The 144,179-nt window shown below is 40.6% G+C and overlaps 6 protein-coding genes across 8 annotated transcripts in view; 3 read left to right on the top strand and 3 right to left on the bottom strand.

The window, feature by feature from the left end:
* LOC124110937 (WSCD family member AGAP003962-like) overlaps window positions 1–62 on the bottom strand; it is a 14,609-nt gene extending 14,547 nt beyond the window's left edge. The window contains exon 1 of the mRNA XM_046470426.2: window positions 1–62. This exon is cut by the window's left edge and continues 12 nt beyond it. The gene's annotated coding sequence lies outside the window, so the exon portion shown is untranslated.
* The window catches only part of LOC124110936 (mitochondrial nicotinamide adenine dinucleotide transporter SLC25A51-like), a 7,692-nt gene extending 2,575 nt beyond the window's left edge, over window positions 1–5,117 (top strand). The window contains exons 2-3 of the mRNA XM_046470424.2: window positions 2,105–2,307; window positions 3,523–5,117. Of these exons, the coding sequence (XP_046326380.1) occupies window positions 2,130–2,307; window positions 3,523–4,247 (903 nt within the window). The 5' untranslated portion in view covers window positions 2,105–2,129 and the 3' untranslated portion in view covers window positions 4,248–5,117. The remainder of the gene's footprint in view (window positions 1–2,104; window positions 2,308–3,522) is intronic.
* Window positions 5,118–30,071: 24,954 nt separating this feature from the next.
* LOC124110935 (DENN domain-containing protein 3-like) lies at window positions 30,072–79,816 on the bottom strand. Of its 2 annotated transcripts, none has more exons than XM_046470421.2 (26): window positions 79,785–79,816; window positions 79,069–79,352; window positions 77,318–77,681; window positions 76,074–76,198; window positions 73,011–73,153; window positions 72,231–72,339; window positions 70,875–71,078; window positions 65,320–65,460; window positions 63,231–63,406; window positions 62,346–62,456; window positions 60,473–60,569; window positions 58,660–58,805; window positions 56,164–56,314; window positions 49,622–49,758; window positions 47,654–47,829; window positions 45,750–45,848; window positions 42,680–42,863; window positions 41,694–41,824; window positions 40,620–40,785; window positions 39,866–40,062; window positions 38,864–38,994; window positions 37,683–37,828; window positions 36,254–36,390; window positions 33,501–33,625; window positions 31,758–31,880; window positions 30,072–31,316 (listed from the first exon to the last, which is right to left on the bottom strand). In XM_046470421.2, exons 2-26 carry the CDS (start codon window positions 79,195–79,197, stop codon window positions 31,101–31,103), a joined length of 3,864 nt encoding a protein of 1,287 aa, XP_046326377.2. In that variant the 5' UTR covers window positions 79,198–79,352; window positions 79,785–79,816; the 3' UTR covers window positions 30,072–31,100. The 2 variants fall into 2 exon arrangements, with proteins under 2 accessions (XP_046326377.2, XP_046326378.2); XM_046470422.2 differs by having other exon boundaries at window positions 79,749–79,786.
* Window positions 79,817–80,017: 201 nt separating this feature from the next.
* LOC124110934 (chloride channel CLIC-like protein 1) lies at window positions 80,018–96,687 on the top strand. Its single transcript, XM_046470420.2, has 4 exons — window positions 80,018–80,117; window positions 82,855–83,483; window positions 89,806–89,964; window positions 95,964–96,687. Exons 1-4 carry the CDS (start codon window positions 80,018–80,020, stop codon window positions 96,360–96,362), a joined length of 1,287 nt encoding a protein of 428 aa, XP_046326376.2. The 3' UTR covers window positions 96,363–96,687.
* A 10,305-nt stretch (window positions 96,688–106,992) lies between these two features.
* On the bottom strand, window positions 106,993–112,168 carry LOC124110933 (gastrin/cholecystokinin type B receptor-like). 2 transcript variants are annotated; one of them, XM_046470419.2, is made up of 3 exons: window positions 112,113–112,168; window positions 109,230–110,652; window positions 106,993–107,979 (listed from the first exon to the last, which is right to left on the bottom strand). In XM_046470419.2, the coding sequence occupies exon 2, from the start codon at window positions 110,648–110,650 to the stop codon at window positions 109,247–109,249; it is 1,404 nt and encodes a 467-aa protein (XP_046326375.1). In that variant the 5' UTR covers window positions 110,651–110,652; window positions 112,113–112,168; the 3' UTR covers window positions 106,993–107,979; window positions 109,230–109,246. The 2 variants fall into 2 exon arrangements, with proteins under 2 accessions (XP_046326375.1, XP_046326374.1); XM_046470418.2 differs by having other exon boundaries at window positions 109,251–110,652.
* Window positions 112,169–121,491: 9,323 nt separating this feature from the next.
* LOC124110932 (A disintegrin and metalloproteinase with thrombospondin motifs 9-like) lies at window positions 121,492–128,506 on the top strand. The gene is made up of 5 exons (XM_048394717.1): window positions 121,492–121,845; window positions 124,729–125,009; window positions 126,072–126,227; window positions 126,749–126,896; window positions 127,012–128,506. Exons 1-5 carry the CDS (start codon window positions 121,521–121,523, stop codon window positions 127,050–127,052), a joined length of 951 nt encoding a protein of 316 aa, XP_048250674.1. The 5' UTR covers window positions 121,492–121,520; the 3' UTR covers window positions 127,053–128,506.
* The last annotated feature ends 15,673 nt before the right edge of the window (window positions 128,507–144,179 follow it).

Raw genomic sequence — 144,179 nt, 5'->3', positions numbered from 1 at the left:
CTGTAAGTTTAAGTCACTGACTTCCCAACACAGATATGTCAACCCTTGGTTGTGGTAAACAGCCATGATATGACCTCTAACCATTGCTAACTACTGGTACTATTCATATGGCTGTGACATTGTCTGTGTATGGTATTAATGATTATTGTGTTCTATCATTTTATTGCAATATATTGAGACGTTAGGAATTAGTATTTGATTAGTACAGGTCATAAAAAGAATTGATCCCTCTCAAAGGCCCCATTGGTTTCGAATTCAATACACTGTGCACACCATGAAACATACTGGTACGTGCAGGTGGAGGCTTATGAATATGACTAGAGAACATTGTAAAGAGGAAATAGCTTCACTGACTTAGGCCACATATTTATTTTTTTTCATTTCATGGGCCTGCGGCCCTCCTGGAAAGCAGCTGAAAAAGAAATAAATTATACATTAAAATATTTATTTTCATTATGTCTCCCGCTGCTAATATGGACCCTCTTATACAATGTATACAATATAAAATGTTATATATGAATTCCATGTACCGGTATACATCACTATCCGCGATTCAATCGGCCACCTGCACCTCCATAGCGGAATGATTTTCATATAAATAAATAATTAAATAATTGACAAATATTTTTGTTTCAATTTTGACCGACATTCTGTGGCAAAGCTGGAAAAAATCTGTGAAACATATGATTAAAAAAGTTTGGCCTAATCAATATCATGCCTATTTTGAGAATTGTTGATTGTAATTGTATTTGTCTATTTAATCATGTTAATTAAGTTTCAACTCTGTATTTGGCATGCCACAATAATGTTATGCTTGCTATGCTATTGTCATGGTTATTGTCATTATTATGAATGGAATTAAAAAAAATATATTCTTCAAGTTCTCAGAACAATATAAATGTTTGGTAAGTTTCAGAAGTAACGTCTGTTTAAAACATTCTGAGTGAAGTGGAGTGCAGTATGTTATTCTTTATGAGCAGCCTGTGGCAATTATTGGGCATTCTACCATGAATTTGGAAAATACAGATTGGTTAATCAGAGGTTTCAAGTCACAACGACCTCATCTGACTGAAACAGCTGATTTGCCGGCCACATCATTGTGGAAGTTATTGTTTTTATTTAAAGACTTTAAAGTATAAATGACAATACATTTTGAGCAATCAACACAATAGACGTCGATGAAGTGAGTGTATCTATAGTTTTTGCGGTAACAGAGCTTAATATTTGACGTTTTTCTGTAGTCGACTGCCGTTTTGAGTATCAATGTATGACATCAATAGTGACAAGCAGTGTTGACCTCAACCTTGCAAGGCTTGCTCAATGATGTTTGTTGGTGACAAGGCTCCAGATAATATTTTGAGACATTGTGTATTTTACTCATATTATCATTCACTTTTTCTTTAGGTTTTCAATGTAATTTTACTCCCTCATGTCTAGTCTAATGGGTAATTTTAAACCGATGAGAGAATCCTTTTTGAACGTGATTCTGCTTAAAATGCTGTTTCAGGTGACTTCTATTTTGCATCTGAAAATGTCATGCCACAAGTATGTAACATATCATATAAGATTACAACAGCAATACATGGCTAAGTTACAAAAGCGAGACATTGCACTGTTTTTGTGTTATTCACAGAAGTTGAGTTCATGTATATGTGATGCCTGCATTTCGATCATAAAATAAAGATCTGTGAAGACCAAGTAATTACCATGATTATGCACAGTGATGTTAAACTGTTGAGTTTTTAAAATATATGTATTAATATTTGTATGCAAGCAATTAAATTTGAATGGGCTGTGGTGGCATATTGTGCATATTTTACACAAATGTGCGGCTTGTCTGGAGCTCCCCGAGTGCTCATTTCATGTCAGCTAGTAACTGTACTGCACACTTTCAATCCCTGTAAGGGGGCACGGGTGGCCCAGTCGTCTAAGGCGCTGTGATTCGCTGTGCAGAGTTGCATCAATATTTGATGAAGATTGAAATTGAATTAAGGAGTGTCTCAAAAGCTGATATCAAAATGGAGGAGAAGTTCAGAAATCCGGTTACTGCAGCTAATATTAGTCATATGAGTTAATGTTTTCATATATATTTTTTTGTTTGTAGTTGCTATGGCAACAGGTTAGTTGCCATGGTTGTGAAGCAGTCATGCAACATGCCAGGGGAGGATGTGGTTAGTGTGAAAATGCAGATGAACCTGGAGGAATACCGAGAGTTCATATGCGGATGGGGAGCAGCTCTCATCAACATCACCGCTACTTTTCCCATCAACAAAGCCATGTTCAGGCAGCAGTTACATGGTATTTCAGGTAGGATGCTCCAAGCAACATGTACACACGAACTGCAGGTTCCTTTCAACCCTACCATTTTTCAGGTTGAATTATATGAACCTTGCTTCATCATGTTTATAGGAACCAAGTAGAATAGGTCTTCAGCAACCCATGCTTGCCCCGAAAGGCGACTATGCTTGTCGTAAGAGGCGACTAACGGCATCGGGTGCTCAGGCTCGCTGACTTAGTTGATGCATGTCATTGTATCTCAGTTGCGTGGATCGATGCTCATGAAATCAGTCACTTGATTGTCTGGTCCAGACTCGATTATTTACAGACAGGTCATATAGCTGGAATATTGTTGAGAGTTCCATTAAACAATAAACAGACAAACAAAGGTAGGATGGTCCGTGCAGCATGTAAGCACTAATCGCAGGTTCCCTTCAACCGTAAACCTTCTCAGGATGAATTATTTGAACAATGCTTCATAATATTTATAGCCTACTAGCCTGAGTCAGTTTGTCTTATGTTAATGGTATCCTGAGGCTAGTCAAAATTCAGGCTTTTTAGTTGGTGTCTTTATATGTTATCCCTATTCAAGCTACTAAATGTTCAGGTTATAGTTGAAAAGTACATGTGGAAGTGTAAGAACTGATCATGATCCACGTGCACAAAGTGATCTTAGCGCTGAGATGATCAGAACTCCCATACTTTTAACATAGACTTACAATAGTTTTAGTGCTGAGGTCACTTAGCAAGTGGGCACTGACTACATACCTGCTGACTCTCATGCTCATCAATATAATGCTTATGGTTTGAAACATCTGGTAATTGTCATGCGGAAAACTGTATGTCATAGTATTTCTCACACAAAATTGTATTACTTTGATCTCTTTTTTAAACATTCACATTCTTGCCTCTTTCTGGCCTGTAAACCTAGTATGCTTGTCGTAAGAGGCAACTAACGGGATCAGATGGTCAGGCTCACTGACTTGGTTGATGCATGTCACCGATGCCAATTGCGTAGATCAATGCTTTTGATGTCAATTACTGCATTGTCTGGTCCAGACTTTGTTATTTACAGACCGCTGATAACAAGCCGGAATATTGCTGAGTGCAGCATTAAGCAACAAACAAGTTCGGAATATCTGAAACAACTGAGGAAAATGAAGCCATTATTTTAGATGTTATATTCATCCATCTATTTGACACTCTTTTCACGGATATGGTATTCATGTCAGGCTCTTGTTTCAGGTTTCAAAGCTGTGACACAGTTACAGAAGGAAGGCCTTGGCAACTTGTACCGTGGTGTAGTCCCCCCACTGATGCAGAAAACAACCTCCCTGTCGCTGATGTTTGGGATGTACCACAAGTTTCAGCACATGTTAATGGATCAGTGTCCGACATGGTCCAAAACATCAGTTCAAGCAACGGCAGCGATGTTGGCTGGGATGACTGAAGCGACACTGTCGCCTTTCGAGCGTGTTCAGACTTTAATGCAGGATCGGACCTATCATAAGAGATTTACCAACACACCTCATGCCATGTATGAATTGCGTACTTATGGTCTCAGGGAGTACTATAGAGGCCTTACTCCGATCCTGATGCGAAATGGACCGAGCAATGTCATGTTCTTCTTAGGGAGAGACTTTCTCCACGATCTTGTGCCGCTAGGGGAAAGTCCAACAGAGAGGTTTTTGAAACATTTCATCAGTGGTGCTGTTCTGGGTGCTTTTATAAGTACCTTCTTTTACCCCCTGAATGTTGTCAAGACAAGGATGCAATCGAAGCTAGGAGGAGAGTATTTAGGGGTTTGGCGTACCTTCCTGGTCGTACTTGAAGAACGCGGGTACAGTGTCAGAAAACTATTCCGAGGATACCACCTCAACTACACCCGATCGTTTCTCTCATGGGGAATTATCAACGCTTCCTATGAGTATCTCATGAAGCATTTGTTCAGGAAATCCGAGCTTTCTTGACCTTAAACGCTGGCATAATTTGGACTGTATGAAAGTGCTGTGTTGACTTGAAGTAGCATGCAAGTGATTTTCTGTGTGGTTTGATATAGAAAGCATGCAGTGAGTTAACTTGTTTAAAAGGCATTACTTAGATGTTGACTGGTGACAAGGTAGACACAAATTTATGGATAACAACTTCTTTAGTACTGTAAAAAGCGACGTTTCGGTATGGATCCTTTTACCATTGTCAAGCAGGACAACAGTATAAGGATCTATACCGAAACATCACTTTTTACAGTATTAAAGAAGTTGTTATCCATAAAATTGTGTTTACATTGTGTTCTTACAGATTAGACTATCCTAGATATGCTTAAGATATCATGCGATTTACTATCATTGAGAATACTGGAATACTGTCAGCATTTTAGAGGTAACAACATTTTCAAGCTATCATGTAGCTTAGTCCTTGACAATCATGACAATTACCTTATCTGCTTGACCATAAAAGAGTTTGGGATCAAAGTATTGACATCAACTCCCAATGATCATGATGATTGAAAATCTATATATTGATATTTCATTGGTAACATATGTCTACCATTTTGCACCAATATGACATCAATAACTATATGAGATTATCAGTCATCATATTCCTTGACAGCATACTTCAGTTAAAAAATGAAATTGCTGGTAGTTTTAATAAAGTGTGCCAGTAAACGTGGTGAACATGGTTCATGGTTTATTGAGGTTGTTGAACCTGCATCTTTCACTGATGATGTTCACTGTGCCATGGGGGGCACGGGGGGCACGGGTGGCCCAGTCGTCCAGGGCGCCGCGGTTCGCTATGCAGAGTTGCGTCCCTTGGGCACGCCAGAAACCTATGGTTGTGGGTTCGAATCCTGGTTCGCCCCGATTATGTTTCTAGGTTTGTCAGCACCATACCCGTGCTCGTGGGTTTCACCGAAGTGGTAAATGTCTGAGACCTGCATCACTTCGGGCTTTCCTCCCACATTAAGCTGACTCGACGTGATGTAACTGGAATACTGTTAAAAGCGGCGTTAAACCCAACTCACTCACTCACTCACTCATTGTGCCATGTGTGCATCCAGTTGTCACCCAGTATTTGTGGTCCTATGGTGTATTGCAGGTGTAGGGAAATATTTCTGCTTGTTCATTCATGATATTGATGTAAGGCACTATTGCCATGATTGCGCGACTCTATCCATAATATTATTAAATCAAGAACTATTTGTGGAAGGTCAAATCCACATTGATGACAGCATGATTGATTAAAACATGATTAATAATGCTTCGTTCAGGAAAAGTCTATTTAATGCATCAATCATTTGCAATTCAACCTGAAGTAATCGCTGCTAATGAAAGATCAACAAACTATGTTGATGGATCTATTCACGTCTCCATATGAAATTAATAAGTTTGTGAACATGATACTAACAATGATTAACATGATTTATATGTTGAAATAAGGTTCTATATTGGATTCAAAACCACATAAAATTGTTTGTCATAAGAAATTATGCTGTATGTTTTCACATGTCCTTATTTTTCATCAGCCATTGACATTGTCAGACCCACAGCCTTTGGCCACTCAAGTACAGTGCTGTAGGAGTAGACATACATGGATTTATCAAGAGGCTGCTCAGAGGCTGATTTGTCTGCTGAAAAAAATCATAAAACATGTTAAAACTTCCAATATTGGAATTAAACACTTTCCAATTCATGTTATCCATGTTATTAGGGTAAGCATGTAAGTAAGAACAATTTTTAAGTACTGAATAATGCTATGACTTTGCAGAGGTGATGTATATTTCACTGAGAAACAGACCAACAAGGCGGAATAGGCATTAATGCTTAGTTGTAATTTGGAATGTTAGGATACCTCTGAATTTAAGAAAATAAGAACTAAAGAAATCCCAATTTGAGCCATATTGTCAAGGGCAATTATTTTGGAACCCTGGAGAAATCCTTGATGTATTCTTTTTATATGATGACAGTATTTGTTAGTTGATATAGGGATTAATAATGATCTGATGATATTGTTAAGAATCCTAAAGTGGTATTTGAAGTAGAACGATGGTATTTCATGTGGTGTTGTTCTCATGGTCAATTATCTGTTCTCATTAAAAGGACAGTAACACTGAAGATCCTTGGAATCATTCAATTAGGCCATTTTCTAGCTCTGTAGAATCTATAAATGGCAACAGCTGTCTTTTCAATGGTGTGAAGAACCCAGAGCATGTATATTTTTTGTGCACTTTTTTATAGACGTTCAATGGCAGGTATTTTTAGAATCATAATATCATTCTGAAGTATTTTTATGAGATTTCTTTACATCCTTATTCTTGTTATTTGTTGCTGAGTCATGTTTTAATGGAAAGATGCTGTATTCTGTATTGCTTTTGGGTTGAAAACAAAACTATATCAGGTTATCCTGTTTAGCAGTCACAATATGTCTGCATGCAATGCAGGTAGATTGATTTTAATGTCGGCGACTACAAACTGAAACTTTAACTGGCAAGTATGTATATATCGGGTATTTACAATTTTAATAACCACACCTCTACCATGTCTGTCGCCGCGAATAGCTGTAATATTGCTGATGCTGTGTAAAGCAATATTTATTTATTCATTCATTCTACCATGTCTGCCTACAGATTTCTATCTTTCAAGGAATATGTACTTGTTTTTTGGGGAAAGGAACTGTATGAAAGAACTCATGTTGGTCATCTGATTTATCTATACTTTTGAAAAATTGACTGAAAATCAAGTGAGCTTATTGTATGGCACATTGTCCTTCTGGTACTCCTTCTGGTTGTCCATCTGATTTTCTGTCTGTTGTTTTCTTTCACATTTTTTACATCCCCACTAAAACTGCAACAAAATTTTGTAGGAATGATCGGACATATGGTTTGTCTAATAAGTGCTCACTGAATTCCATTGTGACTTAACATATTCATGTCTGTTATACTGAAAATGTCACTTTCCCACTACTCTGGTATTTCTGCATGTATCATTATGAAGTTGGTTATGTGGCAAGAATGTGGTGTGTTATAATATATAATTCGTTTTTAGCATTGTAAAAAATTTCTTTGATCAAGCTATGTTCGTGTACCTCAACCTTTTTCCAGTATTACTGCTATGTTGACGTCTTTGACACTCTGACCAGGTGTCTCTAAGAATTGCACACACAATTCCAACCCGACTTTAAACATGGCTGTCATTATTGATTCCTAATTCCGAGCTACAGATCCTTGTGGCTCAATATTTTTACCTCTCACTTGAGTATATCTGTGCATGACGCCTCCGAAAAAGATAAATATGATGTGAAGATAAAAATCAACAAAATCCATCACCAGTTTCCTGAAGTTGTGAATAATTGTAATGTATCATGTGTATCAGCAGTGTTCAAGGTGAGCCACAACCTGACACCAGCTGCTGGACATGATTCCATTGTTAGGAAGTGGTATTGTGTTGTGAATTCACATCACCTGAACACCCCGTGTGTGAAAGGGCCTGAACACCCCATATGCTTGAGGGTCTGAACACCCCATATGCTTGAGGGCCTGAACACCCCATGTGCCAAAGGACCAGACCAACCCATGTGCAAGGGGGCCGGAACGCTCCGTGTGCTAGAGGGCCTGAACACCCCATATGCTTGAGGGCCTGAACACCCCATGTGCCAGAGGGCCTGAACACCCCATGTGCTTGGGGGACTGAACACCCCATGTGCCAGAGGGCCTGAACACCCCATATGCTTGAGGGCCTGAACACCCCATGTGCCAGAGGGCCTGAACACCCCATGTGCCAGAAGAACAGAACAACCCATATGTTTGAGGGACTGAACACCCTCGGTGCTAGAGGGCCTAAAAACCCCATGTACAAGGGGGCCAGATCACTCCATGTGCTAGAGGGCCTGAACACCCCACGTGCTCGAGGGTCTGAACACCCCATATGCTTGAGGGCCTGAGCACCCCATGTGCATGAGGGACTGAACACCCCATGTGCCAGAGGGCCTGAACACCACATGTGCTAGAAGACCAGAACAACCCATATGCAAGGGGGCCTAAACACTCCATGTGCTTAAGAGCCTAAACACTCCATGTGCTTAAGAGCCTGAACACCCCATGTGCTTGAGGGACTGAACACCCCATGTGCCAGAGGGACTGAACACCCCATGTGCTTAAGGGACTGAACACCCCATGTGCTTAAGGGACTGAACACCCCATGTGCCAGAGGGACTGAACACCCCATGTGCTTGAGGGACTGAGCACCCCATGTGCTTGAGGGACTGAACACCCCATTTGCTTAAGGGACTGAACACCCCATGTGCTTGAGGGACTGAACACCCCATGTGCCAGAGGGACTGAACACCCCATGTGCTTGAGGGACTGAACACCCCATGTGCCAGGGGGACTGAACACCCCATGTGCCAGAGGTACTGAACACCCCATGTGCTTGAGGGACTGAACACCCCATGTGCTTAAGGGACTGAACAACCCATGTGCTTGAGGGACTGAACACCCCATGTGCTTGAGGGACTGAACACCCCATGTGCCAGAGGGACTGAACACCCCATGTGCCAGAGGGACTGAACACCCCATGTGCTTGAGGGACTGAACACCCCATGTGCTTAAGGGACTGAACACCCCATGTGCCAGAGGGCCTGAACACCCCATGTGCTTAAGGGACTGAACACCCCATGTGCCAGAGGGACTGAACACCCCATGTGCCAGAAGACCAGAACACCCCATGTGCAAGGGGGCTTAAACACTCCATGTGCTAGAGGGCCTAAACGCCCTATGTGCTAGAGGGACTGAACACCCCATGTGCTTAAGAGCCTGAACACCCTATGTGCTTGAGGGACTGAACACCCCATGTGCTTAAGGGCCTGAACACCCCATGTGCTTGAGGGACTGAACACCCCATGTGCCAGAAGACCAGAACAACCCATGTGCAAGGGGGCCTGAACACCCTATGTGCTTGAGGGACTGAACACCCCATGTGCTTAAGGGCCTGAACACCCCATGTGCTTGAGGGCCTGAACACACCATGTGTTAGAGGGCTTGAACACTCCATGTGCTTGAGTAACTGAACACCCCATGTGCTTAAGGGCCTATATACCCCATGTGTTAAAAGGCCAGAACACCCAATGTGCTTAAGGACCTGAACACCCAATGTGCTAGAGGGCCTGAACACCCCATGTGCTAGAGGACCAGAGGTCCTGCAGGGTAGTGTTATGAATTCACATGGCCTGAACACTATGTGCTTGAGGGCCTGCACGCTAGATGGACACAATAGCACAAGGCTCTACATTCTTTGTTTAGCACTGTGTACTGAAAATGCTTGATGGGCAGGGCTGATATATTGAGTGGAGGCTCCTTGGCTTGTGATGTTTCAGATGTGCTTGTGTCAATAATGTTCAGTGTTTCAATTGACTTAGAGTATGCATCATAAGAATGACTCAAAAGCTTACATATAACCATGGTTTTGTCTTGTATTGATGCTATGTACAGACAAAAGTTTCCAATTCAACAAATTCATGAAAACTAATGCAGCTTTTTAGCTTTTTAAAATATGTTTTTTCTCTGAACTCATGATATTTACATTGTGCTAAATCATTCAAGGAAATACTGCTTGTATTCATTTATGAAAGATAAGACCGATATACTTTCTGATTTTTCAGAAAAGTCAAACTTAAAAAGGCTTACGTTTTGCCAAAGAAAAGAAAATTTCAACAATTGCTGTTTGATCATGTTGATTGAAACAATGCTATATTTTGAAGAATTAGATCTATTTGTTGAGATGTTTATTTCTATTTTTCTTTTCGTAGTTTTTAAATCTCAAATCAGCCTTCACAATGGTACAGAGTTAATCATGTTAATGACAGAGTGGTATGAGTGCCAACTTCCTCCCAAGAAATCTTGATTAATCCAGTTTAAATGCCAGCAAGATCTTTCCAGTCACATGGTGCTGACAAATATATTGTGAACTGTCACATGTTGTTCATGATTCATAGTGACTATTTTGGGAGTGTGATATATTTGTAGTAGTCAGGAACCAAATGGTTGGTTGTGATGTAATAGATGTTGTTTTCACTTTTTTTGTATTGTTATAAGCAGATTTTTGTGATGGTTTTGTGTCTGTAACAAATGATTAATCAGAAACTTAGATAACATACATCTGTATAGCTTCTCATTCACCCAGTTTATGTTACTATGTAGCTATGTTTTCATTACATAGGCCAGATATATATACCAGCTCAAGTATACTACGAGGCATCCCAGCATTCTTATAATTCCTATATTTTAAAGCTCCCCATTTTTCCCTACAATGTACATTTTATCCCTATAAATTCCATATTTTAAAGCTCCCCCCATATTTCCCTACAATGTACATTTTATTCCTATAATTCCTATAGTTTTATGCCTCTACTGACTTCCCAGAACTTGGTGCTTTTGCTTTATTTTATAGGAGCAAAAACCAAATCGTTCCTGTCATTTCTCTGCACTGTAGATTTGTGTCCAGCCATATCACCCACATCAAGTCCATCTCCCGAAGTCATTCCTTCACTTCGAAGCAAGAATAGGACTGATTAGGACTTGAATGGGCTGATATTGCTCATAAGGATGCTTCTAGTGCAGACAAGTGTCAGGAAAGATAGAGCATGTACATTGGCAAATGTTGAATAAGTACAAATTTCCTTTATACAGTTGCATCTTTGTTGTAAGTCAAGGAAAATTTCTATAAACCCCATTATGTTTAAAAAGTTACCCTATATTTCTCCTATATTCGTCTTTTTTTGGCCCCTATATTTAATATTTACACATATATTTTTGGCAAAGGTGGCTGGGGTGCCTGTACTACTAAAAAACAAGTTAAAAGCATTCGCTCGTCACCCCAAAGACCCGGGTTTGATTCCCGACATGGGTACAATGTGTGAAGCCCATTTCTGATGTCCGCCTCTATGATATTGCTGGAATATTGCTAAAAGCGGTGTAAAATCAAACTCACTCACTCACTCACTCACTCACTCACTCACTCAAAACAAGTTAAAGAAAACCCACATTTCGAAGGGTAGTTTTGCAATACCTACCAGCCAAGACATAGACTATAGTCATATGAAAAACATTGCTTGTTGTTTAACATTTTTAAGGACAATATTTCATGTGGAAAAAAAAAAATCACTTTAAACAATTACACTTGTTTGAACCGTATCAACACCTGCCAACCTCTTAGTGATCAGTGAAGTGTGTGATTCTGTTTTACTTACAGTCTCATATTTGAGAAAGGTGTGGGCAAATACTCATAGACAATTTATGAGGCTAATAATGTTGCTTGTGTCCTGTATGACTCTATGATAGTGCTGCTAATCAATATAATATCTGCTGTCCTAAGCATCTGCTGTCCTATTATCTGTTCCTGCTAACCCACTATTGGAGATTGGGTGTGTGATTGTGTTTTGTGCAGCTTTAGGCAGTATTCAAACAATACAACGCCTGGAATCGACTTAATATATTGCACTCATGTGTGAAATCAAACCTGGGCTTTCATAGTGAGGAGAGAATGCTTTAACAACTAGGCTCCCAAATCACCCCTATTCTTATGTGAGAAACAGTGCATGTATTACCTACATACATATAAGTGTAAATTGACACGGAACTGTCAAAACATCCACTTATGCGTTTGGCTTGTACTAAATGTAACTGTTCTTTTCTAGCCCTCAGCATGGAAACAAGGGGAGCTAACTAGATTTCTGCTGTAAAATAATACTTCTGTGCATAATCATGGATCATTATGGTAGCAACCCTCACTCAAGTCAGATGATGCAGTGATGCAGATCCACAGTGGATTTTATATATGTTGTAGATATTTGTTAAGGAGTCCTCATTAGTTTCATGTCAGTATGTTTTCTGCGGTAAAGACATCAATTATAAAACCATGAATAATCATAATCAATTTAAAATTTCCGTTGTTCTTGTTTGAGACAATCTGAAGGGTCTTTGTTTTGTGATATCATTTACAGGTACCAGGGTCATCTAAACTGTAAGCATTGTGTTTTGGGGATCATTATTTAATGAAAATTATATTGATATAAATTTTGGATCTAGTTAACATGGTTAAGTTTAATATATTTTGCATCTGTATCAACCTGGTTAATGTGTACTTTGTGCCATATATTCATGTGTACTGTGAACACTGGTTTCCATGGTTACTGTGTACTTTGTACCCAGATTATTTTTTGATACTGTGAACACTGGTTGCCATGGTTATTGGGTACTTTGTACCCAGATTATACTTTGATACTGTGAACTCTGGTTGCCATGGTTACTGTGTACTTTGTACCCAGATTAAACTTTGATACTGTGAACACTGGTTGCCATGGTTACTGTGTACTTTGTACCCATATACTCGTATGTAGTGTGAACACAGGTTACCATGGTTACAATGTAACTACTAAACTAGTCCTTTATGTTACTATTATCAAGTCTGTCTTTATGACATTAATCACATACTATAAAAAAATACTATGAGCTATGAAAAATTCTGGTTTATCAGTTGCGAGCCTTTGGACATTACATTGGAAGGAAAGGAAATAATATCAAACATGTTAAAACATGACACTTAAATATTCAAGAATTATTTTCTGTGACATATTTAATATGCAATAAGATTGACACATGTTAATTTGGAATGTGATATTTACAACAGTTCTACACTAATTGGACGGGTGGTCGGGTAGCCTAGTGGTTAAAGCGTTCGCTCGTCATGCCGAAGACCCGGGTTCGATTCCCGACATGGGTACAATGTGTGAAGCCCATTTCTGGTGTCCCCCGATGTGATATTGCTGGAATATTGCTAAAAGCGGTGTAAAACCATACTCACTCGCTCACTACACCGATTGGAAACAATATCACTCTAAAACATTTCAGTATTTAAGAAGCAGACCAGAAGAAGCACTTTTTGTTCTTCCACATGTTCCAGTTTTCAGTGTAATAGCCTTTTACCAGACTTGCTGTCAAATGTCACATTTTCCCTATTGTGAACCAAGCTAGGGTCGGTCATATGACATCAATCACCGTTGCGTGTAGATCTATACACGTGTCAGCTGTTCCCAACTGCTGCATGCACTACTGACCTACCATCTCCTACAGATGTGCCCTGTCTGCATCGCCTGAATGTGACAGGTGCTGTACATGCACTGACCATGTGCAAGGAACCCTGGCTTGTTGGGTGTAGTGAGGCAGCAGTTCATTTCAGTAGCTACAGAATCACAGTGAGGGATTAATTCATGAAGCTGAGATTAAGCTCAGTTCTTTTAATTGGATCTGGAGTAGAATAGGAAACCAGCAACCCATGCTTACCGTAAAAAGCAACTATGCTTGTTGTAAAAGGCAAGTTATGGGATTGGAAGGTCAGGCTCGCTGACTTTGTTGATGCATGTCATCATATCCCAATTGTGTGGATTGCCTGTTCCAGACTCGATTACGGGTATATACAGACCGCTGTCATACAGCTGGAATATTGCTGAGTGCGACGTTAAACAACTAAAATAAAAGTTCTTATAATTGAGTGAGTTTCGGCCTATTACGCAGAATGAAAAGTGTGTCCATTAAACCACTATGTTAAAGGCATCTGCTGCTGAAATAATATTTCAAAGATTTTATTATTTTAGTCGCATGAGAATTAAGTCAAAGTTAGGACCCAACATAGTTTCAATACTCTTCCAAGATGTTTAGGCAAATAAAACCAGTCAGTAAATGTTATTCAAATACAAGCAAAAGTAGTGATACCCCAACCCTTTATTGGTAATCTAAAAGCTAGACAGTAGAACTTTTGCTGCGGATGTCCCGAGTTTCCAGGTAGGTCCTGAAAGTGACTGATTCTTGGAGATGGTGTCACGAATAGCATTCAATACTTTCAATGAACTTAAGTATTTTCAGCTTCAGTCAAACTGATATGGCCCCATTGCCAAAATACATATTTCAATAAGTTGTCTTCCAGAGTTTGTAACAATATAACATCTTAGTATCCCTATCAATAATTGTGTAGTGTAGTTGTCATCAGGTTTGGGTGGAGTTAAACAAGATGGGGTTGCAGAGGAATTCCTTTGTCATATGAGATTTGTAACCAATATTTGTCAGTTCAGTTGATACTCTTCTCAATACCAGCGGAAGTGATCTGTAACTACCGTATTCAACGTAAAAAGCGTCCAGGGCGCTCTCAAAATTAGAAATAGGGGGCTCGTATTAGAATATTATTTTGGTGAAAAAAACAGAGTTGAAAGATAAATTTTGTGGTTTATGCTGACAGCCTGAAATGTTTATGTACGACAGATATATTTTTCCAGAATTTAATTGCCCATAATTAAGGGCGCATATAACACACGAGTGCGTATTATACGCGAATAAATGTCCTGTGTACATTGATCAATCGGAAGGGGTGATAATTGGGATTGTTCACTAGCCACAACCTTAGCAAATGTTGCCATGGCCGCTTATTAGAGCGGGCGCTTATTACGTCGAATTCGGTATTTGGAGAGTTGTCACCCTTGTAGAACTATACATAAAGTCAATGAGTGTATATGCTTTAAATTGATTCAAATAATCACCTGTGAAAAAGATGATCCTAATTTAGAAAATAAAGGGCCAGGAGACCCTATTGTTCAGAAATATGGAGGAGGTTATTTTATTGGGGGTTTAAAGGGTCTATGCATCAGGTCTGGGGTCCATTTTCTGCCCAGTTCTACTTCTGTATTTAATACCTGGGTGAAAATGAGACATTGACCCTGTGTAATGTTGTAAAAGATGACTGCCAAATTGATATAAGAATTGGGACAAGCAGACTCGCTTTTGCTCGAGAAATACAAGAATTCTGACACTCGTTTCATCAAACCAGTACGCCACACATGCTCGTATAATTAATACATGCGAACAGTTAAGAGTGTACTGTACATCCTTCGCAGTCAGGCTCAGAAGAATTTACTTGTGGAAGTAAAGTGATGAATCTAACACCATGTAATCAGAACTTTTATGATTTTATGTTGCTATTATGGGATTATGTTTGTTGATGATTTACTTCATATTATTTATATATACTTTTACCAGTGTGGTTTTCCATAGCTGTCTAGTTACAGAATGTGACAGTATTTCTTTGACTTTTATTATGTACACAATTTTGCGATTGATGTGTGAAACTTGTCACCAAATGTAACAAAGAACCCTGAATGCATTTTGTTTATTTGTGGTTAAATAGAATATCTTGTGATGGACAGACCTAGTTTTGCACAGAGAAACCGTACTAATTTCAACCCTGTTAAATCCAAAGTCTTTAAACAATGTCACTTTATGATCACAAGAAAAACATAGAAAATCAACCCTGAATTCATTTGGTTTATTTGTGGTTCAATGGAATATCTTGTAATGGACAGACCTTCTTGTGTTTGAGTTCTGGTTAGGCCCTTTTTTGTTTTTTGATTTTTGTGTGCGCATTACAGGTTCGTATCAGAGTACTAATTACACTTTCAAAATGAAAGAAGGAACTCTATGGTGATGGCATTATGAGTGATGGGCATTGTTGAGTCTATTTTCAGTAGGTTTTAGTAGCTCAGGGATCAGCACTCTCATGCTTTGTCACTTTAGTACAAAACTATAATTATTCAACTGGGCAGTTATGCTAAGCCTTGTTTCAATTACATGTAGTTGGAGGCAGGAACACAATGACGATGGTACCAAAGCAATGTGTTAACATTGTTTCTGCATTGTCTTCAGGTGCAACACTTGCTTCATATAGGGTGAGCAGGTATGTGATACAGTATGTTCTGCATGTAATGACAAGAAATTATGCTGCCTGGTGCCACCCTACCAGGGTCTTAACGGAATGATTTTCCAATATTTTGTTTGATGAATGCATCTTCAAGAAAAACTAACATTGGCATACTAACTGTGATGATACTGGCAGCCAATCAGAATGTCTTCGTAAACAGTAGGGCTGGGATGGGACCCGTGGTTAGTCATGTGATACATGGTTAAATGAAAATAACAATAAAATTCCATGGTAACACCAGCACAAGTCGCCAATGTTCGCATTTCTTTCTGACTATGCACATATTCCTTCTGACTTTTATATGTTTGATCGTTTTATACTATATCTAAACACTTATTGCCAGGGCTCTGGTAAAGCATTTCCCAATTGAACATTTTGTACCTACTATTTGAGACCAATAGTGGGTACCCAGGTAGGGTCGGGTAACGGGGTCGGGTACCCGGGTAGGGATCGGGTAACAGGGGGTCGGGTACCCGGGTAGGGTCGGTTAACAGGGGGTCGGGTACTCGGGTAGTAAATTTGGACTCGTCCCAGCCCTAGTAAACAGTATTCTGTCTTCTGGTATGTATTTGTGTTCAGAGTTCAGCTCGAACAGTCGTGCATCAGGAGACCTATTGCGACATACTTGAAGTCAATCTATCGTCAATATGAAACGATGTTGCGAGAATCAAAGACTAAAAGACTATCAGATATAAGGGGTCACATATCAAACAAAACATGAAGTAATGACATGTTACACCGAAAGTGAATGAGAGTAGCGCTGCCATGTTCTTTATAACTGTGACAGTACTGCATTGTTACATCATTCTTGTTCCCCGCCACGAAGTGGAAGGGGGATATGGGCATGGGTGCTGTCCGTCAATTCGTTCGTCCATCATGTTTCGTTTCCACAGCAGAACTAAAAAACCATGAGAGATATCTTAACCAAACTTTTCACATAGATAGGTCTAGTGGTGAACTGGTGCCTTTTGATAGTTTGGGATTTTTGAAAAAAATATTTTTCAAATTTCTACTGCAATGACTTTGACCGAAAATGGCAGTAGTGCTCCTTTCTAGAGCAGATTTTGAAAATCGTAAATATTTCCTCACCAAACTTGGCACACAGATAGGTCTAGTGGTAAACTGGTGCCTTTTGATAGTTTGGGATTTTTAAGAATTTATTTTTCGAGTTTCGTATGCACTGACTTTGACATCGACTGAAAATGGTTGTTGTGCTCATTTTGATCTTGAAAATCATACAATACTTCTTGCCTTGCACACAACATCATATTGGTGCAGGATATGAGTATTTTATGCTTGTTTGACATTGTAGTGCTGTGTGAATGCAGCTGCATGATAGAAATTGTGGGAACTATATAAGTGCTCACATGTTTATCCATTTGCTACAAAATAAGCACACTAACAAATAGAAATTGTGATGTTACTTATATCTGAATGTTGTATCCATACATGGTTATAATATATTTAAAACCTTAATACTATTAAACATACTGTTTTGCGAAAGTGTAACAATTGAGTTATTTCTCTATATGTCTCTATAGTAAAGTATGAGGGGGCACGGGTGGCCCAGTCTTCTAAGGCGCCGCGATTCGCTGTGCAGAGTTGCGTCCCTTAGGCACGCCAGAAACCTATGATTGTGGGTTTGAATCCTGGTTCGCCCAGATTTTGTTTCTAGGTTTGTCAGCACCACACCTGTGCTCGTGGGTTTCACCAAAGTGGTAAACGTCCGAGACCTGCATCACTTCGGGCTTTCCTCCCACATTAAGCTGACACGCCATGATATAACTGGAATAATGTTAAAAGCGGCTTAAACCCAACTCACTCACTCACTAGTAAAGTATGAATTTGATACAGTAGTTCATGATTGCAGCTAGAATGCTTGGAAAAGCTAGATCAAGTTGTCCAGATTTGAAAAATATCTATCTCAGAAAAAGTTAAGTACTCTGACTTCAGATCAGCAGACATCCTTAACAATAGACAGATACGTCACGACCTGTAATAGAAAGTACATATTATTATTTTTTATTAACCGGATGTCAATTTCGTTACATGATTTTCATTGCACTATACATAGACCTGTTAGTCCAGCCAAAGAATAACTCCATAATTCCAGCTAGTTCCGCAGGGTTGGAAACTGGACTTTTATAGTCAGTTAATTCCCTTGCCTTGGGAAGATGATAGTCTTTGAACAGTGTCACTTTGTGGTCATGAGAAACTTTATTGATAATAATGCCTAAAATCCACTCTGCTGGTCTGACTGGCCTGTTAATGAAGACAGGCGACATGGATTTCAAGTTTGTTTATTCTTTCAATGTGACGCTCGGTACAGATGCCAGTACCTTCAAGCATGTGATCAACAAATCCATAAGTGAACTGTCTGCATTGTTACAGGGGTCTGATTAATGAAGTTGGACTGTTTAAGGTTTATGGTATTGAATGAATTGTTAAAATACTATTCTCAAACGTATGTATTGGTGTGATTTGATCAGAAATTTCCTGAACATGCTTTGGTTGGATCACTAGTGGTACGTTTCATGGGTAATGGCCTTTAGGACTCAACATGGCATTGATCGAGCTTTCATGTATGATATTGTATATTGAAATACGAATTGTATTATGTCAATTACAGCCCTAGTCAAGACCTTGTTATTGCAACTTGCTCCCTTCCAGGTGAGCATTGCTGAGAATACGGGTGACAAAACCCTTTCCATATTCATGAGAAATCTCTGCCAAAGTTGACTGTACAATTCCAACTACCGTATTCGATGTAATAAGCGCCCAGGGCGCTCTCAAAATTAGAAATAGGGGGCACTTATCAGAATATTATTTTGTGGAAAAACCCCAAAGTTGAATGATAAATTTCGTGGTTTATGCTGACAGCCTGAAATGTTTATATACGAGAGATATATTTTTCCAGAATTTAATTGCCCATAATTAAGGGTGCATATAACACACGAGTGCATATTATACGCGAATAAATAAGTATTGAGTACATTGATCAATTGGAAAAAGGTGCTAATTGGGATTGTTCACAAGCCAAAATATTAGCAAATATCGCCGTGGGCACTTATTAGAGCGGGGCGCTTATTACGTCGAATACAGTATGTTATGAGCATGTGTTTGTGAATCACTATCAAATAGTTATGATGCCAGGTGTTTGCAAACAGATGAGATGATGCCCCACCGGTGGCACCCATTGCAAACACATGCAAAGGCAAGTCAGTTCACCTGACAAAAACAAGGGAATATATGGTACAAGTCAAAATAGGGAATTGCATCTGACATCATTTCCGTCACTGATGCGTCACATTTGGAAATGTTCTCTACGTCTACCATAAAACCTTTTGAAAGCTTTACTGACGCCTTGTATGTCAAACACTGCATTTAAGCACAATTCCTGATTGGATGGGAACCAATTGTGTTTGTGAAAGTCAAAGTGTCTGAATTAACAACACTCGCAACTGAACAAGGGTACACTGACGTTTTGATTTTGTTTGTTACATTTATTTTTTAATTGATTAAGAAAAGTGAAGTGACTGTCTTTCCGATTTCATTTGAGCCAACAGTATATATTTGGATATGGGGTTCAGGCTGTGGCATTATATAATGTGTTGTTTGAAAGAATGTATCCAAATAGTGTAATCAGTACAAGTGTTTGTTTCTAATTCATTTGTATGAAGCATTCAAAACTAGACAAAATAAACTTATTTTTGAAAGAATTGTTTGATTTTGTTATCTGTGAAATTTGTTTTTTATCTGACAGATAAGGTGCAAATATGGGTGGATTGTTCAAATGATGTTTTTCCGGGGTAGAATAGGTCTTCAGCAACCCATGCCTGCCGTAAAAGGCGACTTACGGGATCGGGTGGTCAGGCTCGCTGACTTGGTTAATGCATGTCATCTGTCCCAATTGCATGGATCGATGCTCATGATATTAATCACTGGATTGTCTGGTCCAGACTCGATTATTGACAGACCGCCGCCATATAGCTGGAATATTGCTGAGTGCAGCGTTAAACAAGAAACCAACCAACCAATCAAATGATGTTTCAAAATGTTGGGCACCTGAAAATCCAAGATGGCTGGAAATGGCCACAATTGTTCACAATGATCTATTTTTTACATTGAAATTCAAAGAGTTATCAGATTTTGGCAATTATGTTGTTGTTGTTCATTGCCATGCTGAGACTGATTTTTCCTCTTTGAAACCTTTCAGACTGTTCTTCAGACTGTTTCACAAGGCTGTCATTAAAACAAAGGAAACCATTGACAATCGATGTGACTTTGAATAATGACTAATATTTTCTTTATTAGACAGTGATTTAAAAACAAGTTCCTCTAGGTTTGGCACCATTGCCACTGCATTAGTGTACAGCTATTTGCATAAAGGAACAGTTAGAGGGTCTACTACACCAAATCAGAACCAGTTGGGAGAGCGCGGTTTTCGTAGGGGCCTTCAGTGCAGATCGAGAGATATCTGCAGGCTGTGATTGGAGGATATTGTGTAAGATTTGTATGTCTTTTAAATGTACATCCATCCAGTTATTAAAACTGACCATGGTTTTCTATATTTAGTACTGTCTTTTTCAACATGATGACTTATGCTGAATGTGACCACAGCTATTTTCAAGTAGGTGACATTTGGTGCGAAACTGGGGGTGGTGTGTTTAGCTTCCTGTACTCGGAAAAGGAGCTGGCTAAGCAGGTCATTATTTTTGTTTTTATTGCTGCTCTAAGGCCAAACTGTGCACACGTACATGTAATAGCTGTTGAATGTTTAGGTATTTAAAAAAAAAATATAACGTCACTATAGAAGTCTTTGGGAAAACATTTGGTTGTGTGTAACCTAGAGGAACCATGTGTGCTGAATGAAATTGCAAGATGTCTACCAAACTGGTGTTATTTCTTCCAAGCCATGTTTCCATGTGGGTGATTATGTGGCTATGATACTCTAGTGCTAACACAGTTAGGATCTTTGTTTTTTACTCAATGCATTTATCATGTAATTTGCAAAATGAAAAGGACAGTTCAGAAGTCAGTAAGGGCATTGTGCAGGCTGCATGCTCCAGTCCTAACAAAATAAACCTTGAGAGTCCATCAATATACTTATAATGGGGCAACAGATCCTTGTGTTCAGCTCATTGCAAAACTCAAAATTCCTTTGCAATATTTTTGTTAGGTGCCACTGTTGAAGTAGTATTGCAAAACAGGTGCAACTACTGATTGATGCCTTCACCATCCTTATTGTATATTTCTTTGCATTATTTGACCCATGAGTGAGTGAATGAGTGAGTTGGGTTTAACGCCACTTTAAACAGTATTCCAGTTATATCGCGGTGTGTCAGCTTAATGTGTGAGGAAAGCTCAAAGTGAAGCAGGTCTTAGATGTTTACCACTTCGTTGAAACCCACGAGCACGGGTATGGTGCTGACAAACCTAGAAACATAATCGAGGCGAACCAGGATTCGAACCCACAATCATAGGTTTCTGGTGTGCCCCAGGGGCGCAACTCTGCACAGTGAATTGCGGCGCCTTAGACTGGGCCACCTGTGCCCCCTTGACCCATGAAGATCCGGGTTAGACTTTGTCTTCAGCAACCCATACTTGTGATAGGAGGTGGCTATGGGCTCTCTGTCTTGGTTGATGCATATCGTATCCTAATTGCGAAAATTCATGTTCATGGTGTCAATCACTGGATTGTCTGATCCAGACTTGATTTTTTTACAGACTGAAATATTGCTTAATGAGGCGTTAACAACAAACAATCAAACTTTGCATTATTTGACATGATCACCCGTCTTATTTCAGCAGATTCCTTTGGAAGTGGTAAAGGAGATATGGAGGGTACCATCGATCACCCTTGTATGGAATATATTTGGGTAGTGTTTCAGGATGGATATCAAAATCTATTTTCAAGCAATTTGTTTTTTTGATACAAAATACAGGATTTTTTTTAATATGATTAAGATCCATCGACACCATCAATAATGAAGAGTGTCATCAGTGTCAACTATTGATATCTTGACTTCGCTGTACATGATGTTGTGGGCAATGTGTGATGATGTCAATACATCCCTCCACCGCTGCTGACAGATAACCCAGCTGTCTGTGGCAGAACGTATATATATTCATCCTTCATACACTTTAAAACTGCTACATTTACCAAACTGAAACTCTTTAAAGAAATCTTTTTGCATTATTGAGGATATTTCCCAGATGTTCTCATAATTTTCACATCCATTTTATGTACCTTTTCTCCCAATGCAGATTGTCATTTATCATTTAACTTAAGCATTTATCCATGACATAAGCTTATGACATAAAAACATGTATGTCATGCCCCAATGACATAAGTATGCAAATTAGATATGCAAATTAGATAACCGGAAGAGGGAGCGGTTTGATTTGAAACTATATATTATAAGTGAAGTTACACCAGAGATATAATCAGATTACACAGAATCGTTGTTGTTACCGTTATTAAAGTTTCAATTATTCTGCAAATGTCTGTTCAAGTATTTTGTTTAAAATAATCCGAGGAACTTTTTTTCTCAGCGAATTGTTTATTTTGGTTTACATGGCTATGGAACACATGTATCACTACGCACGATCTATACGTAAGATTTCTACAAGTTGCTGATGTTAATGTTTAATGCAATTATTCCTTAATTTGGAAGCAAAAATGTGAAAATGATAAATAGAATTCATCACTCGTGTTTTTTAATATGGGAAATATCAACCTCGTCCCGTTAATCGGTATTTGCCTCGCCAAAGGCTCGGCAAATACCGATTAACTAAGACTCGGTTGATATTTCCCATATTAAAAAACACTCGTGACGAATCCTCTATATCTCTCCCACATTTGAATGCAATCGTTCGCCCATTGCAAGTTCATCTGCGCTTGCCAGCTACATACCACGGAGGCGGCCATCATGAAATAAACCATGCTTCGTTCTTTGCCATTTATCGCGTAGCTATCATACATATAACAATAAAACACAAAGTGTTACAAGTTCGTAGTTTAATTTCCCTTCAAAATTACATATCACAGACAATCCTTTTAAATAATTCAGATCAAATATCAACGAATATGTCTTTCAATACATTGTATAGAAATTTAATAAATCATGGTATTTGAATATTTAAGTTACACAAAAATATATTCAGATTTGGCATGAACATATATCATTCTGGGTGATGAAAGAACTTAAAATCCTTTCAAGTGTTGGTAACCTTCCATATATCTAATTACTGGAATGAATAAAATATACTACTCAAAACAAGTTAAAGAACACCCACATTTTCAATAAGACTACAGTAAATCTGTCTTGGCTGGTGGGTATTGCAACACACAGCCTTTCAATTGCGGGTGTTCTTTAACTTGTTTTGAGTAGTATATATCATATTGCACATAACAAACATCATAGACACTTTTATGAGAACCAGTTAGAACATCACACTCATGATGCCAGTTTTAAGAAACCGTCTGATGCAAACAGTAAATGTATATACCGTATTCGACGTAATAAGCGCCCCGCTCCAATAAGCGCCCACGGCGATATTTGCTGATATATTGGCTAGTTAACAAGCCCAATTTGCATCCCTTCCGACTGATCAATGTACAAAGGACTTACTTATTCGCGTATTATACGCACTCGTGTGTTATATACACCCTTAATTATGGGCAATTAAATTCTGGAAAAATATATCTGTCGCACATAAACACTTCAGGCTGTCAGCATAAACCACGAAATTTATCTTTCATCTATGTTTTTTTCCACCAAAATAATATTCTAATAAGAGCCCCCTATTTCTAATTTTGAGAGCGCCCCGGGCGCTTATTACATCGAATACGGTAATATGAAAGCATGGAACTACTTTCTTCGTTTCTATCTTACTGCTGCAGTTGTTGCTGGTCATGACAAGGGGATTTCATGTCTTCAACCACTTTCTCAAGACGTTTTCGCAGTGCCATCTTGAAACCTAACTTGGCAATATCATCTTTAGTTAGGTCTGCAAGTTGATTTGCGACGAACGCTTCCGCCAGCAATTTCGAGATAGAGCTATTGCTGAAACCTTGCTCTTCCAACCAGGTTTCAAAGTCGACACTCTCTTTGCACGCCATTGCTCGCGTCTTACTTTCTCGCCTGCAGGGAGAAGACTGAGTGTCATGGGTGAGGGGCGGTGCCCTCGCGGTAGCAGAAGCACGTGCGGATCGTGACCTGAGCAGCGGATCGGCTGCGTTATGCTTACCGGGTTAAACCTAAATAAAGCTTTACTCATTATTTACCACTATAAAATCTGAACACATGGAACTAATTTCTTCAATATAAACATACATATGTACATAATATGAAGACAAAAGAAACTTGCATATCGGGTGAAGGCGAATATTTCAACAACCCGTGTATCTCAATGAAATACAGTGATCCCTTGCAACGCTACCTTTGGGGTCCAAATAATTAATGAGCATTATAGACGATCAGCGGTTTATCCGAGGTGGAGTCGTAGGGGGTAGATGACCAACAGTATACATGCTCTGCCTACTAACACCATCTACATTGCACGTTTCAGAGTTTAAAAAATGATTAGAAAAATAGTTGTTTATGATTCATAGTGTAAAAAGTGAAAATGGTTTTACGCTGTTTTTAGCAATATTACAGCAATATCAAGGGGGGGGGGGGGGACACACCAGAAATGGGCTTCACACATTGCACCCATGTTGGGAATCGAAACCGGGTCTTCGGCGTGACGAGTGAACGCTTTAACCACTAGGCTACCAGACCGCCCCCATAGTGTAAAAAAAGATGTATCGAGTGTTATGTACTTAAAAAAACCACATGGTATCCCTTCAGCAAATTCAGGTGAACGAACACGTATAACAAACTTGGTCAATAAAAATATGAAATTTGATATAAACATCACTAGATGATGATGAAGCTCTATGTTGCAGCTCAGAGATGGTAATTGTTTAACCAGTGAGCAAGCCAGACAAGTCAAGGATCATAAACATAGAATCTGGGATTGAAACCCCTGATCATAGGATCCTTGGAATGCAAAGGGAAGCAAGTCTACACATTGAATTGCAGCACCTCAGACCACTTAGTCTACCATGCCTGACTTCTTTCATATGGAAGTGCACTTGCATAAAATATGAAAACATATAAAACTATGTTCTTACACATAAAGAAGCACACATACCAGGCTGAAGTAGATCCTTTAGAATGCAAATTGTGTGAGCCTTTTTCTTTAATAGGTCAGACCAATTTTTTTTCTGGTGTTTTTTTCTGGTGTTACAGATCCACCAAACTGGATTCGACATTCGACAAAAAAATAAAAATGAAAAAGGCTTTAAAAAAAGAAAAGAATTGGTTCTCAAGCAATGGCTTTTGAAAACATAGTGAGGCGGGAAGTGGTTCTTTTGTGCTTGTTCAAATCAGAATGTAACCAAATAAACAGTTGTGTCCCATCAACCTGGGATTGGCCTCCCTACATAAACAAGCATACAAACTCCTATTGCTGCCATGACCATAACACGAGATACGCAGTAAAGCAGTGCACATGTAAAGGGAAGTAACTGTGTGCTATATTGGATCGCACTGTTTTAAAGTATTATAAGCATACTAATTTATTATTTTTTTTAAAATGGAAATGAAAACGAAACGTGTGGAAGACTTTATGATGATGCGGGCTGTGCTTGAGAACCAAGACTATTAATCTTTTTAGCCAAATGATTTTCTTTTTCCAATAATGCACCCATATCACAAAATATCAATCAATTTCTCAATGGAAGGGAAGCAACTCTTCTGCACTTGTCACTTGCCATCAGCAGACGTCCAAATTATTTAATTGGATGACTGGTGTGTCTGCCAAATCTTTTCTTGCTTATAACCGTTGAATGCACAGAACAGAAAATGGCACCTACAGCTAGTCAAGGTTGGTTGTAGTTTGTGAATTTGTTGTTGGCATTTTTCGCACAGGTGTACTCAATGCTGACAAAGTGCTTAACCCAACAGTCACAAAACAGAACAGTTTTCTGATTAAGAAAGTTGTTTGTTGTTAAACCCAGCTCTCAGCAATACTCCAGCTATATGACGGCAAACTGTAAATAATCGAGTCTGGACCAGACAATCCAGTTATTGACATCATAAGCACCGATCCACGTAATTGGGATACCATGACATGTATCAACCAAGTCAGCGAGCCTGGCCACCCGATCCCGTTAGTCGTCTCTTACAACAAGCATGGCACCTTTTACGGCAAGCATGGGTTGCTGAAGACCTATTTTACCGTGGATCTTCACAGGTCTAAGCAAAATTCCTGAAATAATGCTTACTGACACCATTGGTGATTTTAATGTTATGGCCATACAATTGCTAGCTGCTGGGTCTGATTTACGATTTCAAGAAATTATGCTTCTTGGGAGATGATTTCTGAGGAGTTATCCCATAAGTCAGAAAGAAGGTAACATTTTCAAGTTGTTTTTTTTGTTTCTCCATCCAACCACTTTCACCCCAAAACTCCATAAAATACACTCTATTTTATTGATCTGAGAATTATTTTCTTCTTTTTTTCCTCCACTATAAACCAATTTGGTCCGAAGATTCCTCAATGCAAGAAAGGAAAACCTGGCCTTACTGACACTAACAACATGTGGTGCTCAGGATATAAAGTGACATGCTAATGCCCACAAAACATTTCCTTTGATTTTGACCATAAAAACAGGAAACATCTGGCCTGCTTCACCTGTGATATTCCTGATACATCTTAACCATCCCATGACAGTAACACAGAAAATGGGTCAATGATACAACTAGCACTTCTTGACAAAAATGGCAATCTTTATGCCGGATAAAAAGAATGGCAAGATTGTTTTTCAGGAAAACCTCAGTCAGCAACATGACTAATGTGTCATGGTGTACAAATACCGCATTCGACGTAATAAGCACCCCACTCTAATAAGCGCCCACGTCGTCATTTGCTCATATATTGGCTAGTGAACAATCCCAATTAGCACCCCTTCCAATTGATCAATGTACACAAGACCTATTCATTTGTGTATAATACGCACTCGAGTGTTATATGCACCCTTAATTATGGGCAATTAAATTCTGGAAAATATATCTGTCGTGTATAATACACATAAACTTTTCTTTTGTATCATTTCAGGCTGTCAGCATAAACCACGAAATTTACAATCTTACTTTACTTTTTTCACCAAAATTATATTGTAATAAGAGCCCCCTATTTCTAATTTTGAGAGCGCCCCTGGGCACTTATTGCGTCGAATACGGCATACATATTTCACGACCCATGAAGATCTGGGTTAGAATTGGTCTTCAGCAACCCATGCATGTTGTAATACTGTATAGCCGGAATACTGCTGAATATGGCGTTAACAACAAAGAAACAAACTAAAACATATTTCACTCCCAAACAAACCAACAGTTAATAACAAGAACAACGCTTACCTCAGTTGCTGGATGAGTGAGTAGGAGTTTACACTGTTTTTTGCAATATATAACCATAACATGAATCAAACCCAGGCCATTGCGTGACGAGGGAAGACTTTAGCCACTCGTCTATCCATGGTCTATACTCATTCAGCCAGGTCAACCAATGCAATAGTTGTATGACATGTATGGAGCGTTGAGGGCCTTCTCTCCTCCTGCATCTCCATGGAGGAATAATATTGTATTGCACTCAGTTACACTTTTTAAAGGTAGTCATCAAGTCATACATAAGGGCTGGAAGATCTAAAGTAACATGTGACTAAAATGGCACAATGAAATTTCATATTTGCACACGGTATGTACCAGTACAACATTTTGATTCAGGAAGCCATTTTGACAACAAGGAGATTGCCATGATTAACATCTTTGACATAAGACAACATATTGATACATTAGCGAACAGAAAGACGGATATGAGGAGAACTGACATTCTGACTGTTTAAACACTCTGTGAATGGATTTATGAGTAGAAAAATATTGTGACACTTAAGAGGGCATGATAATGTAAGCCTCATTTTAGTCTGAAGCAGTGGATGGAAGAGGGGTTTGATGGACACCTTTAATATCCGTGAATGCATGTACATCGTTCTGACCGCGTCCGTGGTCTAGAGGTAGAGCGTCTGCCCGGAGAGCGGAAGGTCCGGGGTTCGATCCCCGGTTCGCGTCATACCAAAAGACGTTAATAGATGGTACTTGTTGTTACCCTGTCTGGCGCTCGGCATTAAGGGGCTAAAACAAGGACTGGTCGGCTCAGAGTCAGTATACTGTGTCTGAGTGGGTTTTTTATGTTAAACTGCGGCATGGTATCTCAGTAGGCTAGCACAATAAATCGGCATCAGTCCGGACTAGTACAAGCAGCTACACACACACGTGCATGCACTTCGCTATATAAGTGCAATAATCTTGGATGGGACGTTAAACCCAATTTCACCTCACCTCACCTACATCGTTCTGACAGACAGAGGTGAGTGAGTATGGTTTTACGCCACTTTTAGTAATATTCAAGCAATATCACGGCGGGGGACACCAGAAATGAGCTTCACACACTGTACCCTTGTGGGGTCTGACATACAGAGGTGAGTTGATATGTTGTTTTCATGTCGTGTTCAAGATTATTGCCCTTATTTAGCGAAATGCAAGCTTCTCAGGACAGACACTTTATCCACTAGACCACAGTGTCACTCCTCTGGCCTACATATAAATACAGCAGGAGTTACACGATGAAAGATGCTGCAAACATCCCCCTCCATCCTCATCACTGACATAACGACATGACAAGGGGTACGGCAAATGCATACAATATGTGAATATTCCGCTATCACACTTTCAATACTTTAAAGTGGCATTTTGATCAGTGATCCTTAACTCATTTTTACAATCATGAAATGCACTGTGTCACCCTTGAACTGCGATGGATGATGATTTATCAGTGTTTGATGGCACAATCAAATTAACAATTGTAAATATAGGTAATGAATGTAAATATGGACATGATCAATAAAATAACATAACCATTAACTTGAGAAAAATAACAGTGCCCTTTCATTGAAACCATTGATTCAACCCATTAGCAAATAAACAAAACTTTTGATTATGAAAATAGGTCAAACATACCCTGTCGTTGTTATCATGGTCATTTATTGTGTATATGCCTTTTTACGTCACCTGAATTCTCACATATACAAATCCCATCAAGGATCCTACTCTGTGGTAGCAATAAGCTGAAACAGACTGTATCCACTTCTAAATGTACAACATTTAATATAGTATATGCAATAATACATGCCCTAGGTGTTTGAAAATTGACAAATAGGGGTACTTATAAAAAACATTAACAATTTAAATTTGTTGTCGAGATCGAGCGATAGTGAACAAAATAAGTTCAACCATCGATGACACTAAAACTGTTTCAGTAACAGTCAGTGGGCAATTATATCATCTTCCCAAGGCAAGTGAGTTAACGGACTATAAACGTCCAGTTTCCACCCTTGCCGAACTAGGCTGGTATTATGGAGTTAGAATTTGGCTAGACTAACGAGTCTATGCATAGTCCAATCAAAATCGCGCAACGAAATCGAAATCCGGTTAGTAAACTGTCGCGCAGATTTCGGTCGATTGCAAGATTTGTTGTCAACAGATATTTTCCAAACATTTCCATGTTTTTGATAAAGGTGCTCACGTGATTTGATGCACTTCGCGATGTAAGACCCTTCTTATCACAACATAGATCTTGATTATCGATCAGATCTTCTTGACTGGGCGCCAATGTTTTGTTTGAAACAAATGCAAGTGATTGAATCTGATTGGTCCATAGGAGAGGCTTAGAAGGGACATAACTCGTAATAACCACTGCTACAATCGAGCCAAGGAATTCCAGCCAAGTTTGGCAAGGTTGGAAACTGGACTTTTAAAGTCAGTTAACTCTCTTGCCTAGGGAAGATGCAATGAAATATGCCTACTACGCCTTTTTTTAAAGAAATCTGTAATATACGCAAGAGATGCAGACTGCCATGTTAATTTTCAGTCTCTGAAGGCGTTTATTATTCACATATTGTTCTTGAAGTTGGTCAAGGGGTACTTATTAGAGCAGTATAACTTTATAATCATGAAACAATGAAATATGAAGACGTTGTAGTGAGAAGTTTGCATTTTCCTCTTCAGTATCAAATTAATTGTTAAATTAAATAACATTTATGAAGTATGTTTTGGAACAATGTAAATAATGCTACTTTTGAATGAAACACACTTCGTTGTAATCAGATTTTACAGTAAGTTTGTGTATATAGAAAAAATTGACATTGAAATCATCCTCATTTTGGGCAAAGTCTTATAGACATTTTAAGAAATGAGTCCCTGTTAGATAATTTTTTATTTGGAGTGTATTTCAATACATATCAAATGAGCATCTTTTCTGAGTGCCACTCTGCCTGCACTTAGATTGTTGTGAATATTTCACACACCATGTCGTTTCTGAGCACGAATCATGGCATCTACACCAGAAAGGGTGCACCATCGAGGGAACATATTTGTTATGGGTGGGTTCTCTTTCGATCAGAATCAAGGTTTACCACTTTGGAAATTAAGCAGATTTGTTTTAAAAAGTTTACACAATGCTGATATTTGATTGGCTAAGGAACCTACACATACTTCAGATTACACATTCCAGATTCCAGATTCATTATTTCCATCGATAAAAGAGGTTGAAAAGGAAAACAAAAAAATTGAGCATTGTTTCTTCCTTTGACGTCGCCATTATCATTAATAGTTTCAAATCAGAAACAGAATCAACAAAGCAAATGGACAATGCTTGATGTACAATTTATAAATATATGGATATCCTGAAGAATATCCAATAAAAATGTCAACCATCTTAAACTGATTGCTGCACTGACAACAACAAACAAGAATTTGAACTTTCGTGTTTGCAATATTAATATAACAAAAACTTGCATCTTCAATCTGAAATATACAGGCTTTGACATCTTTTTGAAATGTGTGACACATTACACATTACAGATTACAGATTATCAGCATAGCTGTCTGACAGCTCAAGGACTGATGGCGTCCATATTGCCACCTTGCCGTCCTTGCTGCCTCCACCGCTCATGACATAACGGATGTCAGCGAGGCACAGCGAGCGCACGGCATCGTCATGGGCGCGCAGTGACTTCCACAGCTGGTGGGTGTTGGTGAGGTAGATGTAGACGGTCCCTGCCTTCGTGCCCACCCAGATCTAGAACAGGAAATTGATTCTATGAAGTATGGGTGAAAGTTGATCATTACTCACTGTACTGATGCCTCTACACTAGCATCTTCCCAAGGCAAAGGAGTTAACTGACTGTAAAAGTCCAGCTTCCACCCTTGCTGAACTAGGCCAGAATTATGGAGTTATATTTTGACTGGACCAATGAGTCTATGCATAATCCAATCAAAATCACGTAACAATCAGATCGTCTTCACAGGGTGCCGCCATTTTGTTTGAAGTAAATGCAAGTGATATGGAAGAGAAATGGAATCTGATTGGTCAATGGGAGGGTCATAACTCGAAATAGCCAGTGGTGACGCTTAATCGAGCCCAGACATTCCAGCCTAGTTCGGAAAGGGTGGAAACTGGACCTGTATTATCGGTTAACTCCCTTGCCTCGGGAAGATGCTACACTAGACGTATTCTTACCTTGTTGTCACACAGCAGCAGTGTACTGATGCCTCTACACTCTAGTCGTATTGTGGCGCTCTGTGAACCTGTGTGTCGATCCCACACCACCAGTATGCCTTCCCTCCGAACTCCAGCCCACACCTGCAGCAGTCAATGTTCAGTGTAGTCATGATGTGGATTTGCTACAGCCCTCTCACTGAGACTAACACTCAGTTACGGTTTACAAGAAAATGCTATGTTTTGAATGTTGAAATACCACATTGCAAGATGCCACTAAGTTCAATTTGACACTGAGAAAGTTTTGGTTTTATGTGTCTTTGTTTGTTTGTTTGTTTCATGTTGTTTAATGCCACACTCAGCAATAGTCCAGCTATATGACGGCGGTCTGTAAATAATCGAGCTGGACCAGACAATCCAGTGATTGACATCATGAGCATTGATCCACACAATTGGGATACGATGATGTGCATCAACCAAGTCAGCGAGTCTGACCACCAATTCCCGTTTGAAGACCTATTCTATCCCAGATCTTCAAGGGTCTTTATATGTGTAAATTAGGTTGTTTGTTTGTCGTTGAACATCACAATCAGAAAAAAATCCACACCCTATAAATATAAACCAAAGATTGATATTTTGAGAAGCAATCAACCGTATCATTGAGCCTGACCACTACTGTATATGACCGCGTATAAGCCGAATTTTGAGGACCAGAAAAAAGATTCTGTAGAAAGGGGTCGGCTTATCAACGGGATACACTTTCATGATAGCATTTTTCAGATCGTGATCTGTCAGAAACAGCGCTGAATGACGGTCCGATAGATTACAACTTCCCGAAAGTTTGGAAGTTGCCACGACTAGAGCCATTATTGTTATAAATTATCAATAAAGTTGTTATTATACACCAATGTTGTCATTATTAAAAAAATGTTATGCATGTTACTACTTCCGATAATAAGTTTTCAATTGAATGTTCAAAGTTTATCGTTTTTCATAAACTCCACAATCTTTAAATGTAACAATATATGTAATCCACAGCTATAATACATGGGCAGATACAGCTTTTTTGAAAAGACAAACTAGTGATTACCAACATGATGACCCAAAATATGCCAGGACATTAGTCTGAACACCTATCACAGTTCAATAAGTGCATTACTAGAGCCAGCACAGTACTGTTTGAATTTGTGTATGATTATCATTTGTGTCAAGACCACTGACAAGACAAGGGCCAGTGACAAGACAAGGGCCAGTGACAAGAAAAGGTCCAGTGACAAGACAAGGTCTAGGAGAAAGGTCTGTTCCAGAATATGCTAAAAATAAAATATTTAACACCCCCCTCAAAATGGTTAGGCACTTCCCTTCAGAGTAGAGTTGAAGTACTCAAATATATGAAAAAATATTCTGTTTCACTAAAAATTCCCAGACCCCCCTGCATGATAAATGTTCCTGAAGAGATTGGTTGGTTGGTTGGTTTGTTGTTTAACGCCGCACTCAGCAATATTCCAGCTATATGATGGCGGTCTGTAAATAATCGAGTCTGAATCCAGTGATTAATATCATGAGCATCGATTCACGCAATTGGGATCGATGACATGTATCAACCAAGTCAGTGAGCCTGATCACCCGATCCCGTTAGTCACCTTTTACGACAAGCATAGTCACCTTTTACGGCAAGTATGGGTTGCTGAAGACCTATTCTACCCCGGCGTCTTCACGGGTCATTCCTGAAGGGTGTAAGATGCTTGATATATGCATGATTACCTCCTGATCTGTGATAGCAAAACAATCAAGGTCCACATTTCGCCCATGTCCATCGCTGCTCTGGACACGGAAACTGTCGATTTCTTCTCCATTCTGATTCAGAACGACAATTCTCTTCCATGTTCCTGTTGAAAAAGTTGGAAAACACTTGCATTTCACTAATTATCTACAGGAAATGGAGCTTACATGTCTCACTGGAAGAATTTTCGGCCTGATGAATCTCTATTCACATAAGTCTCCTACCCAGAGGTGAGGTGAAATGGGGTTTAACGTTGCGTTCAAGATTATTGCACTTATATAGTGACGTGCATTCGCGCGTGTGTGTGGCTGCTTGTACTAGTGCTAGCCTACTGAGATACCATGCTGCAGTTTCACATGAATACCCCACTCAGACACAGTATACTGTTGTCCGAGCCAACCAGTCTTTGTTTTAGACCCATAATGCCGAGCGCCAGGCAGGGTAACAACAAGCACCATCTGTTAACGTATTTTGGTATGATGCGGCCGGGTATCGAACTGTCGGCAGACACTCTACCACTAGACCACGGAGGCGGTCTCTCCTACCCAGAATTGCTAGAGATCAACCTATAACCATGATTACCTCTGCCACAAGCCAGCAACATGACAATTCGGTACATCTTACACAGTTCATTCATCTTGCGTACAGAAACGCATGCATTAAATGAAAAAAATCAAATGTATTAAAACAGCAGGCATAAATACCCAATGAAGCTTTTTCAGCATGCGTACAACGGAGCTAATTTCCAAAACACAATTATGAGCTAATTTACTTTATGAGTCAAGCCTATATATTTAGAACAGTTATATACATCTAAAACATTATTTCATATTTTTTTAAATTTTAAAATGTTCACTAATTTTGGGAAAAACCCAATCGATTGATGAATGGATGAGTGACAAAATATTGGTTACCCAATGAAAAATGTGATCACCCAAGGACGTATATAAATACGTCTTTGGAAAACCCAATTAAGATAAAAGCCCTAGAGTAAAAACTCGATTGCTCAAAAAGTTATCTGCTCATCAATGTCATAGTTATAGTAGCATATATTAAAAAGTACGCAAATCCATCTGTAAATCACATTGACATGCTTCCACCAGACGGGACTGCTCAGATTTTAGAATTATATCATTTGTTTACAATAAAGAGCAATCTCATTAAAATCAGATCTTAGTTCCCGCTTCCGCTAAACAAAGATCTGAGGACATCCCATTACCTTGCGCGAACTTTGACCGACCAATGGAATGACCAATCAGAAGGCAGCTTTCTCGTGCTTTACGGCACTAATTTCAAATTGGCGACTACGCTTCAAAACATATTTTGACAAATTCTCGATTTCAGATTTGAAACCTGAACAAAAGAACATTCTGGAATGGTGAATAGATGGGTCTAGATTGTATGGATTCAGTCATTAAGCCCGTAACTATCGTTCTGAGTTAAAGTTTTCAAGGTTGCATGATTAGAAATCACATTCTGACTGTCACTTTCATAATCTGGTAAGCGATGCTCTGATTGGTCAGGTGAAAGGTCGTTCTGATGTGACCCCTAATGGGATGTCCTCAGATCTTTGTTTAGCGGTAGCGAGAACTGAGGTCTGATTTTAATGAGATTGCAATAAAGAGAAAAGTCTGATAACTTGACATGCTTGCATGCAGGCAGTGGTTTAATGGCAAGTCATCCCTGTGCTGGAGTATGGTAGCTGCTATAAACTAGGGCTGGGACAAGTCCAAATTTACTACCCAGGTACCCACCCCCCTCTTACCTGACCCTACCTGGGTACCAACTGGAGTTCTCAAGAGATACAAAATGTCTGATTGGGAAATCTTTTTTACCTCAGCACTTGCAAAACATATTTAGATACATGTATTAAACGATCTGGTCATGCATACACCGAAGTTTACTTAAGGTATATCTTTATTCAACCATATGAAAAGTCAGAAGGAATGGGAGCATAGTCAGAAAGAAATGCGACCATTAGTGACTATAGTAACCATAGAAGTTTTGTCATTAAACTCTATATCACATGACTAGCCACGGGTCCGGGTAGTCCTGTGGTGCCCGGGTCCTTCTCAGTACCCACCCGACCCGGGTTCCCGAGTTACCCGTCCCAGCCTTAGTAATATGCGCCGTCATATGCGCCGGACATGTCTGATTGGGAATCTCAAATGTCCGTTTTAAAATATTGCTTACCGGACATTTTAAAAAGTATTGTCCGGACATTCTTAAATTTTGACCAGACATGATCAACAGTTAGGACTGAGCAGTTTCTGTCTGCAGTTGCAACACAATGAAGATTAACTACACTGACAAGCTTTGTTTGTTTTGATTGCTGTAAATTCATCGTACCTACATGATAGTCCAATCGGTCAATCACTGTAATAGGGAATAAACTGAGTTGACACTGATTAATCGAGAATTAATTACTGAGAACATCTTGTTAATTTGAGTGAAAGGTGTTTACATTATATGTTATTAATTGTCCGGTGAATTAAACAATTTAAATTGAAACAATTCATAATTCATTATATTATGAATACGTAAACTTGTAATGTGTGTGAAAAGTCGTACCAAAATACGCTATTTGAAGGGGGCGTGGCCTAAATGCAAATGTCCGATTGGGATTTTAAATTTTCCGGACCCCTGGTACAAACCAAGACATGTTCATGAATAGACACTCAGTGCTGTCAGTGTTTCGGGGGGTGCAGTCCCTGATGGTAAGGCTCTCTCTTACCACACCACAGCTGGTCCCCGATGATCTTCAGAGACCTGAGGCTGGTGATGTCGTTCAGTTGAAACTTCTTCAGCAGTGTCAGAGTCTGGATCTCCCAAATTACGATCAAACCACACACACTGGCTGAGTGGGCATGTCTGAAATACAACCACAGACTCATGCAGTGCCGTACCGTGACATGCAGTCGGTGGGAGGGTGGGTGGTGAACGGATAGTGAATGGTGGGTAGAAGAGTGGATTCATTGGTGGTCAATGATAAATGGATAGGTGGGTGAATGGGTAGATGGGTAGTTGGGTGAATGGGTTGGCGGGTGAATGACGGGGTGGGTGAATGACTGGTGATTGAGTTTGTCAGAATGTAGAGTGAGTGGGTAGTTGAGCCCTGGATTGTGTAGTTGAGCCCTGGATTGTGTAGCTGAGCCCTGGATTGTGTAGTTGAGCCCTGGATTGTGTAGTTGAGCCCTGGATTGTGTAGTTGAGCCCTGGATTGTGTAGCTGAGCCTTGGATTGTGTAGCTGGGCCCTGGAGTGTGTACTTGAGCCCTGGATTTTGTAGTTGAGCCCTGGATTGTGTAGCTGAGCCCTGGATTCTGTATCTGAGCCCTGGATTGTGAAGTTGAGCCCTGGATTGTGTAGCTGAGCCCTGGATTGTGTAGTTGAGCCATGGATTGTGTAGCTGAGCCCTGGATTGTGTAGCTGAGCACTGGATTGTGAAGTTGAGCCCTGGATTGTGTAGCTGAGCCCTGGATTTTGTAGTTGAGCCCTGGATTGTGTAGTTGAGCCCTGGATTGTGTAGCTGAGCCCTGGATTGTGTAGCTGGGCCCTGGATTGTGTACTTGAGCCCTGGATTTTGTAGTTGAGCCCTGGATTGTGTAGCTGAGCCCTGGATTGTGAAGTTGAGCCCTGGATTGTGTAGTTGAGCCCTGGATTGTGTAGCTGAGCCCTGGATTGTGTAGCTGGGCCCTGGATTGTGTACCTGAGCCCTGGATTTTGTAGTTGAGCCCTGGATTGTGTAGCTGAGCCCTGGATTGTGAAGTTGAGCCCTGGATTGTGTAGCTGAGCCCCGGATTGTGTAGTTGAGCCCTGGATTGTGTAGTTGAGCCCTGGATTGTGTAGTTGAGCCCTGGATTGTGAAGTTGAGCACTGGATTGTGTAGCTGAGCCCTGGATTGTGTAGTTGAGCCCTGGATTGTGTAGCTGGGCCCTGTTTTGTGTAGTTGAGCCCTGGATTGTGTAGTTGAGCCCTGGATTGTGTAGCTGTGCCCTGGATTGTGTAGCTTAACCCTGGATTGTCTAGTTCAGTGCCTGTGTGAATAAACAAGAGATAGGGCAGGTGGGCCCTCGATTGTGAAGGTGAGGTTAAGTCTTACCATTTATAACCAGAGAAGCACTGAAAATAAAGCACCATGAGTGAAATGCTAACTTGTTCTACCTTTTATCCTTGGAGATGACAATATCTGTGACCAGATCCTGATGTACGGACAGCGTCTTGTTGCACATGATGGTCTCGGTGTCAATGATGAAGATGCCCTGCGAGCCCACCCAAACCTGCGTCTCCCCGACTGGCACCAGGCAGGCCTGTAATGTAGAAGGCAAGGTTAGGTTTACACCATGCTAGCACCATTTCACCTATATCATTAAGTATGGGCCAGGCCAGGCCAACCAGTGGTGATAGTGACGATCCACCTTCTCGTTACCATGACACATAAGCAGCCAGGTCAGGTGGGTCCACATCCTCACGAGACATCTCTTACAACAAGCATGGGTACCGAGGACCTTCTGTCTCAAAATACCAGAGGGCTAAACAGTGCTGTCAATTTCATGTTTTGGTTCGAGAGGAAAGTCATCGCAAAGTGAAAACTTGAAACCAAGATGACCTTTTTGTATTTTCTATTGAGACATTCTTGGTGTTTGTATGGCAAAGTGTGTATTATTTGGTAACATTATTCTTTGAAAAAAAATTGCAGAATGTTGCATTAAAAGGATCAATGTTGTCCACAAAATATCAAACACTGAAATCCAATTTGCAACAAATGCTTGTTGATTGAGGAAATAAGTTGTCAGGTTGTATCGATATCTTCTTGACAATCTTTCAAAGAGGGCTATTAATAGATGCTGCTATAATGTTAATCTTAAGAGTAGATTAAAGGAAAGTAGCCATAAACTCAGCCATTTCACACACTTCTAGAGACCAGTGAAGATCGGCAGTAGAATAGGTCAGTAACCCATGCTTGCCATTAATGGCGACTAACGGGAGTGGGTGGTCAGGATCGCTGACTGACTTGGTTGATGCATGTCATTGTATCCCAATTGCGTGTATCGATGTTCATGATGTCAAGCACTGGAATGTCTGGTCAAGACTCGATTATTTACAGACCGCCGTCATATAGCTGGAAACTTGCTGAGTGTGGCGTTAAACAACAAACCAAACCAACAAACACACACATCTAGAGAGTAGGTTAAGTGCAACAACAATCCTGGGTACCATAAATTTGTTCAAATAACTGCAATTTCTGAGAAATATGTTCAGACAGGTGGTGTGCTGGTAATGTGTGAAGAAGGAGAATTTGGCTGTTATGTACTGCTCTGTGTGTCCAAAGGGAGACAACTCACTGCGGTGTTCTTGGTCTGTACTATCTTGCCCTCTAGTTCCCATGTTGTGGCGTCGAACACCTTCACCTTGCCATCCCCCATCCCGCACCACAGGCGTGGCGGCAGCTGCTCTCTCCTGTGTAGACTGTCAGCTGCAGGGAGGGGCAGGTAAGTGATATCAGTCATGAAGCAAGGGCCCCTAATTCACCAAACGTTATTAGCAATTCAAACTGACAAGATTCAAACAATTCAAACTTTTTTGCTTCTCAACAATGCGCCCACTGAAGCAAAACAAGGGGTGATAGCCCTCCATGACACACAGTGAATTATGTTATGCACTCTAACCTACAGGGCCCCGTTCCCCAAAGCGATCTTAGTGCTAAGGTGATTGTAAGTCTCATTCTTTAACATAGGCTTACGATCATCGTAGCGCTAAGATCGCTTTGAGGAATGGGGCCCAGGTCCTTTATGTTGAGGCTGATTATGACAAACATGGGGCACAAGTTCTCATGGTGGATTGTCAAATATCAACCACTCTTAATGCTCTTAATTTTCATTTCATTTTCAGTATCCGTAATTCTGCTACTCAGGGACTAGCCATTTATTATTCTCAAGGGCGGAGGGACATGACATGACATGATTGTTAGAGACAGAATGGTGAGTGCGTGAGTGAGTATGGTTTTACATCGCTTTTAGCAATATTCTCGCAATATCGTTGGGGACACCTGAATAATGGGCTTCACACATTGTACCCATGTCGGGAATCGAACTGGGTCTTCCATGTGATGAGAGAACGCTTTAACCACTAGGCAACCGACCGCCCCTTGTGGTCACTGCTTCAAGACTTTTCAGGACATCCATGAACCAAGAATGTTTTTGTTGTCAAATCTGAAAATTAGATATTTTTCCAGCACTTTCTGGAACAACCATTTTTCACAAAATTCCCCAGAAAATCCAACTAATATTAATCCATTATACTTAATTAAAAAGCACAACAACAGGTGAACACCAATTGCTACTCACTTCCTGGTGTGTAGAGAAGTGCCTCCACTGTTTTCCGATCTCTGTCCCCGATATTCGGGTCCACCCTGTGTTGTAGAGCCTCCACAGTGTCCTTGGGAAGGTTGTGTCGCCCCTCGGACATGTACCTCGTGAAGTGACATAGATTCTCAGCAGATGATGTTACAGTTTCCTCATGAGACGATCCAGCTTCATTGCCACTGTCGAAACAAGCAGTTGAACTTGCCATGACTGTGAGTGTAAATGGCCGAAAGAACTTTCACATTTCACTACATTTATTACTACAGAATGTTCATACTTCAATGAACCGAAAAAAATACACAGTCAATCCTTAAATGACCAGTGGCAACAAATCTCTGACAGCAAGGAGCACACTGTGGTGCAGGTCTATGAACATACTTATGACAAATCACACCACTGTGAGACCATATTCATGAATTGATGAATGTTCATGTACAGTTCATGAATCAGGAAAATAATTCATGAAGCAAGTTCATGAATAAGTGTTTGTGCATGTTCATAAAAGTTCATGAATAATTCATGAACTATTCATGAATTATCATTCATCGCCCCGCTGGGGTAGATTTGAACCAGAGATCATAGGATTCTTGCACACCTAAGGACAGAGATGACGGACCCAGACAACTTGATCACCAATGCCAGTCACACCTACTGTTTCTGATGGGGATGTCAAATCAAATACTTCATATCATTAAAGTTATCAAACCTGTTCTAATATAATACTACAGTGCATTACCTTCTAATGACAGCATCGATGAGCATCACATTGATTGTTCCTTGTTGTATTGCAGTTAAGTCCCTTGTTGCCTCGGCAACAACTTTCCCTGCCCTCATCTCCTCAATCAACATAAACCAGCAGTTCCTCTCATCCTTTAGGCAGGCCGTGAACTTGAAGGAACCATCTGGAAACACACACACAAAACAGGTTCAGAGAGGCTTTGTTAAACGACATTGCCAGATTTGATCAGACAAAACTATTTCAGTTCATCAAGCGTGTGCTCCCATACAAAAAACTTTGAAAAGCACTGGCAAAGATTAATCTACAAACAGATCTATTGAGACACAGACAAATTCTTTATAGTGGATAGTGTTGGGAAAGAAGGAGACACAGAGCAATTCTTTAACAGGATGGATGGTGTTGGTCAACAGAAGATACAAACAATTCTTAACTCAGGGTGAAGAGTGTTGCACAAGAAGGAGACACAGCAATTCTTAAACAGGATGGATGGTGTTGGTCAACAGGAGATACAAACAATTCTTTATCAAGGGTGAAGAGTGTTGCACAAGAAGGAGACACAGCAATTCTTAAACAGGATGGATGGTGTTGGTCAACAGGAGATACAAACAATTCTTTATCAAGGGTGAAGAGTGTTGCACAAGAAGGAGACACAGCAATTCTTAAACAGGATGGATGGTGTTGGTCAACAGGAGATACAAACAATTCTTTATCCAGGGTGAAGAGTGTTGCACAAGAAGGAGACACAGCAATTCTTTAACAGGATGGATGGTGTTGGTCAACATGAGATACAAACAATTCTTTATCCAGGGTGAAGAGTGTTGCACAAGAAGGAGACACAGCAATTCTTTAACAGGATGGATGGTGTTGGTCAACATGAGATACAAACAATTCTTTATCCAGGGTGAAGAGTGTTGCACAAGAAGGAGACACAGCAATTCTTTAACAGGATGGATGGTGTTGGTCAACAGGAGATACAAACAATTCTTAACTCAGGGTGAAGAGTGTTGGGCAAGAGGGAGACACAGCAATTCTTTAACAGGATGGATGGTGTTGGGCTACTGAGACAGTCACCTCTATTCTGTATTATAAGCGTATCCACTTTGTTGAGGAAGGTGTGAAGCTGGGACTTCTCCAGTTTGTTGATATCTCTCAGCTTTATTATTTCCTTGTAGCGGTTAGATACATCTTTCAGGAAGAATAACCTGCAGAGATACAATTTTGGGGTAAGGTTTGGAGAGTTCTGGAGAAAGATTTGCAAGAGTGAGAGAATTATGTGTAACTGCTTAACATCTCGGCTGAGTGAGTGTTGAATTTTATCTCATTATCTTATTTCAATAGTGTCTTTCACATTGTCAATATAGTTACCAAATGATATCTTTACTTAGAGCAATATTCATCAGAACCAGTTTGAGTGAGTTGTTTTCCCTCCATTTACTGGTCACCGGATGGGTTTAGTTGTCATGGAAACATATGAAATCATCTACTGTATAATGGTGTCATAGCATTCCCGTGTCACTTTCTGTCTGTCTCACAAATGTGAGAGTTCATGTGGAAACAGACTGACACAGAAAATTACTGATGACTTATTGGTTTGGTTTGTTGTTTAATTCGCACTCAGCAATATTCCAGCTATATGACGGCAGTCTGTAAATAATCGAGTCTGGACCAGACAATCCAGTGATTAATATCATGAGCATCGATCCACACAATTGGGATCGATGACATGCATCAACCAAGTCAGCGACCCTGACCACACGATCCTGTTAGTCACCTCTTACAACAAGCAAATCACCTTTTATGGCAAGCATGGGTTGCTGAAGACCTATTCTACCCAAGATCTTCAGGACTTATTGAGTATTTCATGCACGGAAAACTTAACATTTGAAACCTCCACGTAACGCTGCTAGTTTCAAATTACATTTCTAAGCATCAATACTCAAATATTAGCTGCAAGGAAAAGTTAAGATTTGAAACCTCTGCCTAATGCTATAGGTTCAAAATGAAATTTCCCACATTAAATACTTCTCATGTTCCAGTGACTCGGATGATGAGGTTACCTCTTTTCAGTGAGGGCTATCCTGCCGGTGCCAAAGTCAGTCTTGATTAGCCCAGATACCTTGAGCACATACTCGTCCTGGTGCAGCTTGCTGTTTTGGATCTTCAGGCTGTCACACTGAATCTGGCTTTCCCTGTGACAATCCACAAAACTCTCCAGAGTCTTCTGGTCCACCACTGGTACTGCTGGAAACAACCAGATTGGATAGCCTTGATCATTAAAAGTAGCCACTCCTTCATCTGTAACTCATATCAATTTGGTAACAGGGCTATAGATAAGCTTTTGGTTATTTGGGTATTTTACCCAGGGGTTTGATGTTGATTGGGTAGCTACAAGTTTTAGAGGGTATTCAATTTTTTTTACCTGCCTGTTTCTTGACATTTGGGTATTTAACTTAAAACCTGTTCCGTAACAATCCCTGTAAATCATTCATACTATGTGAATAGTAGCATACCCGTCTGCGTCTGCTTGCGGCTCCCTTTCCTTTTTTTTGTTTAAAAACCCTAGCATTGTAAGAAAGGCACTATTGTTTTTATCACCAATCAGCGACTGATTAAGATACAACATGTTCATTGACTAGGCACGATGTGCTTTTCAATTGCCATCTATCAGAATGTTTGTCGCAGAAGCCTTTCCAAATGTAACTGTTGGTAAGTGAATTTGGCGATCGGCTGATACTGTAAATCCGGAAATTAATGAGTACTTCCACCAAAACAATACATGCACGCTGGCTCGTGACGGCCTTTGATGCAGTTGCAAAGAACAAAGACACCATGTTGTGTGGGTGGCGTCTGTCTGGACTTGCAGGTGTGATCAGTGATGACATAAGTGAGTCTCTTGTCTTGATCCCAGCAGTGACAATTCACAGGATGTAGTTAGTGTTTGAATGACATTGTTTATATACTTGTTACAAGTGCTGCTCAATAAACAGTGGTGTGGACTACATCAGCGTATGTCTAAGTTGGTATTTCTGCTATCCAAAATGTCTTATTGTTGATATAAATGCAATGTTTAATAACGCCAGCAAAGACCACTTGTATTTTTCGCATTTAATTCACACTCGCGTTAATTTCAAGATTTACAGTAATCATTTTATCTTATAGTTATAACATAGCCATTAATTTTAATTCCATAGTGTATTTATAGCTTTTGTGGCGTGTTTAATATGCTAGGATTTGATTTGTCAGCGTATTTTACGCAAATACGCAGCTTATCTTGAGCTCTGTGGTAATGTCAAAACCCACAATCATAGGTTTGTAAAACTGGTTGGTTGGTTGGTTTGTTGTTTTACGCCGCACTCAGCAATATTCCAGCTATATGATGGCGGTCTATAAATAATTGAGTCTGGACCAGACCATCCAGTGATTGACATCATTAACATCGATCCACACAATTGGGATACGATGACATGCATCAACTAAGTCAGCGATCCTGACCACCAGATCCCCTTTTACTACAAGCATAGTCGCCTTTTACGGCAAGCATGGGTTACTGAAGGCCTATTCTACCCCGGATCTTCACAGGTTTGTGGAACGCTTCAGGGATGTGACTCTACACAGTAGAATGAGATGCTTTAGATGACAGGGTCATTGTGTCTATTAAAACATTGTCTCCAGCACCAATGGAAACCAGCCTTGTAAACATCTGCTCGTGCACCAGTAAAAAGGTGATGTGTACGATTAACAACATGATCTAATTTGCATACTTATGTCATACATGTTTGTATGGGATAACATAATCTCTATATACCTGTTCACTTCTAACAACCTTCTGGTTTGAATAAGTAAAAATTGAGGGCTCACTTATAGTTAGAGCATAGATTGATGCCTATTCGGTTTAGAAGAGACACGTTGATTGTTGATGTCATGTTCAGAAGCATATGGAATTCTGTGCTAAGTTAAAGATAGGAGTCATGGACATAATGCTAATGTTAATCAGGTATCTGATCTGCATAATGCTGGTAATGGTATACACATTTAAAATTACATCTCATACACAACATACTCACGCAATGAAGACCCAACAGACAATTTTGATTTCGATATTAAGATATACAGGTATGACAACAGCTGAGCTATGGCTACTTGTTGAAGAGGGTTGTGTGACAAGTGACTAATCACTTCTATCGATCAAGTCAGGACTAAACAAGCATGAAATACTCACATCCCCCGCCAATATGACATGTCGGGTGTGTGCAATGCATTAGCTCCTGTGAACTATGTTCACGGGGCCTTTTTGTAAAGAAATATACTACGTTTTTCAAGATCTGCTCCGGAAACGAGGACTACCTCCATTTTCAGTCTAAATCAAAGTCGTTGCCATGGAAACTCTAAAATAACTCTTAAAAAAAACAAAAAACTATCCAAAGGCACCAGTTCACCACTAGACCAATTAATGTGCAAAATATGGTGAAGAAAAATGGTCAGTTTTCAAGATCTGCTCCGGAAATGAGGACAACTGCCATTTTCAGTCTAAATCAAAGTCGTTGCCATGGAAACTCGAAAAATTTATTAACTTTTTTAAAAATCCCAAACTATCAAAAGGCACCAGTTCACCACTAGACCTATCTATGTGCCAAGTATGACGAAGAAATATGGTACGGTTTTCAAGATCTGCTCCGGAAACGAGGACTACTGCCATTTTCAGTCTAAATCAAAGTAGTTGCCATGGAAGTCGAAAAATTTATTTTTTTTAAATCCCAAACTATCAAAAGGCACCAGTTCACCACTAGACCTATCTATGTGCCAAGTATGACGAAGAAATATGGTACGGTTTTCAAGATCTGCTCTGGAAACGAGGACAACTACCATTTTCAGTCTAAATCAAAGTCGTTGCCATGGAAAGTCGAAAAATAACTTTTTTTTAAATCCCAAACTATCAAAAGGCACCAGTTCACCACTAGACCTATCTATGTGCAAAGTGGCGGGGGATAATAAACTTAAAACTTTACTGAAACCTGCCTACAAAGAGAGCATGAGAATGTGATACATAATTCTCCATACTGTTAGCACATTTGAACCTTTCAGTCCTGGTGAGCTAAATAGTCTGATGATCGTTCTGAGTTTACTCACCATTCTCTGAAGTACAGAGGGAGAAGAAGAGCCTCTGTATAGTATCATAGTCGTTGGCGATCTCCAACATCGATATGGCATCCACAAACTCATCAAGTACTGAAAAAAAACATAACAACAAGTAGTGCAAAATGCCAACAGGGAGGGGGACACATTGTCAACCAGGCGAAATATTGTAACCACTCATTCCTATAGGAATTTCTTCACTCCACTCAACAACAAGCATGGGGTGATGGGGAGTTATCTTGCCCTGGAATCTCCACAAGACAAGCATGAAGTGATGGGGAGATATCTTGCCCTGGAATCTCCAGTAAGACAAGCATGGGGTGATGGGGAGTTATCTTGCCATGGAATCTCCACTAAGACAAGCATGGGGTGATGGGGAGATATCTTGCCCTGGAATCTCCAGTAAGACAAGCATTGGGTGATGGGGAGTTATCTTGCCCTGGAATCTCCACTAAGACAAGCATGAAGTGATGGGGAGATATCTTGCCCTTGAATCTCCAGTAAGACAAGCATGAAGTGATGGGGAGATATCTTGCCCTTGAATCTCCACTAAGACAAGCATGGGGTGATGGGGAGATATCTTGCCCTGGAATCTCCACTAAGACAAGCATGGGGTGATGGGGAGATATCTTGCCCTGGAATCTCCACTAAGACAAGCATGGGGTGATGGGGAGATATCTTGCCATGGAATCTCCAGTAAGACAAGCATGAAGTGATGGGGAGATATCTTGCCCTGGAATCTCCAGTAAGACAAGCATGGGGTGATGGGGAGTTATCTTGCCATGGAATCTCCACTAAGACAAGCATGGGGTGATGGGGAGATATCTTGCCATGGAATCTCCAGTAAGACAAGCATGAAGTGATGGGGAGATATCTTGCCCTGGAATCTCCAGTAAGACAAGCATGGGGTGATGGGGAGTTATCTTGCCATGGAATCTCCACTAAGACAAGCATGGGGTGATGGGGAGATATCTTGCCATGGAATCTCCAGTAAGACAAGCATGAAGTGATGGGGAGATATCTTGCCCTGGAATCTCCAGTAAGACAAGCATGGGGTGATGGGGAGTTATCTTGCCATGGAATCTCCACTAAGACAAGCATGGGGTGATGGGGAGATATCTTGCCCTGGAATCTCCAGTAAGACAAGCATTGGGTGATGGGGAGTTATCTTGCCCTGGAATCTCCACTAAGACAAGCATGAAGTGATGGGGAGATATCTTGCCCTTGAATCTCCAGTAAGACAAGCATGAAGTGATGGGGAGATATCTTGCCCTTGAATCTCCACTAAGACAAGCATGGGGTGATGGGGAGATATCTTGCCCTGGAATCTCCACTAAGACAAGCATGGGGTGATGGGGAGATATCTTGCCCTGGAATCTCCACTAAGACAAGCATGGGGTGATGGGGAGATATCTTGCCATGGAATCTCCAGTAAGACAAGCATGAAGTGATGGGGAGATATCTTGCCATGGAATCTCCACTAAGACAAGCATGGGGTGATGGGGAGATATCTTGCCATGGAATCTCCACTAAGACAAGCATGGGGTGATGGGGAGATATCTTGCCATACAATCTGTGAGTGGCAACTTCTATTCTCTCACTATCCCTGGACAAACCATCCTAAATCTACCACTCACTCACATCCTTCTCAGGCAGTGACACACTACCATGGTAGTCTACTCTCTTGCTATCCCTGGATAAACCTTCCTAACTCTACCACTCACCCACACCCTTCTCAGGCAGTGACATACTACCATGGTAGACTACTCTCTTGCTATCCCTGGATAAACCTTCCTAAATCTACCACTCACCCATTTCCTTCTCAAGCAGTGACACACTACCATGGTAGACTACTCTCTTGCTATCCCTGGATAAACCATCCTAACTCTACCACTCACCCACATCCTTCTCAGGCAGTGACACACTACCATGGTAGACTACTCTCTTGCTATCTCTGGACAAACTGTCCTCATCCATAGGAAAACAGAGCTCATCTAGCAGGAAGCTGCCTCGTCGCTTATGCAGGGCGGCTTGATCGGTCTTTGATATCCCACTCAAGAGCTGCCTTATATATCTGCACAAAAGACAAAAAGTGATGTGTAGTTTTTGAGTACTCATATGACACAAGATAGTATATCCCACAACTTGTACCCAAGAAAGTTGAGGTGCACATTATACCAAAGAAAACATAGTATTCACTACTCTTGTTACCTGTTGTATGTTAAGTACTGTTGAGTTTCCATCATGGAAGCAAATCTCCACTCATGTTTAAATCTTTTTATTCCTGTAATCAAACACTCCACACAAATAAACCTGTGTATTCGACACTGAAGATCCGGGGTAGAATAGGTCTTCAGCAACCCATGCTTGCTGCAAAGGCGACTATGCTTGTCGTAAAAGGCGACTAACAGGATTGGGTGGTCAGGCTCACTGACTTGGTTGATGCATGTATCATATCCCAGTTGTGTGGATTGATGCTCATGATGTCAATCACTGGAATGTCTGGTCCAGACTTGATTATTTACAGACTGCCATCATAAAGCTGGAATATTGCTGAGTGTGGCGTTAAACAACAAACATACAAACATAATGTTCATATCTTCAGTCAGTAGAGGTGTGTGGTATTATCAGTATTACCGGTACACAGGAACTTGAAATCCTAATGAATATGTATCACAATACATTCGGAAAAGTGCAGTATATTGCATTAGGCAATTATTTATTTTTGTTGTTGTTAGTTTACGGATTTACAGACATGACAAACAGCAAAATAACATTAAATGACTTTACTGACAATGTTTCAATATTCTAATGGAATAAAAAATTAACTGGAAAAATAATTAGATATGAAACATCATTTTCAAAACTCTAACTTAGACCTAAATAACAATATAGCAAAACAAATGAAAATTTCATGAATTGATGTGTGATGCTGCATCATAAGCAGCATCCCATGCTGTCAGGGTACACAATCATCCATGTCACCAAGTCTGATCATCTGGCAAATTTAGTCGCCTTTCAAAACAAGCACAGGTTGTTCGTAAGCTGTTTTCACCTGACTTCCAAACAGGGTCGTATGATGTTTATTGCCTGATGTGCTTACACAGTTTCACCAACAACAATTGAATGGTTTAGGAAATTGTAAGCACCGTTTTGACATTGATTGAGTGTAGGCTGAGAAAGTCATCCACTGCACTTTGGGGATTTCCTTGAGCTGCTTGCAACATGAATACTTACTGTGTAGGCACCAGTCTGGCATTGATTGAGTGTAGGCTGAGAAAGTCATCCACTGCACTTTGGGGATTTCCTTGAGCTGCTTGCAACATGAATACTTACTGTGTAGGCACCAGTCTGGCATTGATTGAGTGTAGGCTGAGAAAGTCATCCACTGCACTTTGGGGATTTCCTTGAGCTGCTTGCAACATGAATACTTACTGTGTAGGCACCAGTCTGGCATTGATTGACTGTAGGCTGAGAAAGTCATCCACTGCACTTTGGGGATTTCCTTGAGCTGCTTGCAACATGAATACTTACTGTGTAGGCACCAGTCTGGCATTGATTGACTGTAGGCTGAGAAAGTCATCCACTGCACTTTGGGGATTTCCTTGAGCTGCTTGCAACATGAATACTTACTGTGTAGGCACCAGTCTGGCATTGATTGACTGTAGGCTGAGAAAGTCATCCACTGCACTTTGGGGATTTCCTTGAGCTGCATGCAACATGAATACTTACTGTGTAGGCACCAGTCTGGCATTGATTGACTGTAGGCTGAGAAAGTCATCCACTGCACTTTGGGGATTTCCTTGAGTGAGTGAGTGAGTTAAAATTTAACGTTTCCTTGAGCTGCTTACAACATGAATACTTACTGTGTAGGCACCAGTCTGGCATTTATTGAGTGTAGGCTGAGAAAGTCATCCACTGCACTTTGGGGATTTCCTTGAGCTGCATGCAACATTCCTCTAAAGTACAGATAACATCCGCGAGGTTCAAGATCCCGGCATTCCTGAAGAATCAAATTTGAACTGATTACAAAAACATTTGGATGCACCTGATGGGGCCTCCTATATCAGGTTTGCCAGATTTTCAAGGACAGGATTTGTATCAAGAGTGGATTTGAATAAGATTGGACCAGACAAACAAGTGACTGAGAAGTATGAGCAACGATCCAAAACATTGGGACCAGTGAGAGCCTGAGAACCCAATCTCTTTAGTCGACTCTTTCGACAAGCAGAGGATACTGGGATCTTATTCTTCTCCAGAAACCTAATGGGAAAACAATTCTTTGAGTTAACATGGTTACAGGCGTCTGAGTTAAAGAGGTTTCACTGTCGTGCTTCAGCGACTTATCAAAAGAAGGATATATAAATGAATGAAAGAAAGAATGAAAGAAAGGATGAATGTTTACAATCACGTCACAATACTCGATGACCTAATTTGTGGAATTTTGTTGCAAGATCCATCGGCGAAACAATGCCATGTGACTTCAGCCTAGCAACAGGGTTGCTGAGGTCATCGAGTGTGGATAAGCTCCTAACAGTGATCTATAAACTCCACATGCAATGTCGTTAAATAAGCCAAGGGATGTTGAGAGCTTTCAATATTTGTACGAGAGTACATAAGCACGCGTTTTGGTATTACCCAATGTATAATACAGCTGTATGTTTATTAAACGCTTGATCTCTTTACGGGCAAGTAAATAAATAAATAAATAAATAAATAAATAAATAAAAAAAATAAAAAAATAAAATTAAAAAAAAATAATAAAAAAATAATAAAAATATAAGATATATTATTTTGTAATGTTATTTCCATACCACAAGCAAATGCAGCAGCTGAAATTGACTAGCTTAACTACACAGTGGATCATCTCAGTAAACTTGTATGTTTCTTCCTATCAGATTTCAGTAGCTTCTACAGAATAGGCGGATGTCAAACTTCACTTACTGTTGAAGTGTTCTGTTGTACTTATTTGATGTTTGTATGTAGTTTGACAATATTAACTCAGCAATATTCCATCTATAAGATGGTGGTCTGTAAATACTTGAATCTGGACCAGACAATCCAGTGACTGACATCATGAACATCGACCTACACAATTGGGAGACAATGACATGCATCAACCAAGTCAGAGAGCCCGACCACCCGATCACATTAACTGCCTCTTATAACAATCATGGTGACTGAAGATTAATTCTCATCAGGATGTTCACGGGAGCTTTGAATTATTGGTAAGGTGGCTGAAAAATAATAATGTATGGAAATTACAGCTTGCCTAGCACCAGTATGGCAGCCTGATCCTTTGCCAATATGAAAACACCCATGAAATAAATTGATTTATAGGCATTACCCATAAAATAACATGTAAATATCATGCAAAACAGGAAAATATCCATTTGCTGACACGTTATTCAGAAATGTGGTCAATCATGTTAATAAAAAATGATGGTCCATATATATATGTTCGAAGGACTTCTTAGCAGTGTGTGACACTATTGTAACTGTTGCTACACTTTGGAAGGGAACAAGATATTGCAGTTGGGACAGACACAGACACACACAGACACACACAGACACACACACACACACATACACACACACACACACACACAGAACAGACATCCTGATCAGCAGTGTGTATAAAATAATGAGGGTCATTGCGTTAAGTACTGAATTAACATGCCCCGATTTCTCGAAACAAACTTAACAATTCTCGGTGTCGTTGATAAATGTATTATGTAAACTTGAATTGTGTTGTACAAATTGTCTGATTGGGAATTGTTTTACCAGCGTTGGAAATTGGCACTATTCCTATAGTCCTTGCCAAACTGACCAATAGTTAAAGTATCAAAAAGGACCAGTTTGCTCTATGTTATCATTATTATAAGGACTAGCGGATGAAAACTGTTAGTTTCTACCACTGTTCACCTGGCAACTATTTAGATAGTAATATGTACACGAATAAAATGATCTTGACATGCATACATTGAAGTTTACTGAAGCTTTATCTTCAATAAAACATATAAAAGTCAGAAGGAGTGCGTGCATAGTCAGAAAGAAATCCAAACATTAGTGACTTGTAGTGTTACCATGGTGAGAATTTTTGTCATTAAACAATATATCACATGACTAAACACGGGTCTGGGTAGTACTGTGGGTACTTGGGTCCTTCTCAGTACCCACCCGACCCAAGCACCCGAGTTACCCGTCCCAGCCTTAATGCATAAGTACAATAAATTCAAACAAAATCTTGCATGTTAAATAGTGTCAATATTAATGCACTTGGGGATTGGTTTACTCAAATTGCAATGTGATCAGGTCAAGTCAACCATTATATGAGGCATCCCAGTCAATGCATTTCTGTTAGAAGTGAAAAATAAACATGATAAATGTTTGTTTGTTTGTTTGTTTGTTTATTTGTTGTTTAACGCAGCATTTAGCAATATTCCAGCTATATGACAGCGGTCTGTAAATAATTGAGTCTGAACCAGACAATCCAGTGACTGACATCATGAACATTGATCCACACAATTGGGATACACTGACACGCATCAACCAAGCCAGCAAGCCTGCCCACCCGCTCCCGTTAGTCGCTTCTTACGTCAAGCATAGTCGCCTTTTATGGCAAGCATGGGTTGCTGAAGACCTCTTCTACCCCAGAGCTTCACGGGTCGTAAATGTTCCTGTTCAAATTGCACAGATGACATCATGAGGTCTGATCAATAATCAATATTTTGCACAAACAGCTTCACTTTCCATGCCGTGGGTTTCTCATGCAGTGACAAAAGTTTACAGTGATCATGCCATGCCCCAGAGATTCATCTGGGATACCAAACTAAGAGACTATGGTAGACAAATTGGGAAAAGAATAATTATTTTGTTTAAAATTGGGCTCTTTTAGTGTTCTGTTGTTATCATGTTGTTTAAAAATTCAGAGGATTCTTAACAATGTACTTTCATATTGCCTTCAGTATGGTTTTATGCCGCTTTTAGCAAAATAACAATGGGGGACGCCATAATGGTCTTAAAACATTGTACCCATGTGGTGATTGAACCAGGGTCTTTCGTGTGAGGAGCGAACGATAACCACTAGGGTACCCCACCGCCCTTCATCAAAAGTCCTGTTATTAGTGAATACATGTCATCTCTAACGATCCATGACATTAGTTGTACTGCATTAGTACAAACTGTGAAATGCTTAATTCCACATTTGCTGAAGACTTGGGGCCAAATATTTAACGCTTTAACCACTAGGCTACCCGACCGCCCCGCTACATGTTCTGATTAATGTTAACTGACCAGCCTGGGACCTCTGACCCTTCTGACCATGCTAACGTTACTGCCCCGTTACAAACGAGGTCACCAGCTCCCTGACCCATTAAGTCGAGTCTTACGACAAGCAGCAATAGATTTCTGGAGACCAATTCTACCCTGGAATTCCTACTGACTCTTACCAGAAAGCTCCTGTTCCTATCAGAAAGTTTTCATACAAGTCTCAAAGTTAACATTCCTTATATAAAGGTGTCTGCTAACTGAAATAAGTGAGTGAGTATCATTTTACACTGCTTTTAGCAATATTCCAGCAATATCACGGGAGGGACACCAGAAATAGCCTTCACACATTGTACCCATGTCAGGAATCGAACCCAGGTCCTCGAGGTGACAAGCGAAGGCTTTAACCACTAGGCTACCAGACTGCCCCTAACTGAAGATATGATACTAAAGGTGTGTTATAAAACATGTCTCTATCACACAGGTTTGCACAAAGGCTGACATTTTGTTGATTAATCCTAACTTCCCTCTGGCAAGAAGTATAATCTAATCGTAGAAGTATAGTCTAATCTAAAAGCAAGAAAATAACAGTGAGTTGCAAGTGCTGTCAAACACGTGGCTATGACAATGCAGGGCACACATACCTGGCAAACTAGCTTCTACATGGAGGAATGGCTCTCAAGCAATTTATATTTGACTTGCCCGACATACTTACTTAATGGCTGAAGAGGCGAAAATGAAAGTAAAATAACACAGTTAGCATGGCTAGAGGGAATGAATGTTGTTTTATGCCACGGTCAGCAATATTCCACTTGAAACACTGTGGACTGAAAGGAATGAGTGAGTGAGTGAGTTGTGTTTAACACTGCTTTTAACATTATTCCAGTAATATCATGGCGTGCCAGCTTAATGTGGGAGGAAAGCCCGAACTGATGCAGGTCTCAGACGTTTACCACTTCAGTGAAACCCACGAGTACGGGTATGCTGCTGACAAATCTAGAAACATAATTGGGTGAACCGGGATTCGAACCCACAATCATAGGTTTCTGGCATGTCCAAGGGGCGCAACTCCGCACAGCGAATCGCGGCGCCTTAGACGACTGGGCCACCCGTGCCCCCTTGAAAGGAATGAATCTGAGCCAGGAGAACCAATGATTGATAGCATATGCACTGAGCCATGCCAGGTCAGCAAAATCTCAGTCTACTGAGACTGAGGAGAGCAGCTGTAAATAATGACTACAAAGGTGTTCGCATTACATGTAAACACAAAAACAGCCCCATCCTTACCTTTTCCTGAGTGCCCCGAAACTTTCCCCTCAGAAACATGTGTCACGAACCCTTTCACCCAATCAGGTGACAGTTAACTCCACACATGCCCAATAGGGGCGACTATTGGTCTGGAAATCACTATTGCGATAACTATTGATATCGAAAGAAACTATTGCGATAACTATTGATATTTCAAGCAACTATTGTGATAAATATCGATAGTTTTCAGCGTATCATTTTAGATGGATTTTAGAGTTGAATTAAACCATGGAACTGAAGTTTCCTTTAAATGTGATAACCATAACAAAGTTTGAGATGTGACTAATTTGTTTTTTCTTTACCCTTATAATTTAAGAAAAAGAAACTTCCACATTACCATGTGTAAATTACTACCACTCATGATCAAAAGAAAAATAAATTTGAACAGCAATGCATGTATTTTATTGATATATGGTAAATACAATCGAAACGTTAAATTATAACTCACTCACACTCTAAAAAAATGGCGACACCTAGTAAAGACGATCTCATCGATAATAAAGATCTCTATTGTAATAAAACGAGTCTTACGGTGCATCAAATCACGTGGGCACCTTGATTAAAAACATTTTTGCACGGCAGTTTAAGAAACCAGATGTGATTTTGTTACCTGATTTTGATTGGACTATGCATAGACTGACTTGTTAGTCCAGCCAAAATAAACTCCATAATTCCAGCCTAGTTTGGCAAGGGTGGAAACTGGACTTTATAGCCAGTTAACGCCCTTGCCTCAGGAAGATGGCACTGAGGCAGCTTAGCAAGAGTCCTCACCATGCTTACCCGGATGTCCTTGAATATGGTATAGGTAAAATATTCAAAAGGAATCTAACGTAATATAAAGGAATATACTTGCTTTTCATTTGATTACCGGTACATTAATACACACATACATACGACTTTTTATTTGATTACACATAAATATGTCCGAAAATATTTTAGTGAGTTCTGAGAACAGTATTTAATGCTTGATGTTGAAGTAAAGCCTTAAGTGATGCTTGAAACCCAACAGCCCAGTTATAGGTTTGACAAACCTCGGAACATGATCAGTGTGAATCTGGGATTCGAACCTATGAGCATAGTGTACCCGTAACACCTACCTGAATAGTGGGACAAAATTACATGTCCAACAAGTCTCTATCATGTGATTGCTAATAACTGTTGTTGAATTCCATGAGTGATATTAATGATACCATTTTGGTTAGATACAAATGACTGCTTCTGCACTAGCTGAAAAGGAGGTGTCAGACATGATTTGATTTAAGGTCTAAGTACGAATATAAGTGACATAAATCATAAGATTTACTTACTGTATACTGAATTACTCACTGAAACATGAACAAATCTTTACAAGTTGGCCTAAAATGACATTTAAAGTAACAATAACTGGATTGCAATTGTAAAGGTAAGGCAAAAACTTAAAAGAGGTTTCAGGAAGAAGCTGAATACGTAATATTAATTGATTTATGGGAATAAGTGAATTTCAAGGGTATGTGAGGATCAAATATAAACATGGTCAAGAAAACATATAATTTGTTTGTTGTTTGTTGTTTAATGCTGCACTCAGCAATATTCCAGCTATATGATGGCGGTCTGTAAATAATCGAGTGTGAATCCAGTGATTAATATCATGAGCAAGTCTGGACCAGACAATCCAGTGATTGACAACATGGACAACGATCTACACAATTGGGATACGATGACATGCATCAACCAAGTCAGCGAGCCTGACCACCCAATCCCGTAAGTTGTCTCTTACGACAAGCATGGGAAAACATAAATATTTGTGTACATGATCCACATATTGTGTTGCACGTGACATGCTATGTCTCACCTCCAGGGTCTTGGACAGGTAGACAATACTGGCTCGGAGGAAGGAGAGGGCATCACTTGTGAGCACCGGCAATCGGAAGGTCTGGTACTCCTTCTCAAGATCAGCTGACGGACACATGGAGATGGACACTTGTTTACGCAGGGGCTTCTTTCTGTAAAGCAAGATTATTCAACTGCATTGAAGTCTTCCAGTTATATCATGGCTTGTCAGCTTGATGTGGAATGAAAACCAAATACTGAATTACTCACTGAAACATGAACAAATCTTTACAAGTTGGCCTAAAATGACATTTAAAGTAACAATAACTGGATTGCAATTGTAAAGGTAAGGCAAAAACTTAAAAGAGGTTTCAGGGAGAAGCTGAATACGTAATATTAATTGATTTATGGGAATAAGTGAATTTCAAGGGTATGTGAGGATCAAATATAAACATGGTCAAGAAAACATATAATTTGTTTGTTGTTTGTTGTTTAACGCCGCACTCAGAAATATTCCAGCTATATGGTGGCAGTCTGTAAATAATAGTCTGGACCAGACAATCTAGTGATTGACATCATGAGCATCGATCCATGCAATTTGGATACGATGACATGCATCAACCAACTAAGTGAGCCTTACCACCTGATCCTGTTACAAGCATCGTCACCTTTCACGGCAAGCATGGGTTGCTGAAGACCAATTCTACCCCAGATCTTCACAGGTGAAAACAAAAGTGATGCAGGTTGCAGAAGCACTTCTGGTGTGGTGCTGACAAAGCAAGGCATTTCTGTGGTGGATCTTACAATGGAATGTGGACAACCGTACTGAATAATTTCTATATACAGACAAGTCCTGTTAAGCCAACATGGTTGGTTGCATATGATTATGTCTGATAAATGAAATTATTTCATTTTGCTAGTCAGTCAAAGTTTGTGAAAAGGTCGTTCTGATGTGACCTGTAATGGGATGTCCTCAGTGGTAGCGAGAACTTGTATCTGGTTATAATGAGACTGAGGTAATCTAAGCATGTGATTAATCCTGTTTTGTTTATATTAAAGCATTAATTGTTTATTGTTAAGCAAGTTTATCTCTGCAGCCATTGTAAAATGCAACTACTAGCCGACTCGTCTCTCATCATAACATGGGGCTGTTTACTCGCGTACCACGGAGTACGCTGATCACTGTGTCAGATTAATGAGGACTGATTAATGAGTGATTTCAGTAAATTGTTGCAAATTAGGTGTGTCGGAGTAGGAGTGTGAGAATGTCGAATTAACAGGTCTAAATACCACTTATTTAATCGGTTCCCAGTGTCGAATAAAGCCAATTGTTGGACTAACAAGTGTCTGATTAATGGGTAAGTGAGTGAGTTTGGTTTAACGCCGCTTTTAACAGTATTCCAGTTTTTCGCGGCATGTCAGCTTAATGTGGGAGGAAAGCCCGAAGTGATGCAGGTCTCAGACCTTTATCACTTCGGTGAAACCCGCGAGCACAGGTATGGTGCTGACAAACCTGGAGACATAATCAGGGCGAACCAGGATTCGAACCCACAATCATAGGTTTCTGGCATGCCCAAGGGGCGCAACTCTGCACAGCGAATCGCGGCACCTTAGACGACTGGGCCACTCGTGCCCCCTCTGAATAAGCAGACTTGACTGTAGATGTCACCAACATAATAGCGATTTAAAAGATCCCAAAACTAGAAGAGTGAGTGAGTGAGTGAGTTGGGTTTGACGCCGCCTTTAACAGTATTCCAGTTATATCACGACATGTCAGCTTTATGTGGGAGGAAAGCCCGAACTTATGCAGGTCTTAGACATCTACCACTTCGGTGAAACCCACCAGCACGGGTATGGTGCTGACAAACATAAAAACATAATCGGGGCGAACTGGGATTTGAACCCACAATCATAGGTTTCTCTGCACAGCAAATCGCGGCGCCTTAGACGACTGGGCCACCCGTGCCCCCTAAAACTAGAACAGACAGAATCTGATGACAATCTCATTAAAATCAGATCTTAGAGCTTACTACAGCTACAGAAAGATCTGAGGACATCCCATTACAGGTAACGTCAAAACAACCTCTTCATCTGACCAATCAGGCGTCGCTTACGAGATCATAAAAGTGAATATTCAAGTTTGAGACGAGACTTTTCATATCACATGGGAAATACTGCCACACAATCTTGACCATCTATTAGATATTCCAGAATTTTTTTCAGTTTCAAATTTTGAATCGAGAATTTTCTCATTTTGAAAACTAATGATGTACAGCTTGAGAAAGCTGTCTCTGATAAGCTAATGTCGACTTCCTGTTAGTCATTGCATTGGTCGGTCAAAGTTTGCGAAAGGTTGTTCTGTAATTTGATGTCCTCAGAAGATCTATTATTTTAATGAGCTTGCATCCATTGATGACTACATTATCTCCTGTTCAAAACATCCTCTAAACTAATCATCCTCAACTAAATATCCTCTCTCTTAGCTCAAGAAACTCACATGTGTTGTACGTCTTAATACCTTGTAGCCATATTTGTAGAGCTGTCTAAGAGGCCTCCAACCTTTTTAAATTGAGGCCGTGTCTTCGCTTCATAATCTGACCAAAAATCCTGCTTCTCCTTCAGCCTTTCTGAGAGGAAGTTTTTGAACATGTCAGTTTGGAGAACCTGCAATAACGGAAAATAAGAAAGTTGTGTCACACTGCATATCATGTGCTTATAAGTCAAATATTCCTTCTCATACTTCCTGTATATCTTCAGAATGCTGGGTGAGTGAGTGAGTTGGGTTTAACGCTGCTTTTAACAGTATTCCAGTCATATCACGGCGTGTCAGCTTAATGTGGGAGAAAAGCCCGAAGTGATGCAGGTCTCAGATGTTTACCACTTCGGTGAAACCCACGAGCACGGGTATGGTGCTGATAAACCTAGAAACATAATCGGGGCAAACCGGGATTCGAACCCACAATCATAGGTTTCTGGCATGCCTAAGGGACGCAACTCTGCACAGCGAATCGCGGCGCCTTAGACGACTGGGCCACCCGTGCCCCCTCAGAATGCTGGAAGACACTGATAAGCATACCAATAGACAACACAGATGTGAGTATAGGCTATAGACATGCCTGTCAATGCACTGACATTAAATACTAACAACCTCTACCCTACACTGATCCCGACTGGGGGCGCAGGTACCCCGCCCTTTTCAAAACATACTGAACATTCACACATTCAGAATCTTTAAGGTGATTGGATGTTCTCAGAGTAAACAACACTACACCTAATCCATTTGGTGACATATTTTCAACTAAACTAAACTAAATTACTTAACTAAAATTGCCAAATCAGCACCCCTTCAGTTCCAAATACATGTACATGTAGTTATTTTCTATTTCTACTGGCCATGGGCCGAGGTTCTGGCATATAACGGTAAGTGACTCATAGTGAGTGAGTGAGTGAGTGAGTGAGTGAGTGAGTGAGTGAGTGAGTGAGTTTGGTTTTATGCCACTTTAGCAATATTCCAGCAATATCACGGCGGGGGACAACAGAAATGGGCTTCACACATTGTACCCATGTTGGGATTCGAACCTGGGTCTTCGGCATGACGAGCGAACGCTTTAACCACTAGGCTACCCGACCGCTATAAGTGACTCATAGACACACGTAAGGATCCCAAAGACCAAACGCATGAGCATTAGGGATTCTTCAAGGACATCTTATCTTTAGGGTCCTTTAAAGGCAAAAAAGTTCAGTCATGTCAACTTTTAATTAAGATATGTTAATACTTAATACCAATATGACTCAATATACTGTTGATACCTCATCATTTGTATGATGTATGTCACTGTTAGACAAAATACAATATGTCAAAATACATTTTAAACAACACAAACTGGTAATACAAATTTATTTGAGAAAGGGTGAGTGAGTTTGGTTCAACACCCCTTTTAACAGTATTCCAGTTATATCATGGCTTGTCAGCTTAATGTGGGAGGAAAGCCCGAAGTGATGCAGGTCTCAGACTTTTACCACTTTGGTGAAACCCACAAGCAAGGGTATGGTACTGACAAACCAAAAAACATAATCAAGTTGACCCGGGATTCAATCCCACAATCATAGGTTTCTGGGACACAACTCTGCACAGCGAACTGCAGCGCGTGAGTCAACTTGGCCAACGTATCCCCTTTGAGTAAGGGAGTGGGTGAAAATGGTTTGACACACAACTTGTAACAATGTTTAAGAAATATTCCAGCAATATCACAGCAGGGTAGCAGAAATGGGCTTCAACTAGGCTATCCCTCTACCCAATGTGTGAGAATGTGGAGTGGTTACTATATTACCTTATCATAGAATGGCTTGTCTGCCTCAGCAACTGTTTCCTTGAAGGCTTCAACATTAAACTTGCACAGATCCAACTTGAGTTCAGGAATCACTCCCCTGAATAGAACAATGATCAAGTATATTCTAATATTCTAATTTAATAATTTATGAATATTACAAGAACAGTACAGTGGGAATTTAAACAGACTAATATCAATTATTATTTAAAGGTGGGAAACAATATCATATACTAATATTTGGAAGAATTATCAAACTTCGAACACCATTAGCTGTTAGTGGCTGTTTATTGAAGCGGTTGTGAAATAGAGTGATCTCCCTTAGTTGTTTACAGTCCAAGTTCAATGCCAGAGCTTGACACTTTCCTACGTGGTAGAGAGCTCTGGTATAGAGAGGTCTGCTGTGAGGAATTGCTTACAGTACAGGTGTCAATTCACCACCTCATCTGAGACGCTTCACGAAATAACAGTTTCTAGAAGGCCGACTGTATAGGAGCAAGATGAATGCGACAGGCAAGGGTGTTAACTGACTATAAAGTCCAATTTCCACCCTTTGCCAAACCAGGCTGGAATAATGGAGTTATAATTTGGCTGGACTAACAAGTCTATGCATAGTCCAATCAAAATTGTGTAACGAAATCGAAATCCGGTTTGTCAACAGCCGTGCAGTTTTCAGCCGATTGCCAGATTTGCAAAGCATGTGTACCGCTAACTCGGCATCAGCAGATATTTTCCAAATCATTTCATGTTTTTAATCAAGGTACTCACGTGATCACAGAGAAGAGACCCGTTTTATTACAATATAGATTATCTATCGATCAGATCATCTTGAGTGGGTGCCGCCACTTTGTTTGAAGCAAATGCAAGTGATATGAGGGGTGGAATCTGAATGGTCAATAGGAGGGATTGGAGGGACATAACTTGTAATAACCCCTGGTGGCGCTATGGTTGAGCCCAGAAATTCCAGCCTAGTTAGGCAATGGTGGAAACCAGACTTTTACAGTTAGTTAACGCCTTTGCCTCAGGAAGATGCCTGGATTCAAGAATGGAGCATGTACTTCATGAGTGCACTGACTTGCGTAATAAGGCCTGTTCCTTATTGTTGCTGCAGCATATTTGTCCCACTGCGTTGCCTTTCATGACTGTAAGCCAAATCTTGTATGTTTCAATATAATTTGTTCGTGATTCGTTGATCTTTTGTGGTTACTTATTGATTTTACAATCTAGTTCTGTATGACTCGGTTTCTGGATTAACCTTCGCATATCAATTTGAGTTTCAACACGTAACAATACCAGTACTCGGTATTACAGATAAATAAATTTAATACTGTTGTCCTCACTATGACGTATAATCACAGCTCACAGTGATCTTTATTTTTCAAAAATACTTTTTGCACCATTTGAAGAGAAAATCATTAGTCTCATTTGTAGGTCTGTACGTGTGTATTGGCCCAAAAATTGGATTGCATTATATTACAAGCATCTGTATTGCGATACATATTGCTATATATCGGCTGCTAAAGCGGTTGACAGTGATTGAGATTGATTGTACCGGTACATGCTGATCCTATTTTCAACATACTAAAGTAAATAGTACTCAACATGATCAACTGCCGCCATTTGTTGTCATGGATACAGGGGAGATAACAACATGTGAAAAAAAATCACTTCACGTTTCTGCTGTTGTGTCACTAAGGTTTGAAAGGAAACATCATTTGTGAATGAATTTCAGTGCAGATTTTAGGCTAAACAGTACAAATAATAACAAAACTTGTCATATTTTTCCCAAAACATATCCCAATAGATAATGTTTGAAAAGGGTATTGCAGCATACCAGTAATACCATGCTGACTTGGCACATTTATCTGTTTAATACCTGAAGAGGTTGACCATGAGTTCGAGGAAGGCATGAGTTATCTGCTTGTTGAGCAGGTGCATCTTCCGGGATCTGTACTTCCTCTCCTCATTCAGGTTGTAGCTGAAGGGTCTGGGCAGAAACAAGGTCCAGTTCAGACAAACACAGTAAGTTCTTGCAAATATATTTTATTTTTGTCAACATCAAGAATCCTGTTGGGGCAAACCGATTAAACAATGGAAGAAATGAGCTGCAGAATTCAGAATTAACTACAGTAAACTACAGTTATAACAAACTCAAAGGAACCAGTAATTTTAATTCGTTATAACCGTCAGTTTGTTATAAGCGTGTTCGTTATAACCATAGTTAACTGTACTGTAGTTTTAGAGGACACTGTGACAAAAGACAATGGATAATTTTGATAATTTCACGACAATGTATTAATATACTGAAAAAAAAAAGGTTGGGGATCATTAATATTTTCGGGGATATATATCTGAAATTGCGTCTCACTATAAACATATATCCTTGAAAATATATTCATGGTCCTAACTATTTGTGTTCAGTATATTTCAAAGACAAAGTGTGTCAAAATTTCAACTATGGAAGCTCATTCTCATATTCATACTTTAATTCTAATGAAATGATGGATGATATCATGAGAATATCATAATGTTTCAAGCAATATTTTCATGGCAAAATATCTGCCAAATTTTCTCATGATTGTCCCAATGAAACATCATCCAGTGCATAGCGACGTTTAACTGATTATAACTGGCCAACACTCCTCGATAACAATTAAATGCTAAGGCACTCACATTTGTCATGGAAAGTTGGCCCCAAGTAATCTAGTGTGCTGGGAAACCCAACATGACTCAACCAGGGCGGCATCCTGCTTTGACCTACCTCTGCACATCGTTGAGGTCTGTTTGGTAGCGAAGATCCTTGGCCTTTTTCCTGAAGAACAGTGCAGGGTCAACTGGTACATCAGGGATAGTCTTCTCAACACCTCCATTGTCTGAGGGTTCTGGGTTGATCTTTACTGTTCCCTCATCAATGTTGACAACCACTAGTCCCTCCACCTGCAAACATGGAGGAAGAAATCGTTCTAACTAGTTCTTTAATTATAAGGAGAAGCTGTTCACTTGACCCACTCCACCTAGGCTCTAAAATTACCCACCTGCCTAACCCCCAGATTATAGCTGTATCATCACCACCTCCATCAAGGTACCCACATGATCCGCCATGTCCAGGTGCTTGCTGTCACATCAATGTACCCGCCTGATCCACCACGCCCAGGTGCTTGCTGTGACATCAATGTACCAACCTTGATCCACCATCTCAAGGTGCTTGCTGTGACATCATCAAGGTACCCACCTGATCCACCACCTGCAGGTGCCTGCTGTGATATCATCAAGGTACCCACCTGATCCACCACCTGCAGGTGCTTGATGTGACATCATCAAGGTACTCACCTGATCCACCACCTGCAGGTGCCTGCTGTGATATCATCAAGGTACCCACCTGATCCACCACCTGCAGGTGCCTGCTGTGATATTATCAAGGTACCCACCTGATCAACCCACCACCTCCAGGTGCTTGCTGTGACATTATAAAGGTACTCACCTGATCCACCACATCCAGGTGCCTGCTGTGATATCACTAAGGTACTCACCTGATCCACCACCTACAGGTGCCTGCTGTGATATCACTAAGGTACCCATCTGATCCACCACCTGCAGGTGCCAGCTGTGGTATCATCAAGGTACTCACCTGATCCACCACCTGCAGGTGTCTGCTGTGGTATCATCAAGGTACCCATCTGAGCCACCACCTGCAGGTGCCTGCTGTGGTATCATCAAAGTACTCACCTGATGCACCACCTACAGGTGCCTGCTGTGATATCACTAAGGTACCCATCTGATCCACCACCTACAGGTGCCAGCTGTGACATTATCAAGGTACCCACCTGATCCACCACCTCCAGGTGCCTGCTGTGATATCATCAAGGTACTCACCTGATCCACCACCTGCAGGTGCCAGCTGTGACATTATCAAGGTACCCATCTGAGCCACCACCTGCAGGTGCCTGCTGTGACATCATCAAGGTACCCACCTGATCCACCACCTCAAGGTGCTTGCTGTGACATCATCAAGGTACCCACCTGATCCACCACCTGCAGTAGCCTGCTGTGACATCATCAAGGTACTCACCTGACCCACCACGTCCAGGTGCCTGCTGTGACATCATCAAGGTACTCACCTGATCCACCACCTACAGGTGCCTGCTGTGATATCACTAAGGTACCCATCTGATCCACCACCTGCAGGTGCCTGCTGTGGTATCATCAAAGTACTCACCTGATCCACCACCTGCAGGTGCCTGCTGTGATATCATCAAGGTACCCATCTGATCCACCACCTGCAGGTGCCTGCTGTGATATTATCAAGGTACCCACCTGATCCACCACCTCCAGGTGCCTGCTGTGATATCATCAAGGTACTCACCTGATCCACCACCTGCAGGTGCCAGCTGTGACATTATCAAGGTACTCACCTGATCCACCACCTGCAGGTGCTTGATGTGACATAATCAAGGTACCAACCTGATCCACCACCTGCAGGTGCCTGCTGTGGTATCATCAAGGTACCCACCTGATCCACCACCTGCAGGTGCCTGCTGTGATATCATCAAGGTACCCACCTGATCCACCACCTGCAGGTGCTTCCTGTCACATCAATGTACCCACCTGATCCACCACCTACAGGTGCCAGCTGTGACATTATCAAGGTACCCACCTGATCCACCACCTCCAGGTGCCCTCTGTGATATCATCAAGGTACCCACCTGATCCACCACCTCCAGGTGCCTGCTGTGACATCATCAAGGTACCCACCTGATCCACCACCTGCAGGTGCCTGCTGTGATATCATCAAGGTACCCACCTGATCCACCACCTGCAGGTGCTTGCAGTGACATTATCAAGGTACCCACCTGATCCACCACCTCCAGGTGCTTGCTGTTACATCCCATCATGAAGGTACCTGGGGCTTCCAGTAGCTCTAAGGAAGATATGGAAAGGATCGGGGCGTATGTGAACCTCCAGGAGAACGGCAGAATAAAGTTGAGGAAGCTCTAAAGACACATTTATCACAAATACACTCAAAGGCAAACATAACTATCATCATATTTTCATAATGAGATAATTTCTCATTTTGAAGATACAAAATGTTCAGGTGGGATGAAGGTGGACTCACAACAGACTTTTTTTTAAGACTTTTAATTGTTAATTACAAGAAAATACACATTAATGTTTTTGTTTCGAGTAAAAATTAACACTTATACTTATCCCGACTCATACTAATTGCTTCTCTCATATCATTTCCGAAAGGTAGTAGAAACTTCCTGTACTGGATTCCCAGAGAACAGAAAAACGGCTCACCCGAACACACCCTTGGGCTGTGCAGGTGAGCTGGAAGCACGTGACCATTGTCACTCTCTCATTTCCCTTACCTATCAGTTGAAACACACATCGGGTAGATGAGGGGAAGGTTGGGTGGGTGCTCTCTCGTATGAGTCAGGATAAGAATAAATGACATTTTTACTCCAAAAAGAAGATATTTTACCTTATCCTGACTCATACTAATCCCATGGAAAGGTGGTGGGTTCCACCAGAGTGCGTGGTTCAGATTGAGATCTGTTCATGAAACCCATGCGAATGTGATAATCTTATTTCTTCTTACATCATAGTGGGGTACCACCTCCTCCTTAGTGAGTGAGTGAGTTTGGCTGAACGCCGCTTTTAACAGTATTCCAGTTATATCACGGTGTGTGAGCTTAATGTGGGAGGAAAGCCCGAAGTGATGCAGGTCTCAGAAGTTTACCACTTCGGTGAAACACACAGCACGGGTATGGTGCTGACAAACCTAGAAACATAATCGGGGCAAACCGGGATTCAAAACCACATTCATAGGTTTCTGGCGTACTCAAGGGATGCAACTCTCCAATCCAATCTCCAGCAGCAACCTTCCATAATCGTCGGATCAGAGCAGTTCCAGTGAAGTTCTAGGGTAGACATTATAGCTTTGACCTGAAGTGGGCTGGACGCTGATGACGGATCCAGACCTGCTGCCTTGTAGGCTCTGAGAACGACTGCTCTCGTCAAGACTGAGATGGTTGACCTGGAGACTTCTGCTGAAGTATTCCTAGATAAAGGAATAAACAGTCTTCTTACTTTCTGTCTTCTGGAGCATGTCCTCTGCAGGCATATGCGTAACGCTCTGACTGGGCATTATGACACACTTCTGTGTCCTCTGCTCCAAGAATGGATCAGAGTGTAGGGACATGAAATTGTCTGTCTGGTTGTCCAGGTAGATGATTCTGGCAATAAAATCCCATCTCAGACCGAGTTGAGCCCATGCATGTCTGCCACTGTCGAATCTTGTACGGTGACATTAATCGCATGTATCTCCGACATCCTGGCTACCGAGGCTAAGGCCAGTAGAAATAACATCTTCTGGGTCAGATGTTCAAAATCAGCTTGTGGTAGAGGATCATAAGCATCACATTCAGATCCAAAGCTGGAGCTCTTAATTTATTTTCTTGATCTTCAAGCCTGTATGATCTCAATAAGGCTATTAATTCTGGAACTTTGGTGAGCTCGATTCCATCACACATGGTTAAAACAGGGCTTCTAGCTGCTAGGTAGGTGCCTAATGTTGAACTTTTGAGATTCCTTATGCTTCTTAGGTGACAAAGGAACTCTGCTACTCGAGGTGAAGTGGCTTTACCTGCTGTGAACTGGTCAAAACTCTTCCATTTATCATCATAAAGACTTCTCGTGGATCTACAAAATGCTTGGGATACTGCCTTGGCTGCTCTGGTTGAGTATCCTCTTCTAGCATGTTTAGTGAGGTTGAATCTGATATGTTTCATACGTGAAGAGTGTAGAGGTCCGGTCTTGGAGGAACTTGTTTGTATGAGGATGAAGAAGAAGATTTGGGAGTTTAAGGTTGGTTTCCCTGCTAATGCGACGAGCTCTGGAAACCAAGTTCTTGTCGGGCAAAAAGCCGCGACCAAAATCAGTAGTAGGTTCTTGGTGTGCATGATCCTTTGTAATATCAGGTGTCAGTGCTGATGGTAGGAACGTATATGCATGAAGTCCCTCCCATGATATTGCCAGTGCGTCGTTGGCCCAAGCCTGAGGATTCAGTTCTGGTGAGACGAAGGTTGCAAAAAGATCCACCGATGGGCAACCACCTTCCCTTGTTGCCAGTTGGAATGCTTCCAGGTGGAGCATCCATTCTGCTGGTGATGGTTTGGGTGGCCTTGACAGGGCGACTGCTAATACGTTTGACACTCCTGGGATGTATCTTGCCTTTATTCTTAGGTTGAGACTGTCTGTGAGATTGTACAGTTGAAATGTTAATCTCAAAAGGGCTTCAGATCTTGTTGTTCCTTGGAGATTTATGTAGAAGGCCACAGTTGAATTGTCTGTTATTATCATCACAAACTTGCCTTTCAACTGAGGTGCCCAACGGGCTATAGCTCGGATTTCTGCCTCAAATTCGAGATGGCTTCCCTTCCGCTGACCATAGCCCTGATGCTACTTCTGAGTTGAGGTAAGCGCCTCATTCTTGTATAGAGGCATCAAAGAACACATGTAATCTAGCTTGTTCAAAGAGTTGCTCCACAGGCGTTCAACTTGATTTTCCCCCAATGAAGATATTTCTTCAGTTGTTGCGGTAGTCAAAGTCTGAGATCTGACTGATCTATGAATGGTCTTAGGAATCCCTGAATGGGACAAGTTAATGTCAACGCTTCGACGGAGGTGAGTAGTCCTAATATCACGTGCCACTGGTCAACTGAAGTCTGTTGATGTCTAACTGCTGGAAGATAGGTTTGAATCTTTATCCACTGATCTTCTGGTACTTGAATCAGATTCTGCTTCGAAAGAAATCTGATCACAAGGAACTAGAGGTGAAGTGAAATTGGGTTTAACATCGTGTCCAAGATTATTACACTTATATAGCGACGTGCATGTACGTGTGCGTGTTTGTGTGGCTGCTTGTACTAGTCTGGACTGATGCCAGTTTATAGTGCTAGCTCACTGAGATACAATGCTGCAGTTTTAACATGAATACCCCACTCAGACACAGTATACTGACTCCGAGCCGACCAGTCCTTGTTTTAGCCCCTTAATGCAGAGCGCCAGACAGGGTAACAGCAGGTACCATCTTTTAACGTCTTTTGGTATGACGCGGCCGAGGACCGAACCCCGGACGCCCAACCACTAGACAACGGAGGCGGTCCACAATGAACTAGAGGTCCTGGGATGGTTGAAGGTCTGACTTCTGATAAGTGTGAAACCAAACTAGTTGGTTAATAATTTCAGGTTGTAGTTCAGAAACTACATCTTCTCTCTGTAATGGAGTTTTGAGGAATGCAGTCCGAACATATGGGGTGAGGGTCTCGATCTGACCCGCACAGTATTTACAGTACATGATTTCATAGTGAAAACAGATGTAACATTCAAGTCCAAAACATGAAAAATGTACGCCAAAGACAAAAAAAAAATTAGTTAGATATGATACATAAGGCTAGAAGAATGTAATCCGAGCAAAACAATTATGCAAAAGTAATAATCTTGACAGGATGGCACTGATTACGGATTACAGGAAACCTTTCTACTACTCAGGTGGCACGAAAATGAGAGAGTGATCGGTCCTGGTCATGTGCGTCCAGTGCACCTGCATGGCACAGGGATTTGTTCGAGTGAGTCTCCGGAAACACAGTACAAGACGTTTCCACTACCTTTCAGAAATGAGATGAGATAAGCAATCAGTATTTGTCAGCATAAGGTAAAATGATCAAATTCAATATCAACTACGCTATTACCGTATTTTCTTGAGTATAGTGTGCACTTTTTTTCCAAAAAACACAGCTGTGTAGAAGGGGGTGCGCATTATACACAAATTATGAGTTTTTATGTTTTTTCCCCCCATGGAAAGACATTACCGTGAGCACGTAACACCGGAAAATACCATGTCAACAAATCCATACTGAAGTACGCAAATTATTCATGTAATTACACTGTCTGGCTATAAAAAGTGTTCTTTGTATATCTGGACTTATGTTTGTAACTTATTTCATTAATTATATTCAAAATTCCTTTTAATATTGTTATAATTAATTTCGGCGAAATCGTGTGTGAAGCGATCGGAAGATCGCACAACTCACCGTTATTAACAGCAACCACGGTCAGATTACCGCTATTGACGCCTTGAAACGAACTTTAGTTGACAGAGAATGGATACATATATCATAAATGCCATACTTTGAATCGTTAAAAGTCATATTTGTTTTTGTTGGACGATTCTATGTCAACACGTAATTCTCGCAATCACTTGCACGGGAGCCTTGACGGTGAATGGTCAGACTGGTTCCATGTAAAAAATGTTACCCGGCAATAGCGATCCGCTGCTTCGCTTAGGGTTATTATTATTTTAAATATGTTTAGTAAAAGCTGCATCTAAATTAACAAGATATTGGAATATATTATTCCTGATAAAAAAAAAGTTTCAGATACAATTTTTGCCGATCCTTGCATTAAAAATACTGTAAAGTTATATCATTGGGTGTGTCTTGACCGAATCACCGGTAGATTCCAAGAAAACGTGTGTACAGCTGATTGCTGTGTCCGGCTTAGTTTACGAGAAAATACACAAGGTAATCTTAATCCCTGGATATAAAACAATGCCTAGTAGAACAAAAACCACAATTTAAACGGTAAATCAACATGTCTGGTGATTTTTTATCTCAAATTTCGAATTTGTACTGACAATGTTTCTCATCACCCGTTCGTTTGCCGGACTTCGCTGAAGGGGTACGGTGTAAAAAAATTTCTGCGCATAATATTCAAATTTCTTTTTTTCCAAAATATTGAATCCGCTAGAGGGGGGTGCGCATTATACATGGGTGGGCACTATACTCAAGAAAATACGGTACTGTTTTTCACTCAAGTTATAGTGAATGGGAGAGATGTGCACCAGGCTGATAAGAAAGGGTGTGACGGATCCTCACCTCAGTCTGCATTAAAAGCATCCAACTCATGCCAGAACAAGGGCATTGACATGCTGTGATTTGGGGGGGGATACTCTTTTTGTAGTGAAGACTGAGCACACAATTTCTTATAAATATAAAACGAAATATAGATATGTGCAGCAGGCAGATAGGAAAGGGTGTGACCGATCCTCACCTCAGTCTGCAGTAAAAGCATGTAACTCCCAGAACAAGGGCATTGACATGCTGTGATGTAAATGATATACCTATCAAAGTAGCATCAAGTCACCACACGCAACAGAAGATACTGAACAAAAAAGTCAGGGATCACAAATATTTTGGGGAGATATTCTTTCTTTGTAGTGACGGCTGAGCACGCAATTTCATAAAAATGCCCTGAAAAATATTCATGATCTTCAATTGTTTTTGTTCCATATACGTACAGTAGTGTGAATGAGGGTACAAGTTGTGCTGTAGACTTAGCTTACCTCCATGATGACTGCCAGGAGGCCATACCTGGAGGACACGAACACAACCCGCTCCTCAGTGAGGATGCTGGTGAAGATCTTGAGGATGTTGTCTATGGAGAAGGCAAGGAAGACGAGGTACAGGGGGATGTCGATGACTGGCGTGTCAGCCCAGTCAGAGGGGTACAGGATCATCTGCATCTGGAAGACCGGGAGCGTCAGGATCTGCAAGATGGGTGGTCTCATTATGTTCACTTCCACAGAAGAACAAGAGAGTGAAGACTGGTGTTTTGATAATATCACAGAACCCCAAAATAATAAAGGACAAGTTGGTATGATTCTAAAAGAAAAAACAATATTTCTAATATCAGGGTCTGTATGGTGTTCATGATGAAGCGAGATCAAAAAGACTGATGGTTTAACTATGTTAGGTCTAGAAGAAGAGGATTTAGATTCTTTCTAACCCACTCACTCACTTAATCACATATATTAGTGGAAAGGGGTTATTTGAAAGTCAATTTAAACTCATTTAAATCAGATCTTTGCTCTTGCTACCACTAAACAAAGATCCAGGGAAAGCCCACTTCGGGTCACGTCAGAATGACCTTTCGCAAACTTTGATCAGATCTATATGAAAAGACCAACAAGATGTTGACGTTAGCCAAACAGCAAGCAGGTTTCTTGAGCAATACGGCACTAGTTTCAAACTGGCGACTTCCATTCCAGACTTCACTTAGAAAAATATTTTTTTTACTAATTTCTCTATCCAAAATTTGAAAACTGAACGAAAGAACATTCTGGAATGTCTAATAGATGGCCTAGATTGTATGGCAGTAGTGTCATGGTCTAAGCAGAGCCTCTTCTGTTCATTGAAGTGTGAGATAGATGACGATTTTGACAGAATCAGATGTACAGCCCATAATTGTCGTATGGAATATACATATTAACCTCTTCAAGGATGCATGACACATTTCAAATGTCACTTTCCTGAGCTGGTAAGCAACACTCTGGTTGGTTGGATGGAAGGTCGTTCTGACGTGACCCTAACGCGATGTCCTCAGATCTTTGTTTAGCTTCAGCGAGCCCTAAGATCTGATTATAATGAGATTGTCTGAAAGTGGACATGTCTTCTTGACTCACCAGGGGGATTCACATCGGAATTGTTCTCCAGGAACAAATGCATGTAAATGAGGTGACGTAATAAATGGGTGGTCAGGCTTTGGTGACACTGTATCAGTGTACCCCACCGGCATGGATTGTTGCTCATAATATCAATCACTGTTTTGTCTGGCACAGACTTGATTATTTACAGACGATCGTCACATAGCCGGAGTTCTGCATTTAATGACAAACAAACAAACGAAGAAACAAACTCACCACAGAGACATTTCCAGGTGGAGGAACGGGGGTCAGCGTGAGGATGTAGGTGAACTCCTTCATATAGGAAAACATTCCTTCTGTTTCACGCTCTATATTATCCACCATACTGAAAAAAAACAGCAGTTGGATAACATGGCAGTTCCTCCTGCACTTATTCTATACAACGTCATTGCTATTTTTATCAAATGTGGTGCTCTTTATGAGTTATTAAAATTGGTAACCCTTCTAATAATCCAAGACATACATGAACGAACAACTTTTGCTGAGCAATACATGATCTCATTCATACACACACATGACATTCTGGCCTATACTTCAATTACATTCATAAGGCCACACTTACATATTTTATGTTGCATGGATTTATTCCAGTTTTTCCACATAAGGTTGGGTTGAAATAAAAATGAAAATAAATGTCAATTATTTATTTACTTATCATGTTTATATGAAATTCATTCTGCCAGGGAGTTGAAACTGCAGATGGCCTCTAGAATCACTTATACAGTAGACATGGAATTTATATAAAATTATAACATTTTATAATGTATAAGAGGATCTATATTACTAGCGGGAGAAATAATAATAATAATGATGATGATGATGATGATGATGATGATGATACAAAAAATAATATTAATAAAAATAATATTATAATAATAAAAAAAAAGTTTAATTCATTTCTTAGACCAACTGCTTTTCAGATGGGGTGGTGGACCTGTGAAACAAAAAATAAAAAATTGTGTGGCCTAATGCACCAATTCATCCATCTGAAATTACCATGAGAGACATTCCTTCATGGAGTAGAAGTAGGGGTACTTCGAGATGAGGATGCAGCACTGTGGGAGATACGCTCGCGTCTTGCTGTTACTCAGGCATGTCTTCTTTGTCTCAAGACTCATGTTTAGATTCTCAGAATCTTCCTGAAAAAAAAACCACATGGATTTTCATTATAGTAGACAAAAACAAACAGATTTGAATCATTCAGATTATTTTACCATTATAAATGAGTGACCAAAGTTACCATACTTGGCATCTCGTTTTACACTTCGTCAAAGCTATAAAACACACCGCAGTGAATGAAGCAAGCTAACAACGATCAATAACATCCATAACAGGATTTTCAAACCAATACTGAGATATCATGTGTTCAAGGCAGAAGTGAGCAGGTAAAGGTTTGAGTCTCTACAGAAGAGCTGCTTCACCCTCCAATTGGTAATCATTTGGGGGAATCAGAGTTCTGAAAGTATAGACAGAGGAATGATGTTCCAGTATATTTATTCAGTATGTACAAGATGTGATGTATGATTCTGCTGAAGAGGGTAGATTGTATCGTCACCTGCGCTGATGAGCCTCTGTCTACTGCTGTGCCAGGACCAACAGACCGAACTGGTGAATGCCTTGAACATCGGTGACAGAGATGTCACATTAATAGTGGAGTTTCCTGTCACTTAAGTGAGTGAGTGAGTATGGTTTTACGCCGCTTTTAGCAATATTCCAGCAATATCACGGCGGGGGACACCAGAAATGGGTTTCACACATTGTACCCATGTCGGGAATCGAACCCGGGTCTTCGGCGTGACGAGCGAACGCTTTAACCACTAGGCTACCCGACCGCCCCCCTGTCACTTAAGGACCAGAGCCCTGCCACCTAAAGATCTACGAGGTGAGCCCCCCAGCCTACAGCGATGGCATTGATGAAAAAGTTACAGGTTGGGATGAATGGCTTCAAAGAGCATCCGTCGCAGACAGTCAATCTCTGTAGCCACCACTGGAGATGCTGATGTAGTGACAAAAGGAACCTGACAGTTGTCATCTTGGAGGTAGGGCAGTAAAGTAGTCAGAGTTGGGTGAGTGCTTGTGCCGACTTCAAGAGACCTAGCAGCTGCTGCTATTGGCTAATGGGTTAAGCCTATTTGAGTGCTAACAGCACTAAACATAGTATCTTTGACCATCTGTCCAGGGGATGAACATCTTGCACAGCTCGGGTTTGAAGAGAGCTCCTATAAACTGAAAATGCTGAGTGGGAGTTGCCTTGGAATTCGTTAAATTGATGAGCCTGGCTGTAAAAGTAGCTTCTGTGTGAACTGTAAGTGCTTCACTGATGTGCAGGAACTGTGTGATCGGCTTCGCAAAATGGGTGAAAAGCAACATGGGCATAGTAATTATTCCAAACAAGAGCACCTTCCATTGGTAGTGAAGGTCATGGAAAATGAACTGGACTTGGAAGGCAACTTTATGATGGATGTAGGTAAGGGTTGACTACTTGGAGGATCATCCTAGTAAGCACATACACGGGTTGGAGTATGCAATGTTGATCTGCTTCAGGACCGTTGATCCTGACATTTATCAACAGGACAGATGCCCCGAGGGTGTGAGGAATGTCGATGTCTATGTTGGTGTCACTCCATTGCAGCTGGTAGTGTATATCGGTACTAGTCTGACAAAGGGTGGGAATTCGGTTATGGCAGGTATCAATGACTATCTGCGAAATGGCTAGGAGATGTATAAGGATAGAATAGTACATGTCGATACTAATCCATTGGGCAAAGGTATCAATGCCAGTCCCAGCTGAGATGTCGATTCCTGTAGTCGATATGTCAATGTCGATCTTGAGATGTCGAGATGTATGTTGCTGCGAATCCGAATCCAATGATCGAGATCTATCCTTGAGTCGATAGTGGTCCAAATGTTGACAGCCTGAAGATTCGGGTCAACCTCACACTTGAGTGTAGAAGTGATCACAAAGTCGATATCAAATCGTCAGTGTTGATCCCTCTGACATTGTTTATCTCTCTGTGACTGCTCAGACTGCTTGGATTGATGTCGCTTCTTAAAAGGATGTTTTTTATCAATCTCAGAAGAGTGGGTTCGATCTCGGATCTTCTGTCCTTGTGGTGACAGGAGGTAGAGAATGATACATCATCGACTTCCTCAGGTGGTGGCTCTTGCAGAGGCGTCCGGGATAATACTGTAGTCAGTGACGGGTCGGCAACTTCGGCAACCACCTGAACATCCCGTTGGGGAGAAAGGGATGACTGGCTGGGGGTCAGAAAACACAGGGAGGGTTGTCGGTAGCGATTGTCGAAACTACAAGGGGGCGAGGGGGGTTTGGTGCTTTCCTTGGTCAGTATGGTACGCTGATCTACCGCAGTAGGGCGAGTGTCCACCAGAGTATCAATTTGGACCAGTCGTCATCATAGTTTTTGTTGGTGCCTCCTCATGCAGGAAAGAATCGGAGTCAACATCATCTTCTACTGTGAGAGATGTGACAGTAGACGCAGGAGGTTGTTTGACGACTGCAACTTTGGGCTGAACGGCCGATTTAGTATCTCTATTCACCTTTTTCGATGAAGTGTCCCCTTATTAAGAATGCTGGTCGACCGTGTGTTTCTGACACTTGTGTATGTAATGTTGAAAAGCTTCCTCCAATAACTGGGAACATTGAGAGCAACAGTGAGATGGCTTGCAACGACCTCGGCAACCACAACATAGGTGTGCGGATCATATGATGTAAAACAACAACAACATTCTGTACAAGCCTGGCGTTCGCCTTTTTCCATTCCAATATTCTGCCGAAAAAATGATGTAGTTGTAGGAGGTTGTGTAATGCTGCTATGCACGGGATTACAATACCATGGTGATGCTGGGATGTGTTCGGGTGAAATGTTTTTTGAAGCTGGAAACTTTGTTTTAGCGCGTTTTAGATTGAAAGAAGAAGAAATGCATAGTTTGAGATAGGATAGTTTAAAAATTGACATCATAAGCATCAATCCACTAGTCGCCTCTTACGACGAGCGAGCCTTGTCCCTTGTTTCACTAATGTACATCAAGTCGTGTTACCTTCTCCAAGATATATGGCTTGTAGAAGGTGAGACATGTAGCAAAAGTCTTGTTGCCAAACAGATCCGTGAAGACAAGGAAATGGACAGAGTTTTCAGGCTTGTGTCTGTACACTTTGGCGTTTTCTGACGACAAAATAAGAATTGTCATTTAACTTTAACACTTTTTAAAGTATAACACTCAAAATAAGTTAAGGAACATATTACTGTAGTCATGGCATGGCATGGCATGGCATGACAGATTAACTATGGTAAATGAAAGAATCAGGCGTTCTTCCATTTCTTTTGAGTAGCATTACTTATAGTAAACAACACCATGATATCATTAGTCTGATCGCCAATCAATCACCATGGGTCACCACTTCCAGGCCATAAGAAAGAAATAACAACTATGCAAGTCTTAGAGGTTCTCTCTTTGGAGTGACTTGATCCATGCAATATAACAGTGAGTGAGTGAATGTGGTTTGATGCCGCTTTTAGCAATATTCCAGCAATATTACGGCGGGGAACACCAGACATGGGCTTCACACATTGTACCAATGTCGGGATTCGAAACCCGGGCCTTCGGCGTGACGAGGTAACGCTTTAACCACTAGGCTACCCGACCATCCCTGCAATATATTAAGAATTGTCTTGGTGGTTAAGTTTCATTCTGTCACAACAGAACCTTATCACTATGTCATTATATGCACTTTTTCAATTTAATGGGTATCACTTATTTTATTTTTATTAGAGACACATTAACATATAATTTTGTCTGTGTATGTGATATGACCTTGAGAAAGGTCAAATATTTTTAGTAGTTATTATGAATCAGTGAAAACATCTTCATCTTGCATCCATATAATCTGTTGCATACCCTGAGAAACAGCAGTTGCTAACATGGCTAAGGCCAACTTCTTATGGATATTTGTATGTAAATGCACATGATTGCATGTTCATAAATATTCAATTCTAGTGGCCACAAATAACAAATTCAATTCATGAATGGATACAGTTCTATTCACCGAATACGCGAGTGAATCGTAACAGCCCTTATATGCATCCTTAATTATGGGAAATTAAAATCTGGAAAAATATATCTGTCATATATAAACATTTCAGGCTGTAAGTATAAACAACAAAATTTATGATCTTTTAACTGTTGTTTTTCACCAAAATAATATTCTAATAAGAGCCCCCAATTTCTAATTTTGAGAGCGCCCTGGGCGCCTATTATGTCAAATACGGTAATTACTATTTTACCTGGAAAACAGAACACAGGAACAGAACGAATAACTTCTTCTGACAAGGGCAGGTTGGTCATTGTGACTGAGCGATAATTGACAGTATGAGTCCGTCGAAAGTGCCTCTTGAGAAGAGGAGTGTTGGTGGGACTGAAGCGACAAGTGCGATCCTCACGTACACTCTTGGAACGTGATGGGAGACTCAAGTGTTCTCCTGATCCGTCCAGTGAATTGCCTGTAGAACCACAAGTGACAGGAGGGTAGTTGGGATCCTCTTTCAGGAATGGCTGGAAGTGTGTGGCTTTACTTGAGGATACTGCAGCAATGACCTGTGGCTCATAGTCCTGGTGGAACAGGTTGATGAGGAGGCTGTCACTATTTTGCTGATATAAGACATTATAAAGTTACATTTTATGCTATCATGTCCATTATATACTGACATCAGACAGAAACACATTCCAAATATATATTGTAAATCTCAGTTATTTAAGCATATATATAAGCTCAGGCAAACTAACTGATTTACTTCAATGCTGTAAATATATTGAAGAGGCTATTGTATTACGTTCATCCCATTTGTAATACTTGTTTAATGTTGCACAATATGTATATTCTATATGTCAATATTTATTTGCACATGGGCCTGTGGCCTTTATACTGAATAAAGAAATTGAAATTGAAATAAGATGCCAGATATTAAAACATCACCGTAAAAAAATTTCATCTTTTCATCTCACAATATCTTTTCATTTCACTTTACTTTGTTTTTTAAAACAGAACTTTAAAGGTTTATTATGTGTGATTTTATTGCTGTATGTCAAGTTATTTACTGATATACCTTATTGTTTTTATTATCCTATTTTCCATACCAAATAATCCCTTATTTAAACATGTTAAATACTATTGCATGCAACAAAATATCTTAATTGCACATAATGTGGTCATCTTTAACATGTTTAAAGGCTCTTGGTTAAGTGTGGTGTATGTACATTAGGGCTGCAACAAATACACTATGAGGCAAATACGATTTGTATCATGAATATAGGGTAACGAATACGAATATTTATTCACGAATACAATAACAAGTCAGCAGTTGATGTATTATTTATGATATTCAGTGAAACAATAACAAAATAAATTATTTGACATGGTTTGTTAATTATTAATTTATTATACATTTATTTAACATTTATTTACTGCACTTATCCAGGTGCTAGTATCTGCTTAAATGTGACAGTGACCAGTGACTATAATATTGTCAAATTAAATATAAAAGAGTGTTGTCTTTGAAGAAATCTATGCACATAATATGTTCTTATGGATATTTTATGGGTCACGGTATGTAAATGCACATGACTGCATATTCATAAATATTCGATTCTAGTGTCCACGAATAACGAATTCAATTCATGAATGGATATGATTTGATTCACTGAATACGCGAGTGAATCGTAACAGCCCTAATGTACATAAAGCTCTTTTACACTAAAGAAACTGGTAATTATTTCACATGGACAAATAAATAATTACAACGCAATTTACTTATCTTGACCATGATCAACGTTGATCAACACAGAATGAATAAATGAACATCATCATGATCATGTTTAACATGTCTAAGGTCAGCTTCAAATTTGTATATTTTTGGGAAAACTCAACAACAACAAAAAGATTAAGTTATCAAGTACTTTGATTAGAACATCAAGTATATCCAAAATATGAATATTCTGGAGCTACATATTTTTGAAGAACATATTCACATAGACATACTTCTACATCTTTGTCCGCTGGAACGAGTCCTGTGTTTTCATCAATGCCAACAACGATCATCACTTCCACAAATCTATTGTAGAGGTTGTAGGCACAGCCGGTATCATCCATATCTTTAAGTGCAGCCATGTTTTATTTTTGCTGGCTGGTACCGTTATCGTCGAGGCTGATGTCACTCAGTGATAGAATCCTACTGTCAGATTCATGTTGTCTTTGAAACAATGTGTTGAGAAACAATTGCAGCAATGCATGAGCATCCCACGATCTTCTTCACATGCAACCTACTGGAAAAAAAATATTAAACATTTTATAATGCATGTTGATATAAAACTTGGTACCTAGTTTCGTTTTTGAAGACTATTATTATGACTACGATGACAGGACACATTAAACAATTATCAATGATCATAAATATAAGTTTTAAAGGAAATTCCTTTAAATTACTAACTATAATGAAATAGCTGTATATCGTTACACAATCATCAATGACAGTAGAACAGATCAATGGCTACGAGACATGAGTAGAGAAATGAAATTTGAATAAAATGAATAATCCCAAATTTATTTTTCAAAGTCGCTTTACTTGTCCAGCTACTTTGAACTGAAAAATTTTAATCTCAAGAGCTACTGTCGTTCTCCCCACTTTCAGTATGTGCTTCCCTGACACGTTTTGTATTTACAGTTGAGCTCAAGTATTCCTTTCAGCTTTGGCTTACCCTTGCACCCAGTCACGAGACTTGCATTAGAGTTATCTGCCCATGAATAAGCTTAATGCACTCATGAATGATTTCAATAATGTTTTCAAAATACGTGCTTCATAAACTACAGAACTATATTAGATCTGTTTAACACACTCTACAGAAATGAATATATGTCAATAATAAGTCGACAAAACAATAATAATACTAAATATTATTTAACAAGTACAGATCATCACGCTAGAAACAAAATGGCGGCAAAAATGAAACGACGGAAATTCTTGTGGTTGTTTGTTGTAACAATATCGATTTTGTTTGTGTTCCTGGTTCTGTACTTAAAGCATAAACTAGGTAAGGTATCAACGAAGTCACGTGCGTATAATGTGTTTAATCAGAGACAACAATATTGAAATGTTTGGGCTGTTAAACGCTGGTAATGCCAGTGCGACGAAACCCTCCCAAAAATCAATTTTCTTGTTGAGTGGTGCTAGAGGTATGTTCATGAAGAGTGTCAGCTTGATCACATGCACCTTTGATGATCAGCATCGTGGTTACATGCAATTGCACACCAGCGGCTCCAATATCCGCTGCAGCTTGGCATTTGTCGAGTGAACTGACATAAACACGACATGCACTTTGTCATGTTTGCAGAATAAATCCTTGGTATGCTGAATCGTTTACATTGTGATAAAAGAGAAAAATGCATGTTAACATTTTAGTTCAATAGATGATATGAACAGTTGTTAACTGGAGATTGGAACGCCACCCGACTTGCATAAACATGCTATATTCTGCTTAATGTCGCAATATTCGGCCGAACTAACCTGATGATATTTTACCGTGATTAAGCTGCCAAGTTTATAGTGCTGTATATTAGTTTTCACCACCCTAATTTAACTCCCGTGGTTTATAAAGGAGCACAAGGCTCGGGCTTCTGCCCCTGCTATCTAACACTGTTCACCGTGGCTCTTAAGCTGCCATGAGTTATTTTGTTGGCTTTTGTGGCTGTGTGTGACAACAGACTGGGCTACCGTCTGTAGTGACTTTGAGACATTTCTGTATTTCAGAGAGCTATTTAACACAGGTTCTATTATTATTTCTAAATTACAATGAGCATTGGATGGATGATGAGATGGATGAAATTGTTCCTGGTCCCTTTTCTGTATATCATACATTGATATTTGCATCTATCTTCAAACCTAAAATATGAAAAATAAACATACCATTTGACAGCTCCTAGGCCATTAAACGAAACTAGTGGTGTAACGATACATCTCACTATCGATTGATTGCGATTGCTTGTCTCACGATAGTACCCTATCGCTTGCAACATGAAACAATCGATACTATTGGCGATAGTTTCTCTACCTATCGATAGTTTTGATAGTTAATTTGTTTGGTACATTTACTTTCTTAAAAAACATAGAAACAACTCCTATGATCATCTAACCTTTGTCGTGCTTTCGTTTGGATTGCACTACTTTGTCTGCTTGATTTAGAGTTACCTACCTTAGCTACTCGTCGCTAGGCAACATTGACAAGATGGCGGACGCCACATGTCAGTTTGAAATTGTCGCCAATAAGGCAGGCAAATCGTGGGTATGGGACCATTTTGGCTTTGTCAAAACGAGACAGACAAGCAAAAAGTAAGTTGTATCTGTCAGATAATTCTAAAGTATTCAGGAAATACTACTAATCTGACCGACCACTTGACAAGACGGCACCCAGATATTTGTATTAAAATGTTTTTGAGAGATCAATTTGAACTTGTTTTCTTTTCATTTCTTGTTTTCTTTACAAATAGTATCAGAAAGTTATAATTATTTTGATGGTGTCAGTCAAAATGCTGAAACATATGCTGCTAAAAGCCTGCTATAATTGCAAGTGAAAACTATCGCAATAGTATCGCAATAGTAGGGCCACTATCGCAATAGTATCGCAATAGTTGTTTTAACTATCGCAATAGTATCGCAATAGTCAAAAATGCCTCAATAGTCACCTCTAAACGAAACCCCATTGTTTAACAGTAATATTCGTAACTATGTATTCATTGCTACATGTTGCTGTAGTACTTTGAAAGTTTGAGATATTGTTGGTTACTTGTGACCATCCACTCTTTTGTATGCCTAAAATGACACATGTGATCTTGATACTGATGAAAGTCACCTACAGCTTCTGTAGTATTTTGATATTTCAACATGTTCAATACATCGCTTGCAGAATTTATGGAAATTGAAAGATATGATTAGGAAATCCTATCTGACAATAACGCTGAGTATATTTTTTATGATCATGTAATGTAAATACATGAAATTTAAATAATAATTTTCTTCTATGAATATCATCATGATCATTGTCTATTTTCCTTTTTCATTAGCATTTTTAGATGTTGTGGACGAATGTTTAAACAAGATTAATTCTGGAATGAACTGTTTAAGTCAAAGTTTATTCTTAAAGTTCTATCTCCATCTACATACCAGACAAGGTCTGAAAAACAGTTATGTTGGGAAATGTCCGTGTGGGGAAATGCCTGAACCCCTTCTTGTTATGTGTGAACTATTAGGAAGCAGAATCTGCAATTTAACATGATACAATGTGAAGACAAACAATCATGACTAAAATGAGGAATTAACGTTTACTAAAACAAGGACATGAAGGATAGATTAGAGTCAACTTGAACTAGGTGGATGTATCACCATGGTAAAGAGATGCTGGTCCCACAACTGCAGGGTGTACCAGTTGAGGGCAAATACAAAAGATTCCTGTGTTTTCCAACTATTGTAAATTTTAAGAAGGAATGTTTTAACATGTGGTTAAATCATTTCCTTGGTAATGGTTTTGTGGTGAGTTCATATTTCAATTTGGTTTTAACATGTTTAAAGAAAATTACCTCAAATAAATTCCAGTCTCATCAAAATCAGATCTCAGTGATTGCTTTTTGTGTGGTAGCAAGCACTGTGATGTGATCTTAATGTGATTGTATAAATTCTTACAAGATTTTATTTTGGAGGCAGGAGTCTTGGTACATATAAATTTTGTTTGTACATAATTTATTTGTGCTTTCATGAAACGATGAATTGTATTCCAGGTCAGCTAGAATGCACAGCCAAAAAAGGCCCTCTACCTTTCCAGAAGTACCTCCTGATGCTGAAGAAGCTTATTTTCGGAACTGAGACAGAGGGCACTGACAAGAAATCACTGCTGTGTGGCAAAGACATTAATGAAGTGTGCATGCACATTCTCACAAGACAGTTACCTCAAGATGCCAAATACTATCTAGTAGAATTCTGGGAGAAGGATCCAGAGCTTCGTGAATTCGTATTTCGAATTCTGGTAGTGGTTGGATTAGTGTCCTTGACAATATTCTGCAACTTCTGCAGATGGATGACAGCAACTGAACTTCATTATGATGATGATTATGAAGAAAAGACAATCCAATCAAATCTCAATAAAAAAGCATCTGAGAACTCAAATTACAAGCCTTCAGCCAGCCAACGAATCTCAGATTTCAAGCAAGTTAATCATAATATATCACACTCTTTAGGGGACAGTTCAACGAGCTACCCATCAGCCAGGAGAGAGGAAGGGTGTCGGTCATGGAATGTGTGGAAGATTATGGGTGTCATATTGGCAGTCCTTACCATTCTGAGCATACCATGGGAGTTTATTAGACTTTATCAGAAAGAGGTATCTAAAAGGGCAGCGCAGGCATTGCAAGTAAGTTTTTTACTATGATTATTGTATATTAATGATGTTTTGTCAATATGTTGCCACAGTAACAATTTTGAGATCTTTTCTAAGTATATGTACAGAGGATGTGAAGTTAAACTTTCTTTTGGTGATCATATAGACATGTTCATGATGGTAGAACTGTGGGGCAGTCTTCTGTGGTGCTAATTAATAAATTTTCTTGTTCAGTGAGTGAGTTGGTTTTAACGTCGCTTTTAACAGTATTCCAGTTATATCATGGCGTGTCAGCTTAATGTGGGAGGAAAGCACAAAGTGATGCACGTCTTTACCGCTTCGGTGAAACCCATGAGCACGGATATGGTGCTGACAAACCTAGAAACATAATCAGGGCAAACCGGGATTCGAACCCACAATCAGGTTTCTGGCGTGTTCGAGGGATGCAACTCTGCACAGCGAAATCCAGCGCCTCAGACGATTGGGCCACGCATGCCCCCATTCTCTAGTCCAGAATGTAGACATCATATTATGATATTATAGAATAATGTATAGTCTTCAATCTTTTATTATTTGTATGACAAATGTGTATTAAAATATGTAAGAGAACAGCAGGAGAAAACATGCCATTTTGTAGAATTTTACCAATTCCACTGAGCCTGCAGGGTTACTGCCAGTACCTTTTTTTTGTTCTAATATGCTCAGCATGTGTGTCCATCTCTTAATCTCACTGTGCATTGGCTGCCTGATCATTCGTCTATCATTCTGTTGGCCTGGAGCATAACTCAGAATCTGTTTTACACAGTGAGTTAGTGAGCATGGTATTACGCCGCTTTTTGCAGTATTTCAGCAATATCACGGCGGGGGACACCAGAAATGGGCTTCACACATTGTACCCATGCTGGGAATCCAACAGGGTCTTCGGCGTGATGAGGTAACGCTTTAACCACTAGGCTACCCGACCGCCCCTGTTTTACACAGACTAATCTGCCATCTTTCTTGTGTGTTGTCTGTTGTCCATCACCCATTTGTCTTGTGTGTCTGTCTGCCTGCTAGCTTTCCACTTTCCACCAGGCTGAATGATGAACCAGATGCTTGAGCAGGATCTGTAGCATCATCATAAGCCTCCGAATTCCCCATGGTCATGATGGTGTGAGACATGGTAGAATCAACATTTTATTTGTTTATTTATTTGTTTGTTTGTTTGTTTGTTTGTTTGTTTGTTTGTTTGTTTGTTTGTTTATTTATTTATTTTGTGTGTGTATTTGGGAAGGGGGAGTGGAATTAAGTATGAGAGCTGAAAAGTAAAGGCTGTGTTACTTGGACTTGTTCATGCCATCAAAATCATTTGTTTTTGTGGAATAGTTGTATATAACACCTGGTGTCTTCTACTTCCATGTGATAAGTTAAACAAAAGGGTCGTCCCAATCTGGCTGTCAACTAGAAAATGATTTGAACAAGTCTCAGCGAGAATGTTTGTCAATACTACCCACCACATTTGTTGGTACATGTGGTACAGTAGAACATGGTCACAACAAACTATTTCAAAAGTCCTTATTGCTTTATTATATGTGACCAACCATGAGATCAGGGACCTTATGGGTGAAAAATCACATTTTGACTTCTTATATTTGAACACTACAGTATCTTAGGACCACAAAATACAATTCCTAAGCTTCAATTCATGTTTCTTACAGAGATACATGGCATCAAATATATGGATGCATTTTCTGCAAAGTCCCATTTTCAGACGTATAACTTTTTATGTAATGATTGCAGTATATAGATATGTTGTCTGATTAATTGAAAGTAGAAATGTATGATGAAATGTTTTGAAATAATGTTTTTATTACATTATGAACTAATGAAAGACAAATAAGATATTTTTGTACAGTTTCCACACATGGCAATTTATATGGAAGTAGTAGGGGGCACGGGTGGCCGAGTCGTCTAAGGCGCCACGATTTGCTGTGCAGAGTTGCGTCCCTTGGGCACACCAGAAACCTATGATTGTGGGTTCGAATCCTGGTTGGACCCCGATTATGTTTCTAGGTTTGTCAGCACCATACCCGTGCTACTGGGTTTCACCGAAGTGGTGAAGGTATGAGACCTGCATCACTTCAGACTTTCCTCCCACATTAAGCTGACACACCGTGATATAACTGGAATACTGTTAAAAGTGGCGTTAAACCCAACTCACTCACTAACTCACTTATATGGAAGTAAGCTGACGTCAATGTCAATTTAAATGACGTGACATCACAGTTGTATCCTAGCACCCATAAAGTCCCTTTTTCTCCCGGTAGGTCACATATATATTATCATGATTATATAGAATTTGCCTGAATAACAAATTCTGTATTATGAATTAACAGCTTTAGTGATTTTTCTTCCCAAACAGACTTAAAGCTCAATATGCATTTTCATGGGGAACAATCTGGTCAAACTCAATCAGAGTCAGTTAGCATCAACATTTTCAAAACTAACTGCAACCCTCTTGTACAGTAAACTAGGTTTATAACGAACAGCTTATAAGGAACTGATGGATATAACAAACTTTTTGTTGGGTCCTGGCCATTGCTGTATATTGTATCAAATGATATAAATGGCTATAATGAACATGCCTATTGACCTTTTTCACACTTTCGCCATCTTGGATCGAAAATGAGGCTTGGAGGGAACAGAGAGCATGTTGTGCATTTCACTGATGGACATTTCAAACAAAAAATGGTATCCTCTGTATCTAATACAGAAGATATTGCACAGCTGATAGAGAACAGAGAGAATGTTGTGCATATCACTGATCATGCTGATGGACATTTCAAACAAAAAATGGTATCCTCTGTATCTAATACAGAAGATATTGCACATTTTATCCTGAGGTCCAATTAAAATATGCCTGTAATACACTGGAATTCGCATTTTGCTGTAAGGATCCCGGAAGTGAATCGAAAGATGCATTTCGAGATACGTATTTCAGAAATAGGTTGTTTTATCATAACCTCTTTGGCATATGGGTACAATGTGATAGTATATTCAATGACAGAAGTTTTGTATCGTAAATGAACTGCATAGCATGAAACACGTCCGTGTATTAGTCAATGCGTGGCTTGGCGAACTCGAGATCGTCGATCATGTTTATTTCACGTTTCATAGTGGTGTTTGCTGCACCACGCACTATCGTTTTGCCATGAGTCCAGTTGACATAAGACACTTTTTCTGCTATGATTTTAATCTAAACATATTACGATGTAAATGAGATTAGTTCACAAAATAACCTGTGTGTCAAAATAAATATTCAAAAGGGGTGATAACTCTATTCATTGTGTACAATGACACTATTGACAGATAATACTTTAAAAACCCACTTATTTAACCAATTATTACCGATTAAGATTGCACCGTGCACGGCAAAAGTAATAATGTGTGGAATGTTTAAAATAAATTAAAATGAAACTTAAAATTAATAAATATAAATATTGCATGAAATAGAAGAAATAGAAAAATTGATACAAACACCAACTTCTTGAACACCCTGACCTAATCCTGTATGATGATAGGTAATTGTATACCTAAAGAAAGCTACTAATACATTTATCCTGAATAGTTTGAAAATGTCTTGTTCAGATATGAGTACAGATAAAATAACAAAAGATGAAAAGGAATCAACTTCAATTGGTGCTCAAGCCAAGATAAAATAAATGTACTGGTACAAATTATGTTGATGGAACAATCTGAGTTTCTCATTTTTAACAAAGAAAAACAAACCGAAATTTTCATGTCTTTATTTCTCACAATATAAGCTTGTTTTTCGTCCACTTCAGTTATTCAGACTTTTCAAAACTTATCATGGACCGGTGTCTTTGTCAGTCAAAAGCACCTAATTAAATTTCAGGAGTAAATAATTTTCTTGCTTGTAAACAAATGGTACAATGTGTTTTTTTAGTGTCTGATAAATATTGGCCAGGTTGTTTAGTGAGTGAATAAGGCTTATCACTTCCCTGTCCTATTTAAGTGAAATGTGACAGGAAGCACAAGTGTGTTACTGTCAGCAGACACCCATCAACAGATACTAGTACTTCATTGTGTTGACTCTCTGGACTCAAAGCCTGAAATGACCCGTGAAGATTCCGGGGTAGAATAGGTCTTCAGCAACCCATGCTTGCCGTAAAAGGCGACTATAATTGTCGTAAAAGGCGATTAACGGGATCGGGTGGTCAGGCTCGCTGACTTGGTTGATACATGTCATCGGTCCCAATTGCATGGATCGATGCTCATGATATTAATCACTGGATTGTCTGGTCCAGACTCGATTATTTACAGACCGCCGTCATATAGCTGGAATATTGCTGAGTGCGGCGTTAAACAACAAACCAACAAACCAACCAACCAACCAAAGCCTGAAATAAATAATTCAATAATATTGTAATAATATTTCTACTTCTATAACCTGATAACATTTTTTATAAACAATGCATATTCACCTTCTCTCAAAATATTGCTTATGTAGAGAACAACATTCTTCTGATATAGAGAAAATGAAGGAAACTTAATCACAGTGTCAACATTGCATACTACTTGAGAACAATCTTGAGGCATCAATTCATCTGATATGTCTAAAACTCAAACAGTATATTCTGTGTAAACAGTAAACACAACAGATGCATCAATTTAATGACTCTTTATATCAATGTCACACAGAAATTCACTCGTTTTAATGAAACGGGTTTTAATATTTGTATTATGTATCAGGTATTTAATCATGAAATACTTTGTTTAGTCTGACCATGCTGAAAACATACTTTTGCTAGAGTGAAATAAATAAGATTATCAGGTGAAATATCACGTTTTTGTCACACCTACAGTCAGTCTGCCTCATTGACACTATGGTTTTCTGAGTCAGGTCATGAAGATTACAAAGAAAATATAAGACTTGTATTTTGTTTTTTCAAATGAAATGTTTATCTCATCTTGTGGTTTACTAAAGTTAATATTTTGACTTGTGTCTGTGCCACTCATGAAAATATTGACTTTGTCAGATCACAAGATGAGTTAAATTCATGCAATCATCGTTATTTGACAAGGAAAACAAATTTCCTCTGTGTAATTTTTAATTTTTTTATTTCTTGTCTTGATTGAATTATCAAAATGATCACACCACTTGACTTGATTGAATAAACTAAAGTTCTAAAGATTGTTAACAATAGCAAAATATTACATCACCACAATATATTATTATAATTATTGCACACTGATACAGTATGCACAACTATCAACTTATATATAAATTGATATGATTGATATTCAAATATACATCACATGGCAATTGCTTGCACAAAAGAAATTATTTTGTTTTAAAAGTTTCAAAACATGTTTGTGGACATAAAACCAGATGGGTTTCACAATTAAACAAAGGGAATAAATGAGTTATGATTGCAATATGTTTGGGAATTAAAAATAATTCTGTTTATACTTTTAAGTTTACAATTGAAATCACAGCAGAAGGGCCAGACTCACTTGCTAAATTTATATCAATAAGGAGACCAGATAACAGTAGAATAGTTTGTCAATGACAAGAATAATGTTCAATAATTACGATAAATGTACTGTTGCCGTGATAGTACTGGAATGGTTAAATTGTCACAGTTTGTCCCGATTGCTTGCTTTGTTGACCAAAAAATGAAAAAATATGTACATAGGAGAAAATCGCTGTCAAAAACAGAACATTTTGCTCGATTTTTGCACATTTTTCTCCCAATTTGACCGTTTATTATTTTTCTTATGACATTTTTTTCATGTCATTCGATAACTAGTGGAATGATCAATAACTGTACTTAATTTTGTTTTATTATTTTCACAAATAACGCCTGTAGAGACATTTTTGTGCAACATGCAGAAATCCATGGTCCACTGACAGGCCGTCACGCATACGAGTGACCCCTCTCAGGTGGTCACTTGTACGCGAGACGGGAGAGCCGTCTCGCGTACACGTTACGTCCTCTACTGTTGACATCTCCATGTGTTTCATGTGCTCTCCAGCCTTCACCTTCTGCTCTCCAAGCCTCGCTTTCAAACCGGAAGTAGTGTAGTGTGAAAAAGGTCAATAACGAAGTAATGGCTTTTGCAAACTCACTTTGTGGTCCATTGGGTACTCTATCAATTTTTACCCTGAAGATCCGGGGTAGAATAGGTCTTCAGCAACCCAGGCCACTATGCTTGTCGTAAAAGGCTTGAATATTTACAGACCGCCGCCCTTTAGCTGGAATATTGCTGAGTGCAGCGTAAAACAGCAAACAGACTAATAGATGAACTGTGTGATACTGAAATCAGACTGGATGTATGTGTTTGCTTGCAGGGGTCGCCACCTGAATGTTTTCCAAGTGACATGTCAGTCTTTCAGAGTCTCAGGCTTTGGGTGAAAAGCCACTTCTCCTGGGACAAAAGCACTGATCCGTGTGAGAAGTATTACTACACTATGCTGGTGGATCCGCTGTGGGAGCTCACTCCTCTACTGGTAAGTCACTTTACTAGACCTACTGAGGGATCTCACTCCCCTCATGGTTAGTCACTTTACTGGACCCACTGTGGCATCTCACTCCCCTCATGGTTAGTCACTTTACTGGACCCACTGTGGGAGCTCACTCCTCTCATGGTTAGTCACTTTACTGGACTCATTGTGGAAGCTCACTCCTCTCATGGTTAGTCACTTTACTGGACTCATTGTGGAAGCTCACTCCTCTCATGGTAAGTCACTTTACTGGACTCATTGTGGGAGCTCACTCCTCTCATGGTAAGTCACTTTGCTGGACCCACTGTGCGAGCTCACTCCTCTCATGGTAAGTCCCTTTACTGGACCCACTGTGGTAGCGCATTCCTCTACTGGTAAGTCCCTTTACTGGACCCACTGTTGGAACTCACTCCTCTCATGGTTAGTCACTTGACTAGACCCACTGTGGGAGCTCACTCCCCTCATGGTAAGTCAATTCACTAGACCCACTGTGGGAGCTCACTCCTCTCATGGTTAGTCACTTTACTAGACCCACTGTGGGAGCTCACTCCTCTCATGGTAAGTCCCTTTACTGGACCCATTGTGGGAGCTCACTCCTCTCGTGGTTAGTCACTTAACTGGACCCACTGTGGGAGCTCACTCCCCTCATGATAAGTGACTTTACTAGACCCACTGTGCGAGCTCACCCCTTTCATGGTAAGTCACTTTACTAGACCTACTGAGGGATCTCACTCCTCTCATGGTAAGTCCCTTTACTGGACCCACTGTGGGAGCTAACTCCTCTCATGGTTAGTCACTTTACTGGACCCACTGTTGGAGCTCACTCCTCTCATGATAAGTCACTTTACTAGACCCACTGTGGGAGCTCACCCCTTTCATGGTAAGTCACTTTACTAGACCTACTGAGGGATCTCACTCCTCTCATGGTAAGTCCCTTTACTGGACCCATTGTGGGAGCTCAATCCTCTCATGGTTAGTCACTTTACTGGACCCACTGTTGGAGCTCACTCCTCTCATGATGTCACTTTTCTAGACCCACTGTACGAGCTCACCCCTTTCATGGTAAGTCACTTTACTAGACCCACTGTGGGAGCTCACTCCTCTCATGGTAAGTCCCTTTACTGGACCCATTGTGGGAGCTCACTCCTCTCGTGGTTAGTCACTTAACTGGACCCACTGTGGGAGCTCACTCCCCTCATGATAAGTGACTTTACTAGACCCACTGTGCGAGCTCACCCCTTTCATGGTAAGTCACTTTACTAGACCTACTGAGGGATCTCACTCCTCTCATGGTAAGTCCCTTTACTGGACCCACTGTGGGAGCTAACTCCTCTCATGGTTAGTCACTTTACTGGACCCACTGTTGGAGCTCACTCCTCTCATGATGTCACTTTACTAGACCCACTGTACGAGCTCACCCCTTTCATGGTAAGTCACTTTACTGGACCCACTGTGGGAGCTTAATCCTCTCACGGTAAATCACTTTACTAGACCCACTGTGGGAGCTTAATCCTCTCATTGTAAGTCACTTTACTAGACCCACTGTGGGAGCTCACTCCTCTCATGGTTAGTCACTTCACTAGACACACTGTGGGAGCTCACTCCCCTCATGGTTAGTCACTTCACTGGACCCACTGTGGGAGCTCACTCCTCTCATGGTAAGTCACTTTTTTAGACCCACTGTGCGAGCTCACCCCTTTCATGGTAAGTCACTTTACTTGACCCACTGTGGGAGCTCACTCCTCTCATGGTTAGTCCCTTTACTGGACCCACTGTGGGAGCTCACTCCTCTCATGGTTAGTCACTTTACTAGACCCACTGTGGGAGCTCACTCCTCTTCTGGTAAGTCCCTTTACTGGACCCACTGTGGGAGCTCACTCCTCTCATGGTAAGTCCCTTTACTGGACCCACTGTGGGAGCTCATTCCTTTACTGGTAAGTCCCTTTACTGGACCCACTGTTGGAACTCACTCCTCTCATGGTTAGTCACTTCACTAGACACACTGTGGGAGCTCACTCCCCTCATGGTTAGTCACTTTACTGGACCCAATGTGGGAGCTCACTCCTCTCATGATAAGTCACTTTACTAGACCCACTGTTGGAGCTCACCCCTTTCATGGTAAGTCACTTTACTAGACCTACTGAGGGATCTCACTCCTCTCATGGTAAGTCACTTGACTGGACCCACTGTGGGAGCTCACTCCTCTCATGGTTAGTCACTTGACTGGACCCACTGTGGGAGCTCACTCCTCTCATGGTAAGTCACTTTACTAGACCCACTGTGGGAGCTCACTCCTCTCATGGTAAGTCACTTTACTGGACCCACTGTGGGAGCTCACTCCTCTCATGATAAGTCACTTTTCTAGACCCACTGTGCGAGGTCACCCCTTACATGGTAAGTCACTTTACTAGACCTACTGAGGGATCTCACTCCTCTCATGGTAAGTCACTTGACTAGACCCACTGTGGGAGCTCACTCCTCTCATGGTAAGTCACTTTTCTAGACCCACTGTGCGAGGTCACCCCTTTCATGGTAAGTCACTTTACTAGACCCATTGTGGGAGCTCACTCCTCTCATGGTATGTCCCTTTACTGGACCCACTGTGGGAGCTCATTCCTTTACTGGTAAGTCCCTTTACTGGACCCACTGTTGGAACTCACTCCTCTCATGGTTAGTCACTTCACTAGACACACTGTGGGAGCTCACTCCCCTCATGGTTAGTCACTTTATTGGACCCAATGTGGGAGCTCACTCCTCTCATGATAAGTCACTTTACTAGACCCACTGTTGGAGCTCACCCCTTTCATGGTAAGTCACTTTACTAGACCTACTGAGGGATCTCACTCCTCTCATGGTAAGTCACTTGACTGGACCCACTGTGGGAGCTCACTCCTCTCATGGTTAGTCACTTGACTGGACACACTGTGGGAGCTCACTCCTCTCATGGTAAGTCACTTGACTGGACCCACTGTGGGAGCTCACTCCTCTCATGGTAAGTCACTTTACTAGACCCACTGTGGGAGCTCACTCCTCTCATGGTAAGTCACTTGACTGGACCCACTGTGGGAGCTCACTCCTCTCATGGTAAGTCACTTTACTAGACCCACTGTGGGAGCTCACTCCTCTCATGGTAAGTCACTTTACTGGACCCACTGTGGGAGCTCACTCCTCTCATGATAAGTCACTTTTCTAGACCCACTGTGCGAGGTCACCCCTTTCATGGTAAGTCACTTTACTAGACCTACTGAGGGATCTCACTCCTCTCATGGTAAGTCACTTGACTAGACCCACTGTGGGAGCTCACTCCTCTCATGGTAAGTCACTTTTCTAGACCCACTGTGCGAGGTCACCCCTTTCATGGTAAGTCACTTTACTAGACCCATTGTGGGAGCTCACTCCTCTCATGGTAAGTCACTTTACTAGACCTACTGAGGGATCTCACTCCTCTCATGGTAAGTCACTTTACTAGACCCACTGTGCGAGGTCACCCCTTTCATGGTAAGTCACTTTACTAGACCTACTGAGGGATCTCACTCCTCTCATGGTAAGTCACTTCACTAGATCCACTGTGGGAGCTCACTCCTCTCATGGTAAGTCACTTTACTGGACCCACTGTGGGAGCTCACTCCTCTCATGGTTAGTCACTTTACTAGACCCACTGTGGGAGCTCACTCCTCTCATGGTAAGTCACTTTACTGGACCCACTGTGGGAGCTCACTCCTCTCATGGTAAGTCACTTTACTAGACCCACTGTGGGAGCTCACTCCTCTCATGGTAAGTCACTTTTCTAGACCCACTGTGCGAGGTCACCCCTTTCATGGTAAGTCACTTTACTGGACCCACTGTGGGAGCTCACTCCTCTCATGGTAAGTCACTTTACTAGACCCACTGTGGGAGCTCACTCCTCTCATGGTAAGTCACTTTACTAGACCTACTGAGGGATCTCACTCCTCTCATGGTAAGTCACTTGACTAGACCCACTGTGGGAGCTCACTCCTCTCATGGTAAGTCACTTTACTAGACCCACTGTGGGAGCTCACTCCTCTCATGGTAAGTCACTTTACTAGACCTACTGAGGGATCTCACTCCTCTCATGGTAAGTCACTTGACTAGACCCCCTGAGATGGCTCACTCTTCTCATGGTAAGTCACTTTACTAGACCCACTGTGGGAGCTCACTCCTCTCATGGTAAGTCACTTTACTGGACCCATTGTGGGAGCTCACTCCTCTCATGGTTAGTCACTTTACTGGACCCACTGTTGGAGCTCACTCCTCTCATGATAAGTCACTTTACTAGACCCACTGTGCGAGGTCACCCCTTTCATGGTAAGTCACTTTACTAGACCCATTGTGGGAGCTCACTCCTCTCATGGTAAGTCACTTTACTGGACCCACTGTTGGAGCTCACTCCTCTCATGGTAAGTCACTTTACTAGACCCACTGTGCGAGGTCACCCCTTTCATGGTAAGTCACTTTACTGGACCCATTGTGGGAGCTCACTCCTCTCATGGTAAGTCACTTTACTGGACCCACTGTGGGAGCTCATTCTTCTCATGGTAAGTCACTTTACTGGACCCACTGTGGGAGCTCATTCTTCTCATGGTAAGTCACTTGACTAGACCCCCTGTGATGGCTCACTCTTCTCATGGTAAGTCACTTTACTAGACCCATTGTGGGAGCTCACTCCTCTCATGGTAAGTCACTTTACTGGACCCACTGTGGAAGCTCACTCCTCTCATGGTAAGTCACTTTACTAGACCTACTGAGGGATCTCACTCCTCTCATGGTAAGTCACTTGACTAGACCCCCTGAGATGGCTCACTCTTCTCATGGTAAGTCACTTTACTGGACCCATTGTGGGAGCTCACTCCTCTCATGGTTAGTCACTTTACTAGACCCACTGTTGGAGCTCACTCCTCACATGATAAGTCACTTTACTAGACCCACTGTGCGAGGTCACCCCTTTCATGGTAAGTCACATTACTAGACCTACTGAGGGATCTCACTCCTCTCATGGTAAGTCACTTTACTGGACCCACTGTGGGAGCTCATTCTTCTCATGGTAAGTCACTTGACTAGACCCCCTGTGATGGCTCACTCTTCTCATGGTAAGTCACTTCACTAGACCCACTGTGGGAGGTCACTCCTCTCATGGTTAGTCACTTTACTAGACCCACTGTGCGAGGTCACCCCTTTCATGGTAAGTCACTTTACTAGACCCATTGTGGGAGCTCACTCCTCTCATGGTAAGTCACTTTACTGGACCCACTGTGGAAGCTCACTCCTCTCATGGTAAGTCACTTTACTAGACCTACTGAGGGATCTCACTCCTCTCATGGTAAGTCACTTGACTAGACCCCCTGAGATGGCTCACTCTTCTCATGGTAAGTCACTTTACTGGACCCACTGTGGGAGCTCACTCTTCTCATGGTAAGTCACTTGACTAGACCCCCTGAGATGGCTCACTCTTCTCATGGTAAGTCACTTCACTAGACCCACTGTGGGAGCTCACTCCTCTCATGGTTAGTCACTTTACTGGACCCATTGTGGGAGCTCACTCCTCTCATGGTAATCACTTTACTGGACCCACTGTTGGAGCTTATACCTCTCATGATAAGTCACTTTACTAGACCCACTGTGCGAGGTCACCCCTTTCATGGTAAGTCACTTTACTAGACCCATTGTGGGAGCTCACTCCTCTCATGGTAAGTCACTTTACTGGACCCATTGTGGGAGCTCACTCCTCTCATGGTTAGTCACTTTACTAGACCCACTGTGGGAGCTCACTCCTCTCATGGTAAGTCCCTTGACTGGACCCACTGACCCAATGCAAAACATATACTTATATGAATATCACTAATGTTTTGTTCAGATTTATGAGGTACTTTATTTGCCAGTCCAAAGGGAGTGGCAGTCGTATGAATTACTGGTCCCAGCCTAATTTTACCGGTAATTACCAGGGGACCACAGGTTTTATATTCCCAGTTTTTATACATTTGTTTTAGGTTCTGTCATCAGCTCTGACAAGGTGTATACTTCATCCAATAGAGAAGCTCTCATCTGGACTAGGTCGCAGCTTTCGCGTGTTCTTCGCCGAGATTCCTGCCCAGTGGCAGCCCATCATCATGGTCCTCCTCCTGCTCCTGGCTCTGGTGCTGCTGCTCCTGGTCTTCAGCTACCGAATCTCCATACCACTACTCTTCAGAGTGGAACCCAAGACTCCTGTGCAGGACAAGCTACCCCTGCCGCCTAGGATGGAACTTTTATCAAATGCCCATGGCCATTGTGATCATCCAGGTCATGTGCATCATGTGCCAGACAGACGCAGCACACTCAAAGGCATCCCGATGAAGACCAAAGGGCGCAGGCTGAGACTTGCCTCCTGGGATAACGAGCGTGATTAGCATCACTCCACATTAGTTCAGGGATTTATCTGGGTGTATTTATTTGTGTGTCCTGTGGATTCTCAGGAACATGTCACAAGGATGAATATGAGGGGCCAAGGGTTTTCAATGTGACATACACTACTCTTCATTTTTCCAAGTGTTAGAAAGATTTCCTAGCACTGCATGATACGAAGCATTGCACTGATGGAAGGTCTCGACAGAATTGAAGTTGTAAGAAAACGGAAGACTGCAAAAATGGTGAAAATATACAATTTATGAAGACTTTCGGTAGAACAAAAAACATAAATTACACTTTGCGAGGGGAGGTCATTTTGCGAAAACAAGGACCTGACTGGATCTCGGCCTGCAGCGTCAGTCCAGACAGATTACCTCACAATGTGGTGTCCTTGTTTTTGCTAAGAGTATTTACTGTTATTTGTATGCTGTTCAGTTTGTGGTGACTATTCATTTAGTATTCCCAACATGATATTTGGATACAAATATGTGACAGGTACTGCATGCATTGTCACTTTGGCCATGTTACAAAAGAAATTAGATCATATGTGTTAATGACTTTGTTTCAAGTGTAACATATCACCCAGTGATGTAGCAATTCATTACAAAACAAATCATGTTTATTACACCTTTCTTGTTGTGAAAAGTAGCTAGTGATTATTAAAGAAACATGTCACCTTTCTTTTGAGAAATATGCTGAAACAATGAAAACTTTATCTCGAAAACGGAAAAGATGAGTTTTTGTGCTGAAGTCCAACTCCAAACACATGGAATGAGAGTCAAATCCATACGAAAAGAATTGTCGTTACCTCATGCCTAATTACCCGGAACAACTTAACTTGATTTTCGTGGCTATTTTGACAAATATTACAAAAAAATCGAGTGCGTATTTTCAAAGTGTGTCAGTGTAGGTTTTAGGGATGGGTTAATAAGGTATCATGAAACTGATGAAACTGCCCCTTGATAACCTGTCCCTGTAAACCTGCCCAGCCCTTCCCACCACCTGATAACACAACACAGGACAAGTATCTCAGGAAACAATATTTCATCATAAGTTTTATGCAAATATTTTCAAACTATCTAGCTCCAACTCAATCTATTTAAAGGTACCGTATTCGACGTTGTAAGCGCCCACCTCTAATAAGTGCCCATGGCGACATTTGCTAAGATATTGGCTAGTGAACAATCCCAACTATCACCCCTTCCGACTGATCAATGTACACAGGACTTATTTATTCTTGTATAATACGCACTCGTGTGTTATATGCACCCTTAGTTATGGGCAATTAAATTCTTGAAAAATATATCTGTTGTACATAAACATTTCAGGCTGTCAGCATAAACCATGGAATTTTTCTTTTAACTGTGTATTTTTCACCAAAATAATATTTTAATAAGAGCTCCCTATTTCTAATTTTGAGAGCCCTGGGCGCTTATTACATCGAATACGGTATTTAAATTCCTAGATTCTTAACATAGACATGTATAGTCAAACCCTGTTGGCTCGGACTCCTGGGGGACCAGATAAATAGTTAGACTTCTCCGGGATTCAACACGTCCAGCTTGACCGTATAACCATCTGACCTAGCCATCAGAAAACAGGAGGCGAATCAACTACGTTTGGCATATTATGTAAAAAAAAACTTTATTATTAGAAATAAAACAAGTTTTTGTCATATCTACATTTATGCATCTGTGTGCATTTTAATCAAATTTTACAAATGCTAAGCTGTGTTTTTTTCAAACTTTTGAGTTTGACTTTATCATGTAAATTTATTGTTTACTCTTTGGACTGTAAATGGAGTTTGAGACAACCAGGAATTTGACACATCCAGTGCGACACAATTAGGTTAAAATTGTGGTAGGTACATCAGTGTTAAAATACACGCCTGCCCGAAAGTCAGAGGCGGTCTATTTTCCTGAGGGACGGTCAGTTTTGAAAAGTTGCACGCCCGATGGCCAGGCTATTATTGTATTCCCCAAATTTCGTAAGCATTCTAGCATTCATGTAAGAGGTAAACTAACTGTCAATATTAAACACATTATTCAGTCACTTCCGGGTATGCTGATATAGGTTTCTGTCCTCATACTTTTCTTGTGTTTATTTTTTTGTACTTTTGGGTATAGACAGACTTGAAAATTCTGCACTGGCAACATTTTATCTGGTCTTGTAACTTTTCTACATTGCCAGTCTGGTTGTCTGACTTACATTTTGCAGATTTGTTTACACTGGATACTGTAAGAATTCGCTTAGACCACAAACACATCTTAATTTAGGACCACAGGGTTTGACTATTTAGAAAGCAGTAGACTGTGAGCAATCCTTCTTGAACATGTTGAATAGGAAAGGCTTCCTCTTGTTTGAGAAGTCGATGACATTTGAGACTTCCTCCTTGGTTTAATAGATAGACTGTCTGCTCGGAGGGCGGAAGGTTGGTGGTTTCATCACTGCCAACCATACCAAAAGATGATAAAAGATGGTATTTGTTGTTGCCATGCCTGGTGCTCATCATTGAGGGGACAAAACAAGGACTGGTCAGCTCGGAATCGCTATACTGTGTCTAAGTGGGGTATCAATATTGAACTACAGAATGGTATCTCAGTGGGCTAGCACTATAAAACCGGACTAGTACAAGCAGCCACACACGTATACAATGTTAAGGCCCATTTCATCTCACCTTACATCACACCCAGACAATTGATGCAATACATTCAGCAGACTCCTCATAGCTATGGTAGTAGATGTGTAGACAGGTGTATTAATTATTCACAGGTACTAGTTCGAGATACTCCGCATTATTTTTTTGTAAGATAATTTTATTACAGAAACGACAGTATTAACAGTTTTATACTGAAGCATAGCCATGTACAAATATTCATTCTAAAGACTAAATGATAAGAAATTGGAATAAGATCTACAAAATTCCTACAAGTATGTTGCCAAAGATGGGGCAGTTTTATGGGCAGCAAAAAACAGTTTTCCAAGTTGTAGTTAACCTTGAATCAATTATTACATATCAGCCATGCAGTAGGGTATAAATATCATTAATACTAACACATTTGTGATAATGTGACTGGTCGTTTCATATTAGTGTGACCAGTGTGACCTGTCACTTTCATGATCTGGTAAGCGACGCTCTGATTGGTCTGATGAAAGGCTGTTCTGAAGTCGGATGAAAGGTTGTTCATCCTCATGGGATGTCCTCCGATCTTTGTTTAGTGGTAGCGAGAACTAAGATCTGATTTTACTGAGATTGACATTTGAACGGAGGAGGCGTTGCACAGTACGTGGGAAGCACTGCCATACAATCACAACCATATATTAGACATTCCGGAATGTTCGTTTGTTCAGTTTTCAAATTTTAATCGAGAACTGTGTCAACATATTTTTAAAGCGTAGTCTGAAATGGAAGTGGTCAGGTTGAAACGAGTGCTGTAAAGATCGAGAAAGCTGCTTCCCAATTGGCTGATGTTGATTTCTTGTTAGTTGTTTCAGTGGTCGGTCAAAGTTTAAAATATCCTCAGATCTTTGTTTAGCAGCAACGAAAACTTAGAGCTGATTTTAACGAGATTGAGTCTTTTTATTGGTGCATTATGTTCAATAGCTAAGTGTGAACCATTTGTCGCTATTGTGTGGGACCAAGATATGCTTTCATATATCCTGCATCTCCTTTTTTTGTGGTTCTACATATTTCTTTTGATATCTGTATGCCACTTTAAGGTGCATATACATATATATGTTAAGAATATTTAATGATCATAGTGACTATGCATGGATTGTATGTTTAGATTTTGTGATGAATCGATCATATTGAAAATATTAGACGCCTGTCAGCTGTAATTATCATAGGCCAGTAATTGCTTACTTTTCGTCGTGATTCAATGGAGCGATACTGAATATCACATCCCCGTAGGGATTCTGGGTAAAAATAGGTCCCCAGCAACCCGTGCCGGTCGTAATGGGCTGGTGGTCAGTCTCGGTGAATTGGTTTATTGCATGTTATCATACTCATAATTATATGGAGTTGCTTGCTCATAATATCAATCACTGGATTGTTTACAGGTCACTGTCATATAGTTGGAATATTGCTGAGTGTGGCGTTTCATAACAAACAAAAACATTGGCATTGCTTGTTTGCATATACAGTAAACATAGGCAGATCCAGAGGGAGTAAAATTATCAGAGAGGATTTTGATACTTTGGACCCCTCCCTTTCAAAAATCCTGGATCTGAACCTTGGTAAATCCTCGTCAACTATCTCGATAATGCACAGGCTGTTATGAACTAGATACATTGAATTACATCGGTACTTTCCTACAAGCAGGAACCTAATGACATATCAGTGCCCCCATTTTAACTCTGACTAGATTGATAGAATGTCCAGTCTATTGATCCTCAAGGTTAGGCCCTTTGAACCTCTATATCAGAATTGCAGAATATGTCCTTGAACTTGAAGTTACCTCTATGCACAAAAGATTATAACATTAAGCCGATGTTAGTACTCGCTGTGGCCATGGTGTAATGTAGAGATACCAACCCCGAATTGAGTTAACTTTAAAAAGCAATAAATAATATTATGAGCCTGACTGACTATGGTTTTGATGAAAATTAATCTCCTTTTTCTTTGCATTTTGTAACCATACCTCTCAAAGTCTGTAAACCTTCCCTTCACATGCCAAACGTGGGATTATTATGTATATGTTACATGCTATGAGCAAGGTCAATAACTAGCTTATAGTACTGAAGTTTTTGGACAGAAAGTGTATAATTTCCCCGTCATTTTATTTGTGGAATATTGTTCAAAATATTGTAATATTGCCAAAATCGAAATGCTTCGAATCTGTGAATGTATCCGGTCAGGCTTCTGTATTCTGACCCTTAGTTGGTCATCACCATACCTGTGCTCATGTCCACCAAACTGCTAACACTGTATGGTTAACACCCCTGAACGGGTTCCAGTGTTGTTGTAGTGTGTCCACCTGACCAGATATCTTGGCTCCTTGCACAAAGCTGTAAAGGCACATGACTGTTGTATGTCTATGCTGAGGTTGTGATATTGGCCCAACAGTTTCACTGTACAACTGCCATTGACTTATAATAATGTGCAATTTGAATGACTGGATCCGTTTCGAAGCTGTCAGAGCTGAAAAGTTCAATGTTGTTCCCAGTTTCTGTTTGTTATTTATTATGTGTTGTTCATGTATTGTCTATTTTCGTTTTTGAATCATGTCAAGGGACGATCAGGGTTGTGCAAAGCTATGACGTCATCAGTGGAATTTCAATGCATAAGAGGGGAATTTCTAAGAATTGACTTTCACTTTGTGTGAGTTCATTGAAGTATGAACCTTCATAGAGTGAGGGCCAAACTGTATGAATGTTGCTGCTTGCGACGACGCTCATACAATGTTTGGCCCTCACTCCATGAAATGACTGTGTGGAACAGTATTCAGGACTCTTTGTTTGATTGTCTCAAACTGTACATTATCTGTAGTATCTACACATGGTACATTTGATGTGATACATTTAATAAATCCGGGGTAGAATAGGTCATCAGCAACCCATGCTTGCCGTTAAAGGCAACTATGCTTGTTGTAGGAGGCGACTAAAGGGATAGGGTGGTCAGGCTCCCTGATGCATGTCATCGATCCCAATTGCTTGGAATGATGCTCCTTATATCAATCACTGGATTGTCTGGTTCAGACTTGATTTTTTTACAGACCGCCGTCATATAGCTGGATTATTGCTGCGGCGTTAAACAACAAACCAACCAACATTTAATGATTGTGTAGAGTAGCCTTTTTAAGGGTGCTGGAAAGGAGAAAACATGGTTCCATCCTTCAATCACCTGTTCTTAATACCAATTAATCAATACGCACATTTGTGATATATTATATAACATGAGAAAAGTAACTACAAGCGTTTCCTCCTTGAAAATGCCACATTAGATCTTATGTGTTATAAATATTCGGTCAAAAATAAAACTACCAATATGACAGGAGTGAATGCGAGTACAAGTTGTTTGTGGAGCAGGGATTTACCAGGGTCCATCTGTTTTTCAGTACAAGGGACTGTTGGCAGTACATATTGGGGTTGTTACGTGGTGGCAGACATAATTATGGTGGTCCCAGGCTAGTGACCAGTGACATGCTTTATCACAATTGCTCAGAAACCTGGAGCCAGTAATGATGGGGATGCTGATTTTTAGACTGAAGAATATCAGCTAATGACATGCTGAACTTTGAGTGTTTCTTACCAGAATAGAATTGTCAGTTATGTGTAACATTCATTCTACAATTTGATAAATTTAATGATTAAACCAACCATGATTTGGTCCAACATGACTCACAGTTCAAATTATGTCTACTTGGCACCCCATGACCAACTTCAAGACCATTCTGCTAGTGATTAATTATTTAATTAGGGCTCTGTTTTCATGACAGTCTGTATTTTCTTGTGTCGGAAACCATTTCTTACAGAATATACAGCTGTGTTGAAGGGGGTGCATAATAAATACATTAGACATTGAGTTTCCTCAAGAAGCAAACACATCACTGACATGTTAACACAGGATATTGCAGTAAGTTTCCCTAATCGCCACCACTCATTGTCAAATGGTGGTTCGTCAGACTGTTCCATTTTTTGTTTTAGAAACTACCCAGTTATTTCAAATGTTTTCAATGGTAATGTATTTCTGTTTTTGATCCATATCTAAAATTCCCCTAAAATAATGACAGATTTTCAATCAACTTGTCTAGTGTCCTATTAATGTCAAAGTTTAGTTTCATCAACATTTGATAGTTTGTTGTCTCTCGCTCAGTCTCTGAAATCGAATTTAGTTTTAATAAGCACCCACTTTGTCAATTTTCTAACCATCCAGTGCAATATGTGACCAACCACTTGCTAAGCAGAGATGTCTTCTGTTTGTGAAGTTGGCAGTATTATATATGATTTTAACTTGGTTTTCAGAATTTTAAAGGGGGCATGGGTGGCCCAGTCATCTGAGATGCCGCAATTCGCTGTGCAGAGTTGCGTCCCTTGGGCACGCCAGAAACCTATGATTGTGGGTTCGAATCCCGGTTCGCCCCAATTATGTTTCTAGGTTTGTCAGCACCATACCCGTGCTCGTGGGTTTCACCGAAGTGGTAAACGTCTGAGACCTGCATCACTTCGGGCTTTCCTCACACATTAAGCTGACACGCTGTGATATAACTGGAATACTGTTAAAGCGGCGTTAAACACAACTCACTCACTCACTCACTCAGAATCTTAATCTTTTCAGAGAAGAGGAATCTCATCAATGTTTTCTCTATAATCTGTGTTCTGCTTCCATGGTCTAAAGAGCATCTGCCCGGAGAGCAGAAGGTCGATCATTCGAACCCTGGCCATGTCATACCAAAAGACCTTAAAAGATGGTACTTGATATTACCCTTCCTGACCCTGCATTAAGGGGATGAAACAAGGACAAGTTGTTTCAGAGTCTGTATACTGTGTCTGAGTGGTGTTAAACGTGTTGAACTGCAGCATGGTACCTAACTAGGCCAGCGCAATAAGAACAGTATCAATCTGTACTAGTACAAGCAGCCACACACACTAGCAAGCACATGGTCAAATAAGTGAAATAATTTTGAAAGTGACATTATGCTCCATTTCACCTCACCTATGAATTGACGTGAAACTTATTAATGTGGTGGCTATCAGAAACCTTACAAAGGCATCGCTGAATATAACTGACTTAATATTTAAATCAATGTAAGAAATCTATTTTTGTCTTAGCTTCTCTAGACCTGCAACAAATTTTATATTTGGGATAACACTTCCTTAGTAAAGTACAAGTACTGGGATTCGAACCCACACTCTCAGAATGAACCACCAAAGCAATCCAACCAACTCGGCCACCAAGACTTCCACAAAATGAAAGTCTGACAACTGGTAGTCGAGTTCATGTACTTTGTGTCCCTGTCTGAGAAGTGAAATTTGGTATGGGTCCCATGGATGAAAGCTATGGATACACAATGCCATTTAGAAAGTGGTGAAATGAATCAAATTATATGTTTGGGATAACACTTCATCGTGTATTCAGGTGGCCCAGTCATCTAAGGCGCCGCGATTCGCTGTGCAGAGTTGCGTCCCTTGGGCACGCCAGAAACCCAGATTGTGGGTTCGAATCCCGGTTCACCCCGATTATTTTTCTAGGTTTGTCAGCACCATACCCGTGCTCGTGGGTTTCACCGAAGTGGTAAACATCTGAGACCTGCATCACTTGGGGCTTTCCTCCCACATTAAGCTGACACACCGTGATATAACTGGAATACTGTTAAAAGCGGCGTTAAAACCCAACTCACTCACTCACTCATCGTGTATTCTCTTGACTGTCAAACCTTGAAAAGTTCTTACTCCATGAAAAGACAAAGGCCAATGAGAGTCCACAATGAGGGTATCTGCCTAATTCAACAAATGTTAAATAAACTAGCAAACACTTATCCCTATATTACCAGATATGATCCTATTTAGAATAAGACTTTGTATATTTCAATACCTTCATGTTTTGGACTCACAACACTGAATGTATAGGTGTTACTAAGATGTCTCAAGGCTAATTTAAGTTGTGTCCACGGAATGTTTATTCAGCATGTGAACATGTGCAAGTCTTTGATGACCAAATTGATTTTTTAAAATGTTCACAAAGACAGTACAAACATATGGGAACAGATTTGTGGGGGACTCAAAGACATGCTCATGTTTTTCTTGAAGTTAAAAAACAATCATTCTTTTTCACCATTTTTGTCCATACTTATGTATTTGATCCAGTCAGAAGCCCAAAGCCTGCAAATGTCAGAAAGAAGAAAAGCTAGTTGTCATGTCTGATAATTTTCATATCAGCAATTAAAAAATATTCATACCAATATTCCAAAAGGGGTCCTTATCCTTCTCAGTCCTTTCTATTTATTTTGCTACACTGGAGATCAAGTAGTATTCAAGAGAACACCTTGCAGGTGACTGTTAGAGTTGACTTTTAATTCCTGTTTGTCTTTTAAGTTTGCTTGAAAGACTTCCTTTAAGGTACCATACTTTGTTACTGAGTTTTCAGTGAAAGATATCTGATGTGTATTACATCTTTTGACTTACCATGTTTATTGTGGGTTTGATGTGTATTCATCAAGAATAAAGATATAATGTGTATGCTTAATTTTTGTGAGTTTATTTTATTCTCCCATTCATCATCCAATCAACAACACAACAAAAATCACAATGGACCAAGGGGCAAAGTAGTGTTCAAAATACTAAAAAATGGCAGACTGCCATAAGGACCCACAGACTTCAGAAGCTGCAGGCTCTGACTTAACTCTTCAAGGCCCTCATTTGAATAAGGGGCAGTCGGGTAGCCTAGTGGTTAAAGTGTTCGCTCGTCACGCCAAAGACCTGGGTTCAATTCCCGACACGGGTACAATGTGTGAAGCCCATTTCTGGTGTCCCCCGCCATGATATTGCTTGAATATTGCTAAAAGTGGCGTAAAACCATACTCACTCACTCACTCATTTGAATAAACCTGCAGCTTATTGTGACATGTACGAGACGTAGATTTACTGCAGAACATAAGGAGCCGTACAAATTTGAAACTACGGCTGATGTGAAATCTACCTGCCATGGGCCTACGGGTATACTTACTTAAAAAATACTGGAGCACAGGTGGCCCAGTAGCTTTTTAATTCATTGGTTTGAATCCAGGTTTATCATCACCATACCCACACCTGTGATATTTAACTGAGGGGCAATCGGGTAGCCTAGTGGTTAAAGCGTTCGCTTGTCACGCCGAAGACCGGGTTCGATTCCCGACATGGGTACAATTTCGTGAAGCCAATTTGTAGTGTTCCCCTCTGTGATATTGCTGGAATATTGCTAAAAGTGACTTGAAACTTCACTCACTCACTTAACTGAAATACTGTTCAAAGTGGTGATAAACACAAATTGTTAATAATGGACCAACTTCATGGGGATCCTGGGTTTGAATTGGTTTCCAGAAGCTTGTCCTGTCAGTAGACTTATTGGATACCATGGTCAGGCTGTGACATGGTTTATTTAGTGTATTCTCAGATGGTGTGAATTGTTGCTCACACTATCAATCACTGGTTTGTCTGGTCTTGATTATTGACAGGCTATCATGCTACAGCTGGACTATGTGGCATTAAACAACAAACTCATTATTATTGATAGATTGCACAGGACTTTTATCTCATTAATGATATTTTATATGTTATAATTAATTTGCAATTGTTATTGGTGTTATGGTTCAATATTTATAGTTAAGACAACACAACGCAACAGGAGTGTTATGAATACAGAGTTTTATTTACATTATAAACAACTATATACAAGAACAACAATGTGCCCTGTCAGATTACCATGGGAGTGGGTGCCCTACAGCATCAGTTTGCCAATCCCAGCTAGGCTGTCGGTCTCTCTGTGCCTGAGAACAGTGATTCCTGGACCCCTGAAGATTGGGGGTAGAAAAGGTCTACAGCAACCCATGCATGCCACAAAAGGCGACTATGCTTGTCGTGAGAGGTTACTAACGGGTTCGGGTGGTCAGGCTCGCTGACTTGGTTGATGCATGTCATCGTATCCCAACTGCGTGGATCGATGCTCACGATGTCAACCACTGGATTGTCTGGTCCAGACTCGATTATTAACAGACCGCCGTCATATAGATGGAATATTGCTGAGTGCGACGTTAAACAACAAACCAACAACAGTTATTCCTGTCATTACAAACTCAAGGGTTCCCCTAGATAATGGAGTGCCAGCTCATGTTCTTCGCCTTTGATTTACTTTCATCTCTCACATTGAAATTGACATATGGAACTTGAGGGTAGATCTCACCAACAAAGGTTCTTGTTTCTTTCAGATTTCTAATCTGCCTGATACTGGGACCCACCTACGTGGGTCTACGTTTGGGGATTGAAAAATGAATGATAATACCCTTAAAGTGAATTAAGTGAATTACCCTTCTTGGTGACCCCCTTTATGTTCAAAAACGTGTAATGTCAATATTTGCCAGTGCCACACTGCGAGATCTGTTGGAAGATTCCTTATTGAAATATGGTACTCGACAGTAGGTGAACGAGACTCGTTGGACAATGTAAACTTGCATGTATAGCAGATAAGTATTTGTAAGAAACCACATGCATATGTTTAGTAGTAGTTACAATCCTATGTATAATGATTTACCAACTCTTTAGGATTCGTATATTTCTTTTGCAATATAATTCTAAATTATTCTATATCATCACGCGTTTTTTGGAAATCAATTGAAAATTACAAGATATATTAACACAAACAATCGTCTCTTTCTTTCTCTTAAACAACTTCCACCGACATCAAGAGGCGTTACTGCCCTGCAGACAGTACTCACGAGGATGTGATTAAATCATGGCAGTTGTTTACACATGTACAAGACAGTGCCCGCATTCGCACACGATGACACAGTAAATACACTGAGTGGGCTTTGTCACGACACAATCAGATAAGTGGCTGCTTCCATGTTTCGCCTCAGCTAGGAGCTGGGTCGTGTCCCAGAAGCTGCGAATGTACTTGAGTAACTCCCCTGACTTCGGAGATTTCTGCAACCAAACAAAGTTTTGAAAAGTTTTGGTGTGGCTTGCTGCCCAGTGTACTGGATGAGGCAATATTCTTATCTCAATTCAGATGTAATTTAACGAACTCCAAATATCTTTTACAATATGGTCGTAATATGCGAAGTTGCGTTTGTTATTTTCCCGGATTAGATTTTAGTTCGGTACAGCCGGTATTCGTAATATCAGACTTCACATTATCCGTTGTTAAATTGTATTTGTGATTTTGCATTTTTACAATGAATCGCAAGTAATACTGGAGGTAAATTAGATAAAATAAACAAGTAATGTATAATTATTAAATTGTTTTATATTTACGGAAATGGATAGAAAGGAAAAGGGGTTAATTGTAACGGACAGAGTAGATTGCATCGTGCATTCATATATTCTGTTGGGCGAAGAGAAAGCGTGATAAATCGATAATTACCGGTGACCCACAGCTCTGGACTACCATTACAAGACGCAAAGGATTAACTTCCTTAAGTAATTCGTTCATGTCGATCATTGTTAATTAGTGAAGCTAATTTACATCTGTGTACATTTGCTGATGACGCGGCCATTGTAAGCCCACCCCCGCACCCGCACCCCCCTCTGTATCCGCCCATGGTACCTATACAAACTATCGACCTATCAACACAATGTAGGTAAAATTAACTTTTCTTGATATCGAAAACTAAAACACATACCTCGTTATATCTATATCAGCATCAACACTTACATATATACCTAAATACAGGGGACTTGTGATGGGAGCATAGAATGACAACGTCTTAAGCGGGAAACGAATACAGTTTCGAAAGTAACTCATTTGGCCACTACTTTTGCTATCACGTCGAGTTTGGCCAATATCAACCTCACACGATCAGATATAATTGTTTGTTTGTTAGTTTGTTTGTTGTTTAACGTCGCACTCAGCAATATTCCAGCTATACGACATCGGTCTGTAAATAATCGAGTCTGGACCAGACAATCCAGTGATTGACATCATGAGCATTGATCCACGCAATTGGGATACCATGACATGCATCAACCAAGTCAGCGAGCCTGACCACCCGATCCCGTTAGTCGCCTCTTACGACAAGCATAGTCGCCTTTTACGGCAAGCAAGGGTTCCCGAATACCAATTCTATCCTGGATCTTCACGGGTCGGGGTATGATTAAAATATTGTCCAAATCAGCGTTAAACCAAAACCACTCATTCCTTGCAACCGTCGCTGCTATCCACAAAACAACCTCACCATGCTACAAGGGTGTCTCACGTTTTGCGACAAGCCATCCTTCTGCACAGACGCATGCACTCCCGTCGGAACTGGACGTTGCAGAAGCCGTAGATGATGGGGTTGACAGTGTTGCTGACGAGGTAAGATCTCAGAAACAAGTTGACCGCCACCTTCTGTCCATCGGAGAGATTGGGGTACCAGGTATCCCCCAAAACTGTTCGCATCATTGTGATTACCAAGAACGGTAGAAAGCTGATGACGTACACCACTGTAATAATCGCCAACATCAGAGTTGCCCTCCCTGCTTGAATTCCATGTTTAGTAAACTTAATAGAAGCAAGTGTTGGAAGTCGCTTGTTACGTGGCTGGGGTACGGCATCGCTGGAACTGTCACTGCTTTTGAAAACGTCATCTGCCATTTCTTGAACGCTGGAATCGTCCGATGCTATTTTGGGTCCACTCTCTGATCTCTTCTCCGCCGATCCTTTATAGATCTTGCGGCCTTCAGCTATGCTGAATTGGAACGAAGTGGTTCTCACGGACTCAGTTCTCTTGTCTTTCCTGAGTTTCCTCATCCAGATCTGTACCCCAATTAGGGTGTATAGAACTACCATGACGACAGCTGTGGCAATGAAGCCAACCCACAAATATATGTAATAGCCCTCCGAGTACCATTTATCTTTCACGGAGTCATCCACGTGACACAGTACAAATTTCATGAAGCCTCTCTTCGTCGGATAGAAGACAGTCTGTTTGCCATAGATGACCAACGCCGGCCACGATACCGCCAGTCCAATGAGCACGGCAACCCCACATGCCATCTTTGCGCCTTTGTATGAAAAAGAGGTTTTGTTTGGTTTACAAATTTTGATGAAGCGATCAATAGAAATGATGAGGAGAACGATGGCTGAATTGTTGTTCATCCAGAATGTGGAGAAACGGGAGAGTTGGCAATATACAGGAGTATCAAGGTAATAGAAGTTCCGGAGGATAACTATTTCTGTTGGCATGGTGATGATACAGTTAACAAGGTCAAGGACGGCAAGGGTCGTAACAAAGATCTTGGTTGTGGCGCGGTGCCAACGACAGCCGTATATGTAGATGACTAGGACGTTGCCGAAGACGCCGATAAGCATCATGATGGCGACATAAATGATTGGTACAGCAAGCTTAATAGCTGTGTCTTCGTTGAGATGGTCAACATATTTTTTTGGTAAAATGAAAATGGTTGTCTCTGAAGGGGACGCGCTATTTATCGTTAGAGCAGTAGATGGCAGAACTGTTGATAGCGGAGCTGTAGATGGTACAACTGTTGATAGCGGAGCTGAAGAAGGTAGAACTGATGACAGAGGAGCTGTAAACAATGCATCTGTAGACGATAGCCCTGTAGACAGTATATCTGTAGTCATGGGAGACCCCTGGGTTGATGAAAAATTCATACCTGTATTGAAATAAACAAAACGTGATTCAGACATATTTATCCTCTATTATCCAGTGTATTAATTTATATATCCATTCTGCAATGATAAATACCGTGGACCCATTCGCTACCATAGCTACGTTTTCCGCTCGTTTCGAATAGTTTCGATGGTAAAACATAGTCGTCCAATCAAATCTCATTAGCGAGAGCAATTCTGCGTAAAGGGATAGGCGCAATCTCATTAAAATCTCGTCCTAGTTCTCGCTATCGCTGTTCTCGCTATATCGATAGTATTCTGTGTCTGAGTGGGGTCTTCATGTTATAACTGGGGCATGGTGTCTCAGTGGGCTGGCTGTACTAGTACAAGCAGCCGCACACACACACACACGCACGCACGCTCGCACGCAAGCGCGCACGCACGCACGCACGCACGCGCGCAAAAATCTTGAACGCGCCGTTAAACCCCACTCACTATCATTATAATTAGGGCGTCACTAAGCAGACACTCCGTAATATAATTGCAATACTGTTTAAAGCTTACTCACAATAGTTGGCACGAATAAATGCCATTTAATGCTGCTTACCAACTATTCACATCGGCTTTTGTCCAGGAATTAGAGGTCAGTACGGGTAGCTTAGTAACAACATTTCATATGGGGTAGTGGAGTAGTCTAGTGGTGAAAGCGTTATCTCGTCACGCCGAAGGCCCGGGTTCGAATCCTCACATCAGTATAATTAAGAAATAAACGACAAGTGGGAGTTGTTTATCATAAAATAAAACACTGCAGGGATAATAAACCACGAAGGGCGCAGGGTGGTTCATTCTCCCTGCAGTGTTTTATCGAACGATAAACAACGACCACGATTCGTTTATTTCTTATCATATATATATTAATATAATGTACAGCCTCTTTAAGGATGTTAATAGAATGAGCAAGCTTTAAAAATATTTACCTGTATTTAAATAATGATAACTCCCTGCATAGAATACGTCCATATTATGAACAGAGGGGATAAATTTGTCTTTTTCCGGCATATAATTCCACATAATTTGCACCTTTTCTAACAATACCGATTGTCGTATCTCTCCCACGTTTGGATGCGATTGTTCGGCCATTGCGTTTATCTACGTTGCCCAACTACATCTACGGGGAACAACTGACTAGACACCTCCTTCTCAAATTTAACGTCGTTAAATTACGACGTCAACGTCAGAAATGACGTCTTGATAGAACAATGTTTTATCGTGAAATAAACCACGATTCCTTCTTCGTTGTTATTTGTGATTTATCGCCCAGCTATCTTATATTCGGAGATATTCCGGTGATATTGCTGGTGACTATTGCTAAAAGCAGCATAAAACCTTACTCAGATGTTCAGATCAGTTAATGATGTTAACAATGAATGATTCAATTTGTTAAAGTAATAAACTGTATTGGTCAAATGAGACGTAATAACACATAGTGACATGTGGAGCTTACCTTAGTTGGGCTGGACAGAAACTAACTACGGCGTCACTCGAGGAATGATTTGTCAGACCGGAACAGTCTCTGTTGGCCCGCGAGCCTACAGAGGAAACGTCGTCACATTCCTGACAGCACTATCTCATGAAACATATTTCACCATGCACGTGTTCTAAAATTAAATCGGTCATATCACAACGACCCTTCTCCGTGTTAACAGATTCTATGTAGCTGGAATTAGTTGTTTGTTTGTTTGTTGTTTAACGCCGCACTCAGCAATATCCCAGCTGTATGATGGCGGTCTGTAAATAATCGAATCGTGTCCTGGAGTTAATTACAAACCAGATATGAGACTACCATTAACCCATTAACTTTCAGACCCGTGAAGACCCGGGGTAAAATAGGTCTTCAGCAACCCATGCTTCCCGTAGAAGGCGACTATGCTTGTCGTAAAAGGCGACTAACGGGATCGGGTGGTCAGACTCGCCGACTTGGTTGATGCATGTCATCGTATTGCGTGGATCGATGCTCATGATGTCAACCACTGGATTGTTGGTCCAGACTAGATTATTTACAGACCGCCGTCATAAAGCTGAAATATTGCTGAGTGCGGCGTTAAACAACAAAACAAACAAACATTAACTTTCGTCACTCATCAGATAAGAGTGAATGAGTGAATGCGAGTTTATGCGCATTTAGTAGTAGTTCAGCAACATCAGGGTACACTTGAATAGGGCTTCACAAATATTAACCATGTGGGGAATCGAACCTTGGTCAGGGTGAGTGAACGTTTTTATCACTCCACCGCCGTCAAATAATCAACTTCCTTACTTCACCGAAGAGGAATTTTTTACCATATTTTTGTACTGTTTCTATCTATACTTTGATAACTTTCAAAATGATTTGTAAAGGTTTTCCTCATTTCTCACATTCCCATATTTCGTGGGACAAAAAGGCCCTCGTCCTACCTTGTCCCTTGTCAAAACTATTTGGCATTGTATAAAATATTTTAAGGGCAAGTATAGTGAAAACAATTATTGCGATTTTGTCGAGAATATAAAGAGAATATCAATTGTCCAAGACATATTCAGTCAATTTCCGATAGAAAAAAATATATTTAACGTAGATATTATTTAAATATCCAAGCGAAAGTGCTAAAATCCAACGCTCCGTAATCGGATTCGAAGAACAAAACTATTTGGGGCGTGGCCTAAAGCTACCGGCGCAACGCTGCAACAATGCGTGACTGTTATGTATAGACTTGGCTAATATGTATAGACTTGTGATGCTTGGTGGCTATACGGATAAGGCTGGAAGCGGTCAATCTAAAGATGTTGCGATTTCTGTCAATCCTACAAAAACGAAACGAACTTTAATCTTGATATTATGAATAATTAAAATATCAATTAATGTCTTCCTACTTGTCTACCTAGTTAATCCCCATCGTGTTTGTTTAAGCAATATACATCGGTACATTCATGCATTTATTTGAAATGTATGAATAAACAATTGATAAAAAGATGAGCACTGTATAAAAAATTATCTTAATTGTCCAATTTGACATATAACATTTCCATTTACATAATTCAGTCCAACTACAGCAAACTACGGTTATAACGTAATTCTAGTTGGTTTTATCCGCCGTTCGTTATACGCATTTCGACGGTGATACTTCTTGGATCTTGCAGTTTATCAATACTGAATTTCGTCACTCTAATCATCGCATTTTGTACAGTATTATGTATTATTTAAAACACGGGCAATAAGTCACAAGCAGCATGTTAATGAATGACGGAGTAGACTAAACTGTCGGTCAAAAGAAGGTACAACTTTGTACAGAAAAGCATATACATGCCTCTAACAATCTTTATAACAAAGTTCTCAGCAAAGTTCCGGTTACGACATCACTTCCTGTTTGGAAAAAAACCCATGGCCAATATATACAAAATTTGAAACAAATTCCCATGCCTCCAGCTACTTTAACAATAGTGAGTGAGGGAGTGAGTTAGGTTTAACGCCGATTTTAACAGTATTCCAGTTATATCACGGCGTGTCAGTTTAATGTGGGAGGAAAGACCGAAGTGATGCAGGTCTCAGACGTTTACCACTTCGGTGAAACCCACGAGCACGGGTATGGTGCTGACAAACCTAGAAACATAATCAGGGCGAACCGGGATTCGAACCCACAATCATAGGTTTCTGGTAGGGACGCAACTCTGCACAACGAATAGCGGCGCCTTAGACGACTGGGCCACCCGTGTCCCCCATTCTATTTTAGAACGCATAATCACACGTATTAATACAGTGAAAATACATGGCCAGTGCAGTACACAAAATGCCCTATGCTTCTACCTGCCTGAATAATTACTGAATATTTTTATAAGATTTAAGAACTTCCGGTTTTGGAGATACATGTCTCAAAACAGAAGATTAATGCTCGAGTTATCAGGTACACACGTCTTTTGAACGCCCACTTGACAGGAAGTGACCTTGACCTTCACTCAGTAAGATGCGAGAACATTACACTTTGTAAACTTGGTGGTGTTACAAAATTCGATATCAAAATTTTTAATGATTCGCTTTAAAAATCATGAATTAATGACCTTCAAAATACGAAGTTACATCCAATTCCATTCACTCAAGTTACGTACACAAGCTTTTGTGACGCCTAGTTCATTCTGAGAGACCTTGACCTTCAAGGTCATCGAATCATATTTCAATTGGCCTGCTGAAATAGGATCTCAATCTGTACGCAGACCGAAGGCTGGGTGTACGTTTCCCTGTCCTGTTTGGCTGAAGCAGCATCATTAGATCGGCGATCATGGCGTGGTGGACTGAGTGACGCGTATCATTAGGTTGCGTATATATCATTCATTTCCGTACAGGACCCGTGAAGATCCTAGTTAGAATAGGTCTTCAGCAACCAATGCTTGCGCCAAGAGGCGACTATGCTTCCCGTAAGAGGCGAATAACGGGATCGAGGGCGATCATTTCCGTACAGGAACCAATGCTTAATACCGTATTCGACGTAATATGCACCCATGGCGCTCTCAAAATTTGAAATAGGGGTCTCTTATTATTACTTTGGTGGAAAAAAACAGAGTTGCAAGATCGTTGATTTCGTGGTTTATGCTGACAGCCTGAAATATTTATATACGACAGATATATTTTTCCTGAATTTAATTGCCTATAATTAAGGGTGCGTATAACACACGAGTGCGTAATATACATGTATAATTCTAAGTCTCGTGTACAGTGATCAATCGGAAGGGGTGCTGATTGGGATTCTTCACTTGCCAATATACAGTATGAGCTAATATCGCCGTGGGCGCTTATTAGAGCGGGGCTTTTATACGTCGAATACGTGATAAGCGTATGTTTCCTGATATGTGTAAGATTTGTCTAATAATCGTTACAACATCTCGTGAAGATCCGGGTTAGCACTGGTCATCAGCAACCCACGTAAGGGGCGACTAACAAGATCGGGTGGTCAGGTTCGATGCATGTTATCATAGAGAGAGAGAGAGAGAGAGAGAGAGAGAGAGAGAGAGAGAGAGAGAGAGAGAGAGAGAGAGAGAGAGAGAGAGAGAGAGAGAGAGAGAGAGAGAGAGAGAGAGAGAGAGAGAGAGAGAGAGAGAGAGAGAGAGAGAGAGAGAGAGAGAGAGAGTTATATACACTTCATACTAAAACACGTACACGAACAGTAAAATATAACATCCGACCAGGTATGGTCTACGAGACACTTAGACATAAATGCAAATTATAACGCCATGATCTGGGTAAGGTAAAATAAGACATATACTAACACAATGTTTAAAATTAAGGTTAGGTTATGAACACGCACGCTCGCACGCACACGCACACACACACGCCAAATTACTTATAAAGTCACGCACACAATCATACACAAACACGTAGGTACCCACACACCCACCCCACACCATACCACGCACACACGCACAAGTACACGCACACACAAACACACGCAGGTTCGATGCATGTTATCATATCCCCATTACTTAAATCGATGTTCATGATATCTACACTGGAATGTGCAGACGCGATTACTTAGAGACCGCCGTTAAACAAACAAACAAACAAACAAACAAACAGGTACGCCGATTTTGACAACACGTACACCAGTACTATCACGACGAAGGGTACCATAAAAGGTACATTGTACCCATTTAGGGAATCGAACCCTCTTCTCTGGCGTGACAAGCTAATACTTGTGCCACTTGACAACCCATCGCCCAAGTTCTTCCTTGGAGACGTCAACATTTTCAAATTCCCCCAAGTATTCAGTGCCGCAAACATTACCGTATTCGACGTAATAAGGGCCCAGGGCGCTTTCAAAATTAGAAATAGGGGGCTCTTATTAGAATATTACTTTGGTGAAAAAAACACTTAAAAGATAAATTTCGTGGTTTATTCTGACAGCCTGTAATGCTTATATGCTGCAGATATATTTTTTCCAGAATTCAATTGCCCGTAATCAAGGGTGCATATAACACCCCAGTGCATATTATACGCGAATAAAAAAGTCTTGTGTACATTGATCAATCGGAAGGGGTGCTAATTGGGAACGTTCACTAGCCAATATGTTAGCAAATATCGCCGTGGGCGCTTATTAGAGCGGGGCGCTTATTACGTCGAATACGGTACTTCAATTTCTGTATTATAATAAAATTTGACATGGTTGGACTATAGTTAGTTATTTTTTAAAATATTACAAAATGTTACAGCATCGGTTACAAAACAAACATTGCTACAGCCTCACATTTTTACAGTATAACATCACCAAACATTTCCCACACATATGTGTATTTACTTTATTTAAAAGAATAAACTGTAACATGACTCTCACGATATATCAGCCAGGTATGTAGCACAGATCTTCTTGTGTCGTCACCATTGTGTGTGCTGTTATTGACAAACGAAAAGAAAGGAGATATTTGCGGGACGCTTCTTTCACTATCGAGAAGAGCGCGAGGTGTGACCGAAGGGGGTGAGTGAGTTGGGTTTAACGCCGCTTTTAACAGTATTCCAGTTATATCACGGCGTGTCAGCTTAATGTGGGAGGAAGCCCGAAGTGATAGAGGTCTTAGACGTTTACCACTTCGGTGAAACCCACGAGAACGGGTATTGTGCTGACAAACCTAGAAACCGGGATTCGAACCCATAATCAAAGGTTTCTGACGTAGCCAAGGGACGCAACTCTGCACAACGAATCGCGGCGCTTTAGACGAACATGGAGGAGTGAATGAGTGAGTATAAACGCCGCTCTGAACAGTTTTTGAGTTATATCACTGCGTTTCTGCTTGATGTGGGAGAAAAGCCGAACTGATGCAGGTCTTAGATATGTACCACTTTGGTGATACCCACGAGCACGGGTATGTACTGATATACCTTTTACCATCCAAGACGAAGCGGTATTCGAACTTACGATCATAGGTTTCTGGCATGCCTAAGGGTAGCAACTCTGGGATTCCAAACGTAAATGATTTGTTTATCCGTACCATTTGTCGACAATGTCACTGTGACTTGTGCCGCACGGGTAAACGCGGATCAATATATTTCCAAGCATTGATTGACAGTACCAGTACTGATAATTAGATTTTATCGATACATTCTGAACCTGCATGTAAAATACCTCATTGAACAATACTTTGTTTGATTGGCATTACTCAGAAGTTGACGGATGACAAAGTAGACATAATTTATGGATATTCTGATCAATGTTCCTCAATGTCTTGCTTGACAACGGTATAAGGATCTGTACCGAAACGTCGCCTTAACAGTATTAAAGAAGTTGTTATCCATAAATTGTGTATACTTTGAACAATGCTATGTAGTTGAATTCAATGTAAAAATCAATATGTTTTCTAAATATAAATATGACAATAGTTCACAATTAGCTCTCCACTTGTGAAGTTCGAATCAATATTTACCGATGAATATGTTACTGGATACTATTCTGATGATTGCATCTGGTGCAGACACTCTCTCTGTTTTGTTTCTCTAACGTGTAGCATTAATAAATGAATGGTTTGACAAACAAATATTGGACTTTATCGTTCGTCGAGCTAGAATGCTTCGTAGAACTTCCATACCTTTCTTTCGTCCCTGCTGTTAAGAGATCTACAGTTCTTTGAAAATAGTCTATCGGGACGTATCCAACTGATATGTTTGACTCGCCCTTGAAGAGATCGACCGTTTAAATGAGTGAGTGAGTTAAAACTTAACGTAACAACGGAAATATTTCACCAATATCGCGACGAGAACGTTAATAATACATAAATTAAGACTTCAAACCCTGTCGACAAAGGACAGTATAACAACTAGGTTATCGCAGATAAATATTATAAAACTAGTATGAACTTTAAAAAGATATCACGATGCATAACAATACATTATAAAAACGAGCTAGAGATCACCAGCAACCAAATTTAGGCCACCATACTAGGGACCGTGGGGACTGACGATACTTCTGCTACTTGCACGGTACAAGTTTCACTAACAAATATTGAAAACTCCCAACATCACTAGGCTAATTCAACGACAACGCGTGTAGAGATGGTAGCTCACTTAGAGGAGCACAGCCGATGACCCCACTAACCCTGTATTGGTTGCAGTGTCTATTATTTCGACTGTAACCTATAAGTGTATGTGTTTGTTGAGTAACACCACACACCACACATCGCATACCACGACTGCCTGTAAACATTTGAGTCTGGACGAGACGATGGTCTACTCAGTAGGTCAAGTTATTAATAGGTATGACCCAAACAACCGGAAGTATAGCTTGAGGCATCGCTGTGCAGAGTTGCGTCCCTTGGGCACGCCAGAAACCTATGATTGTGGGTTCGAATCCCGGTTCACCCCGATTATGTTTGTCAGCACCATACCTCGTGGGTTTCACTGAAGTGGTAAACGACTAACACCTGCATCACTTCGGGCTTTCCTCCCACATTAAGCTGACACGCCGCGATATAACTGGAATACTGTTAAAAGCGGCGTTAAACCAAACTCACTCATTCATTCCAAAATAGAACAGTTTTAAAGCGCTCTTGTCGTCATAAAGGGGATAAACCTACTGCTAAAGGTCGCTGTGGCTGAGGTGAAAACGAGACTCGTCAGTGAATAGAATTTGTCTCCACTTCATGGCCGTCCAGCGTAGACGCTGTCTGCACAACTGTAGACGTGCTTGACGATGGTTTCCTGTCAAAATGGGACGTCTGGCGGGTCTTCTGGCGACAATCCCTGCACATCTGAGGCGACGACGTACGGTTTGTGAAGATATTCGTCGAAGGCCAGGGATGTTTCTTGTAGTCACTGCTGCTGGCTGGAATCGATTTCGTAGGTGTGTTGTTAGAAAAGCGGCGTAAAAACATACCCACTCACTCACTCACTCACTCACTCACTCACTCACTCACTCACTCACTCACTCACTCACTCTTAATAATACAGTGGGTTACATTTAAAAGAATATATTTGGAAATTAGAAAAATAGTGAACACCATGGAGGGGAATGTCTGCTCTGTTCCAGTTGAGCTCAAATCCTCAACATTATATACACCAGGCCTTCCATTTTAGGCTTAAAATATATGAGAATTGGTTCTCAGGCAATGACTTTTGAAAATATAGTGCCGGCGGGCGGTGTTAGTGTTTTTCCTTGTTTAAACTAGTATGTAACCAAATAAACAGTTGTGTTCCATCAACCTGGTAAAGGGCCTCCCTACATAAACAAGCATACAAACTCCTATTGCCGCCATGACCATAACACGAGATGCGCTGTAAAGCAGTGCGCTTGTAAAGGGAAGTAACCTTGTGCTATATTGTTTTTAAGTATTAGGATTTTTTTAATTGTTTTTTGAAAATGGAAATAAAAACGGTACCTGCGGTGGACATTATGATGATGCGGGCGGTGACTGAGAACCAAGACTATTATCTTTTTAGCACAGGTTTTAATATGGGCACCGTTTATGGATTTGTATATTGATGTCGCGATAATTTGATTTACATGATCGATGGTAACTTCCTGAATTATTCCACACATAATTATCAGTTTCTTCAAACTTCTATCAAGCACTTAACAAAATTAGAGGGAAAACGTCGAATATTCCATCGGAAGTCAAATAAATTATTAAGATATTTTCAGACACCCAGTTATACCAATTAGGGCTATAATATTGTCAAGTCATAAGCGTACAGTTATTTTTAAAAAAAATAATTAACACGAATTTTGATCAGCTGGAGCATAACAACTTTAGAATTGTTACAATAGTCCCTGGAAAGTGTTCTCATTGACCTGGGCGAGTAATTAGAGGCCACAATAATGGTTGCTAGGATCGTAACAAGTATACCATAATTGGGAAAACAGATTGTTTACGAATCTGGAAAGAAATTGTGTTGTGATTAATATTTGAATCATTCAACCCCCTTCAGACTTTGAAGCAAACAGACAAGTTATTGATGGATGTTCCAAGTGGTTTGTGTTACTGATTCAGTATTTCGTTCTTCCTTTGGGACTATTTATCCAGACTAAGTAGTTGGGATACCGTAGTGTGTCAATATTCAAGGATATACTTCCAGAAGGAACAATGAGTTTGTGATTATTGTTCAGTTTGTGTGGTACTGTGTTTAAAGATAAGTGTAACTTGAAACGTGGACTTGAAACAGATGGTACCTTGGCAGCTCCAAACGTGAACTGATGATGGAGTAAATGATACAGTGTATAATTATATGCGTGTTGTTTGTTTTATTGTTCTTTAGAGCCGCACTTAGCCAATGTGTTTCGGAAAAATAGGTGAGGTGAGGTGAAATTGGGTTTAACGTCGCGTCCAAGATTATTGCACTTATATAGCGACGTGCATGCACGTGTATGTGTGTGTGGAGCTGCTTGTACTAGTCCGGACTAATGCCGATTTATAGTGCTAGCTCACTGAGATACCATGCCGCAGTTTAACATGAATACCCCACTCAGACACAGTATACTGACTCCGAGCCGACCAGTCCTTGTTTTAGCCCCTTAATGCCGAGCGCCAGACAGGGTAACAACAAGTACAATCTTTTAACGTCTTTTTGTATGACGCGGCCCGGGATCGAACCCTGGACCTTCCGCTCTCCGGGCGGACGCTCTACCACAAGACCACGGAGGCGGTCGTTTCGGAAAAATAAGATTGTATGATAATGTTTGATAAAGGTTTTCCTTGGATGCAAATACACGTAGGTACTAGCTCTGTAATTATCGTCGTATCTTTGAATTATTCATGACTTGACACATACTCCAAGTATTTCATTTGGTTTAATTGTGACCATTAATAGACAGTAAATTGACCTATTCACATGAACGATGTAAATGTTGAATAATTGCACTCAGAACGTCAAATTTCAGCAAATGATCCATCAGATCGGAAGATACTGATGATGGCTCGCTGGGTCGACTTTTGTCTACACGTAGGCCTCTTTCTGATACGAACGACCGTCATCAGCGCCGATTCTGGTTGTAGCTTAAGACGAACAAGCTATGACAAACGGGGTTTTGTTGCTGACATTGGTTCTGACTATGCCGCGCTTCTGGAATCACAGTCTGTAGTTAGCTTATTTGAATGTGTCAGGTATGTGGAGAGAAGACGGACATTTCAATGGTTTATCTACAACCCTGTGGACAATCTGTGCATATCCAGCACGTGCTGGGCGATGCCCATACAATTTGTGGGGGTGTCCAACAACATCTTGTACAGAAAAGGTAAGAGGTTTTAATGATTTGTATTTGACTTCAAACACCTGCATACCATTGTTATCCCCCGCCCAACAAAGTTGGCGGGGGATATAGAAACTGGCTCCGTCCGTCCGTCACGTTTCGTTTCCGGAGCATAACTCATAAACCGTTAAATATTCTTTCATCAAACTTTGCAGGTCTGTCAGGTACATGCTGAACTGGTGCCTTTTGCTATTTAGAAATTTTAGAAATTTTTATTTTTTACGTTTCCATGGCAACAAAACGGACTTAGGTTCTGTGAGGGTAGGGTTCGTTTCCGGAGCATAACTCATAAACCGTTCAATATGTTTTCATCAAACTTTGCAGGTCTGTCAGGCACACGCTATACTGGTGCCTTTTGCTATTTAGAAATTTTAGAAATTTACATTTTTTTACGTTTCCATGGCAGCAAGATGGACTTTACTTTACAACTTACAATTTCAATGACAAGTTCCACCTCGGTTAAAAAAGGTTAGGGTTTGTTTAGATTTAATTATGTCATAAATTCTGCAACAGGGGCGGAGGATATAGCCACGTTAGTGGCAAACTCTTGCTTTATTTGTGCGTGTTTGGCAGGACATGTTTACCCTTTGCGCGAAATACAGCGTGCACCTTTTTGTTTTATTGTTGTTTAACGCCACACTCAACCATATTCCAGCTATATCGCAGCGACCTGTACACAGTTGAGTCTGTACCAGACAATCCAGTGAACAAAATTGCGAGCAAAGGGCCACTCCGTCGGGGCACTCAAACCAAGTCCCCGAACCTGACCACCTCATCTAATTAGTCGCTTCTAGATCTTGCGACCAGCAGAGGTTTCTGGGGACCTAGTTAAACCAACCTGGATCTACGTATGAGGATATGGTGTGTTCTGTAACACATATTAACGACTACTATTTATTCTACGACGAAAGATTTCAGTCGTACCAAGACCTATTTATGGAATGTGCTTTTAGTTGAAACCCCCAAATTATGGCGAGAGTGTGAGAGTGTTAGATTAAACATAACTTTGAACAGTATTTCAGCCATACTACGGCGTGCCAGCTGAATTTGGGAGGGAAAGAAAGAAGGGTCTCAAGGATATCTGAAATTGACTGCCGTCGAGTAGACCCGTGAAGATCCGGGGTAGAATAGGTCTTCAGCAACCCATGCTTGCCGCAAAAGGCGACTGTGCTTGTCGTAAGAACGGGATCGGGTTGCCAGGCTCGCTGACTTGGTTAATGCATGTCATCGTATCTCAATTGCATGATCGAAGCTCATGTCAATCGCTGGATGGTCTGGCCCAGACTCGATTATTTACAGACCGGCGTCATATAGCTGGAAGGGGCGGTCGGGTAGCCTAGTGGTTAAAGCGTTCGCTCGTCACGCCGAAGACCCGGGTTTGATTCCCGACATGGGTACAATGTGTGAAGCCCATTTCTGGTGTCCCCCGCCGTGATATTGCTGGAATATTGCTAAAAGCGGCGTAAAACCATACTCACTCACTCACTCACTCACTCACTCACTCACTCACATAGCTGGAATATTGCTGAGTACGGCGCTTAACAACAAACAAACAGACAAGCAGACGAGTAAACTCTTTGGTGAAATCCACAAGCACGGATATGGTACTGAGAAACCAAGGATCATAATCAGGGTAATTATGTAATGAGAACCCACGATCAGCGGATCTTGACATGGCTTCGGACCTTCAGGCAAATGGGCAATGTGCGCTTTTTTATGCTTCTTGACGTTTAATTTCATCATTACTAATTAAAAGAACAGGCGTTGGCGACTGATAGAAAGTCAAAGACATGCCTCTGTTTAAAGAATTCATACACAACCTTACAGAGAGTCTAGAATACTAAGTGTTTGGATGAGCTTATTGACACATGAATGTGGTTATAGACAAACAACTCTAAAGGTTGTATGCCATATGTTGTATGCCTAACTTAGAAATCAAATTGTTTTCACAATTTAAATTTCTACGCTTAGAAATCTTGCAAAGGTCCTCGTGATACATTAGTAATCATATGTAATTGTGCAAAGGCACCTTCCTGTACATTTATCATATGAACTTTATATTTGTACCACCAATGGTGCTAATTTGAATTGATTTGAAACTTATTGTCTAAATGAAGTCGTGGAATATATAGCGGGTTGTCATGGCGCAGCAGGAACATGAACGTTACGTTATTTCTTATATGTAGCGGACATGGCAGCTGCACAGAGAAGTCAACCGAACAATATATCCCAGAGGACCAACTGAAATGTTTTAAGAATAATTTGTGGTAATTGTACTGCACAACCTTCCAGTTCACACGGGCGTGATTCAAAACTAACATATCGTTTTTATTAGTTTCAACGGAGTCCGTAGATGCACTATCACGTCGCTGGCTTTTCTGGTTCATCGATCACTTGATTGTCTGGTTTGTTCACAGGCCGCCTTCGCATGACAGAAGTAGTGCTGTGCGGCGTCATGCAACAAACATTTCCTTTTTTTATGCAAATTGAATGGCAGGGGCTACCGGTAGGACAGGACACCCTCACCCTGGTGTCATCACTGATTTTTAGGGGTCCAGTCATACAATATTCACAGCTTTTTTGCCCTTTGCACCAAATTTAATCTGTTTCGCCGGATAATCTAGACTGGTTATTTTTTTGCATTGACGTTTTATATTTAAAGTAGATACAACCGATACAACCCATGGAGACTACGGGTTGCGTGTTTTCATACCCCGAAGAAATAGTTTCCCATAATATCAACCCCTAGTCTCTCTTGTCAAGACGCGATTACTTGTTTCACAGGGAAACCTAACCATATCTTGATGTCTCCCTATGTCAAATTCGACTAACAATCAATGTAAGGATATATGTTCTCATAACTTCCAGGAGAGCTTACTATCCCACAATCCTGCTCTGATGTGAAGAAAACTGATCCCACCGCTACTGATGGCGAGTACTGGATCTACCCTGACGCCCCAACCTTCCTGGGTTGCCCCACCAAGATCTACTGTCATGACATGGCTTCTGGCTCCCCCAGGGAATACGTCAGTCTGACTGTGACCAACACAGGGGAGTACCCAGGTGTACAAGATCTGATTTGTAAAGATATCGAGAATACTATAACTGGCCGTGTTACAAACTTCAGTAAAATCAGAGTTGATGTAAAGGTATGGTTTTGGATATTTATAGTTTATCTTTAGCATGGAAGTAAATCTGACGATGATAAATGTTACAATTAATTTTTTTGACAGTCGTTTATAACAGTATAATTTCAAATATATGAATTCCCTGCATATCAGTTATGCTTGACGGATACAATTTTCCATGGCGGTGGACAGGATCTAGGCCATCCCGAGGTATCAGACATACTGCTAGCTAGGACATACATTCACTCCTCCATTGCTCCTAACGCACTTTACGTCATTACGTGGTTTCACAAATGCGGAAAAGTTTGATAACCGTTTTCCATCCGAGTCTTAAATAAGTAAAATATATCATTGATAGGTCAATGTGAATATTTAATGATAATAACATAACCAGTTCTTAAAAACTTGTTCTTAATTAGTAGTCACACCGAAGTAGACAAGTGTGAGACCAATTGAATCCCCATCCTCGATTTTCGAGTGTATTATATCTATAGTCTATTGTTGTTTTCAATATTCTAGACACATTCGCAAGCATAACTTCGTTTTAATCTGAGTCGAAAGACTATAATCTCATCATGAGCGAGAGAAAAGTCATGCTATGTTTGTGATATCAGAGATGCAGATGGTGAAGTCAGGTACGAAGCTGGGATATGGTTGGCAATGGGTCAAGAGCAGCTGTTCTTATAATCTATGGAAATATAAAAGGCTGGATAATCGAGGATGTTGAATCATCAGACTGAAGTGACTTGTGCAGCAGTATGATTGCAGGCTTTGCTACATATAACTGCAACTCCTTCTATCATCCACGTATTAGCATATAACGGAGCTTTGTCCTTAGGATAAATAAAACCCATTTCGTCTGTTGTCATTTTCTGTAACTACAAGATACAGGGTATCAATCATAATAAATGGTGATATAATACCCTGGATAATCGAGGATGCTGAATCCCATAACCAAAGCGATTTGTGCAGGGTTTAGATTGCGATCTTGGCTTTATAATTTAATTGCTATCTCCTTTACCAACAACGCAAATTTGTAGAAATAGAAACTCTCTCATCTGCGAAATGTTGTTTCCTTCCGAGGTTATGGAGGTGAACAAAACAGATCACACCTTTGCCACAGGAACAGGAGCGTATGGAGAAGCTGAAGATTGTTACTCACAGGCAAACCGTGGATGCGGCCCGAAGGGGAATTTTCAAGTAGACACCAATGGAACAGGCATGCTTGTTGATCCAGAGGTAATCATAATAATCCATCACACGTGCCTATCATATATTCATGTTTTCAAACTTAAGGTGCTCGCAAGTACTTGCAAAAACAGTAGCAGGCCTTTCATTCACTGAACATATATTATGACATGTCAGGGTTCTTAGATTGTGATGATCAGGAGTTCAACTCCTAGATGTGTCCCGATTATCCTAATTGGTTGATTGGCACCATGTTCAAGATTGTAAGATCAACGGACCAATCTGACGCGTGTGTAGTAATCGTGTCCTGAGGAAGTTGTTGGTAGGAAGATGCAACTAACGTTATGCAATATATATGTTTACAGTGTCAGTGAGTTTGGTTTTACACCGCTTTCAGCAATATTCCAGCAATATCACGGCGGGGGACACCAGAAATGGGCTTCACACATTGTACCCATGTCGGGAATCGAACCCGGGTCTTCGGCGTGACGAGCGAACGCTTTAACCACTAGGCTACCCGACCGACCCTTTATGTTTACAGATACAATGTATATGTACTGACTCTATTTCAGCAAACGTGGAATGGATTTGGATACAAGCCGCACACGCCATCAGTGATGAGGTCAGCAGATGGCGTCCAGATTGACCTTCTCTGCGGTGGAGGGTGTGGCGGGTGTAGACCAGTTGGACCACTGAAACTCCATAAAAACTTTCAGGAAGGTGGGTTCCTTGCTGAATACCCTCTGTTTATTTCCATCCAGTTAATGTCTGTACACTCCTGACATTGACCAAGCTACATTTTCCAATCACACACTTTATTCCCTGTCCATTTCAGTTATTCCTCAGGAAAACGCAGCTTCTGTAACCAAGGGCTAGTGCTGTGAACATCGAACAAGCCACAACTAATATCAACGGGAGCACATTTTAGCAAGAAATCAGCGTTATCACCACTATCGCCATGGGGCAAAATAGGATTCTATAGTATTATTTTCTAGCTCAGTCTTGACAAGAATCTCTTATTAGCATGTAACCGTTCGTGTACTTTCTCAAGAATCAGGTCTCCATTTAACATGTAGCAAGTGACGTAACTATGGGGAAATATGTTATGGCATCAATTTGAGAACTCAGTCTTGATACGTATCGCTTAGGTAAGCTTGCAAAGTTTCATTCATGTAACTTCAGTAGTTTCTGAGAAAACGTGTCCCATTCTGGACACTGTGCACTAAATAGAACAACATTGATCAAGGATCGCCAAATAACATAGGGAACCAATTCTCGAACTCAGTCTTGACAAGTATCTGTTAGATAAGCATGCACACTTTCATTCATGTAACATCAGACATTTCTGAGAAAACTTGTCCCCATTTCATGCAGTATTTACTGAGGTGAAAAGCAGACAGCAATGGACATAACTCTGTAAAAAGTAATTGAAGACTCCAATTTTCGAACTCATTTGAGATCATGACAATAACATCACTGGTGTGTAAAATCTAAATTCTCTAGAATCTAAAACGTTTAGAATTTTTCAGAAAATGTGTCCCCATTGAGAAGAGGATTTATGGCGGGGTATAATAATTACACTATAGTATCTCTCTTCACTTTCTCTGTCGCAAGATGATAGTTCTCAAATTATCATCCTTGTCGTTGGACATAATTTTTTGTTTGATTGTGCGATCCGTGATTGCTTTACGATTTATTTATTAACATACTTCATTTCCATACATGCACCAAAACTCAGAAGTTTGTGGAAATATTGTGTAGCACCGAGTTATGACGTTCTAAAGGAACGAAACAGTGAAAGCGTTAGCACCTCTGTAAATCTACGAGGGAGTAAAAGAAAACAATTGTGTTTTGCGAGATTTGTACCTAACTTACGATTCAAAGAATACTTTGAAACGATTAAGTATTATTCTCCATACGTAGCTGTACACTGAAAAGCAAGGGAAACAAACAAACTACGTGTCAGGCTTGATAAAAAAGACCTGAAAATATTTATGATAATTTTTGAGCATTTGTGATCATGAATAAGCAAATAGATAGCAATGATACAGAGCTATGAAATAATACACTTGTAACTATGACAATATAAAAATGGACACAAAATGACATAAGGGCATGGGGTCTATGTCACTCTGCATAGGCCTGAACACCATGATTGCACAGTCGTCAGATCTGGATAGGGAGGCCGCTAACAACATGTCCTAGGGACCCGTGAAGATCGGAGTTAGAACAGGTCTTCAGCAACCCATGCTTGTCGTAAGAGACGAATGTGCTTGTCGAAAGAGACGAATATGCTTGTCGTAAGAGGTGACTAAGTAACGACATCGGGTGGTCAGGCTCGCTGGCTAGGGTGATGCATGTCGGCGTATCCCAATTGCGTAGTTCGATGCTCATAATATCAATCACTGGATTGTCTGATCAAGACTCGATTATTTACAGATCGCCGCCATATGGCTGTGATATTGTTGAGTGCGGCATTAAACAAAAACAAACAAACATCTGCTAGGGAAGTTGATGCTGATGACGTCACAGTCAAGAAACCGTTTTCCTGCCGATCAACGTGGCATATTGTATTTACTGTTAATTTCAGGACGCGTATTGTGAGCTGCAACCATATGACCCATATGCAACCTGTGATCATGCTGCTCATGTTTTTCCAACTCTAGCAAAGTCATTTTAAACTGACATCCGTGAACTAAGGGGAGAGTTTCAATTGCAGCATTGTATGTTTCTTCGATTGTGTTTACATGATTTGAAAAAGTATTTCGCATTTGAGTTCAAATTCCATTGTATGTTTTTTAAAGTGTCTGTTGCTTGTTGGTGTACATGTAACAGAGACATATATGCCCTATTCATATTCCGTGTTTATTTGTCAATATGCACGCGCCACCGATGCAGCCGACATTGTGAAACTATAAACAGACACTTTACTAAAGTTCTTGTATTATTAGCCAATACTATATTGTATTGTTATTGTGATTGTAGACCAGTTCCTGTTTCCGTTGTTACAAAACAGTTTAGTTGTTATCTATTAACGCTTATCAAGTGTGCATTTGAAATTCATTAACTGACAAATATCCTACTTGTGTTATGCATTGAACAAATTTGATTGATATAAAATCAAAATGTTTTACTATGAACATAAAGACATCTTCATAGATTTGTAACCATCTTTATTTGGAATGCATCAAAATAAATTTCGCACACACCATTAAGGATTATGTTGTATATTCACCATCTGAAATGAGAGTCACGGAATCTTTACTTTCTGAACCGTACACTGTTGAAGAAGCAGATAGTGAGTTAATACAGTGACGTCACATTCTTTCCGCCATATGATGAGATTCCCATCAAGCGGTAACAGTGTTCTTGCAGTAGCTCTAATGTCGCTGGGGACCACCAAAAGTAGTGTGCGCAACAACAGTTGCATCCTCAAAACGTTCGGGGTGTAGTCTGCACACTCACCTACGGTCGTTAGGGACATAGAGAATCTCACCCGAGTGTCTTTTGATATCAAAAATATCAACACGAGTTGATACAAGTGGAAAAATTCCGAGGCTTGCCGAGGATTTTTGCCATTTTTATCAACGAGTGTGAAATTTCTATTTATCATCCAACATCATTCTTTCAATTTTTTCAATTTGTAGACAGTAATTAGCAGTGTCTTCAAGTAACAGTTCGACAACATGCTAAGATTAACAGAAGTGCAAAGAAATAACGCCATTGGCCGCTTGCAGGCAGGGGAATCCCAATCAGCTGTAGCAAGGGTTTTCAAGGTAGCGCCCGGCACAATCACAAGGCTATTGGATCGGTTGCAACAGTATGGGTCAACACGTGATCGCCCAAGGTCGGACCACCCCCACCACCCCCGCCCAAGGTCGCTATATCCGACTGCGCCCCCCACGTGAAAGGACGACCTCAGCCACCTCAACCGCATCCCAAATACCCGGAGGGGGAATCTCCTACTAGACCGTACGAAACCGTTTAAGAGCAACAGGTCTAAGAGCAAGACGTCCTGTTCGACGCATCATATTGAGTCGACAACATCGTCAACAACGACTGCATTGGTGTCGTCAACACAAGGTATGGCCTCAACAGGGATGGAGAGATGTCTGGTTCAGCGACGAATCAAGATTTCTCCTCCGTCGAGGGGATGGAAGAGCACGGGTCTACAGCCGTCGGGGAGAACGTTACGCCGGAATCTGCGTACAGGAAGTAGAAGGTTTGGTTGGGGTAGTGTTATGATGTGGGCGGTTATCTCCTATCATGGCAGGACAGGTTTGGTCCATATCCAGGGTAATCTTACGGCTCAACGATACATCAACGAAATTCCCCTACCACGCGTCCTCCCAATTAGACCCAATGGCAACGATGTATTCCAGTAGGGGTCGTCGGCCCATTATACGTTTACAGCTACTGCTATGATATGATGTTCCGAAATTATAAAAAAATTCAATTCAAAAAGAGAAATGTTATGAATACTTATGTGTGATGTGCGTGCCATTCGTCTGTATCGAGTTCATAATTTAGGTCAGCGTCATTAGGTAAATATTTTCGGTCGTGGCTTTCTATATAATTTGCAAATGTACCGTTACTTGTATGTGCATTCAAATCTCCTTGTACAAACAAGACGACAGTGGCATTGGCAACATAAACTATTAAATATCCATTATCTGCATGACGATTTGAGTTGAAAAATACACAACTCCGTTATTGTCCCTTGACGAACTACTCAACAACTACTTTGTTCTTTCATTGAACCTGATATCCCATGGGAGTTTCTAATGGCTCGACTTTCTTTCTACTGACTACGTTCTACCCATTAATCCATTTCTCTACAAGTGAGATACATTATATATATTGGGTGTTCGTGAGAACCTTGTAAGAGATTCTTTTCAAACCTTCAAACTTCCAAAAACTTACATCCATTTGTCTATCCACGATAAGCAAGTTTGTGTCGCCGTGTATCGTATATACATCGAGGTTGCTTGGGTGATGTATAGAGCTGAAACAGAGAACTCATGGTTAATTCAAACTGCCTGTATCACTGTCCTGTCTGTTGGAGTAAAGGATACGACGGTCCTTTATACATAAACAGTTACTGATATAATATGATGTTCCGAAATAAGAATTGTTTCCAATACAAAAACAGAAATTTATAAATATTATAACTCTCAATAGATATGTGATGTGCGTGGCATTCCGTCTTTCTCGATTTCATAATTTAGGTCAGCGTCAATAGGTAAGCGGGCTCGGTCGTAGCTTTCTATATAATTTGCAAATGTACCGTTACTTGTATGTGCATTCAAATCTCCTTGTACAAACAAGACGACAGTGGCACTGGAAACATAACGACTTGATTTGATAGGTGAAAAATACACAACTCCGTTATTGTCCCTTGCAGGATCTTGTATCTTCAATTACAAAATGTTATGAGACGAACTACTCAACAACTACTTTGTTCTTTCATTGACATTGATATCCCATCGGAGTTTCAATTGGCTCGACTTTCTTTCTAGTAATCACGTTCAACTCTACAAGTGAGATAAATTGTATATTGGGGGTTCGTGAGAACCTAGTAAAAGATTCCTTTCAAACCTTCAAATTTCCAAAGAACTTGCATCCATTTGTCTATCCACGATAAACTGGGCCTTGACCAATATCCTTATTCAGTATTTCCACCGATTGAATCTGATCGTAGTCCCCCACTGACAGGCATCAGTTCGATATTGTCCCCTGTCATAGTGAGGTGAGGTGAGGTGAAATTGGGTTTAACGTCGCGTCCAAGATTATTGCACTTATATAGCGACGTGCATGCACGTGTATGTGTGTGTGTGGCTGCTTGTACTAGTCCGGACTGGTGCCGATTTATAGTGCTAGCTCACTGAGATACCATGCCGCAGTTTAACATGAATACCCCACTCAGACACAGTATACTGACTCCGAGCCGACCAGTCCTTGTTTTAGCCCCTTAATGCCGAGCGTCAGGCAGGGTAACAACAAGTACAATCTTTTAACGTCTTTTTGTATGACGCGGCCCGGGATCGAACCCTGGACCTTCCGCTCTCCGGGCGGACGCTCTACCACAATACCACGGAGGCGGTCCCCCTGTCATAGCTTGTACATTTAGTTTCATTTTGAAATTAATCAAACGTTAAAACAGCATATTTAGTTCTTGTCTTTTCCATATGTTCTTTCAACACTTTTATAACCGCTGTTGTTTTCCCCTTAGTCTTGTGAGATACTAACTATATGCCCCGTCAATGTATTGGCTGGCTGTAGAATAGTACTCAGCTGTCTGTAATTGTGATATGAGACGAGTACTTAGATTTATGCAGTTTATAGAATGAGAGGGTCTTGCTGCCTCGAGATGCATGCCAATCTTGAAACGACTTGTGTGCTGGCGATTAGGTGCCTCACTCTGGCAATGTGGGTTCGAATTCCTGACGGGACTCAACCCAAAAAAGTACGAGAATCTGTACTTTACTAAGAAAGTGTTATCCCAAATATAACATTTGTTACATTTGACCACATTCTAAATAGCATTGGATATTCAAAGGTTCAAATGTTGATCTAATATTTGAGATGATTATTGAGTCAGAATTGCGTCGATCAGGCATACCTAAAGTCCTAGATTCACCCTTAATATGTTTCTAGATTATTCAGTACTATACCCGTGCATTTGGATTTCACAACATTGGTAAACGTCTAAGACCTGCATCACTTCCTGCCCTCTTCTTCCACATCAAGCTGACACGCCATGCTACAAAAGAAGTATTCTTCAAAGGGGCGTTAAACCCCTAAAATATAGACTGTACATAAGTAAAGGCATTTGACGTCTTTACGAGTCTTACTTTCCCGTACTCCTCCTCCTCCAGACAGTGCCCATGATGTACTATGTTAAAGGTATAACAAAATAAATGCTTATTCAACCGAAAACACCTCGACCAAGATCATCTGCACCGTGTCTTCAGTGGTGTTTTATTGATTTCTGTACAGAGTAGATGAACTCTCAATCCCAATTGTGGCAGAATAGCATTCAGTGTAACGGCAACTACCACTATGGAAAGCTTTAAGTCGCTTTCCCGTCTGTTTCTTCTTATCGGATCTTATACATTTACCACCAGTAACACATGTGACATACGCACTACCAATTTACACCAGGAAGGCTATGTTTCTGACATTGGTTCTGAGTATCAGCCTCTTTTAGAAACCATTGATGGAGCCAGTGTCACTGATTGTGCCATTTATGTAGAAAGGAAACCAAGTCTCCAATGGTTTATCTTCAATTCCGTGGACCAAGTGTGCATAACTAGCACGTGTTGGGCAATGCCTGTGCAGCTTGTTCCATCATCTAACAACGTTTTGTACAGGAAAGGTTGGTGGTTTTGCAATATCCATTTTAAGATGTATCAGGTAGCCTTCGGGTACATAGTGCGGTACCTCGCTGTCCATGTTCTGCTGTTCTAATGTGGGAATCGCCCCAATTATGCTATCTGATCAGTCAGTGCCATACCTCGACGGATTTTATTTGCGTTTATTTGGGGTTTACTCCAACATGAAACTGATACGCCAAAGCCTAACGTAACACCACTCACTCACTCATTCGTTTTTTTACTTTTAGTGTACGATGAATTTGTGATATTGTTTTGTAGCATACAGAAAATACAGTCCCAATAATATTTCTTTCAAGTGCGTGAGTTAGAGATTGAGATGTGCAACGTGCTGCTGACAGTGTCTACTTGATGTGGGAGGCAAACACGTGATGCAAAATTGTGCAGGTTTAAGATGGTTTTTTTTCACTTTCACTTACCAACTACAGTAAACTACGATTATAACGAACTCAACGGGACAACTAATTTTAGTTCGTTATAACCGTAGTTCGTTATAAGTACATATACAGCATGACTACAGCAAGTAGTCGGGACCAAAAAGTAAGTTCGTTATATCCGCCAGTTCGTTATAAGCGTGTTCGTTATAACCATAGCTTACTGTTTATTTGAAGCTGACATGATGACAAACAACCTGTTACGATATTATTGTGTGTTGATTGAAGTGCATTCTGGATGCAGTCATTCGAAGGCATGCGCCTGTGGTGATTCCGTGTAAGAATGTAGGTCCAAAGCTACCTACATGTATATGCTTGGCGTAACAGGCGACTAAATAGACCTAATGATCAGGCTGAGTAACACGGTTAATTGCGGTCATTGTATCCCAGTTGCGTGGATAAATGTTCATGATGTTAATCACTGTGTTGTCAGGTCCAGACTCGATTTTCATAGGCCGTCGTCAGTTGGAATATTTCAGTCCGGCGTTAAACAGCAACCTCAACTACATCATGCAATCAGCTAAAAATATGCTTCATTAATCAAACTTGTTTTTCTTTCAAGCATCCCCTACAAGTCCACAATCCTGCTCCGACGTGAAGGAAACTGAACCCACCGCTACTGATGGCGAGTACTGGATCTACCCTGACGCCCCAACCTTCCTGGGTTGCCCCACCAAGATCTACTGTCATGACATGGCTTCTGGGCCCCCCAGGGAATATGTCAGTCTGACTGTGACCAACACAGGGGAGTACCCAAGTGTACAGAATACAGTTTGTTCTGGGGAGACATCGTATGCAGGCGGCTTTACTTACTTTAGTAAAATTCAAGTTGATATCAAGGTATGTTGAGTTTGGTTTAACGCCGCTTTTCAGTTTTCCAGGTATGTGTGAGAGGAAACACTGATGCACGTCAATGATGACACCAGGTGTTCGCGAATAGGGTAAGCAGTCCGACCCTTCCGGTAGCACCGGCCAATCACACACGGGTAAAGACCCCTTTGAACAGTATTCTGGCGCAGGTGCAGACGTTTACCACTTTGGTGGAACCCACGAGCACAGGTATGGTGCTGACAAAATCTAGGAGTATGATCAGAGCGATCATAGGTCTCTGGCGTGACCAAGTGATGCAACTCTACACAGAGAAATGCGGTGCCAAAGACGCCTGGGCCATCCGTGTCCCCACCCCCTCCCTAATTAGAAGAAACTGAGGTATCACAATTGCAATGTTCTAAGTGCTTGCGGACCTTGACTCCATAAACAATGTACATAACCCCTTCATGAGAATAGCATACGTACCCATGGGAATACATGTTATCTCAGGAAAGGTTCCGTCGACAAAATTATTTGTGTTAGCAATCATAAACAAGAATGGACATTGTAGGTGTTTCGAAATGTTTGGTGCACTTCCTGTGGCAATAATGTACATGGAACTTCACGCACACTATTTCACATACAAGTGTAAAATGGAAGGGAAGTGGTGCCCAGAGGTGCATTTCCTGGTTTGAAAATTGGGGACTGTACGGTTGAGCAAAACTCTTGTGCCCGAAATCTAGGCGTGATCATTGACTCAACACTCAGTCTGGATAACCATGTAAGCAGTATGTGCAAGACAGCTTACTTTCACATCAGGAACATCAGACAGATAGCAAGATACGTAGACACAGCATCAGTCAAGTGCCTTGTCCATGCATTTGTAACATCAAGACTTGACTATTGTAATAGTCTTCTGTATGGTATCCAGCAGCAGCATCTGGATAGACTCCAGCGTGTGCAAAACACTGCTGCCAGACTCATCACACGTCAATGCGTGAACACATTACACCCGTCCTGAAAGGGCTGCACTGGCTACCTGTGAGACTCAGGATCGTGTTCAAGCTGATCATGTTTGTCTACAAATCGATCCATGGGCTATCCCCAGTATACCTCCAGGAACTCACTGCCCTTTACCAACCTGGCCGAACACTGAGATCTGCAAAAAACTACAGCTTGCTGTTCCACCAACCAGCAGAACAACATATGGCGACAGAACCTTCCGAAAAGCAGGTGCAACTCTATGGAATGCACTGCCCATTGATGTCAGGGGGTCTGAAGATGTCAACACCTTTAGATCAAAACTCAAGACCATCCTCTTCAAAAGAGCATACGACTGAGCGCTCTTGAGCAGGCAGTTGTCTGGATAAGTAGCGCCATATAAATGCATTATTTAATTTAATTAATACCTAAGTCGTGCCAGGAACCGTTTATCACTGAATCAAATCCCCCGATTCGTCCCTGTTATGAACCCGAGGCCTCTTAGTACCATAACCGTACTCGCTGGTTTTACAAAAATAGAAGACTGCCTCCGTGGTCTAGTGGTAGAGCGTCCGTCCGGAGAGCGTAAGGTCCGGAGTTCGATCCCCGGCCGCGTCATACCAAAAGACGCTTAAAGATGGTACTTGTTGTTACCCTGTCTGGCGCTCAGCGTAAAGGGGCTAAAACAAGGATTGGTCGGTTCGGAGTCAGTATACTGTGTCTGAGTGGGGTATTCATGTTAAACTGCGGCGTGGTATCTCAGTACTGTGAATCGGTATCAGTCCGGACTAGTACAAGCAGCCACACACGTGCATGCACGTCGCTATATAAGTGCAATAATCTTGGACGTGACGTTTAACCCCATTCCATCTCACCTGCAAAGTTGGAAACATGTACGGCCTTCGTCAAGTTTGACGGGTGCGTCATGAGACGATGGCTGGTCAAAAAGTTCCTGACGAACTTTCAACTGTGGGCAATATCAAAGTGAATTTTTCAATGTAGCACATTGTTTGGGTGGTTCACTGCAAGTGTTTTGGGTCTGTTGAGGCATATTAGTGCGGCCAGTTGAACGTGATAGGGGTCCAAATGGACCCAGAAATGGAAAGGTTCGAGTACCGAGCAGTCATCAAGTTTTTCTACTTTAGAGAAAAGTACTCCCCAAGAAATTAATGGGGATAAGTGTCCTAGCGATTCCACTGTTAAGCGTTCGGCAGCTATGTTTAAGGCTGGGAGAGTGAGTGAGTTGGGTTTAACGCCGCTTTTAACAGTATTCCAGTTATATCGCGGCGTGTCAGCTTAAAGTTGGAGGAAAGCCCGAAGTGATGCAGGTCTCAGACGTTTACCACTTCGCTGAAACCCACGGTTCTGACGAACCTAGAAACATAATCGGGGTGAACTGGGATTCGAACCCACAATCATAGGTTTCTGGCGTTCCCAAAGGGACGCAACTCTGCACAGCGAATCGCGGCGCCTTAGACAACTGTGCCACGCGTGCCCCTAAGGCTGGGAGAGCAAGCCTTGATGATGACCCTAGGTCTGGACGTCCCTCAACTTCAACATTGAAGATTCAATCAAGGTGATAGAAAAAGATTATGCTGCCAGATAGACGAATTGCCATTGCTGAACTTGAGGAAGACACAGGTCTAAGCCATGGATCCAAAGGCTGAGATTGCCAGAGACAATTCAGAGCCAATTGAGGAGGGCTTCGTCAAATTCAAAAAGAAATTAGTAACGATTGATGACACATGGGTGACTTGGGTGATCCCAAGTCAAAAAGTCAATCCACTTCTCCGGCACCAAAGAAATGCAAATCTTCAAGATCAGTGAAGAAAGTTATGGCCACTGTATTCTGTGATGCAAAGAGTGTAATTCTTGTTGATTACTTAGAAAGTAAAAAAAACACGATTACCGCCTACTGTGCGGATTTGCTTCATAGCCCGAGAGATTCTATTAAAGAAAAGTGGCGAGGAATGGTGACTGCTGGAGTTCTACTGCTTCGTGACAATGCCTCTTCTCACACCTCTCGACTTACAAAAGCTGCTGTTCGACAATTGGGGTTCATAGAGCTTTCTCACCCTCCATACTCGCCTGGTACCATGTGATTTCCACCTGTTTCCTAAACTGAAAGACCACCTTCGTGGACAGCGCTATGACGACAACGAGGACCTCAAAGCTGCCGTGAGACCCGTTAAGATCCGGGGTAGAATAGGTCTGTAGCAACCCATGCTTGCCGTAAACGGCGACTAACGGGATCGGTTGGTCAGGCTCGCTGACTTGGTTGATGCATGCCATCGATCCAAGTGAGTGGATTGATGCTCATGATATTAATCACTAGACTGTCTGGTCCAGATTCGATTATTTACAAACCGCCGTCATATAGCTTGAATATTGCTGAGTGCGTCGTTATACAACAAACCTACCTACCTAAAGCTGTCGTGAATGGGTTTTTCAGTGTGGTTTTAGACATTGTTTTCTCGTCTGGAATTGATATGAGAAGTGTATTGAAAAGCAGGTAGATTATGTTGAAAAATAAAATTAAAAACATTTTCACAATTAATTATTGTTGGTTTGGTTTGTTAGACTAAGGATTGTTTGACCAACTAAAAAAGCGTTCAAGTGGCGTAGAACGCAACCAACTCACTTACTCACACAGATCGACATTGTTGCGTGAAAATTCCAAGAAATAGGTGTGGGCTGTATTACATATAATTTAAATCACATTTGTGCATCATTTTTGAAAATGTATATGAGAAAATTATTTATTCAAATCCAGATGATGGAGGTGAACACAGCGGATCACACCTTTGCCACAGGAAATGGATATTATGGAGCAGCTTCCGATTGCTACTCGCAGAACGATCATGATTGTGGTCCAAAGGGAACATTTTCTATAAACACCATAGGAACAGGAATGATTGTTGACCCTCAGGTAATGCATGCTACCATCTAAAGCTGTGAAAAGATTAATAAGGAAGGCCTGACATAGTTTTTTCAGCAGAACATTAAAAGACAAGATGCTAAATATCCATTCTTTAATGAGAGCATATTGAATGAAATGTTTCATGTCCATTGCAGCAACAGTGGACAGAAGGCGGTTACCTACCTTTTACTCCGTCAGTAACGAGGTCAGGCGATGGCGTTCAGATTGACCTTCTTTGTGGGGGAAGTTGTGGAGGCTGTGCTCCAAATGGACCACTGAAGCTTCACAGAAACAAGCAAGAAGGTTGGTCAATTTTCACCTGATTCAAGATTTTAAACAGCGACATACGACTCTTGCTCAAAAGTTGTTTGATCATAATTACAGTATCCAAGACCTTTGTAATTTAAAGCTAGTAAGTTTTATTGTAGGCATGTGGAGGACATTTCCAAACTTACCTAAATGATGTCTGATGCAATTCCCTAGTTAGGTTTGTGACATGTGTTTCCGTGTTTAGGTGAAGAATTTACTTGCCTTTTCATCTGTTTGTGGCGGGTGGAGCGGGATACGTTCACCTGTACGCGAACACGTGATACAATCACTATTGTTAGTGATTCATAGACACATGCGTATGACACAGTCGGAATCGCACAAATAACTCTGATATTAACGGTTATTTCTTCACATTTTGGAAAGGGTATTTGGCACTTTTATTACACCTATATTTAATGTAGCATATGCACGTTTTCCAAGATATGTCAACAGTGTGCTTTGTAAAAATCGAACAATGTCACTTGAATTCTTTCTTTACAATTTGTAAAAAGATCACTTACCTATGTGCATTTTGTGGGATTTATTTTAGCAATAGACAATCTCTTCAGATCAATGACCGATATATTTGCTTGTTGCAAACCTGGTAAAGTGTATTGCAAAGGCATGTGCAGGGGATTCAAGACCTATTATTTACTAGTTTTACACGTTGATGCTCACTTATACGCATGCTCATGATATAGTCGGAATCGTACAATCGGGGGGCGGTCGGGTAGCCTAGTGGTTAAAGCGTTCGCTCGTCACGCCGAAGACCCGGGTTCGATTCCCGACATGGGTACAATGTGTGAAGCCCATTTCTGGTGTCCCCCGCCGTGATATTGCTGGAATATTGCTAAAGGCGGCGTAAAACCATACTCACTCACTCGTACAATCGACTCTGCTTTGTCGTTTGAATATGGAAAGGATTGTGTCGCTATTATCTTATTTTGATGCACAATGACATAGGTAGCTGTATGTTACATATAAAAAAGGCACCCCCAAGCACGATTCGTTCTATCTACCTCTACCTATAACAATACAAGAATGTACAATATCACCTTTCCTATCTAAGGGTGAAAAAGTAATTTCAAATATACGACTGACACCTGAACTTCCTGAAAATTTCGCTTAGTAGTACACTGATAAAAGTACCGTCCTACAACTATTTTTGTTTGAGCGATCAACTTTCTGCCTATTATTTTAATAACATAATGTCATATCAAATGGATTTGTATGCTTGTGTATAATACAACACATCAGATACAATGTTTCCCATTCCTTCGTGTGGACAGGTGGCCCAGACGTCCAATGTGCCGCAATTCGTTGTTCAGAATTGCGTCTCTTTGGCACGTCAAAAACTATGATCGAATGGAATCCTGTTTCGCCCCGATTTTTGACCAATGCCGTGTGACAATAAGGAAGGACTTCTTTATATTTGCAACCCCCCATCAACCCCTATTAACCACCCACACAAACACGACATTGTTGTAAGAGAATGATCTCGATGTTACTTGAGTTGCACAGACACCGTTTTCATGGGTAAACGGTCACACACACACACACACACACACACACACACACACGTACACATATAAATATATATCTATGTATACATATAAATTATACATTCATCGTTCAATCCTCTGTATGAAGTAATTAAGGGGCGGTCGGGTAGCCTAGTGGTTAAAGCGTTCGCTCGTCACGCAGAAGACCCGGGTTCGATTCCCGACATGGGTACAACGTGTGAAGCCCATTTTTGGTGTCCCCCGCCGTGATATTGCTGGAATATTGCTAAAAGCGGCGTAAAACCATACTCACTCACTCACTGTATGAAGTAGACACCAACTTTTTTACATTTACTGCAAAGGCCACTTTTCGCTGTAGATCCCTATACCGTTGTCAAACCTTGCTTGTAAATAAAGAAGTTGTTATCCATAATTTGTCTGCTTTGTCATCAGTCAACTTCTTAGCAATGCCTATAAAACAATTCATCGTTCAATTTAGTTCTTTTGTTTTTCAGATGTTCCTCCTGAAAACGGCATGTTTGTTCTACGCGGTGACTGTTGTGGCCAGTGAATGTGGAAACAGGCAATAGCAACACGAAAAGGCCTTTCTGACATTGCAACTTTAAGTGAATTTGATGTATTTGGGCTGTGTTTCCTACTACGCTACGCTACAGCGACACTTCACGCTACACTACGGCTACACTACAGTAACATGAACCTCAACGCACACCCACGACATTATCCAAGCTTCACCACGGCGACCTCTGAATCGTTCCAAAAGAAGTAGACACCAAAATATATATTTTATTTGTCAAAATGCACAAATTCGACATACTATTATACTGATACTGTTTCTGTCAATAACAACGGTGATTCCGGGTAGAACTGGTCCCATGTAGCTTAATCGAGCAAATTCGAGTGCTTTGAAAAAATGTCTTCTTTGACTTGGTTCTGCTGTAAAGTAACGCGCATAAGGTAATTTGCTACATAGGTTTTAGAGGAAGATATCGTTACATCGTACAGCCCTTTCTGCACACCATTTAAGGAACTATGATCGTGACGCATGACAAAACGTTCATTATTGTGCAATAATGGGATATCAGCGGGCTTTGATCTGATCACATACCAATTCAAAATATGAATGCATTTATGTATTTTGTGACCGCACTACTCATTGAAATACAGTAAACTACGTTCATAATGAAGACGCTTATAACGAACCTTTTTTTAGTCCCGGTCATTTGTTGTATATATGCCGTATATATGCTTATGCTGTCCCATATTATTTCCCCTTCTGCCCAGCCCTTTAATGTAATGCTACAGTCCTAAATGAAGCAAGTCTAGATTTTTTATTAATCTCTCATCTCACTTGGACTACTTTTTATTTTAAAAGTAGTTGCTTCTTTCTGTCAAAATTATGTCTTTTCAGAAACTAGTGTTAGTCTACACCTACAAGAGTTACATAACTGTTATGAAACGCAAAGTACTGGAAGTATTTTTTTCATCATTGATTGACTTATCCATAACTTTGTTTACAAATAATAATATTCTTATAGTTGTTTGTTGTACTTATGTTGTATGTCTGTTCGCTCCTTGTTATATTACAAACTTGCGTGCGCACTCTATGAACACAAAACACCCGAGCCATTCGTCACCACTCGACCCTTTCAGTAACCTGCATGAAGACTCGTCAGCGATAGGACAGCGCGCGTTAGCTGTTTTATCACAGTTCGCGGCCTCGCATTCGGGAAGCAATTAACTCCAAATTCCGTCAGCGCTAAGTTCCTTGCTTACTCACAGAACTTCTGCATTCGTCACCACTCGCCCCTTTCCGTAACCTGCAAGAAGACTCGTCCCCCTATCGATGAATGTTATGTGCGAAAATACGACAAACCAAGCAGAATGCGCGTATGACTTCAAGTTCTTCGTCAAAGAATCCCTCAGTAATAATTTTTGATTTTGCATATGTCTTGCATCTAGAAATATACCCAAGACACAGTTAAATGTGTTCAATCATACTGTGTAATTCCGCATGTCCCGGTGTGCTTTAAATTGCATCTGAAATATATATAATATATGGGGAAATATATGTGAACCATTACGCAACGAGTTGACAATTGTTTTAGGTATGCCCATTTGAACTCGGTCGCAAAAATGGCCACGAGAGGGGCACGAGTCGCTCTTCGGCTTGTCCCGGAATAACACGGGTTGGTCACGAATGCACACGAACCTGACTCGCCAATACGACTGTAGCAGCTTGCTAAACTGTCCGCAGTCAAATTCTAGTCACATATCAACAGTAAAATGTTGTTTGATCAATATAAGATAAGTATTATCATAACAAGGCAATTAAGGCCATAATGTTTTGACAAAATATTCATCGGTCTCCATATTTAGTTCACATGGATGTCATTGTATCATGCATTCCGGAAGCGATGCGGCTCTATGTTTACATTTTGCACATGTCGTATTCATGCGCACTTTGCTCTCTTATATTAAGGAGACACAGACATTGATTAGAAATCATCGTTGGTAATAAGTAGGTTACAACATTTTCCACTCCGGGCTTAAACCATATAAAACTGAAAGATCGTTTAATTTCCTATAAATATGTGCGTTGTACTACTGAGTTATAATACATTTTTTATAATTATGAAGTCAGTAACAGCATATGTATGATAATGAATTTGGGTATATAAATATTAGTCAGAAAATGTTCTACAAATCTGAGAGTGGGGTGGGATAAATAGAGAATACTACACTCATTCTCGTCAGATACCATAGAAAGTTCACGAGTTTCGTAAAAATGGAATCTAATTAACAAGAATGAGTGTTGTATTTTATTTATTACCCACGTTCGTTGACAGACCAAACTGAAACCGGTTGCAAAAGTTCGCTGTGCATGAATCTTGATATATGCCCAAATATGGGCATTGTTGACATTTCTGTGCATACGTATTAACAACATGCCCCTGCAGTTATGTTTCCAAACAAAACAGCACCAAAATCCTTTCGGAAGAAATTCTTCAACTTAATTGTTGTTACTACGAAGGCCACCTATAAGAAAATTTGAAAAGTCACATTAGCGCCGCGCTTTGATTATCGGACTAACAGTCGGTCACTCGCACTGCCGGTGTCCCGTCTGTGCAATCAAAATGGTTCGGTTTCCTTGATTTATCAGCTGAATTTATATCATGTTCGTACCATTTTGGAAGAGGGAAATCAGAGTGTTCGCCAAAGACATTCATGTTAATTGTACCGCCCTATATTGAAGACGTGAAAATCAACAAACTCAAATCTGCTTGCATGTCAGTGACAGCTTCGAACGATCGAAGGGCAAGGTCACTACTGGAATAAGGAAAGACAACCTTGATCTACTCACAGCGTTTTACGCTAGAGATAGGGAATGTAATTGTTCACATTTGGGATGTTTAGGGCCACAAAATCAGATTTAGGCACACTTCCACGGAGTTTTCGAATGATTTGTATCAGAACTGTTCACGTTTAGTGATCTGGTCGTGCAGTCGTGTACGTTCATTCATGAACAACACCTCACGAAACAGCGCCACAAAATACGCTTCAAAGGGGACTCTGATGGCACGACCGTATCATCCCAAGTAAGTCTAGATATCTATCCAGATAGTTTAAACAGA

This window comes from Haliotis rufescens, unplaced genomic scaffold, assembly GCF_023055435.1.
Source record: "Haliotis rufescens isolate VD_foot unplaced genomic scaffold, xgHalRufe1.0.p SCAF_1, whole genome shotgun sequence".
NCBI classification, from domain to species: domain Eukaryota; kingdom Metazoa; phylum Mollusca; class Gastropoda; order Lepetellida; family Haliotidae; genus Haliotis; species Haliotis rufescens.
The sequence above is the reverse complement of the archived record's forward strand: the minus strand, read 5'-3'. Positions and strand labels throughout refer to the sequence as shown.

Coding starts and splice junctions, on each gene's coding strand:
- LOC124110935 (XM_046470421.2), bottom strand. CDS start 79,197: ATGGCTGCACTTAAAGATATGGATGATACCGGCTGTGCCTACAACCTC. Junction 38,995..39,865: donor ACTTCTCTACACACCAGGAA/GTGAGTAGCAAT, acceptor CCCTCCCTGCAG/CTGACAGTCTACACAGGAGA. Junction 31,317..31,757: donor TGCTGCTGTGTGACAACAAG/GTAAGAATACGT, acceptor TTCCTGTTCTAG/ATCTGGGTGGGCACGAAGGC.
- LOC124110934 (XM_046470420.2), top strand. CDS start 80,018: ATGGCGGCAAAAATGAAACGACGGAAATTCTTGTGGTTGTTTGTTGTA. Junction 83,484..89,805: donor GGGCAGCGCAGGCATTGCAA/GTAAGTTTTTTA, acceptor GTTTGCTTGCAG/GGGTCGCCACCTGAATGTTT. Junction 89,965..95,963: donor GGGAGCTCACTCCTCTACTG/GTAAGTCACTTT, acceptor CATTTGTTTTAG/GTTCTGTCATCAGCTCTGAC.
- LOC124110933 (XM_046470418.2), bottom strand. CDS start 110,650: ATGAATTTTTCATCAACCCAGGGGTCTCCCATGACTACAGATATACTG. Junction 107,980..109,250: donor AGGATGGCTTGTCGCAAAAC/GTGAGACACCCT, acceptor GTTTGGTTGCAG/AAATCTCCGAAGTCAGGGGA.
- LOC124110932 (XM_048394717.1), top strand. CDS start 121,521: ATGATGGCTCGCTGGGTCGACTTTTGTCTACACGTAGGCCTCTTTCTG. Junction 121,846..124,728: donor CAACATCTTGTACAGAAAAG/GTAAGAGGTTTT, acceptor CATAACTTCCAG/GAGAGCTTACTATCCCACAA. Junction 125,010..126,071: donor AAATCAGAGTTGATGTAAAG/GTATGGTTTTGG, acceptor TTTCCTTCCGAG/GTTATGGAGGTGAACAAAAC.